Source organism: Dermacentor andersoni, chromosome 2 (genome assembly GCF_023375885.2).
Source record: "Dermacentor andersoni chromosome 2, qqDerAnde1_hic_scaffold, whole genome shotgun sequence".
NCBI lineage: Eukaryota > Metazoa > Arthropoda > Arachnida > Ixodida > Ixodidae > Dermacentor > Dermacentor andersoni.
The window spans coordinates 52416479-52560657 of record NC_092815.1 but is presented as its reverse complement, the minus strand read 5'-3'; the positions used below and the strand labels follow the sequence as shown (position 1 = coordinate 52560657).

The 144179-nt window shown below is 44.6% G+C and overlaps 3 protein-coding genes and 1 long non-coding RNA gene across 12 annotated transcripts in view; 2 read left to right on the top strand and 2 right to left on the bottom strand.

Moving 5' to 3' along the window:
* LOC126542316 (cytochrome P450 1A1-like) overlaps window positions 1-11058 on the top strand; it is a 128295-nt gene extending 117237 nt beyond the window's left edge. For 3 of the 4 annotated variants that reach the window (XM_055077158.2, XM_055077159.2, XM_050189336.3), the window contains exons 6-10: window positions 608-816; window positions 2758-2883; window positions 3602-3706; window positions 6953-7084; window positions 10082-11058. In XM_055077158.2, coding sequence (XP_054933133.2) covers window positions 608-816; window positions 2758-2883; window positions 3602-3706; window positions 6953-7084; window positions 10082-10440 — 931 coding nt within the window. In that variant the 3' untranslated portion in view covers window positions 10441-11058. The remainder of the gene's footprint in view (window positions 1-607; window positions 817-2757; window positions 2884-3601; window positions 3707-6952; window positions 7085-10081) is intronic. The other variant, XM_055077160.2, reaches the window with a different exon arrangement.
* A 23275-nt stretch (window positions 11059-34333) lies between these two features.
* Ptpmeg2 (Protein tyrosine phosphatase Meg2) lies at window positions 34334-99024 on the top strand. Of its 2 annotated transcripts, none has more exons than XM_050189333.3 (14): window positions 34334-34636; window positions 37578-37721; window positions 37809-37898; window positions 38035-38159; window positions 44079-44184; window positions 54680-54790; window positions 55717-55847; window positions 69819-70059; window positions 78908-79093; window positions 84290-84369; window positions 86209-86369; window positions 89923-90158; window positions 90678-90885; window positions 97819-99024. In XM_050189333.3, exons 1-14 carry the CDS (start codon window positions 34592-34594, stop codon window positions 98055-98057), a joined length of 2103 nt encoding a protein of 700 aa, XP_050045290.1. In that variant the 5' UTR covers window positions 34334-34591; the 3' UTR covers window positions 98058-99024. The 2 variants fall into 2 exon arrangements, with proteins under 2 accessions (XP_050045290.1, XP_072142504.1); XM_072286403.1 differs by lacking the exon at window positions 34334-34636 and adding an exon at window positions 34940-34960.
* On the bottom strand, window positions 92503-97641 carry LOC129387713 (uncharacterized). The gene is made up of 2 exons (XR_008614893.2): window positions 94951-97641; window positions 92503-93102 (listed from the first exon to the last, which is right to left on the bottom strand). It is a non-coding gene; the product is annotated as an uncharacterized lncRNA (long non-coding RNA).
* Window positions 99025-106210: 7186 nt separating the features above from the next.
* LOC126542323 (uncharacterized) lies at window positions 106211-138728 on the bottom strand. 5 transcript variants are annotated; one of them, XM_072286404.1, is made up of 8 exons: window positions 138162-138728; window positions 135031-135085; window positions 134503-134593; window positions 133004-133124; window positions 124837-124897; window positions 121516-121631; window positions 116142-116385; window positions 112015-113413 (listed from the first exon to the last, which is right to left on the bottom strand). In XM_072286404.1, exons 1-5 carry the CDS (start codon window positions 138546-138548, stop codon window positions 124853-124855), a joined length of 699 nt encoding a protein of 232 aa, XP_072142505.1. In that variant the 5' UTR covers window positions 138549-138728; the 3' UTR covers window positions 112015-113413; window positions 116142-116385; window positions 121516-121631; window positions 124837-124852. The 5 variants fall into 5 exon arrangements, with proteins under 5 accessions (XP_054933137.1, XP_072142505.1, XP_050045304.1 ...); XM_055077162.2 differs by lacking the exons at window positions 112015-113413; window positions 116142-116385 and adding an exon at window positions 106211-106313; XM_050189347.3 differs by having other exon boundaries at window positions 112015-116385.
* Window positions 138729-144179: the final 5451 nt, after the last annotated feature.

The following is a 144179-nucleotide window of genomic DNA, read 5'->3' as shown; positions in this document are numbered from 1 at the left end:
GAGGCAAAGCTTCCTTTTAAGGGCTGGGTGACAAACAAGCCTGTAAAAATTGCCAGCATCGCAACGTCGCTGTTATGCCTAACAATATTGACCCCCTTTCCTGTATGTAGGGTAGCAGACCGAACGCGCGTCTGATTGAAAGCGCTGCATTGCCTTCCGTTTTTCTCCCTCACTGCTCTGTGATAGCGCGTGCTTGTGCTCATAACTAAGGCACCGTCAAGCAAGGTGTCATGCCGAGCTTCCTTTAGTAGTGACAACATCATTTTTGTTCTGCGGTGTGCTACAGAACAGGCTCTGACGCCGCACCCATAAAGACATAATGTACAACTTCGCTTACCTCTACCTCCCCCTTCCACTCTCTCTTTTTATCCTCCTTAACCCTTCACCCCGTGCAGGGTAGCCAAGCGGAACTACCTCTGGTTAACTTTCCCTGCCTTTCTATGCATCCTTTTCTCTCTTCGCGTATGCGTTATTACTATCCAGTTAATAATAACGCAATAGGCAGCTAGAATTTGATAATATTGGGCAGTATACTAGGCTTTGTTATTATGCACAGGAACGTTGCGATAACTGTGTGCACCTATTTCTCATGATTTACCCTTTGTAGGTTCGACGCCAAGAGCGCCGACCTTGCTCGCATACTCAGCATCAACCGTGCTTTCACGGAACTGGCACCAAACGGACTGCCTAGTGACATAGCTCCCTGGCTGGGCATCTTATACCGTGCGAGAGAAAAAAAATGCGAAGATATGTTCAAGGAGATGCGATCCATCGTCGACAGGCTGTATGCTGGAGCAAAGAAGACCTATGAGCCAGGTATACGACGAAGTCTCACCGCGCCGGCTATATTGCAAATTGAGCACGAGGTCGCGGGATCGAATCCCGGCCACGGCGGCCGCATTTCGATGGAGGCTACTAAATGCGAAGACACCCATGTACTTAGATTTAAGTGCACGTTAAAGAACCCCAGGGGGTCGAAATTTCCGGAGTCCTCCACCACGGCGTGCCTCATAATCAGAAAGTGGTTTTGGCACGTAAAACCGCATAATTTAATTTTTTTTTATATTGCAAATTCCTGACAAGCGCCTCAAACGGTAGCAGCAACAAAGCGAGCTTTGTTAGCCTTGGCCGTAGTAAAACACTAAATTTTATGTCGCCTTCATTATCAATCCGTGCATTTACGGACCAGCCGCAGCCCTAGCCTTTCTTTAACAGGATCTTAAGCTCGCTAGTTCGAGTATACAGGAGGGTGCGCCAGCTAACTTTAGCCAGAGTTTAAAAATATGTAAATGCCACGTAGCTGGACAGAAGAAAGGAAAGATTGTTTGCCGTCGCTTGGAGATGCTCAACCTATTTTTTGTTTCGTTGCGCCTAATTCGATAATTAGTCTTAATTAATTAATCAACTTCTCAAATACTATAGTTAGATTGTCAACGAGAAAAAGTGTAGAGCGACATGAAAATCTCTCGATGCAGCTTTCTGTTCCTCAACACGTACTACATAAAAGTGTTTTTCCGAGCGTGAAAGAAGCCCGCGAATGCACGCAATGTTCCTCGAGCGGCCAGTCACGCGGCAATATTTTTGTTGATACTTTTCATCTAATAATATTTGAGAAGTTGAATAATTATTTACGATTAGTTATCTAACTAGGTGGAATGAAAACAAAATAGATTGAGTATCTCCAAGCGACGGCAAACAACACTGCCTTTGTTCTGTCCAGCTACGTGGCATCTGCATATTTTTTAACTCTGGCTAAAGTTAGCTGGGGCACCCTGTATAGTTACTGAACGAAACCAACCATGTTTTATGTTCCAACGGAAATAAAAACAAGGAAACGAGAAGATTTGTAGGATTAACCCTAAGTATGTAGGTTTAGCTAGAATTACTAGATGTAAAGTTTGAAAGCAACGTGTTTGTGGCAACTCCATATATCAGCTTTCGCGAAAAAAGATGGTATAGTGCACCAGAGCTAATACATTGAAAAGATACAGAAAGTCAATAAGTAAATATCAGTAAACACTCGAGTATTTGTGCTACATTTGTGCAAATGTAATGCATTAGCAGGGACCCCTCCATGTCGTTCGATTATTGTTCTTCGATCTCTGCATGAAACTCGTCCTTCTATCTATGATCTCTGGCGAAATTTCTTGGGGGCCCGTTCCTTCTATCAACTTCTCCTTCTTCTTCCATCAATTCTTATCTTTTCTTCTTTATTTCCCGTCTTTTCGTATTTTCACTTCTCATCTTTTATTTACATTCTGTGTTTAGCCAGTTCACTAAGCAAAGTGTTCATAAATTGAAACGAGAACATCTCTAGAAACCTGTTACGCGTAATTACATAGAAGTGTGACGTCTAATCTCTCAGTGACCGGTTTACAAGCATGCAGCAGTTCCAAATGTAGGTTTTGAAGTCTGAATTAAGCCACAGCTGTAGGTTAAACTGGAAACGAAATGATGCATTGGAGTAGCTTCCAAATTGAACGCCGCTGTACTTTTCTTTTTTCTTGTGCCCGACCATGAACACAGTACCGTGCTTTACAACTGCGCTACCGCCAGTGTTTTCGTGATCAGCTGATGCAACCCGCGCCGCTATTGCGCAATTCTGTAACCACCGACTTTGGCCCCAACTCCGACTACCTAACTTTAATATTTTATATACGCACTGCACACATAATCTTTTTTTTTTTAAAAAAAAGCTATAATTACAACTTTGTTCTATTAACACAACTTCGAATTACAAGTAATCTCACGTTTCAGGAAACATATCTAACTTCACCCATGCCATGCTGGCTGCAAGGGACGAAGCCCTGGAGCAAGAAAAAAGCGACGCCGAATTTCTAACTGAAGGAAACATGGTTCAAATACTGATAGACATATTCGGAGGTGAGATATATCGCTGGTTGAAAGATGTGAAGGCCCTAGAAGAGCCCTTTTCTCGAAGTGTGAGCTTAGCGATGCATGAATCATAGACATAAACGTTTCTTAGGGAAGGAGCATTAGGGAACACACCAGAGGGAAACTACGCAGAGACCAAGTCGAACAAGAGCGCAAAATATAGTATCGTGCTTTGTTGGTTACATCCATAGGTCACTGGATTTTGGAGTAATAACATACGCTTAAAAGTGCTTCGCAACTCGAACAAAATGTCTTTCTTTTTGTAGTGGTGGCTGTAATGACGTCACGCAATCGCCTCTATTTAACGTACCAAAGTTCGTCATCGTGCATAAAATACCATGGCTGCTGTTTATCTACACCCGAGAGCTTTTATTTCGTTTCTTTCGTGCGATATAATAATATTCATTGTTTTTTGTGTGTGTTTTTGTTTTTTTGGCATGAAAACATGTTAATGAAATCAACTTCAATGACGGGCAGGGAGCGATGACCCTACCCGCGTGATATACGTGCTACAAATTTGCATACAATGTGTAAGTTCACCCCAACTCGATATATAGATTAGTGCGCTAACGCCGATAAGCAAATTTAGAATGACATTTTATCGCAAAATTTTTGTCAGCACCACACAAGCAACAGAAGCGTCGCTGTCTGTGTACTAATTTTAGCAAATGCATTGTGTCTTAATATTCTTATTCATTCTCTTCAGCTGGAACTGACACATCAATTGGGGAGCTACAGTGGCTTCTTCTCAAGATGTCGCGAGATCCAAGCATTCAAGAAAAAATAAAGAAAGAAATCGAAGACAATATAGGTAATGTGTGTGTTTCCACTCAGTTGCTACAGTATGATGTCATGTCAATCATTTACAGTGTGTCGGCGCCAAGGTGCACCCTTGTTGTATACACACTTCGACGAGACGCGAGCGCGTTCCCACTCCTTGTGGTTGCGGTTTGTCTTGCCAAGAAGTTTGCCACTCTTTAGTGTGTGTGCGTGTGTGTGTGTATGTGTGAAAGATAGATAGATAGATAGATAGATAGATAGATAGATAGATAGATAGATAGATAGATAGATAGATAGATAGATAGATAGATAGATAGATAGATAGATAGATAGATAGATAGATAGATAGATAGATAGATAGATAGATAGATAGATAGATAGATAGATAGATAGATAGATAGATAGATAGATAGATAGATAGATAGATAGATAGATAGATAGATAGAACAAACTTAGAACTTTCGGTCTATCAGAATATTAGGTTTGTTTTTCACCGCTTTTCCGCACCTGAATGTCGCGTCTGGTGTTAAACCTATGTAAGGTCGTTGTGAACGTTCGCCGTGGTTAAACTCATCTTTGCGTTCTTTTTGTTTCGTTGAAGTGCGTGCTTGCTCGTCTTCTCCGGGGCCCACTCTGTGTTTGTTCATATGTTGCATTGCAATGTTGTGCTGTTGGCTCGCACCCGGGACGCCCCGTACCTTAGCCTCAATGCAACCGACAAGCTCAAACTCAATACCATGATCAAGAGGGCCTATAAACAAGCCCTACATCTTCCCATCACCACCTCTAACGAGAAACTGGACGCCCTAGGCATTCATAACACCATAGACGAGCTTATTGAAGCGCACCGTATTTGCCAATACGAACGACTTGCCAATTCCACGACGGGCAGGCACATTCTAGGCACCCTAGGCATAACCTACACCACCCAATTCGGACCAAAAGTACCCATCCCTCCAAACATTCGTGATCAGCTAGTTATCCCGCCCATACCTCGATATATGCACCCTGAACACAATCCGGAGCGACGTGCAGAAAGAGCTAAACAACTACAAAAGTGCTACGACCAAGCCGCTGACGTAACCTACGTGGACGCAGCAGAGTACCCCAACCAAAACGCCATGGCGGTCGTCGCAGTCGCGGGTTCACAGTACCACCTCTCCGCGGCCGCATCAATATTCGCCACGCAACCCGAAGTAGGAGAAGAAACGGCCATCGCTTTGGCCTACGCGGCTACCAATGCACACTGCATCATCAGCGATTCAAAAACGGCCATTCGTAAATACGCAAGAGGACTCATAGCACCCCAAGCGCAGAAGATTCTCTCTGGCACTCCTCCCCCAAGGCAACGCCGCGTGCAGATCCCCTGGGCCCCTGGTCACTCGGGTCTGGCTGGAAACGAAGCCGCCCACGATGCCGCCCGAGCTCTCGCACACCGGGCGCATCATCCTTCTCCTGCGTCTTCCGATCCCGACCAGCCCTCTGTTCTGCATCGCGGTCACGCGCGGGACCGAATGGTCACGTTGAGAGAAATTCTCCTGCACTACCGCAGAGAGCGGTTACGCTACCCCCCAGCACACAAAACACTGAATAAGTCTCAATCCACCACTTGGCGACTCCTTCAGACACGAACTTTTCCGAACCCCGTGCTTTACAACCGCATGTACCCCGACGCATACTCACCACTCTGCAAAGCGTGCAAGGCCCGCGCCGACCTCAACCATATTATCTGGAAATGCCCCAAAGCCTCACCCACCAACACCTCCCGCACTAACACACGCATCATTAGTACGGCCGAGCAGTGGGAGACATTGCTGCTCAGCTTGGACCCAGAGGAGCAGCGCTGGGCCGTCCGGATGGCCGAAGGCGCCGCCAGAAAGCAAGGACTGGCCGCCGTCTGAGGAAGGGGTGGATTGGGGGTTAGTCTCCCGCCCCCCGCCACCCCTTAACCCCATCAAGGACAAAATAAAGTTTTATCTCTCTCTCTTCCAGATAGGGCCTGCTTTGGGAAGGCGGTGGCCGGACGCTGTACGGCGAAAAAGGGAGCGGCAGGGGTTCTCGCACAGTGGTTCTGGCGAGCGCCATAAATCACGCAGTGAGCCGCTGTATATATATTGTCATTTGGAGAAGGGAGCTTTTGGGGAGTGTTTGGGTTGGGCCGAAGCGGCGCGGGCGGCTCGGGTGGTTCGAGCGGCGGCCACCTCCAGTGCAAGTTACGCAGCCCGGAGAGATGGTCCCCGGCTGGGGGTGAGAATGTGCGCGGCTTAGAGCAGTGTGGTCTGAGACTTAAGAGATGACCGACCGATCTCTTCAGGTGCCCGATCGGAGTGACGGACTGCTCCGAGGCCTTCGCTCAGCCGCATTCGTTAACGTGAACCCGTTTTCCTTGTTTAGTATATACTGATATCTTCCATGTGTGGTCTGAGATTTGCGAGACAACGAACCGATCTCGTCAAGTGCCCGATCGGAGCGAAGGACTGCTCCGAGGCCTTTGTTTAGCCGCGTTCGTTAATATGAACTCTCTTTCCTTGTTTAATGTATACTCAGTGTAACCGCTAATGTTTGCCTGTAAATAAACTCAGTTCAAATTATTGACATCCAGCATCTTCATTCCCGGAATACCGAAGCAGAGAACAGTGCAGCGGCTTAGGACGAGCCGAGAATGAACGAAATCACCAAGAAAGAAGAACCCGGCGGAGGAACAAATAAGAGAAATACTTTACTCCCTACTTCAAGTTGCTGCACCGCGCTGCGTGCATGAGATCGCTGTTACGTCCTGTGCAATTCTCCGCAAGTCTCAAACAGTCGAATATTGAATGTGCGTGTTTTTCGAGGAGGAGAAGGCAGCAGCCGAGTTCACCGTACGCAAAGCTGGTTCGCAAGAATTGTTTTGTCGCTTGCCGGCATCTGTACTTATGATGATCTTAGTGGCCAAGTCTATTAGCCTGCGCTCGTTGCTATACGTACGCTTAACGCACACGAAATACATTGTGAACCCGAACACCTAACCATTAAGAGTATGAGGCATGCCTCTATAGCAGCATGCAGTATATGCAAGAGTTGGTGCTGGTCCACAGTACCCCACACCATGTCGAAGGCTGTAGTGAAGTGCCGCAGAAAATGCTATAGCACCAGCTCTCTACCTTCAGGGCATGCGCATTCGTTACACGCTGTGTCTCTGCCGGGGCCAAGTACCTGCGTGTTTGCAACTAAATACACCAAATGTGTAGAGAAAGTACACTTGCGCGGCACCAATCTTTCTTTGCTTTATTCGCAGGTCAGTCGCCGCCGACAATGAAGGACCGAGAAAGGCTACCGTACACTGTGGCCTGCATCATGGAGACGCTTCGTTTTTATCCAATCGCACCGTTCGGCCTCCCGCATAAAACGTCACATAACACGGAGATCGGTACGGCAAGAAGAATGTTTCCATGCAGTATCTTTTTGTTTGCAAGGAGTATTGAAACGGCGCCAAATGAACTTCAAAGCAAGTGAAAGCTTGCATGTTGTCCGCTAAGAATCGCCATCATCATCCGCCGCTTTAAAGTCTAATGCAGGACAAAGGTGTCTCCGTTGCCTCTTTCCTAAGGTGACCAGACGTCCCGATTCAGGCAGGACATATCCTGCTTTTGCCTATCCGGACCCCTAGTTAATTGTCCCTAAATACCTGCCATGTGGTGCCGAATCGGCTGTTCGCTTTTCGGGTGTGGTGGCGCTACCTTAAAGAAAGAAGATTTTAGAGGCAAGCGACAGAGCGAAACATTGCTAGAATTGAGGCAGCAGCGCCTGTTATCTTATAACAATTCGGAAAGCGAACCATTCGCTTGCCTTCGGATGATTGGTCAAAATGGCCCTTTTGCTGACGAAAGCGCGATCCTTGTTAATCACGCTAAGGCAAGGGAAGGCTCGCTTTCCGAACCGTTGTCAGATGGCAACACTCCTAGAACGCACAACCACTTTTACGGCTAGTAAGTTTTCTCGATCCAGCTACAATGGACTTCTCAATGCATTGACCTACGAGCCAAACCAAAGTGCATTGACGACGGCGTCTCATGACGTCTTGCTTGTGACGCACGTGGTGTTGGAAGCACGTGGAATAATGCCAAAAAGCAAGTGCAAATTTACTCAAGAGCTTGGAAAAAAGTTTCCCTTCCCATAAACCAAACATGGAATAAATGTTGAATGTAATTAATATTATATATCCGACATCCACCCCTCCTCCCTTCTGTCCCGCTTTGGCATTCGAGAAATCTGGTCACGTTATTCTCTCCCCTTCCTAACCCGCCGTGGTGGCGTAGCGGCTTTGGTGTTGCGCTGTTAAGCCCGAAGGCGCGGATTGAAATCCCGGCCGCGGCTACCGCATTTCCATGTGGGCGGAAGGCAAAAACACCCCTGTACCGTGCACTATAGGTGCACCTTGAAGAACCCCAGGGGGTCAAAATTAATCCAGACACCTCCACTACAGTGTGCTTGATAAAGGTGTTGTGGTTTTGGCACGTAAATTTATATTTTTACCCGTCCTAAGCGCTAACTTATACCTAGCTTTTCTTCCAAAACAAAATTTAGTTGCTAGTCAGCGTCTTGTTGCGTCTTCTTTCTTTGACCCATGTGGTTTTGCACTGTTAAATGTCTTTGAAGACGTTTCCAAGCAATTTCCTAGGTGTATACATGAATTCATAAAACCGGATATCATATCCATCATCCGTCTATCTTCACGTTCACAGCTGAACGAAGGCCCCTTCCAGAGATCAACCACGCCTGTCCGGGCTACTGCGGTAATCTAACTCATTCTATGTCCGCAAATTTACTAATCTAATCATTCAATCCAATCATCTCTCACCCTCTATTGCGCTTTACGTTATTTCACACCCTCAATATTTTGTTCTAACAAACAACTGGTATGCGCATTTCGTGATCTATACAAGTACACTGCTTTCTCAATCTCATCTCTAATACATAGCGTTGTACTTCTACCTCATGACTTTACTGCTATCATTTTCTGTTCCTTTGCTCGCTCCCTGGTCCTAATCAGGCTTAGCTTGAAGGCAACCGTCACTTGGTAACCGTTACTAGATAGTTCTCATAAAACAAGGAACGTATTTATAGAACCAACCTGTCGACAAGCTGACTTGTCAAGAGGTTTGCTTAAGTGACATGCTTTGTTCGTTCGCTGTTGATAAATTAATTCCTCCATCTTCATGTGTAATTCTGTCTTGTTTGAATTGCTAAATAGTAATCATTGTTGGCCTTCTATCTCTACTGCACTCTTAAACGTCTAGCGCCTAAAGCACCTGTTCTATAACTGAAGTTTTGCAAGAATGCTAGCACGGCGTCTTGAATGCATTCACAGCGCACACACAGTAAAAGGGGCAAGCAGAGTGAAAGAGCGCTGTAAGCACATTCAAGATGCAATGTTAACAACTCGCCCAATCTTCAACCCTTGCACGCTATAACAACGTGGCATTTGTACAGAACACCGAGCGACAGAGCTCACCAAGACAAGCATGTTTAGACGGCGCACAAGCGTTGCAAAGGTACTTTTCTATGAAGTCTATAAACGGTCCTTGAACACCCTGTGAAATCATGGCCTCGCATTTTTTGACAACTTAGGTTTGTATACCTTCTGCAAACAGCTTGATCTAAAGTGTACAGGCCGCAATACAAGATTAAGGAAAAAGTACATTGCCAGTGCCTATATACCTTATACAGATTATGTAAAGCCAAAATAACAAGTCCCTAAGAGTGCAAAATGATTTACAGTGTCTAAGCAAAATATACACAGGTCAATTTCTTTTCTCATGGGGGTAGTGCCTAAAATATTCATTTGGTAGGATAAAATACTAGTAAATAAAAAATCCATTGCTTTCGCCGAATAAGAACGAAATGTATTCGGTGATAATGCAGTTCGAGCCACGTCACTTTCGACCATTAAGTAAAACCTTGTGAGAGTGATAAGCGCGTCGTCACAACAATTTCTTTTTCCAAGTCAGAGTGGCGATGTTGTCGACGAGCCATGCAGGTCCTGCGACTTACGTCGATCGGAAATGACAGCTGTTTGGGGGAGTTGTATATGAAAAATATTGTTTTTCTTTAATCTTAAATTAGTATTATTTTAAATTCCTACAATTCATTTTTCCATTTATGTTGTCTTATCTTTAGTGGATGTTTCACAACTCTCACAAGTGGCGTGACTGGGAATAGATGAAATTTTCAGATTTTACCGTATCTCACTCCACTGCTCTGTGAATGTGAAGTCGCGTGATGCAGTGTCGCGGACAACAGCACAAAAAACACATTGCGCGACCTGTCGTGAGGCACCCTTGCTGGTATAATGGTAGCGTGCGAAAACGAAACGCGCACTGTGTCGCGTGTACTACAAGAGCAGGCACTGTTTCTTTATTTCCAGCCGGCGTCCCGATTCCCAAGGACACCAGGCTGATGTACAACATATACAACGTCAACCACGATCCCAAGCTCTGGCCGGACCACGAAGTGTTCAGGCCGGAGCGGTTCTTGGATCCAGTCACAGGAAAGCTCGCATCCAAGGACCGCCTGCCGCCTCTTCTCAGCTTCGGCCTCGGACCTCGAACGTGTCCAGGAGAGAAGTTGGCGCAAGCGGACATGTTCTACGTGCTCGTGAGACTCATGCAGCGGCTCAGCGTAGCAGCGCCCGACGGCGCGCTCGGACAAGAAGTGGCGGCGATGGGACACAGCTTCTTCCTCATTGCGGGTCGCCAAAACGTCGTTCTCACCAAGAGTCCCTGAATGTTATCGTGCCGAAGGGTGGTGTGTACCTGCCTATCTCTGAGGTGCTCGGCGATAATTTGTAGTCGTATTGTTGAATCGGTATGACGTGTAGCGCAACGCCGTGACATGGACACGCCAAGAAGGAACGACAGACACAACACATCGCTTTATTGGACAAACAACGACATTTTTTTTTTATTTCTGCACCTGCTGTATAGTTGTACCCGAGCCATGTGCAACACAAACTACGTGTCAACACAAATTTTAGGCGACCATATTGGATACGAAAAATAAAGAAAACGGTCCTGAAAACAAAAACACGCAAGCGACCATGAGCCGTATGATACATTTCAATGACAAACGCTAATCCAGGCATCCGCACGTACTCTAGTTTGCTTCTAAGGTTAATTTTAACGTGGTTTCTGACACACATGACTAGAGTATGAGTACAGCTTGTCGCGGAATGTGATTTCGTTGTTGAAAGTGTAGTGCTGGATAACTGTCGTTTCTTGTCGTGTCCATGATGTGGAAAGAACAGGATGCATATATCTGTGATCACCCTATGCTGTGCAAGTATAATCAATGTTTGTTAAATCAACCTCACTGTAATATGCACAATAAACGGTGCGCACATGACTTGTAGACATCATTCGTGTCGCTTATATATGAGCGCTTCAGGATACGTACTGAATAAATCGGACAGCACATATCTTATTGCAGAAGTGAATGTAACGCGTGCCACCGTGCTCCAGAGTCGCTACGCTGTGTTCAAAAACTCATCATGGCTCGACGTTCCTCGTGATTACTTGTTTCCGCCGAAGGGAGCAGGAGAAGAGTGTAAGGCGGATGGTAGCAGTGCTTCATTGGCGGCGCTTCCCTAATTTCCAGCGTCTTCAAATGGGCGCTGACGGTGCCCGAATGCTAAACTATATATCAGTGACAGGAATGCACTGATCACTTCAACAAAGGTGCGGCACTTCTATTCGCTTTGGGAGCGAACGGAGTGCAAAAGGGGAACAAGAAATAGCATAGAGCGTTACGTGACGAACTGGAAGCCTGATAAGAAAATAGGGATGGATAAGCACTCCTAACATTCTCTGAATGCAGCGAGTCGTACGTGATTTCGAGCAGCTGAAGAAGAACAGGTATGCGTTGATTACGTCACCTTGAAGTGACTGTGAAGAACTGAGTATCAAAAACTGTGTATTGCGAAACTAGTAACTCTTTATTGGGTGAACCTGTGCCCTGAAAAACAAGCTGCACTCATAGCACAACGATAGTGGCAAGCACCGTCGGCGACCACCGGAATCTGATCTTCGGATCAATCGCGTCGGCTTTTATAAGTGACTCGTCGAACGTTCCAGCGTAATCGCTGGCGCCCGAGTGCCTTCCAGAAAGTATTGCCATATAATATTTCTTTCTCTATGGTATTACACAATTCGCATCGCGCATACAATCTGATTACAAAAAGTTAGGCGAGAACATACACAACATATAGAATCAACGATAACCTTCGAGTAAGTTGCAAACCATGTAGGTGCGTCTAGCCACTGAGCGATAACTTTAATTTAGTGCAATGCCGGGCCGACCCGCGGCGGAGCTGAAGCAGGCGTTAAGCACTCCGCATACGTGAGCCGATTCCGAAGGCAGTGCAATGCCGGGCCGACCCGCGGTGGAGGTGCAGTTCGCCATTAAGGGGCCCACATACACAGCTTCGCTGGTCATCCTTCTTCACAGAGTAGAAGGGCACTGAGTTTTTTTTAGTCTAAACACGGGAGCGTGTGACATTCGGCATTATCACGCAGTCTAACGGTGACGGTGGCGCCGATGTACAGATAATGCGCATGTTCAGTGCGCGTGGCGTAATAGAATTCTTATTCATGTGAACGACGTAGACCTTATCTCTCGCCTCATCTGCTAAACTATGTTTCTCATGGTCGGCTAGCGAAGCAGACGTGGTCATGTATACATATTTATAGGCACCGTGTGCTCAAACATTCCATACTAGCATCAGCTCCAGACCAGATTCCTAGTGAGCAGAGGATGCATGCCTTGTAGTAAGTGTTACGCCTTCACGATGCCCTCTAGCAATCTACCATATCGAGGCAAGAGTTCACACGTTCTTTAAAGATAGTACAACCGTGCATGCCGTACCTCACTCTAGGAAATGGCGGCGATGGCCCAGGAACATGCATTCGAACGCTGCTGTGAATTGAGCAAGGCTTCATTTAACAAGTTCAAACAACCCATGTAACGAGCGCATGTTCTCTTCCTCTTCAGCGTGTCACCTCGTTTCCGCCGTAGCCCAAGCCACTGAAGTTTGCAGCACCTGCAGGAAGTTGAAACGGCCGCAACACCATCTGGCGCGGTGCCTATAGAAATGTACGGGTGCGCACCAAAGCAGCCACTTCGCATAATTCAAGAGAAACAACCTCAAAAATGGAGTGTTTTCAGTGACTCCAAGACAGCTCTACATTGCCTTACACCGTGGACCCTACAAAGAACTAGTTCTAGAAATCCGAGTTCTTTCATCGCCTCGTCGAACAAGGACAGGACGTCATATTTCAGTGGCTCCCTAGCCACTGTGGCGTAATGGGCAAAGAATGAATGAATGAATGAATGAATGAATGAACTTTACTCACCTTTTAAGAGAGGGGAGCGGCCGGGGGGAGAGAGGGAGGTCTAAGTACTCCAGTCCAAGCAGGCGTCCGTCACCACATTATGTGGCTAGAAGTCCGTCTACCAGTCGTGGTAGGCCTCCGCTACCTCCACCGCCCACCTCAGGACTCGGTCCTGTAGGGTGGGATCAGAGCTACGCAGGGCAGTCTCCCACAGCTCCTCGCTACTAATTAATGGGCAACGAACATACCGATGAAACTGCTCGATCTGCTCATGAAGACTACGTGCAGGAACCAATCCCACCGTCGATAACAGATACAGCAGCGAAACTTCGAGTGCTTGTAAATGACGCCAAAGAATCGTTGTGGAGCACACCTAGTTCATAGCAAACACGTCTGCATCGACTGGACACCTGTCTCAACTTCGTCCTCCACCTAGACTATACAGACTCGGGACAACGTCTTTTTACCGACAGTGGCTTGGTGTCACTTTCACAAAATCCTTTGCTTTCCGCACCAACAGAGAAGATAGTGCTGCGTGTGACCACTGCGGCAACGAGGAAACTATCGAACACGTGGTTTTCCATTGTCCCCGATACAGCGCACACATGCAGTCACTCGCAACCGCGCTGGCGCGTCTTGACGACCAGCCGCTTTCGGAGCAGACCGTCCTGGAACGCAGAACTATATAGTGGTCACACCACAGGACAGTCAAGGTGCACTCTTGAAGTTTTTGCGTTCGAGTGGCCCATTAAAGAGAGACTCTAGTTCTCGCGGATGTTCCCATCCTCCTCTGTTTAGTTTTCGTGCGTTTGCTTTTTCTCTCCGCTATTCTTTCCGTCTTTGATTTCCCCTTATCCTTCACCCTGTGAAGTGTAGCAAACCAGAACCTTCTCCATCCCGGCCACGGCGGCCTCATTTCGATGGGGGCGAAATGCGGAAACACCCGTTCGCTTAGATTTAGGTGCACGTTAAAGAACCCCAAATGGTCCAAATTTCCGGAGTCCCCCATGCAATACGGCCTGCCTCATAATTAGATAGTGGTTTTAGTATACGTAAAACCCCATAATTTAATTTTAATTTAATTGGAATCTTCTCCGGTTAACTTCCCTACCTTTCCCACCCTGTTTATCTCTTTCTCTCTCTCACACAAAAGCTGCCACGATGCGATATCCTGTTTATGCGCTGTTTCAGCGATCTATGAGCGGCTTTCTTGCGAAAAGTGGGCAAGAAGTTAAAAGGCGTTAGCTATAACTATAGCTGATAACTTGCCGCTGCGCAGTGTTGCTGATGAGCTTACTGCGATCTCAGACGATGAGAAAAGACGCGCCAGCCAGATTGCATGGAAGTGCTTGATGACGTGATGCGAGCAGAGGGGAGGTGCTCTCACCGAGCATGCGCTCAGTGATATTGAGAGTCTACTAGACTGCGCTGAACCACACGGTCATGGCTCCTGTCATGACGCTCAAAAAGATCAAGATAGTACAGTACCTGCGATGTAGTAATACAGGAAGCTTGACAATGCTACGCTGCTGTGGCTTGCTTGGGCGGAGGGGACCTATTCTTTCCCCTTACATATAGATGTTATCATTCGCAAAGGTCTATGTAAACTCTGTGTGGGTGTGTGTGTGTTTTCCATTAATGTAACTTTATAGGAGACTTCTAGAAATGAAATCGACTTCATACTCTGCGCGAACCCTGGCATCATTCAAGATGTAGACGTGCTCGGCAAGGTACGCTGCAGTGACCACAGGATGGTAAGAACTCGAATTAGCCTAGACTTGAGGAGGGAACGAAAGAAACTGGTACACAAGAAGCCAATCAATGAGTTAGCGGTAAGAGGGAAACTAGAGGAATTCCGGATCAAACTACAGAACAGGTATTCGGCTTTAACTCAGGAAGAGGACCTTAGTGTTGAAGCAATGAACGACAACCTCATGGGCATCATTAAGGAGTGCGCAATAGAAGTCGGTGGTAACGCCGTTAGACAGGAAACCAGTAAGCTATCGCAGGAGACGAAAGATCTGATCAAGAAACGCCAATGTATGAAAGCCTCTAATCCTACAGCTAGAATAGAACTGGCAGAACTTTCTAAGTTAATCAACAAGCGTAAGACAGCGGACATCAGGAACTATAATATGGATAGAATTGAACAGGCTCTCAGGAACGGAGGAAGCCTAAAAACAGTGAAGAAGAAACTAGGAGTAGGCAAGAATCAGATGTGTGCGTTAAGAGACAAAGCCGGCAATATCGTTACTAATATGGATGAGATAGTTCAAGTGGCTGAGGAGTTCTATAGAGATTTATACAGTACCAGTGGCACCCACGACGATAGTGGAAGAGAGAATAGCCTAGAGGAATTCGAAATCCCACAGGTAACGCCAGAAGAAGTAAAGAAAGCCTTAGGAGCTATGCAAAGGGGGAAGGCAGCTGGGGAGGATCAGGTAACAGCAGATTTGTTGAAGGATGGTGGTCAGATTGTTCTAGAGAAACTGGCCACCCTGTATACGCAATGCCTCATAACCTCGAGCGTACCAGAATCTTGGAAGAACGCTAACATAATCCTAATCCATAAGAAAGGGGACGCCAAAGACTTGAAAAATTATAGACCGATCAGCTTACTGTCCGTTGCCTACAAAGTATTTACTAAGGTAATCGCAAATAGAATCAGGAACACCTTAGACTTCTGTCAACCAAAGGACCAGGCAGGATTCCGTAAAGGCTACTCAACAATAGACCATATTCACACTATCAATCAAGTGATAGAGAAATGTGCGGAATATAACCAACCCTTATATATAGCTTTCATTGATTACGAGAAAGCGTTTGATTCAGTCGAAACCTCAGCAGTCATGGAGGCATTACGGAATCAGGGTGTAGATGAGCCATATGTAAAAATACTAGAAGATATCTATAGCGGCTCCACAGCCACCGTAGTCCTCCACAAAGAAAGCAACAAAATCCCTATAAAGAAAGGCGTCAGACAGGGAGATACGATATCTCCAATGCTATTCACAGCATGTTTACAGGAGGTATTCAGAGGCCTGGAGTGGGAAGAATTGGGGATAAAAGTTGATGGAGAATACCTTAGCAACTTGCGATTCGCTGATGATATTGCCTTGCTTAGTAACTCAGGCGACCAATTGCAATGCATGCTCACTGACCTGGAGAGGCAAAGCAGAAGGGTGGGTCTGAAAATTAATCTGCGGAAAACTAAAGTACTGTTTAACAGTCTCGGAAGAGAACAGCAGTTTACGATAGGTAGCGAAACACTGGGAGTGGTAAGGGAATACATCTACTTAGGGCAGGTAGTGACCACGGATCCGGATCATGAGACTGAAATAACCAGAAGAATAAGAATGGGTTGGGGTGCGTTTGGCAGGCATTCTCAAATCATGAACAGTAGGTTGCCACTATCCCTCAAAAGGAAAGTGTACAACAGCTGTGTGTTACCAGTACTCACATATGGGACAGAAACCTGGAGGCTTACGAAAAGGGTTCTGCTGAAATTGAGGACGACGCAACGAGCTATGGAAAGAAGAATGATGGGTGTAACGCTAAGGGATAAGAAAAGAGCAGATTGGGTGAGGGAACAAACGCGGGTAAATGACATCTTAGTTGAAATCAAGAAAAAGAAATGGGCATGGGCCGGACATGTAATGAGGAGGGAAGATAACCGATGGTCACTAAGAGCTACGGACTGGATTCCAAGGGAAGGGAAGCGTAGCAGGGGGCGGCAGAAAGTTAGGTGGGCAGATGACATTAAGACGTTTTCAGGGACAACATGGCCACAATTAGTACATGACCGGGGTAGTTGGAGAAGTATGGGAGAGGCCTTTGCCCTGCAGTGGGCGTAACTAGGCTGATGATGATGATGATGATGATGATAGGAGACTTGCCCGGCTTTAGTGGCGCCAGCTACTCCTCGTCACAAGACAAATAAGTGCATGTATACCGTCGACGTCACTCTTGTGTAGAGCTTGGGAACAGCGGCTGCCTAGGCACTCAGGAGCCAGCCAGCGACGTCTAACGGTAGTTACTGGGCCGCAACGTGCCCAGCAGCTTCCGTTAGTCATCAGGCCCAGCAGCTATAGTGCCAGACGTCGCTGGTTGCATCAGGAGCACCTCGGAGGTCGCCGTTCCCGCGCTCTACATAAGAGTGACGCCGACTGTACGTATACACAAAAATGAGTTGGCGTTGACGATACGAAGTCTCACATGTTCGTTCATGCGGAGCGTTGCATAACATTGCATTCAATACAAAATGCGCAAACTACACGCAATGCGAGAAAGATGACAAACGTCAACTTCTGAGGAAATGTCTAAGCCCAAGGAAGCTTTGCTTCCTTTTCAGCGAGGTTGCCGCATTTTCGAAGCTGTTTACAACGGCGTGTGTGTAAAGAACAACAAAGTTCTTCCTTGAAATGCTTTGCAGCGATATACGTATCATGGAACGACTCAAGGACTACTGGTATTCGGTTGTTGAAAAACTGAGTGTTAGGGTGAAAATTAAAGAAAAATATGTAAGTACGCCCTTGACATCTTCAACTCACCCACGACACCCCGTGTGCATGCCGGAGCGGCATTTTTGTGGCCCTTCATCAGTTCGTGCAAAAACGGAGTTCTTGCCATCCGTCATCGGAATAATCTACCACATGAAGTCGTCTCCATAATAAGCCATGACACATTTGTACAAAAGCTGAATAGCCTTTTTAACATCAATCAATAACTGAGTCCCAGTTCTTATGTTTACCGCATTTTCTTATTACTCGCTTTGTATAGGCGTATGTTCTTTTGCACCTTTGTTTGCTTTAATAGTGTTGCAGTTAACCACTGTACACTTTCTTTACTATAACCCCTCTATGCCTGGAAGGGCATTCAAGGATGTATGAACTAAAAAATGACATTTTATTCAGTGTTGCTCAAGCGCTGTTTTTTTCGCGATGGGCTTCAATGTGGCATCGCACAGCGCGCTATATATATATACTTCCACGCAAAGTGCCGGTCGTCTAGGACCCTCGAATGAATTGTGTACCGATCACACACTAAACTTCAGAGGCAAGGAGGGTGAGAGAGACAGAGAGAGACAGATGGTGGCTTTGATGAGGGCTGGTGATGTTTACCTGGTCTGACACGTGACCTGAGAAATATAGCGGGCGCATATATAAGAGTACAGGTCGGTGTTTTGGGGGACAACAAACCTCAGGTCCTTCCTATGGAGACTCGATGTTCTATCTTACTTCGTGCGGGCCCGAGCCTTATACAAAGGACCCAGTTTGCTAATCAACTCACAGTATGCCTCATCCACCCTTCTCCCCAATGAGCGAGACGAGTTGGAACATCCTTCTGCCTTTCTTCCTGCCCCCGCGGTGCCACAACATGGGCCGAGCAAGCGCCGCTGTGTATAACATCCTCCGGGCGTCGAGTGTACTTGGCAGCATTTATAAAGGGTCTATATATAGGTTAACCCGGTTATCTTGTCTGCTCAGTGCCAGAGACCATCGGGAGCACGCTTTGTGCTCTTATACCGGAAGTTTTGCGCGGTTGAAACTCCAGGATAATCATTTGCTGCGAAAATTGAACTGAAAGCCTGGAAACTAAAGCGTGCGTGCGTGCGTGCGTGCGTGTGTGCGTGCGTGCGTGCGTGCGTGCGTGCGTGTGTGCGTGCGTGCGTGCGTGCGTGCGTGCGTGCGTGCGTGCGTGCGTGCGTGCGTGCGTGCGTGCGTGCGTGCGTGCGCGTTCTTGCACCACCGTGCCCGAACGTTTCCTTTATCCTAATACTTCTTGTGGCCCGCCAGCGAACAAGAACTATTTCATTTGAATTTGACACGGACGCACTGTGTGTATGGCAGCTTCGGAAGCAATCGGAGAAGACAGTGAGCAGGACACGCAGCATGATATATCTCTATCAAATTCTTCCGTTCCTCTCCGCTCTCGTGCAGCATCAACACAGAAAGAAGGAGACGCGCAAGAATGGGTGCAGCAGGAACGTACCCAGAGGAAGGCCCGGGGGGGGGGGGGGGGGGGGGGGCTTTTCCTCCGAAATCAAGCGGCATAGCCCCCCTCCCCATCCCCGCCTACGCCAAAACTCCTCACACATTCCTAAAGCGCTGCCAAATCAATGTTGAGATTTCACAGCTATTCAGCGGTCAACATTTTGCTGCCTCTTTCATTCCTTTTGGATGGCGGTATAATTATCGGCATCTCCTGGGGTGTGAAGGTCAGTTTTCTCATAGATTCGGTGCCCGCGCGATCAACTCGACATGCGTTCAGTTGTCCCCGTCTGTTCAATGGTCACGCGCATCTCTTATGCTTCGTTAGTTCAACCGTCTTTGTTTAGACCGATCCATGGACTAGGAAAGGGATTCGGTTCATAGTCAGCTTGTCTGTATGCTCGTGGAACGACTTGCGGCCGGAGAAAACGCTAATTGCGTTTAACTTTTCCTTTTGCTTCATTATTTCCTCGAGTGACGGCTCGCCGCAATGCTGACTGACCCCCGGAACCGTATACCCGCGATATGGGTTAGATAAGGAGGAAAAGAAAATAATGCGAAACAGCGTCCGTCATCAACCCCTGCAATAACCCTTAAACCCATAAGCAATGTGACTGTCACCCATAACCTCGTCTGGTTTTTCCCTAATTGTACAGCACTTTTTGTGCAAAATTGCCAACTGGATACAATATTCGCAAGGAGTTAAGAAATTAAGCGAACTACTAAGGGAGAGAGCCAAGGCAACAGCCAAACAGGAAGGAAAGCGAGAATTAACACATTTAACCGTTGTTTATGAAAATATTTATGGATCAACATCTTTGTATTTAAGAAAGAAGCAGAGAGAACGCCGCCGGAAGTGGCGAACAATTACGTGTGTTTTGAATGACGCTTCTACAGTTATCAGTCGAACCGCCAGACGTAGCCACTTCTCTGCTGTGCTTAGGTGGGTGTTTTACTCACCTTTCGCGGTGGGCGCAGTACGTCTAGAACTGCAGCGTCCTGTGCTCTGCGCGGTTGTAAGGGACTGTGGCCGCGCATCGTTACGCAACTTCCCAAATAACAATACGAGTCGGTTTTGGCACTTGGTAGAGCAGTAAACGAGTGATCCAGAAGAACTGTGATTGTTCCGCAAAAATATGTTTCGCTATAATTCTTCCGGAGCTAATTCAAAAAACGCTATTATAGTCGGATACAACTTAGGTCTGCAGTGAAGCCCGGATCACGCCCTCATAACCGCCAGCCACTGTTACTCCGCGAGGCTGCAAATAATTCGTACTTCAAACTTTTCCTGTTGCCCAAATAAGGCGGTAACCACGAAATTAAAATTATTAGCGCGTAATTTTATCCGTCTTCCCTCGCCTATTATAGTGAAATGGCGAAAACCTAATTCTTTATTGAACTGAAATAAAATGCTTGCTTTGCTGCAACTATTTATTGTCAAGCTTTACTTCAGTTGGCAGTGAAGTTTCATGAGCAAACCTGACTCAGCAGTGAAATGAACTGTACCGCAGACATTTGAAGAGTGAAATAAATGCTCAGATGCCATACACTTTTTCCATGTCTGTTGCACACCTCATTGCTTCCGCCGATGAAAAGACTCTTCAAGAACAGCGGACGCTCCGGATCTATCAACTACGACGCCATGTTGAAGAGGCCGCACGACAATGATTTTGTTTGCTTCTGTGATTGGCTGGGGGAGTAACACAACCCCGAGCGATCCGTGTGCCTTGGTGGCTAATTGCTGTTCTTTTGTTTTAGTTGTATTCTGCTATAGAAGTCTTTATTTTACACTTTCTCTTGTTTATTTGTTCTTGGCAGTGTTCTTTCTGCGCTTCTTTCCTGCGCGAGTCCATTTCACGTGGTTGCTTGTTTGCCAAGTAAAGGAAAGGTGTATCTCACAGGCCTGCCTGTGAGATACACCGTATCTCATTTCTCTTTTGCGGGTTTACGAGTCTTTATGGCGAGTGGTGTACACATATTTGTACTAGTAAAGGTACCGCCCCCCTCCCCTGAAACAAAATCCTGGGTACGTGCCTGGGGTGCAGGCAGTATAGAAGGAACGGCCGCCACTTTCATTTTTTCTCTTCAAGCACGTACTACATCTCGCTGTCGCGCTGCGCGACATGTGGACGACGAGGCTGTTTGCCACGTGCTCGCGTGTTCCCTCGTATGGAGATGATGACAGTAGTACACTTACCAGGGGGGAAAGCTCGCACATGCAGTATACTGCAATGTAGACTTCATAGTAATTTAGATAACTATAGGCGTCCTTTAACGTGCACCCAAATCTAAGTACGAGAAAGTTTTATTTATTTATTTATTTATTTATTTATTTATTTATTTATTTATTTAGTTATTTATTTATTATACCATTCGTGCAACCAGTGTTACCTTACAAAAATACAAGGTAAACAACAACGCAGAGAGAAAGATTGACTTATGATTTGGGAGTCCCTAGATATATAGAGTATTAGAAAATGACTCAAGGTACAAGAGGTTATAACATTCATAGCTACGGAATCCGAGGCAAAGTAGTTCCAATCAATGCACCGTACGAATCAAGTAAGACTGTTAAACCCCAAACAGTTTGTGTGAAATGAACACAAGAAGTTGCGGTCTCGCAATCAGCTGACTGAGCAATGTACGCGGATGATAAATGTGCACAAACAATGTTTTAAACACGCTATCGTGCGGAAAAATGATAACAAAGGTAAATTCAAGATCAGCTTTCATAGATGTAGTCATTGCGGTTGTGCTTTAATTCGAGAGGACAAAACGGACAGAGTTATTTTGGGCAAGTTCAATCATCCGGCGAACAAATTAAATTTGGTCGTACCGCGGGGACGAAATGTTATTAAAATCAGAAATAAGAAAGGCCCTGGACTAAGCCACAGGGTACACGCGAACGTTTGTGAAAACGGAACTATATTTAGTAACACCAGAGTGCCGTGAGGAACAACAAATGTTAAAAGAATAGAAGAAGGCTATGGAAGTCTGCTCGAATGCCTTTGAGAACTCTAAAAAATATACAGTGCGGTAAAGAATAATCCAAGATGCGATATAACTCGTCAGGCAAAGGGATGAGCTGCGTTTAGCACGAGATGGTTCTTCGAAAGCCGTGCTGCGCTGAGGTAGAGAACGAATGATACTTGAAAAACTAAGCACGAACTCGGTGAAAATAGTAGTTCCCAACAGGTACTAGTAATGAAAGTCGGGTGGTGGTTATCAGAAGACTCGAAGAGTTAATAGGCAAAATTCGATGAGTTAACAGGTTAATCGGTGATTTTCACGCAACCGCTCACGTTCGCCGCGGCTGCACTACCAAAATGGGAAGACGTTATCACACCCATCGCACTTGTCTTTTTTTCATTGAGGCCTTCATTATTATAATTTTTTGTTGAGAGGTGAACTTAACGCAGAAGCGTTCGACGGTAATGCAAAATAAACAGGAAAACCGCATGGAGCCTTCCTAACTGCTCTTTCACTATCTCTCGCTTGTACGAAGCATCAAAATAAAAACTTCGCGCCAATGACGCTGAGTCAGTTACCGCGTATTAAATTTTCGAGTGAAGAAGATAAATATCTAAAGGATCGAAAGAACAGAGAAAGTGGCTATGGGCGAAAGCAGGCCGGAGGACTGCTGGAAAAGGGCGACAAACGAGAGCTGTCGCGACATGAAGGAAATGTAGGTTGCATAAGTTACTTTTTGTCGAGGTGGCACTTGTCACACCTTGATACAAAGGGGTAGCGTCCGTCCGTCCGTCCGTCCGTCCGTCCGTCCGTCCGTCCGTCCGTCCGTCCGTCCGTCCGTCCGTCCGTCCGTCCGTCCGTCTGTCTGTCTGTCTGTCTGTCTGTCTGTCTGTCTGTCTGTCTGTCTGTCTGTCTGTCTGTCTGTCTGTCTGTCTGTCTGTCTGTCTGTCTGTCTGAGTGGCCATGAACTCCAGCCTCCGTTCGGACATGTTCGAATCGATGTCTGTCTGTCTGTCTGTCTGTCTGTCTGTCTGTCTGTCTGTCTGTCTGTCTGTCTGTCTGTCTGTCTGTCTGTCTGCCTGCCTGCCTGCCTGTCTGTCTGTCTGTCTGTCTGTCTGTCTGTCTGTCTGTCTGTCTGTCTGTCTGTCTGTCTGTCTGTCTGTCTGTCTGTCTGTCTGTCTGTCTGTCTGAGTGGCCATGAACTCCAGCCTCCGTTCGGACATGTTCGAATCGATGTCTGTCTGTCTGTCTGTCTGTCTGTCTGTCTGTCTGCCTGCCTGCCTGCCTGCCTGCCTGCCTGTCTGTCTGTCTGTCTGTCTGTCTGTCTGTCTGTCTGTCTGTCTGTCTGTCTGTCTGTCTGTCTGTCTGTCTGTCTGTCTGTCTGTCTGTCTGTCTGTCTGAGTGGCCATGAACTCCAGCCTCCGTTCGGACATGTTCGAATCGATGTTCTAGCAGAGGCTGGAGAAAGTAAGTTTTGTATCTTTTTATAGAAAGCAACAGCCATCGCGGACTACATATACAGAGCGTTTCGAAAAATGCGTTCGAAATTCTTTAAATGTAGGAAAGATATCATACTTAGTTCATCGGGATTGCTTTTACAAAAGTAAGATACATTTTAGAATGAGTCGAGATAGTGAGTAGAACAACTATAAAGGCTAGATTAATTAATTTTCTAAACGAAAAATGCAGATCATAGCGCGCGACTTGAAGCCCTTCAACCGAATCATTCATAACCGCTTCCAGACTTGTGAAGAGCTGATGTTGCTAATTGCTGCTCTGTGGAGTGATGAAATCCGACTAACTTCGCCCATGAAGACAAAACTATAGAGTCAGAAGAGCGCGACAGGTACGCCCCTAGCAGGCGTCAATAAATAACTCATTGTCATTGTCGGGCGAGCACGAAGTGAGCGAAATCGCGCTTTGATAAAAATGCGCGCTGATATGCTCGCCCGACGGGGCGTGCAAAGACGTGCGAGGGCATATTTTCACCAGTTACAAAGGATACCGACGTCGTATAACAATTATCTAAGATTTTGATTCACACTGAGATTCTTCGAGCGCAATTCGGTTGGGCAAGTTTTTAGCCTTCATGATTTTATGCCTATTGCACCCAGAAAAGGAAACGAGATCTTTACTTTTTGTTCTTTTTCTTTCCTGGGCCTTTGCATGTCTAACATGTATTCAAATAATCCAGCGCTTGAGTAGTGCGAAGCCGTGTCTGTTGCATGTTCTGTATATATATATATATATATATATATATATATATATATATATATATATATATATATATATATATATATATATATATATATATATATGTATATATATATATATATATATATATATATATATACTTTTTTTCAATCCAAAGCCCAATATTTATTAAGTTCGGTTAAGTGAGCCCCCCATATAGCCGCAAAACAGTAATAAAACGCGGAAATACGAGCCGCCTTTTTCCTTCCGAGATCCCTAAACGACGCGCACATTGTATCGCCGTCATTTTCGCGACTAGAACAACATTGCGCCGAAAGCAACTTCAGTGTGCGGGTCTTTCCACTGCTTCGGTTTTCAGGCGATTCTTTTCGCTCCCATTCTTATCAAGCAGTAAGGGAAAGGGAATTAGCGTCGATGGGGAATTTCGCTCCGCCACTTGGTTTGTGTGTATATTTACTTCGCATTTTTATACTTTGCAACTCTTGTTGACCTGAGCGGTTATCGATGTACCCTGCGGTCGATCTTAACGACCTCGGCAACAAAGACACAATGGCCTTTCTGACTTTCCACACTGTGCTTCGTTCCTGGCGGCTTGCGAGAAGGGACCGCTGCAGCGATTGCAATAACAGAGAGAAGTCGAGATAACGACTGTGTGTGTGCATACGTACTCGGCGTCTGTTTAGCGCGAGGCACTGATTGAGCTAGCGTGCGTATGCGAAAGCAATAATGGCTTTCGCGCATAACCGTGCCCGCATAGTGAGCAATCAACGCCGTTGCCTTAGGTACACCGGTCGCGTGGACGGGGAAGTGCGTTTCATTCTCGGGAAAAACATTGATTCCGCAGCAGCGGTCCGAAAGGGCTTTCTTTTTTTTTTTTTGCGTGACCATGGTGTTGTCGGAAAGATCAAAGGTTTCTCTCTCTCTCTCTCTCATTCTTTAAGCTATGTTAAGCACATGGCAATGTACGAGAGACTATACAAATGAGACAAAGGGGTCACACGAAGGCGGATGTCTGAATTGATCAACAGCGCGCGAACAAAGCCTCCTTCTTCTATTTCTCTCTTCGCGTCATTTCAAACACCTCATCTAAATTAGCAAGCCCTGCATGTAAGCCACTTACGCCACCGCCAGGGGGGCTAGCGTCGCGGCATGGGGGCTGCCATCTTTGAACACGTGACCGAGAAGCTATTAAGCCCCTTTCGCTTCTTAAGTGAATTACTATCTCCTGTTAAGGGAAAGATTTCAGCCAAAAGTGCAGGCAGAACGTCAGTGCGGGCGATTATTTACACGCGGCCTTATTTTAGCCTGACAGCGGAGGGCGAATACTCCAAGTCGGTGCGTGCGCGTTTTCCAATGAAGCCATTACCTGATTTCGCGTGCGTACTTCTTGTCCTTCTTTTCTTTTTCTGTAACAGCATATAGCGCTTATTACCTCAGTACAGTGCAATTCATCCGGACGGTGCTCATGTGCGATCGGTCCGTCGATTGTTTTTTAGTGCCATTAAAAATGTACCTCTCTTGTTTTCACGGCCCCTCGCAATCACCGGTTCCTCTGAACATGCTATACGGACTGTTAGTCTCCGGAGATGCGTAAGCAGCGAGAGCAGCAGATCATATATGCATTAAAGTATGCTCATTTAGCATGCACTATTATTATATAATTAGTCATTCGAATAAATAAAGCTACAAGTAATTAATTTTTTTCGTAAAGTGCCTAGTCGTGTCGCGCCCAAACGCAACTGCAGTCGGCTAAGAACATTTCGTTATTTTTTACATGTTCAGAACAAAGTTTGCCATGAAGCACCACCTTGTTTAATACCTGTGCTTGTCAGAATATGGATAAATATGTGTGCTCGCCATGCGTTCTCAGTTTATTATGATGACTGTGTGCGCAGTCCACAGCAATTACGCGCACGCACGGGCCCTGAATAGTCCTCTCTTACTTTTCATCAAACGACTCGCAGCGAACGCGAAATCATTGTCGAGAAGCATGACAGCGCGGTGACATCAATACGGTATTTCATTTCATTTCATTTATTTTTAATTCATACATGAACTGTAGAGAGAGAGAGAGATGCAAATGAGAGAAAGGCAGGGAGGTTAACCAGACTTAAAACTTCCGGTTTGCTACCCTGCACTAGGGGAAGGGAAAGGGGAAGTAAAGACGGAAAGAAGAGCGTGACAAAAAAAAAAGCGTGAGAAAAAAAATATGAATAGGGATGAAATGGGGTCATTATAGTCTTTCTAATAGGCCACTGTCACGTAGAAAAGACAACAAAGCCTTGACCGACTTGTGCTGCGACGACAGTTCACGTCGGCATTCCAAAACTGACTGTTCTGAAAGTGGCCTGTCGTCAAGGCGTGCCAACGTGGTCGCTAGTGACAGCCGGTGCGCGCTGTACTGAGGACAGTGGCAGAATGAACTGTAGAACTGTAGAAAAAACTGTTGGGCCCGTAGCCAAAGGCTAGTGTCGGCCTATTGTCAATGCACATATATTAGCAGCTTCAAAATTTTAGCACGTAGTGTATCTACTTTTTAGTGATAAAACTTAAAGCAATCAAGTGATCTCACACACACGAAACTAACAAGAAAACAGTATGTTGTACAAGCAAGTAAAACAGGGGCAAGGCCGGAGATGGAAATTCAAGACGATGAGCAAAACGAGAACAAGGTGAAAGCGGGAGCCAACCTTTCGACAAGTGGACTTGCCTCTTTAGAGGCAACATATGCTTTCCTCGCCACAGTATACAGGGCGCTTTTTTTTTTTTAGCTGCACCAAGTTTTTAAATTTAGAAAAATGTAAATCGCGGTAACGTTATGTTTACCATTCGTGTGTATTGATTGGCAGTCTCTAGACACAGAGCAATTTCCGTAATTACGTGCGTAATTAGCGAAGTCAGGGTAATTAACATTTTAATTATCACCTGTTGGCGGCTACAGCAGATGAGTACTTTGGGGCCTGTCCTCGACATTACCTACCACAACGATTAAATTTTGAATAGCGGATTTCATGTGAGAGCTACGCGAACAATTAGTTCCCCTTGGCAGGCTCCTTGAAACTGAAACTGGTTGGAAAAAGAGCGTCTGTGTCGTCGATGTCGCTTTCCGGTCTGTTTACTTCAGTTTTCTTTGATGCCATGAACCTGTTTTTTACAACACGTATGCACCACTCTCATGAAAACTAAAACACTCACTTTAATTTGGCTTTGGTCCGAAGCAAGTTTCCAGCGTGAACTGTAGCTGCGCGCGCACTCTGTCGATGCGGTGCGAGCCAAGCCGAAATTTTGAAACATGCTACGCCTATTATATCGCTTTTAATTCCCGTTTTGGGCGTGGTCAGAGTGGCGCTTCGGCCGCATTATCAAGGGGCTTTTGTTATCAGTGTGATCAGTCGGCCTTGAGAGACGGATAATAAGGGTGACGTATAGAGGAAGGAATAGCTGCAAAGCCGCGAAACCTGCTGTTTGTGCTCCTTCCGCACCATTATCAAGGTGATGCGCTGTCTCTTTGGGTTTGTGACAGGCAATGCAGTTGCTATCAATCAGCATATTTGAGGGCGCTGCTTTATGATGCGGGTGAGAGCGCCGTGACGTGGTATTTTTCATATTTCGTGAGGTCTGTTTGCCAGACAGAAAAAATTGCACGCAATTAGTACATCGCTGAAAACATAGCAGTTAGATATCATTTGGGGGTGCCTGGGACTGCCTACAAATGCCATATTGACACTTTGATAATTAGGGCAGCACTTCTCGACTTAGATAATTAATTGCAATTGCCGAATTAAATTTCAGGAACGAAATAATTAATGGCGGCTACTACACTGTACTGGAAACAATATGCAATATAGGTTTATCTTCCAGTAATGCAACGGCTCTTTTTTAAGTCTTGTTGCACGATACTTGGGGCACCCTGTATAATTCACTCAGTAGCCGAAATGAGGCTAAACCGGATTCACTCAAAATGAGAATCAGCAGCAGTCATGCGCAGTAGCGCTTATACTCGGACTCGCAGGAAAAGATAAGAAAAAAGACAGAGAGGGGCTGCAGTTTCGCCGGCAAGGCGACGCAGTATTAGTGATAGCGAAGTATACGACAATTACACGGAGGAAGATTACACCACCAAGAGGCGCCACATTCTTGGTGGTGGGAGAGGACTCGGCCTGTGAAATTGAACTGTCTCCTACTATGAGGTCTTGTAAATTCTCATATAAGGCCGTCACTTCAGTGAACAATTCTTCGAGGTCACACGAAGTTTCTTCCAGTGGAAGAAATATATTGCCACGTGGTAGTGACGTTAAAGAACACAGTAGCAATACTGCGAAAGACAAAACATTTATTGGGCGAACCTGTGCCCACAAAAACAGGCTACACTTAAAGCACAACGATAGCGGCGAACGCAGTCGGCGATCGTCGAAAATCTGATCAGCGGGTCAAGCGCGTCGGCTTTTATATATCAGTCGTCGAATGTTCCAGAGTAATCACTGGGACCCGCGTGTCTTCCACAGAGTTCTACACTATTCGCGTCGCGCATACATGTAATAAGATTACGCAAGGTTCGGTGAAAGACATCGGATGGAACCATCGATAACATTCCAGAAACTTCCGATACACGCAGGCGCGTCCTGTGCGATAACGTTTGTTAGGCGGTGAAACGCGGTCGCCCGATAAAGATAAACTAGTACACGTGTCAATATATATATATATATATATATATATATATATATATATATATATATATATATATATATATATATATATATATATATATATATCCTCCGTCTATCATTCGTTGTCCTCTGCATATTAATCTTCAACCCCACTCATACGCTTTCTCTGTTAAGGTCCTCAATCATTTGTTGCAATTCGTCCCCAATAACACCGCGAGTGTAAATTCTATTCGGATCAATTTTGCAGAGGAACAAGCTCAGAATATGTGCGTCGGATAAGGAAGGAATGTTTGTAGTGATGCCGGAAGGTGCGTTTGCGGAAAATTCTGAAAAGGTGGTTTGGAAGAATTTTTATCGGATTGGTGTTAAAGCATCTAAGGTTAAGCAGCAGGCCCATGCGATGCTACAGGATAGAAATCTGGAAGGCGTGACGTCTCGAGTCAAGAAGACTAAAGGTTTAAAACTGCAGGATTATTTTTTTTCAGTTGAAACTTATAGACCGGACTTCCCATTCAGGGCCATAATTTCAGAAACGCGGAGTTGGCAATTTGTACTTTCGGGGTATTTGCAAAAACATTTTGAGGTTCTTAACATTGTTGACCCTTTTTATGCTAGTAGCTCAAATAGCATGGTTAAGTTTCTCAAGACAAAATCCTGGATCATGTTCGGGTTTCAGTATTGGCGTTGAAGATATGTTTTGTTCGCTACCTCATAATGAACTTATGAAGAGTGTCAGGTCTTGTGTGGTTAATAATAATGACGAAGCCAAGTTTGGTGGCAATTCCGGAACATCTGTGGAAATATTTTTTTATAGAATTTCTGTTGTTTTATTTGTGCTCTATGTATGTTGAACGGAAACGGAGCACGTTTTTACAGAATTCGGGTATTTGTATAGGGTTGAGGGTGGCCCCAACCTTAAAGGGCCCCTGAAACGGCTCGGACAAATCTTTTAGACGTGTAGGGTACAGCTAAAGTTAATCATTCGCACCACAATTTGTGTGAAGCGTCTCATATTAAGAGAGCCACGGACGATTACAAGTTACTTTCCTCCATAGTCGTGTATTTTCTCCTCAGCTCGTTCGCCGAGTGATAGGGGCTAATTAAGCTCCGCCTTCACTGGCTCTGCGTCATGATGGCACGTCGTGTCGTCGACTTCTGGTTCTCTAGGAGCGCGCGCGCGAAGCCTCTCCAAACTCTCCGCCAGCTACTTGGCAGTCGATCCCGAGCGAGAGCTGTCGAACGTCTCTGGTATTCGGTAACCACAGGCGAGCTGGGCGTTTCAACGGATGGCTGGAGGCATAAACTCAAGCTGATGAAAGAACTTTAGCGTAGACGTACGTGAGCGGCCTGATCGGTCTGCACGGTCCAGCCACCTGTTGGCGCATAGCTTAACCAGCCAAACAAAGCGCTAATGTTGCTCTAACCAAGTGTAAAACATTTTAAACATTTACAAAAACAATGTGTTGATGATTACACTCCTGCGAAAAATTTACGCCAGCAGCAAAGAATACATTTCGTTACTGCTACTGTGTGTGGTTGAGCTCTGTGCCATCAGGTGGCTGCACCGTGCAGACTATTCACATTTGCGCTTCTGTTCATCCCGTGAAACGGCATGGTCAAACGGCCAGGCCCTGTCCCCTTGCGCTTGCGTTTACCCGAATACCGGACTCGCGAAACGCTATTGCGGTAGGAATCCTCCGGTGTAAAGTGACGGCCGCAATCGCGCAAACCCTGGCGCCGATCGGATAGCGGCAGTCCGAAGCGCCGCAGCCAGCCTTCTGCTGCCTTGCAGAGGGACACGATGTCGCAGCTCGAGATATTGCCAGTCGCTACGTTTGCAGCCCACAACGCAACAAAGTCGGATCATGGTGCTTGCGAAAAGACTGAGACCGACTCTGATTGCGGAGCTCTCGTCACAACGGAGCACGTTGTAGCACATGCAGACGAAGCTTGCTGTGTGCCGGAAGTGCTTTAGCGTAGTGAGAAATTGTTCTTGTGTTCTTTCTGCTACTTTCTTTTTATAGCAACAAATTAACTAACATTCCAACTATTACAAACAACATTTGTTCACCATAAAGTTGGAAAAATTATCGATGACGCGCCCTGGACAGCCAATCGGATAGCTCACCCTGCTAACGTCATTGGGGTAAATGACGTCAAATGGGTAGAGGCGGCTTGAAATTCAGCCGAGCGATGTGCTGCGATTGGCAGCGAGGTACATTTTTTAAAACCTTGTAATAAATTACACGCTTTGCGCGGAACACCTAGATGCGTCAATTAATGATCAGAAGGATCTGCTCTAACGGATCGGTACGTTTGTAGAAAATCGTCAGAATCGTTTCAGGGTCCCTTTAAGCCGTATTTTCCTTAGTCGAGTTGGTAATTGTGTTGCCAGTAATTTAGGAAATTAAAATTTGGCCCTTAATGTCTTTAGGCACGGTGGTGATTTCTTGATCATCACATAAAGAGAAAACCTAAATAGTAAAGTAGCTGGTATTTTAAAGATTTTGCAGGAATGAGGTAAAGATTTAAAATTTACTTTTGAATTGCCTGCCGAAGATGAACGTCAATTCCTGAATATTAGAATGAGTTTTCGGGAGGACCATTTGTGTTCGGTACCGTTCGGCAAAGGCGCTTTTAAATTTTTCCTTAGGACACTGTAAAATAGTAAGAATTGTTTACGCTGCGCTGCGCGCGGTGTTACAGAAGGCATGTTGAGGAAGTGTTTGCTTGCCCAGATTCAGAGATTACAGAACGCTGGTTACCCGAAAAGTGAAATCTTGAGGGCCTGTCTTAATCTTGTTAAATGGGTAAAGAGTACCAATAAAGTAAAGAGAAAATCAAGGGATTCCGCGCACAATGACGAAAAGACCGGTTCTGGTGCCATATTTGCACAAGTTTTCGCATTGCTTGAAGAACGTGGCTAGTATAGGTATGGGGACGTGCGTGTGGTCGTGTCCACTCCCAACAAACTCGCTACGATTTGTTCCCGTTTGCACAAAAAATTATGGGGCCGTGGCAAGGAATGCGGTTTCTGTTCCGAGAGGTGAAAAAATAGATACGTTAAATGTAATCTTCCGTTGCTACCTCTGTTCTTCAAAATAAACTTCAGTCGAGTCATTGTAGTGTTCTTTTCCGTCGTCCTTGTCTGTTTAGTGTTGTTAATTTCCAAACATGAATTACCACCAACTCGCCCAAGTTTATCTGCTAGTTCGTTGTAAAAAGAATTAAGCAATATGTTTCACTATATGCGTGTGTGTTGGCTCTTCGTTTGTCCCGTCTTTTGCAGTGTTCTCTTCAAAGATGCCGCTATACCAACTCGCTCTTGCTAGTACCTCATGGCATGCTACTGACAGGGTTGGTGTAATCGTACATCGTACTCTGCAGAAAAAAAAAAACGATTATGAAGTACAATTAAAATGAGCGGCAAAACTTTGAAATTTCTTATTGGCCACGTAGCGCCACCTTTTGCTTCAATTCGCAACTTTCACGTACGGTGGCGCCGCTGTGCGGCGGTGGCCGGAAACAATCGAAAGATTATACTCGCCGCTGGCTGCCGCCCGTTTGGGTAGCGTACATATTGGTGTTGTGTACGCTTTTCCTTCAATTTTGGTTGATGTTAATTTTAACGCGTTCAAAGCTCCAGTGGGATACTGAAGGACACTTAACATGCTCAGAATGAGCAAACATAGAAGTAACCGTATTTGCTGCGTGCCGTAATGGGTGCCGAGCGGTAGTTACGCGGTAGGCGATGTGAGCCTTCACTCATTCCCACCGGCTGCGTCCATGAGGAAGAAATTGATTATTAAGCTGCGGATAGGCAAAGCTGTCACAGAAGCGATGAAGGTTTGCGATGCGCACTTCACGCCGGAGGACTTTTTTTGGAATACGACAGATGAGTGACGATTCCGAGCACTAGAAATCGCGAATAGACGCACCTCCATAAAAAGGCAGGCATAGCACTATATTACATGCAGGGAAAGAAATAATGCGCAATCTTAACTCAAATGTGTTGTAGGATGATTGATGCTTGCGTTCTTGCCACTCATGTCATTGCGGCTACGTTGGAGCGCAAACATTCTCCGTGAAACCTTGTACCTGCTTCAAAATTTCTTGTTCTCGTTCATGCATTCGTGCTCTGCAACGCCGGCTTGACATTCCACCATTTTCGAACAGAGAGATGAGTTTCTCATTTGTGCATCGAAGCAAAGTGACGTAGGCGTAGAGGGACCTGGAATTCGCACCTCGTCTGCCACTTCGATGCGCGGCTGCAACGTGTGCACAGGCGTGCATGACTGCACTCTTAAGCTAACAAATTCTAGTCCAACAAACGTTAAACTACTGTGCGGTGTTCGCGTAGCGAACCCTCAGCTGATCTACGTGTATATTATTTTTTAAAGATAACTGGAAGAAGGAAGCGAGCATTGCCGCGAACCGGTAAATATCGACTATGTATCGCTTGATCTGTCTATAGGCAAGACGCAGTAGGACTCACGCAGGCTGTAAAACTACCGCAAGACTGTAGCTTGCACAGCACGCATAAAGCGCAATAACTAAATTACAAGGGTGAACGGTTATCGTATTAGCTCGCAAAAGCGGTCAGATGTGGTTTTTTGTTTACTTCTCGTGTTCAACATCCAGCTTTGTGAACACAGGCAGGGATAACTAGACAGCAAATTTTCGCACACGAAACACTGCTTTAGGGCTGTTTTTCACGCCGTCGATGTTAAGGACTTCGGTCGCGCGACACCAGGAAGGTTTTTTTTCTCGACACGGCGGCTTATTCAAGCGGTCCAAGTAACAACTTGCAGAGAGCACCACACCGTATAAAAGCTCATGGTACCCGTTCAAAGAGGTCAAAATAATAGAATAACAAATAAAAAGCACGCTCACTTCTCTTAATAACACCGTCGTGGTAAAACTGAAACCACAGCTCGCGTGGTTTGCTTCGAAGCCGCGAAGTTTGTATGCAAAGGCCTTCAACAGCACAGACGTCGACGCGTGCACGCTTTTATGCCGCAGTACACAAGATGACAAGCGTTTAGGACTTCCTCGCCTTCAAGCAGGCTTCGAATCCTGCGTTTTGCTCGCCCAATGTGAGCCATTACGCAGGCTAACGACAGCGGGCGTGTAAATTGAAGAGACATTTCAACATGACGACGCGAAACATGTCACTGAGCAGGACGACCGCAGCACTGCACCGACCTGCTCTAGTTCTTAATCTCTCGGACAGCCATGTTGGATTTAAGGTGGCGCCCCCTATAGGCCGTGAAAGTTGCGATATTTACATTTTGCGTTTTCGCCTTCGCCTGTCTTAATTACAATTAAGGTGGCTACAGCGTGATTATAGAGCAATAATGCGGGTGTTTGGCTTATTATGTTGCTGTATAGCTACAGCCATCAAAGAATGAAATAAGAAAAAGAAAAGCAATACAGAAACAAGCTGATCCATAACCGCTTGGGCCAAGCTCTCAAAGATGGCCGGCGCGGTTCGGTGAATCGGTTCGCGCAAGCGACCGCGTGTTTCCGCTGTTTACCGCGGGTAGTATTTATTATTTCGAGCTTTTTTTAGTGCCGGGCAGAGCGATGGATCGAGCTCGGAGGAACCACGCCACTCGGAGCTCGAGGCTAGCAGCCCATCGCTTGAACCAAACCGTAGATTGAGTGCTACTGTATGTCATCCAAATCATCTCTCGGGTAACGAAGAATGAAACACAACATGGCTGCGTCTCTCAGTTCACAGGAAGAGCAGGTAAAGCTGTCATTTTTCTGTGAACGCTGTTAAACAGGGCGAATATAATGGTTCCGTTTTGTGCACCGAACTGGTCACGTTGGGTACGCCGATACTTGTCATTCGCTGTCTCACAAATTGCGTTATCACACGAAACCACTCGAGTTACCTGCGACTATTGGGTTCCACCACCTGCGCTCTTTCTCCTTTTCTTTTATTTAATTTACGACGACTCAGTGTTGGCCACGTAGTAGTTCTGGCATCACACTCGACAATTATGAATTGACGGAAGAAGTAGAAGTACGGCTACCTTGCAAGCCTGACTTCGTCCATGTTTTCTGATATGTTCGTGCGCAGTGATCATCATCTATGTTTTTGTACTTCCTGCCCTATTAGGCCGCAATTGACGCTCGGGAATAGTGAGGTTATTGTTATATTAGTTTGAAACATACAACTAGTAACGATCCGTTCGTCGCGATGACAAGTTGGAACTCCGTCCTTATTGTGAAGTTAACGTGTTGTAATCTTATCAGTATCATATTTTGTGCACCCCCTATTAATGTGTGTCTATCCATGCATTATATTGCGAACCACTGCATTCGGGTTTGGCCAAGCTGTCTAGTTTCGATATCTGGTTAGCTTCTCATACTGGGAGTAACAATTGTGTCTATTACAAATGGAATGGGTTGAATCCGCCCGAATATATAAACAGTGCATGTTCGCCTCTTGAGTCCTGACTCGCAGATGTAAGCAGAGCGTGTCACTTCTGCATTGTCGTCAGCTGCAAATAATAGCGTGCGTGTGTATCAGTGACGCATCTAAATAAGACTCTCTCTGATTGACACGAAAGTTTTTCCGCACTGTACTAGAAATAAGTCAGTATCCGTGAGCATCATTTGTTCTCAGAGGCCACGCAGCCTTTGCAGGTACCTAGCTTTATATCCCGCGGTGCCAAGAAGTGTTTTCGTTGACATTGTAGTGCTTGTCTGCTGCAAATCGCATGCCTAGTGTTACCGAGGCTGTGTGTCCAATATCCTTACATTCACCATTAGTGTAGCCTCAATGCAGAAATGAAATGAGATGGGCCATATGCAAAGACTCGGAATGAAGTGTGAGGACTGGCTAGTGGTCTTTATGAGACTCAAGGCATGTGCAGGCTAGCAGTGAGTGCACTCGAGCATTAGCTCTGCTTAAAGAGTCTCACAGAATGAGAGTGCCATGTATGGTGGTAGACAACATTTGCTAGGAAGCTGCTTTGAGAGAGAAGCACTGAGAACTCGGATGGTCCAGGTATGGGTGTTTGAAAAGTAAGAGTGCAGTGGAAATGGTCGTCTTAAAATTTGTACTTTTACTTACGGACGTGCAGTGATCACTACAGGAGATGCTAAATCCCTCCACTGCCAGCTTGAAGACATATGTGCAAAAGGCGCTACATATTGCTGAACACTCGGTGGTGGGTTGCTGTAGTTATCTGCACCGTGTGGTAGGTAATGGCTATCTGTAGCTTCTGCAGCATGTGGGGATCGTTCTCATACACCCGCCTTTTGAGTGCATCCCACAGACGTTATAAAACTAAAGGGGGGGAACGGGGGGCTATTCAGTAAGCGTCCACCTAGTGAGCATGTCCATTTCGTCTGCTGCTGAAGTGCTGATTGGCTGGGTATACCTGTCCCCTTCTGACGCATACCTCAGCCTGGTCAATCAGAACTCCAGCAGCAGATGAAATGGACATGTCCTCTAGATGAACTGTTGCATGCTATCCCCCAGGTCTTGCACTATCATATCACATGTGAAACTGTGATGTCATTCACAATTTGTCAATTTTCTTACTGCACAGTTGTTTTTCAAACACCCAGTAGCACATGCTACTGTTAAAGGGACACTAAAACACTTTTCATAGAACTGGAGAAATGTGATAGTGAATATATTCCTGAAGTAATGTTTGAGAAAAGACTAATATAACCAGCGATAGAAAAAGTGAAGTGTTTAAATTCTTCAACTCATCGGTTCCTCTCAATTGGGACAGTGCCAATAGCAACACCGTGCCTACCACTCTTTTCCTTTTCATTTTTTTTCTTCTTCTTTGTGCGGTGTGCTTATGGTAAGGCTGTCTAATACCTGCTGTGATGGCGTTGTGGCTTAGGTGTTGTGCTGCTAAGCCAGAAGGTGTGGGATCAAATCCCGGCCACAGAGACTGCATTTCAGTAAAGGCAAAATTAAAAAAACGTCTGCGTACCGTGCATTGAACACAAATTAAAGAACCCGAGGTGGTCAAAGTTAATCCATAGTCACTCATAACCGTATTGCGGTTTGGCACGTAGAACCCCAGAATTTAAATTTTGATTGTCTTACAAAGTTTCCAGAGGAGTCGCAGAAGGGTGGTGACAGGACGGTCAGATGCATTTGCTGCCCTTTCTGCCTTTCTTAAAAGATTGGAAGGGTGCTTGTGAGTAGCTTCTGGTTGTGTACAATCGCCCAGTGGCTAATAATGCCTGTGGGCCATCACACTGGCTGTAATATAATTGCTGGCATGGAATAAAGCAAGAAATGAGCAGAAGTGAGCAAGCAAAGAATTATGCGAGATTGTGGGGTCCTTGCTGCATGCAGCAAAGTAACATTTGGTTTGCGTGTTCATGGCAGCATGGTCTGCAGAGCGGGAACATTTTTACCATGCTCAAAAAGTGTTTCAGTCCCCCTTCTATGGCAGCAGCTGTTTAGTTGTGTAGCACACCCTTATAAACTCATAGCGAATTAGTCAACGTCCTCCTTGAACTTCTGCGCATTGGAAGAGCTCAGCTAGCTCTGATTTCTGTTTCACACAGTGTTGTTGATTGTTCAGTGGTCCATCACAGAGTCATTCCTACCATCTCACTATCTGTGTATTGATGTCCTTTTAAATCGCCTTCAAATGGTAGAGCTTGAATGAGCCTCATAAATGCTATGCATTCTCTTCTCTCAACAGCTGGTGAAGGAATTTATGAAGGTGGTGAATGAACAGAGGTTGAGTCACAGTGCAGGGCCTTTGACATGGAATGCTGCTGTCAAATTCATGATGGCCCGAAAGTTTGACATTCGCCGAGCCCTGTCCCTGTATGAAGCTCACGAGGTAGTGTCTCATTAATGTTCAATATTGCATGAGCTGAGCAGGATCTCACTCAGTACATAAATTTCTTTCTTTATTTTTTCGCCACAGATCACTCGATATCGAGAAGGGCTGTGCACTTTTGACCCTACAACTGATCCCTTAAAAGGGGAACTGGAAACTGGGAAGTTCACAGTCTTGGTGAGCGTTCCACTTTCTTTAGTTTGCCTGTTCATGCCTTGTTGCAAAGCATCCAGCATTGTAATCACAACTGCCCAGAGGTGGATTTGACATGTAGAGCTTTTCTTCTGTCTTATTACTACTGCGCTGCCTGCAGCCGACACGAGACAGTTCCGGAGCTGCCATCACCATGTTCACAGCGAGCAAGCACTGGCCATTGCAGAGTTCGCACAAGGTCACCCTACAAGGTGTTGTCTACCAGCTAGATGTGGCCTTGGAGAGGTGCGTATTTTTTACTGATCAAAGCTAATCAATTATGCACCCACACCTTGAAACCTGCTTGAAGTCTGCTGGTGTAACAAAAGATGAGTAGTGCCTTGTCAGTGATAGGCATTCATTAGCCCCTTAACTGCTGATGATGAGGTAAGTCGTCATCGTAGTGAGTATACTGTGGTGCAGATGACTAGTTAACTCATCATGAACTTTACGCAATTTTCGCAAATGTGTGTGTGTGCAGTCTCTTGTAATTTTGGCAGATATATAATGCAAAATGAATTTTGCTATTCTTTTTTTCCCCAACGAGACCAGTAAAAATTCAATAGGCATTCCTGGCACATTATATTTTTGAAAAAGATTTGCGCAGGATGTGCATCTCCAAAAAATTTCACACTTCTAAAACATTTTTCAAAATTTGTCCTAGCAGTTAAGGGATTAAAAGTTAAACAAAGAAGGAAAAAGGCAGCTCAGCTATTTTCATGTCCGAGCCCTGCCACTTTAGAAAATAATGCTCCCAGAGATGACATCATCAGCAAATTGTGAGTGTTAAAATCATTGGTGTGCTATCAAGCAGCTGTTGTAGTACATGATAGAGACATAGACAAGCACCAGGGACAAGGAAGTTAATGGAAGTTGGAGGGATTATGTAAAATACAGGAAAAGAGAAAGCAAGAAAAATAAATAGTCGCACAAAAGATTGCAGACTGGGGCAGAAAGTAGTGGTTGTGTGATGCAACATCACTGCGTAGCAAGGGAGTCGATTGAGAATAGATGGTGATCTTTAGCCCCTCACAGCAGTGCAAGGGACACTAGTAGCATATTTATGTTGTCTACAAGTAATCCTGTTTCCATTTTTTAACCCTCTAACCACCAAGCCCAAGCTGTACTTGACCTGGCTGTTTGCACTGATGTCGGCAAAGGCAAGCCGTACTCATCCAGGTCACAGCTTCTGCTTTGTTTATAGGAGATGAACCACACTCACCAGCTCAGTTCAGATCTCACAATTCACCGTTTTCATGGTGTGACAGCACATGCACCTTGCCCTAGCGGATTAGGTGCGAAACGTTTTTGGAAGGGACGTGCGGCCAGATATTAGGGGAAAGTACCCGGAAAAAAGAACAAAGATACGCATGGATGCACACTGCAGCAAACACTTGTGCCATGTACTGTGTTGGTACTCCACTGGTCTATAGCTCTGCTTCGGTGCGGTGCCGAAAACCTGAAAACCTGCATAGCATAAGACTGCAACTCCACTTTAAAACAGAGAGCGGCTAGGGCTTCGTCCGGACTGCACCGTGAACCATGTAGTCGCCGCCCAGCATTGATGGCTATCAAAGTTATCGATAAACCCCTGTGTTACACTTGGGCGACGCTTCAAAAACATCACTTTGCTGACGCAGTCTTGCTGTTGCAGCGTCGGCCCTCTCTTGCTGGTGGTGACAGCGTGTGCCTGACTTCACCTACTTACTTAAGGGGTGGTAACACTGAGTTGATACGAGACCAAGATGCTGATGCCAATGATTGGCCGCCTATTCAGCACTGTGTCACTGAGACCATTTGATCATAATAGGCAAACAATGATGCAACCGACGGGCACGAGTTCTCGTAGCACAATGGGCTTTTTTATTGATGGCACCAACAAAATCAGTGTGCCGACCATGATCGCTGGACCGAACCACACGCGATCGGCTGTGAAACCGACGTGATAGCCACAGTGCATTCGCTTGTATACATAATTAGTTGCATTCAGAATGCGTTGACATGCCTTTGAAATTGAAATGCACAAGCTTCAGTCCTCTCAAGCCATGCACATGTTGATCCTGTTTAGCGAAGGTTGGGTTAGGCCTGGCCCCGTCGAGTTTGTGCGCCCAATACCGATGGACCTGAACTTAAAGAATAAGCAGTTAGGATGAAGGAAACCGTTCTTATAGTTCACTTGTGGCCCTATAGTGATTTTATATCAACTACTCTACTTCGCACAGCATGTACACAATAAGCAGCAAGCGGTGACACAGCATTTTGCTAACATCCTTTACTTTCGTCACCATCCCCGAAGGCTGTCGGTCGTATTTGCTACATAGATTGTGGGTCTGCACGTGTTGTTATGCTGACACATTTCTTAATTTGAGAGAAGCACTGTTTGCCTCTTTGTCAAACGGGAAGGGAGTGTATTCGGTGCACCAGCATAAACTCACTCGGTTACCAACGGTGTCAGCGATGGCATGCGCGTTTTCGAGAAAGAAATACACGGCCTATAAGTGAGAGTTTATGCCGAGCACAGATTTCTCTAATAATACTTCATGGCACATGCACACTGCAAGTGGGATGAAGTTAAACGAAAGCGAGAATCGGTGTTAACAGCCCATAATATATGTGTCTAGATCATAGTTGCCGTTATTTAAGTGGCTCAGCCATTCATATTGACTTGTCTTGGGGTAGAACAACGCCGCTCATATGCACAGATATGTATGTTTTGCTACGTTTTGACATTATTTCATGTCAGTGAGGTGGCGTTTCCACAATATCCGAAGCTAACAGCGATCTGAGGCAGTAGATGTTGATGTAAATCTGACGTGGAAGGCTGCGCTCGAAGGCTTTTTGAATATGCGAAATGTTTAATGAATGCTTTAAAAAAAATATGAAAAGCGAGGTGCAAGCGCAGACATCAGCGACAACAAACTCCAAGGCAGTCTTATCGGCAGATGGAATTCGGCGTGCCTTTATGAGCTGCATCGTTTGCACAACAGCGCACTCAGGCCTGTTCACCCAGTAGTCGATGGGTGAATGACATGCTGCCCTGGAGAAGCCATTATTAATTAATCGTTATCCACGAGATGCACAACAATGCACACTCAACATGGGTGCAGGTATAAAAATTTACCGGCGAAAGCCCCGGCACCTTTTCCAAAACATTTCCACCGGCATGCGTCAGAGGGCAGTACAGGAACATGAAAAAGGCATATTTAGTTTTGGCACTTGAACATAGTCTCTGATGATTTCAATTCCTTTTGTTATCATATGTTCAGATACTTATGCTCGAACCTTCCATGTGTGCTGACGGAAGGACTCTATTTTTCGAAGCAGATGTCTTCCATTAATATTTTGAGAGAATATAATAGATAAGCCACACATGTAGTTCATTTTTTAATCTGGATATATTGTACAATAATTTGTCAGAACAAGAATGAATTTTTAATTTGTGTGCATACAGTCGAACCCACTTATAATAATATTCAAGCACCACGAAAATTTCATTGTTGTAACCGATAATTGTTATTACTGGGTTGTGTAAAAAAATCAAAATAAGGGGATGGTAGAGCTGACGTGAGAAAACTATGATGGCGCGGAGGCCAGTGCCCCTCCCCACCACCTTCCTCCACCCGGCTGCTGATTGTGTTCACTCGTTTAACTGCTTCCTGGGCGCTCCAATTGCGTGTAACAAGCAGCGGCTCTCAGCGTTAAAGAATGGCACTGTTATAACAACTGCAAAGAGGGGTCACGGGTGGCAAGCGATATGCGAGCACTGCCGAGGCATTGCTTTGGTGGCCCCAAAAAGGGCTTTTGAAAAATGCAAAGAGGTTGAAAGCATATTTAGCGCCAGCAAACAAGTCTCCCTTCCGTCCTTGTTTGCTGGCGCTAAATATGCTTTCAATTTACCAACACGCCCAACAAATGGCAATGCAAAGAGGTTGCCACGGCAGCTTGTCAGCTTGAGAAATCCAGAAGAAACGCTGAGGCGAGATCGCCACAAGCATCTCGTCACATAATTCTCACTGGCTTGCATGAGAAAACCCTATGTCTGTCAGCCTTGCATGCTTTATGCGAAGCTTGCCGACATCATTCTCCAAGGTATCCAGGTGCTCGACATAGTGCAGTGGAAAGTTCCTCATGAAAACAAAGCCCCGGAGGGACTGAATCATTTGCAGGGCTTTCTGTGAAGACAACGTTGAGGCAGCCTGCCCTACCGCGTCATCGCTACTTCCGTCGCTGTCACTGTCCGATGCAAGCACATTCGCAATGATCGCCTCCTCGGTTAGAAGTACTTAGTTACCAAATGTATAGCCGTGCGCTTTCTTTTTTCACTGGCAATGTCGTGCATTGCCGATTATCAGTGGGCGGATCAGCCTTCTTCCGTTTTGTCGGCGAGTCAAACAAGGCTGAGAAACCATATGGTCAAGAATGATTTCGACACAACCAACAAAGATGAACACAAGCAGTTAAGCTGTTAGCAGGACTGCGCTGAATGAGGAACCATTGCGCAAATTGCAATTTGTGTTTCGGAGGGTCACGCGGCATAGAGCTATGGGCACAGCCCATTCGTATTCTGAGGGGTGGAAGGGCGACAGGAGGGAGGCATGTCGAAAAAGCTGGAAAATGAATGCGCGGCAGCTGTTGGGGTAGCAGGCTATCATGCAGTGGCTCAAATTTCTCTCCCCCCTTTTTTCTTTCTTTTCAAGATTTTCGTATTTCACTATCTTTCGGCTTCGACACCCAGCAGCCAGACTTCATCGTTATAACCGATAATGCGGCATCGGGGCATTGTAGTAAGCAGGTTATTTCACCATGGAAAACATACAAAAGTTGACGGTGCAGCAGCTTCTTATTGTTCAAACCGATATTGTTATAAGTGGGTTCAACTGTATATATAAAAGAACTGGGGAGTTGAATGGTTTTAAGCCTTGCGGCCATAAGGGCTTCTGTACAGGCCCGCTTCACAATTGATGTTAAGCACAGGCGTGTAATTGTTCTGAACTTGTCTCCATAACTTCTCATTTCTTGTTTTGGCCTAAGGTTGATTATACGGTAATGTCCTGCTGGCTGTCCTTGATATTGCGTTCACTTGCATGCATGCACTTGCAATTGCCAGATCCTAAAGTGTTGCCTGTTTGGATGTTGGGCAATAAGAACACTAGGAAGTCATGAGTAATGGGGAGGAGGTTCAAATAATTGTAAGTAATATGCCACTATTTATTACACTGGCATGCGACTGAACTGGGACAGTCTATAAATAGCCCAACACTGTTCCCTGCCTTTTTTACTTGCCTGGGCGTTCTTTCAACTACCTCTTGTGGCTTTCTGTAACTTATGTTATTTCACAGTTGTGCTGCATGTTGCACTGAAAAAGAAAGAAGAGAAACAAAGAAAACATAAATGAAAGTACGAAAATGCCTATCATGAAAATGCATCAACTAGCCCCATTTACTACATTGCTGAACCTTATGCTATATATAATAATCTTATACTATCAGAAAGCTGTTTAAGTTCTTGAGGTGGCACGTTGCTACGTCGTAATTCGTAATTACTTGCTTAATGTACTTGAATGGTGAAATTATAATCATGATCAGCCTGTGACTGATGTGCTTCCTTCTGCATCACAAGCATCGAGATCCTTTTAGTGCATACAGTTTCCCAGTTGCCTGATGGAAGTATTGATTACCGTTGGCTTCAGAATAAAAAAATCCCATGTTTGATCGTGACCTGAGGGGACATATCTTTTTTTTTAATGATAATGCTTACCATCACCATGGCAACATAATTTAGACAAGGGTGCTCTTGACTGCTCTTGGTAGCTTCCCAAATGTAGGCTGTCACCCATAACGATGTTCGTGTATGTCACACTCGGATGGTCTGAGCAGATTGCGCTCTGAAAAATACAATAGCTACCACATTCAGAAGAGCTACTAAGCTACGGTGTTTGTTTCCAAATGCATCCTTAAAATGGATAAGCACATTCTTGCAGTGCAATTCAGATTAACACTGGAGTTCAGCGTATCACTGCTTGCAAGGTTAGATACAGTTTGACAGATTGCGCTTTCACTTCTTGTGCTCTTGGCCATCGTTGTAAATCTGTTTTGTTTTGGCCAGCAGACGGCTCTGTTGCATTTTAATCTTTTCTTTCTTTCTTTCTTTTGTAATAATGTGCAGCCTCGAAAGCCAAAGATGCGGGATAGTGTTCATATACAACATGACCGGCTCAAAGTACCAGAACTTTGACTACGAGCTCAGTCAAAAAATACTGAATCTTCTCAAGGTGAGGGCTTTTGTATGACGCTACTGCTGCTTTCTTTCTCTTTTTTGTGCATTTCTCTTTGTGCATTTCTCTTAGAGCTTTATTTCATTTGATGAGTTACTCATTGTGGAAACTTATTGGTTCTTGTGTGAACAAAGTGGCACTGTGACTTGATGAGATGTATGTATAGAAATTAAAGTGACGGAATGGCTCTCTTTCTATCTTTACAGATTTGCATTGTGTAGCAATGTTGACACCTGTGTTGCTATGCAATATTTAATGTTTCCTTTTGGTCATAGAAGGCATTTTTCACTTGTGTAATGTGAAAATTGTGTGCAGACATTTTAGTGCACGTTAAGAAAATACAAAGATAGTTGAACCACAGATAGTCAAATTACATGTATGTGTACCTGGATTAAACATTTTGCCTATAAGAATAGTTTTCAGTGCGACATCGATGTCTTGAGGCACTACAGCTATACAGTGCTCCATTTCATACGTAACAGGCAACACTGCACAGGCTAGGGCAACTTTTCACACCAACTGCATTCACGAGGCGTACTGTTGCCTTTATATGTTGCAGCCGAAATGAGGAAGAAATTATCGCATAAAATGTGTTGCATATCTGGACCTATTCACTACGAGCAAAATGACATGTTTGTGCACCCTCACCTTTTGCGCAGGCTCCAAAGCAGAGTGCTCGTGAACAGAACATAGTTCATCACATACTGGAAGTGAGAAATGTATGGAGACAATGCGGGACTTGACACAGCATTAGTTCCATCTGCTGCACTTCTAATATACAGTCAAATCTCGATATAATGAATCACGCGGGACTGCCGAAAATCGTTCATTATTCTGAAAATTCGTTATAGTGAAAGCCCCAAAATTAATCATTCTGCCCATCAACTCATCAGTTCATAAGTTGCCATGTTTGAGCTATCCACAGAAACGTTGCTGTTGGCTCTCGGCCCACATTGTTGTTATTTTCCATAGATTCTGCCGCCATGCACCACCGTATAATAAGAGGGACGTCTGCAAAGCAGATGCTGAGAAAACTGCTGACAAATAGGAAGCTCCATGTTGCTTCCAAAGCGCAGTGTTTCTTGTTTGTTTGGTTTCACATCTTTTGCCATAGACACCTCAGCTGTTTCACTTGAGGCGGACACCTGAACTATACCTAAGCGCAAGCATCCGTAAATGACACCATTCGGAAAGTGCACAGTGCGACCGTGCGGCATCCCCATGAGTACAGAGGTTACATCTCATGGTTATATTTCTGTGCGTAGCTAGTATGGCCACAGAAAGAAGCGCGAAAGAAGGAAGAGACGCGCCTCCATTGCTAGGCAACACTTGCCTGGATGCAACATGCGCTTGCAAAACAGGATGCATCGTCGCCTCCGGAATAGATTAAAAAAAAAAATTATCTCCTGCGTCTTTTTTTTTATTGAGCACCATCTCACATTTTCTGAACCCTTGTGCCACGCCGTCCGCTTTCTGCGCCTTGTCATCTGCTAGCCTACTGTTTCGGCTGCTGTGAAAGATACACAGAAATCTAAAAATCCCCCAGATTTCAGAATATTAGTTTGTAATACTGAGACATTGAAAGGACAAGGAAACTGAATAATGATTATTATTCTGAAAAGTTCGATATTCTGAAGTTTGTAGTACTGAAATATATTTACATTGACACCTTAAGAAGTCAGCTGGAGATTTTTGAAAAGCTTTTCAATCTGAAATGTTCGTTAATGTGGTGCTCGTAGTAACAATATTTCGCTGTACATGCCTGCCAACTCTCCAAATTTGTCACGGGGCCTCCCAAATTCTGACCAAGTCTCCCGATTGTATGGACACAGCCATAAATCTCCCAATTAACTGCCTCAACCCCACAGCAAAAAACAAAAAAAACGACCCGTCATGCAGCACAGCTGCATCATAATAGCCATTATGTGCTAAGTAGTTAGCGGAACTCAGATTCAAATTTAGCCCATTTGTATACAAGCATTTGACTCATTCGATCAACTAATGGCCCTCAGTCCCCAGCAGCTGCGGAGCACCTGACCAAGGCGGCGGTCCGACCTGTAACACAGCAGAGGGTGCTAAGAATCTCTGGACCAGGACAAACCACCTATGGAAACTGACCCTGGCAACCTTTAACGCCCGAACTCTGTTGAGTGAGGCTAGCTTAGCAGGACTCTATGAGACACTATCAGGCATTGTTTGGGATATAATTGGCCTTAGTGAGATTAGAAGAACTGGTTAGGCTTATGCAGTGCTGACTGACGGCCATGTCCTCTGCTATAGAGGTCTTGCAGATAAGAAGCAATGTGGGGTAGGATTCTTAATCCATAAGCACATAGCTGGCAACATTGACGAATTCTACAGCATTAATGAGAGGGTAGCAGTAGTTGTAATCAAACTTAATAAGAGGTATAGATTAAAGGTAGTACAAGCCTACGCTCCAACATCTAGTCACGATAATGAGGAAATAGATCAGTTTTATGAAGATGTTGAATTAGCGAAGAGAAAAGTGCAAACTCAGTATGGTGTAGTAATGGGCGACTTCAATACAAAAGAGAGGGAAAAGTATGCTGGTGATCAAGCAATTGGCAACTACGACGTTGATTTTACGAACGCTAGAGGAGAGATGCTGGTAGAATTCGCAGAAAGGAATAGACTTCGAATAATGAACACCTTTTTCAGGAAGCGTAGCAACAGAAAGTGGACCTGGAAAAGCCCTAATGATGAAGCAAGAAATGAAATAGATTTCATACTTTCCGCCAATCCCAGCATAGTGCAGGATGTAGAAGTGACAGGGAGGGTAAAGTGCAGTGATCATAGGTTAGTGAGGGCTAGGATTCACCTCAATTTGAAGAGAAAAGGAGTAAAATTGGTCAAGAAGAAACAGGCCACCTAAGATAAAAGCAGACTAATTCAGGTTGGCACTTGCAGACAAATATGCAGCCCTAGAAGAGACACATGAAGGTGACATTGAGGCAGTGAATGAAACCGTAACTTGGCTGGCTTCAGAAGCAGCAATTCAAGTGGGAGGTAAGGCACCAAGGCAACCAGTAGGTAAGCTCTCCAAAGTAACAAAGGACCTTAAAGAAACGACAGAAAATGAGAGTGTCCAAACCAAGAGATCAGATAGAATTCGCAGAACTGTCCAAACTGATCAACCAGGAGAAAATAAGGGATATTCGAATTATAACGTGAGAAAAACTGACGAAGCAGTAAAAAATGGGCACAACATGAAATCAGCGAGAAGGAAACTTAGCATAGGAGAATCCAAGATGTATGCACTTTAAGACAAGCTGGGTAATGTCATCAGCAATCTCGAAGGTATAGTAAAAGTAGCGGGAAAATTCTATACTGACCTGTACAGCACCCAGAGGCTCCACGATATCTCCATTCGAAGCAGTAATGAACAGGTTGCAGGGACTCCTATAACTAGCGATGAGGTTAGAAGGGCCTTGCAAGACATGAAACGGGGAAAGCGGCAGGAGAAGATAGAATAACATCTTCAAGGCGTGTACAGTAGCGCGATTAAAAGACGGGACAAAAGAAGACACACAGGGTCACACACAGCGTTGTGTGTGGCCTTGTGTGTCTTCTTTTGTCCTGTCCTTTAATAGCGCTGCCGTACACCCCTTGAAGATGCGTTACCAACAAGCCCACATTGCAACCCTCATGGAATAACAGTCAATTTAATCAAAGATGGAGGAGACATAATGCTTGAAAAACTGGCGGCTCTCTATGCGAAGTGTCCATCGACATTAAGGGTCCCAGAGAACTGGAAGAATGCAAACATTATACTAATCCACAAAAAGGGAGACGTTAAATAGTTGAAAAATTATAGGCCCGTTAGCCTACTTCCAGTATTATATAAAATAGTCACGAAGATAATCTCGAATAGAATAAGGGCAACACTGGACTTTAGTCAACCAAGGGAGCAGGCTGGCTTTAGGAAGGGATACTCTACAATGGATCACATTTATTTCATTAATCAGGTAATCGAGAAATCAGCATAGTACAATCACTCTCTCTATATGGCTTTCATAGATTACGGAAAGGCATTTGATACAGTAGAGATACCAGCAGTCATAGATGCATACCGAAGGTGGGGCGGGCAAAGCGGGCAGGTGGAAAGCGGAAAGCGGCGAAAACCTCCTCGCCGAGCGGGCAAAGCAGGCGGAAAACGAGGCGGGCAGCCCGATCGCTCTCGGACCAATTTTTGCCACCCCGCCGGAGCTTTCCGCTTTCCTGCAGCCAACCAGGGCTCGAGGAGACAAGATGACTCAAAATGGCATCCACCGAGATAGCTGGATTTTGCGCTGCACTTTTGATCGACACAATCAAATGTTGCTCGATGCTATATGACAAGAGACACGACGTATACAAGGACACTGAATACAAGAATCAAAGCACTGGCATGGCCCATTCTCTCTCATTCTTGCAAGGCGGGGCGAACCCACCAGCGGTGTGGCAGGCTGTCTTCCTTCGAGCTTTTTGCTGCTCGTCTTGAAAAGCTGCTAAAGAAGCGGCGAGTAGAATGCCAACTATTTCGTCTTCTTCGTCTGAGCTGATCATTCTTCACAAGTGGTTAGCAAGCGAGAGCGGCTGGCCATACGACGGTGGCGCGGTGACGACGCTTGCGCGCGCGCGGTGAGGACGGACGATCGGTGCGAAGAGATGGCAACACGCATGCCACGAAAACGCTGGATGCTTCGCCTTCCCTGCGATGTGGGCTGCCAGGCCTGTTCCGGTCTGAACAGGCGCGCGCACTCACCGCCTCGCCGCGTTGAAAATCCGCTTGGCCGCTTAGACGCTCTGCTTTCCATGTGAATGTGCCACAATATCCACAATATTAGTAATTCACAAATTAGTAATCCACAATATTAGTATCCACAAATTAGTGCCACAATATTAAGTAATCAAGGAGTACAGACCAGTTACGTAAGTATCTTGGAAAATATCTACAGAGATTCCACAGCTACCTTAATTGTCCACAAGAAAAGTAGGAAGATACATGTAAAGAAAGGGGTCAGACAAGGACACAGAATCTCTTCAGTGCTCTTCACTGTGTGCTTGGAAGAAGTATTCAAGTTATTAAACTGGAAAGGCTTAAACGACCAACGGTGAATATCTTAGCAACCTTCATTTTGCAGATGACATTGTCCTGTTCAGCTACACTGGAGACGAGTTATAACAAATGATTGAGGACCTTAACAGAGAAAGTGTAAGAGTGGAGTCGAAGATTAATATGCATAAAACAAAGATAATGATCAATAGCCTTGCAAGGGAGCAATAGTTCAAGATCGCCAGCCAGCCTCTAGAGTCTGCGAAGGAATATGTTAGCTAGGTCAATTGCTCACAGGAGACCCTGATCATGAGAAGGAAATTTACAGAAGAATAAAATTGGGTTAGAGCACATAGGGCAGACATACTCAGATCCTGACTGGAAGCTTACCATTATCATTGAAAAGGAAGATGTACAATCGTTGCATTTTACTGGTGCTAGCATATGAGACAGAAACTTGGAGTCTGACAAAGAAGCTTGCAGAAGCTGACAGAATGGGTGCCAAGAGAAGGGAAGTGCAGTCGAGGATAGCAGAAGACTAGATGGGGCAACGAAATTAGGAAATTCGTGGGTGCTAGGTGGAATCGGTTGGCACAGGACAGGGGTAATTGGAGATCGCAGAGAGAAGGGAGAGGCCTTCATCCTGCAGTGCACATACAATAGGCGGTGCCGCTACCGCCGCTGTTGTCGTCGCCACCATCGTTGTTGTTGTTGTTGGTTGCATATGCTGCTTCAGGCATCTCAGCCAAATTTTGCAGTCGTGCTCAGTGTGTGGAGCTCACAAACAGACTGCGAAGTCACCTTTTTTTTTTTCTAATGCTCTCTTTTCAACAGAAGCTTGCTTCTCATTCTTTTTTGGACGCTTTATTTTGTAATACATCAGATTCCCATATGCGGCTGTTATTGGCCAGTAGCTGACATCACTCAAGCAGGGTGTTTGGATCAATGTGCTTCTTCCTACTCTTACTGTGTATATTTATTGACCCCAGTTTAATAACCAGGCTAAAGTAAACGGAAATCTGCTTTCAAATTTCAATAATAATTACATTCTTCCAGATAAAGTTGACTATTGTCTGCTCACACTCGGCCGTGGCCGCCTGCGTAATAATTAAACTTTGACCAACCTGCTTATCAGTGCCGCAGCCTTCGGGTCTCGCTAATTTCGACTAGTTTTGAACACTCAGCTAGCCTCAAACCATGCGAAACTTAAGGTCAGACCTCGTGCACGCTTGCCAGTGCACGCTCGTTCTTGGCCACTCCTGGTTATATGTTTTGGCAGACTTCACTTTGTACTGAGCTATTGATAGTGGTGCTTCAAACTGTGCAAGTTGGATGTGGCTACTTTCCCTTGGACAACCTGGTGCAGGACAAAGCTGGCCCGCACCACTTAGCATGGCCAGGCTGGAGTATATGAGTGCGAGCATGTACTCAAGCCCTGGTATGCACAAAGCAAATCAGAATCAGAATTTATTATTAGAAGTAGGGTCACATTACAAGTATTTAGTATGCAGAACGAGGTCCCACAGTCAAATGCTGCCACACGCACTACAGTGCGTGTAGCTGCCGTCTGCTACGTAGCGTACCTACTGCAGCCACCACGGGCTGTCACCACGAGTCCGCTGGCTGAGCGCAATGCGGCTCACTAAAGACGACCGTGTTTGGCACATTGTGGGTGTCAAAATCTGAAGTAGTTGCGTCTACGTGGCCATCCAAAATTAAATTTGAACTACGCACCATGGTGACGTTCAGTAGGCTGTTAACGTATTCAAGTACTTTTTGTAGCGAAGAATTTCTGAAACTGTGTATTTTAACTTCAAGCACATTTCTCGACCGCGATAAAAGATGGTTCAGGGCCACTTTGAGAGTGGAAAGGGGCCAAAAGAGCAACTGTCGTGGGATGTAGCACATTTTCCTTATTAAATGCAAAGCTTTCTCTCCGGTTTTCTTGACCGTGCCTATGGCCTGGCTGTTCCCTTGCCGAATAGGCCAACCACTTGCAGCGGAGCACACGCGCTGTTAGATTCCTTACAGCTCCTCCAGATGGTGCTCGCCTCGGCGCATGCATGTGCAGACGATGGCGCCGGCCGTGCGGGGGAAAAGAAAAAACACAACCACAAAGCTTGCCTTCACACATTGTGGCTGCACGGTAATGAGGAAGTGAACGCTTCTTGCGGATAGAATGGAAATTTTAATTGCGTTATGTGCATATGTGTGTGCTGCCTCTGAAACCATAATGCATTCAAGGCATCCGTCGTACTCTCTAGTAGTCAGCAACTCCGCTTGACAAAAGGCTTGTTACAATTTGTGTGCGCCCGCGCTTGTGCGTGCGTGCGTGTGAGTGCTTGCGTGTGTGTACTCTTGTTTCGACTCCTTATGCACTCGCACAAAGCTTCACCGTATATAGATTCCAACTCATTGAATCTGCTACACGCTTGCGTGCACCGTCTCCAGTTACAGCTATGAGTGCCAAGACGTCTAATACCTGTACTGGCAGCCATTAAGAACTCTTTGTGACGTTATTGTCGTGATGTAATTAGCAGTGCGGAAATAGTTGAACGTCACCGACTCTGATCAAATAGTGAGTGTTCAAATAATTCGATTCAAAAATGGGATATCTAGTATTAGATTTTTCTAAAATTCAATATGTTCGATGTGGAGACCCAAGCAGGTGCCGAATTGGCCACACCGCCCTGGCTGACGCTGTAGCAGTTTTGTCACTGCTAGCTCCCGTCGACATCAGCCCAATGTGAGGATCGCACGCACTGCGCCCAAACGCCGCAACTTGCAGAACAGCGCCGCATCGACCAGAGCCGCTACTGTCGGTGCAAGGTTCGTCCAGGTCAACAGGACCGATCAAAATGATAACATGACTCGGTCAGAGGGAAAAGCAACAAAATCAGCGCATATTTCGGGAAGTTCGAAGATCGGGCCAATTAGCTGCTGATAGGCATGCAGATTGTGTTGGGTAAGTGGTGATGTAGAGTATGCGCAAACTTGCCGTGACCCTCCAGATTTGAGAGAGCAGCTCTTAGGTGCCTGTTCCTGCAGCATGCGTTGGCCTCAGTATCGGCGCAACCGAGTGAACGAGCACAGCGAAAGATGAACGCATAGTGCAGTGGGGGGATGAAAGATGCGAGGAGGAACATGGAGGGGGGTGCAGCACAACGAGAAGGCAGATAGCGGAGGCGAGTATGGCAAAAGGGTGAGGAGGAAAGTGGAGTGCCGGCACGACCAGGCATGTGGCCAGCACGGAAACAGTGTTGGCATGGGTTTCGGACACACTGCGCATGTGCTATTTCGCCTGCAGTGTCACCGCCACTACAATATGTGCTCCGCGCCAGCCACAGGTTCCCGTGTTCACGCTTTCTCGCAACGGATGGAAATGCTTCGTCTGCCACTGTTGCTAAACAAGCTGCCCGAGCAGAGGCTCAGCGCCGCCGCTGAGAGCACATTGTCCTTCAGAATCCAATTCTTTGTCCTATAATGTCACCAAGTCAAAACATCTAAACAGCTGCGCTCGAAATTTGCATTAGGGAGTATTGTAATCATCAGTGAAATTTTAAAATCTTTTGACAGGTGGAAAATTATGCCGAAACTGACAGTGATACGGAGCGGATGGCATCTGTTTACCGCATGTGCCGTCTACTTGCGAAGCAGTGACCGAGTCACGTGATACGCATTTTTTTTCATCTGTTGCTCAGATTGACTTCACTGTAACCCACCTGCCGTAAAGTTGGGTTAGCCCTGCGGTTCTTTGGAAAAAGAACTAGAAAGCAGAACTATATATGGAATTTAGGTTGCTCCCAAATGCTTGTCCACTATTAAACTGATAATATCATTGGTATTCAATATGACAGAATGTCACTAATTCATTAGTTTCAGAGGAAAAAAAGCACTTGATTTTATTCAACATAAATTTATTGATAAAAATTTTCCAGCTGTATTCAAGAGTAGACCGTGCAGTATATCTGGATTTCTATGTACCTAAGTTACTGATAGCTTGCTGCATTCTTGTTATGCAATGCTAGGAGGCTCCCGAGGTTGTGCAACACCGTAATTTCTTGCCCAAAATTTGTAAGCATTAAATTTTCTGGAAGACTTTCTAATATTTCATGTTCAATTCGATATTTGATTCAAAGTCTACTATAGTCAACTCTCGTTACAACCGACCCTTATAATCCGTCAAAAAACATCCGTTTTATGCAAAGTCCGTAATATCCAACATGCTTCATTTCCGAAACTTTCGTCACAATGTCTAATAACTTTATTGCAAAGAGTGAGTGACGAATGAGGAACTTCCAAAGTAAGAAAACAAGCAAAAATAGTAGTAGTTTCACCCAAAAGGCGAAGCATCGATTGCTATAACAAATTAAGCAAGTTAAGCGCAGCAGCAGCAGTGAGCGTATTGACCTTTGTGCTATATCTTGCTTCAATGCGAACTAAATGTTGATATCACAGCACATGCGAAGCTACCGGCACTGGGCACACTTTGTCCACGTCACAGATTGCTTTGAAGATGAGGCCTGTGCGGGTGCACGCTTTGTTCACACCACCGATAACTTTCAAGATACCGTAGCTGTGCCATAAGCAGCAGCCAGTGGAATAGAGGGCCTCCCCCCCCCCCCCCCCCCCCCCTGTGCCTCGTGCGCGAAACTAGATGGCACATTTCAACCCCACCTTCCTCCCTCGCACGCGCGATATTGAGCCGCGATCATCAGCTGACCCTCACAAGTCAGTTAGCCCGTGTCGACACGCTAAAAGTATGTTTTATACGGCCGATTTTAGAAAACAAATTTTGCCAATTTCGTCCGCTGTAGCCGATAGTCCGTTAACGCAGTCTGTTAGAAGTGAACTTAGCTGCATTAATAAATTAGGTGGAACAAACTAAGACTGAAATATGGTCCATTATATCCGAAAGTCTGTTGTATGTGAGTCTGTTGTAACGAGTGTAGACTATATTCGGTATTCACACACGCCTATATTTAGGCCCTTTCGTCCACCTTGCACACCTCGCTTGAAACCATAACGGGGCCTAGTACACATTTGGTCACAGTATGAGCACCGAGGTGTCTAATAACTGTACTGGCTGCCATTCAGAGCTGTTCTTGACGTAGCTGTGGCCCACCAAAAGGAGGGGCAAATTTTTGCTCTTATTGACCCCCTCCACTTCCTACCCTTGTTTGGCAAATCTGAATATTGAGGTCGTTATGTTGGCAGGTACGAATGTATGAGTAAGTTAGTATCCAGAATTGGGCATTGCATAATTAAAAGGCAGTTGGCTGCAAAACATGTGGAGTGATACACTTTTGCAGCTACACTACTTGAGTAGCTTCAGCAGCATTGCCTACTATGTATGAAACAGAGCAAGAGATAATTTCAAGTTCTATGCTGGTCTTGACTATGCTTTTACTGAGTCTGTCGTCTGATGCATTGCAGGGCGCCTACCCAGCAAGGTTGAAGAAAGTCTTGATTGTTAACGCGCCATTGTGGTTCAAGGCACCATTCCGAATACTTCGCCTTTTTGTCAGGGAAAAGCTCAGGGACAGGGTAAGTTCAAGCTCTTCGAGCATCAGAGACAGTTTTACCTGAGTATTATGAGATACATGCATTGCGTGCACTGATATGATTTCTATAAACCCTATATATTTTTTCCTTGTTGCACACCAGCTGTTTCTGTGCAAGCAAAAGTTCAAATCTCTGAGAAGTTCTATTGCATCACACTACAGAATTTTGCCATAGTTTGAACATTGTGCATGAGTGGATGCTATGGAATGTGCTAAGCTGAGAATGTTGTGCAAATGTTGTAAAGATAGTGCAGCACAATTTTACATTGTGGCTTCAGCATTTTACAAGAATGAGGTGTTATTCTGAAAAGAAAGGACAAATAAGGTTTTTGTACCTATCATTTAAATGGACACTAAAGGAACTAAGCGATGTTAGATCGATAAATAATTAGTCTAGAAGTCTATCATCATTTTGTGTGTGCCTATATACGACTGTTGCATGGGAAACTGCCACTGAAGGTCCCACTGCTGCTACTCAACTTGAATCACCCGCACCAGAATGGATGAGTCTGTGTAATCCCCACGTGACAACCTCCTCTGCTGCTGTCTGTGAATCAGCTAGTGCTGACGTCACATGACAAGTACCTTAATTTGAAATACTATTAGGTGCCGCCACTTCGATTTTTGCATTTGCGTCATTTTCTCGCTTACAGAAGCTTTGTTCTCTCTACGAATTACAAATTTGTTATTACAGAAGCCTAATCTTTCAATCTAGCTCAGTTTAATATTTTTCTTTAGCGTCCCTTTATAAAGGTAAATCACGTACTTGATTTTGGCATGCATATGGTCCCATTATTCTTATGCAGATATTTTCAAGGTTGATGCACATTTTGTATTTTAAAAGCTGTCTTTCTTTTTTTATTTTATCCTTCATAATGTGATTCATGATTCATAATTAATCTTGTGCAGGTGACTACAGTTAGCCTGGAACAGCTAGGTGCACACATTCCATACACTTCATTGCCTCGAGAGCTTGGAGGCAGTCTGGCTATCAACCACAAGGCCTGGCTGCTTCATTGTCTCAAGTCCATGGCTAACAGGTAGACTAAAAGCTTTGCTCATGACATGGGAACATAATGGTCAATGTTTTCTTCACACCTTTCTGTCGCAAAATGTGGGGTGATGCCCTGGCTAATGTGGCTATATTGTGGTCCATATCATAGAAGCTCTGATAGAATGAACTTTAATGAAATTGCATCATTGAAATGTTCCTTGATTTGTACTTGTGATCACAGAAAATAATGGCTATCCATGCAAAATCACACTAATGGAATCTTTGGCTGGTCATTTCAGAGCGCTCTAGACCACCCTCTCTCTAGCAGCAGTGTCTTTGGCTGGTTATTTTCCATTGCTCTCCTCCCGTTTCGAGCACTCTTAGGCGCTTCGAGCACGGTCATTGGAGCAGTTGACGAAATTGAGAGCATTTCCCTCCACATCATTACGCACTGCATCACTGCTGTTCTCAATGATCCACTGTAATCTATAGGCCACTGTATGCTGACGTCTCAATCAGTTCTCGTTTCACCACGCTGGTGAGACATTTCTCCCGGGAGATTTGGGTAGGCGAGATCGAATGCCTGCTGCAGTCACGGGGTTTCGTCTCTGCCATTTCCTCCTCCTAAAGCGAGTAACACATTCGACTTGCGTGCGTATCCTCCACCTCTACCTGGACTCTCATTCGGAGAATGGAGGTGACCACTCAAAGGGTACTACAAAGGGAAAATGTGAGCCGAGGAGGCCAGCTTAAGTTGGTTGAACAAGCTCGTGGAGTGTTCTGATATACCCTAAAAACCCGCATATAATACGAGTTTTTTTTTTCCTATTGTTAACGTCCCAAATTTTCGCCTCGTACTATATGCTGATCCGAACAAAAATTTCAGTCAGAAATGTGGGCTAGATGTTTTGGTTTCGTTATTGATGCGTGGCTATGGCTTAACTTTGTTATTGCTGCTTGGCTGCAGCTTGGTTTTGTTATTGCTGCGTGACTACAGCATCGTTTCTTTATTGTTGAGTGCGCACCTTGGCAGCACACGTGCAAACCATGCTTCGCGAAGTGCATCTCTTTTATTCTGCATTGAAAGACCAAGATGTCCGGACCACGAAAACAGTACTCAGCTGCTTTCAAGAGAAAGGTTATTGTAGCCGCACAGGACATCGGCAACAGTGCGACCGGGAGGCAGTTTGGCATCAACGAGGGAAGCATTCGCAGATGGCATCGACAGAAGGAAGCCCTTTTCGCATGCAGCAGAACACGAAGAAGCTTTCGCGGCCCGAAGAGGGCAACATTCCCGGAAATCGAACTCGCCCTGACGGAGTTCGTACGCCAACTGCGAGCCGCGCATCTAGCTGTGAGCGTGGAGCTTATGCAGACAAAAGCTCAGGAGCTTGCAAGAGAAAAAGGGCTACCGAGCTCCGCCTTCAAAGTGAGCAAGCGCTGGATTTACCGCTACATGTGCCCTGCTGGATTTTCCTTACGCCGCCGAACTTTGATTTCGCAAAAGCTGCCAGAATCGTTCGAAGAGCTGCCTGTGGCTTTCCAGCGCCACATTATTTCGCTGCGCAAATCCAAGAACTTCCAGCTAGGGCGAATTGGCAATGCTTACCAAATGCCGGTTTATCTGGACATGCCATCGCCCCCCCTTGCCATGCATGAAAAGGCTCTAAACAAGTTACTGTCATGTTGTCGTGCACAGCAGACGGACGCAAGCTCCCGCCCTATGTCGTCTTCAAGCGCAAGACAGTGCCTAAAGGTGAGGAGCTGTCAAAAAATGTGGTCGTGAGATGTCATGAGAAAGGCTGGATGAACGAGAATATTGTGCTCGACAGGATAAAGTCCATCTGGTGTAGGTTGCGCGGCCTGTATTTTTGAGCATAAAAAAGACATTCTAGACAAAATTAAGAAAGATTTCCGGCACCAAGGTTGTTTTGGTTGGCGGTGCATGACAGCACAAAAAATTTCGGGGGGGGGCTTCGTGCAGCTAAATTACATGTGTTCGCGCTTTTACGTCGCTCATGGTGACACGTGACTTTGAGAATTATTCAAGCCAACATCTATTATTTGTGTAATATGTTGCTAGAATTCACAAATTAAAGCTTAGAGCAATCGTTTTTGTTTTACTTTGCATCACAGCAAGAGAGATGTACTTTCGTTTCGTCTGCTTGTTCCCATGTCGTGCATTCGCGCGCGCAGACACCGAAACTACAGTAAAACCTTGTTAATTCGAATTCGGTTAATTTGAAATCCCAGATAATTTGAAGGTTTTCTGCGATCCCGTATTTTCCAATGTAAATTTGGCCAGATAATTAAAACTGGCAGCCTAGCCAACCCGGTTAATTTGACGAGTTGGGGTGCTACGCAGCAATTCCCGATCCCCATTTCACCACAAACCCGACAAAACAACAACCATTCGGAGCCGCGAGGCGACACCACATAGCAATCGCGATTATTTATAGATGAAGCGCCCGACCAGTAGTAGTGCTAGCACAAAAATCACTCCAAGGTACGCCCCGCGCACCGCCGAAATGCGCACCTGCAGAGAAGAAGGCATGCTTCACTGCAATGCAGTGGACATAATGGTTTTTGTCACCTGCTTTCGTCCCCCACTCCGCACACTCCTCGCAGTTGCAGCGTCAGCTTCAGTTCCATGCCGCTGCCACTGGCTTCCGTTCGCCCATTCTCTCACTGCACCTGCGGCAACGTGTCTGCGCGCAACGCCAGTCTGCACCGTTTCTTTGTGTGCAGTGGTTAGGGATGTTGCAGCTTGCGTGGTGCTTTTTTTTTCTGAACTGTGCAGAAGTGCCAGTGAGTGAAGATGCCAAAGTATAAGACTTTAACGCTGCAGCAGAAGTTCTGCTTGATCCATGAAGCAGGTAAGAACACGTGTTCCAAGACCGAGTTGTCTGAAAGGCATAGCGTGCCCCTTTCGACATTGTTCACAATATTGAAGAACAAGTCGAAGGTACTGGAGGTCTACAGCAAGACATATTCTTCGAAGCGGTCCCAAGTACGGGCTCCCTCGTACTAAGATGTGGAATCAGCTTTACTTCGCTGGTTGCAGAAAGCAAATGCAGCCCACCTTCCTGTCAGTGGAACGATATTGCGGGAGAAGGCCAACGACTTGGCTCTACAACTTGGGCACAAAGAGTTCAAGTGTAGCAATGGATGGTTCAGTCATTTTAAAGAGCTCAATAATTTGACCTTCGTAGCCGTCTGTGGTGAGAGCGGCAGCGCAATTGAGAGCCTCGTCGACGACTGGAAGAAACACACGTTGGTTCCGTTACCGAACATATTAGCGAGTACGTTGCCGACAATGTGTACAACCTTGACGAGGTAGCCCTTTTTTACAAAATGCTGCCCGCAAAAACGTTCGCACTGAAGGACACCACGCTCAAGGGTCGAAAGCAGGGAAGGAAAGAATTACTGTTCTGTGCGGCGCGAACAAGTGCAGTAAGCACAAGCTGCCGCTACTCGTAGTTGGAAAGAGTGGGAAGCCTCGCTGCTTTAAAAATGCATGGCTGCTGCCAAGGGATGAGCTTATCTACCAGCACAACAAGAAAGCCTGAGTCACAGGCGCAATATTTGAAGATTACGTTCGGCAGCTTGACCGCAAGTTCGCAGCCACAGGCAGGAATGCACTCTTCGTTGTTGATACTAATTGCCCGGCACATGGTGACATCCTACACCTGAAAGCTATCATGATGGTATTTCTTCCTCCGAACACCATGTCTATCTCGCAGCCAATGGACCAAGGTGTCATTCAACACACAAGGAAGATTTACCGCCACCACCTTCTCAACCACATGCTCCTTTGCTATGATAACAGCAAGGAGTACTCCATCGACCTCCTCGAAGCCATATGTCCTGTTGTGTATGCATGGAAGCAAGTGGAACCCACTTTGATCATGTGATGTTTTGAACACGCTGGCTTCTCGAAGGAAAGAATCGTTGATGCTGATGCTGACTATTCATGCGCACTTGGTGAAGAATAAATGAATGTTTGATGTTCAATGGCGCAAGGGCCAAGTATGGCCAAAAAGCGCCATGCCCTTCTCGGCTCCTTCTTGATGAAGAAGGAGCCAAGTATTGCGACCACACCAATGCACTCTGCACAGAGGATAGCGAATCTGGTGCAGTCAGCTTCGCCGAGTATCTGAACTTTGAAAATGATCAACAAACGTGCTATTCAGACTTTGAGAGTGAAGCTACCGCTGATGCGACCAAGTGCGACGACAGCGACGACGACGACGCTAACGAGCCCTCCCGAGCACCTGCTCTCGAGGAAGTTATCAGATCGCTGAACGTTATCCGCAGTTTTGTTGAGTGCCACGGTGGAAATTCTCAAATGCTGCACATAGTTGGCCAACTAGAAAACATGACCCTTGGAGCCTCGAACTACAGGACGCAGCAAACCAGCATCTCTGATTACTTTAAGTAATCCAAAGATCGCCGAATAAAAGTAGCGCATTGCTGCAGCGAAATGTTTGCCTGGGTTGCACTTTTTTATGTTCGGTTAATTCGAAAACGTACTTAATTCGAAGATTTTTTTCAGTCCCGATGACTTCGAATTAACAACGTTTTACTATATGTCATTTTTCTACCATGTTCCAGCGCGAAATCATGCTCTATGATCCGCTTGTGTCTGCCTCAGTATTCGTGTAGCACGGACTTATACTGCTAGTCAGGTGCACTCGTGCAAAGCACGCTAAATCGTGTGCTGTGCGAAACGAGACAATCGCAACAGCTCGCATGCGACGTCGTTAGTGAAAGTGCGCCGCGCAGCAAAGAAGCGCGGGGCAAAAAAATGAAGGCAGGGCCCACGACGTATGCATCACGTGATCCTCGAGGTGTGGTATAGGAGAACACAGGAAAGGAATTTAGCTTGCAGAGGCTAGACGGGGCAAGTGGAGAGAGCGTCTATGTTTACGGTGAAGCTCGCCTCCTGAAATCATGTGTTTGTGACACTGAAATATTTTTATCTCAACTATTAATGAGCTGATTTGAAAAATTTTTTTGGCAGAATGCTCCCTAGAGAACACGTAACAACTTCCAGCATACAACCAAAATTTGTTATGGGACCCGGTGAAGGGCTCTTAACTGTATTTAACTGTGTTCTCTCCAGGCTATTATCTATTATCAGCAAAAAAAATGTTGTACTGCCAAATCCACTTAAACAATATTCAAGTGCCATGAAAATTTTATTGTTATAACCTGTAATTGTTGTAACCGGGTTGTACGAATAAAAAGAGAGGACAAACATCAAGGCATTGTAATTAGACAGAAATAAGTACAGTCGTACCCACTTATAGCATTGGCCTGTTTTGAAAACATTAGTATGTAACAATGAGCAGCCATGGCACTGTGAAACTTTTGTTTGTGTTTTACGGTAATATAAACCACTTACTACAACGTTCCCAACCCCTACTTGGACGGACCTTTACACAACAGTTTGGATTTAACAAAGCCACCACATGCCACATCTGCACTTCGAGAAAGACTATCGTGGCAGCAGTGCACAACACTCATCGCTCTTCGATTCGCAGGCCACACTGAACATCTTTCATTTGTGGTCTCAGGGTTACATGTGAGTGGAATTGACTTGAATGTTCTGCAGTTTGAAAGCCACTTTTGAATCTAACAGCAGATGGCTAGTTGACTCGTTGCCGACATATGACGATCGGCTGTTTAAATGACGTGTTGTAACAGATACATGGCCAAGTACGTTCACATGCAATTTGCAGTACAAGTGCACTGACAGTGGCACAGTGCATATCCCCACAGGCTGGTTTGCTTACATGTTTAATTGATTTCCACCTTATCCTCAATAGAAATGTGCAATGACCACTTCATTGCATGCAAGGTACACTGTGGTCTTGCAGCTAGGTGACACAGACTTTTATAGTTAGCATTACGACTGGTATATCACAGATCATTTGACAGCTTGATTGACTTGCATATCCATAACAAAAAATAAGTGTTTGTTCGACATGCCTGAGAGAAACAAATTGGTTATTCCTGCTTTTCACGATGTCAGTAAACTGTCCGAGAAGTGCGGCAGTTTTCAAATAACTTTTAGATAACCATATGTTACGTTTTGAATTATCAGTATATTTAACTATATTGTGATCCCTTTTTGAGTTAGGTATAGACAAGATTGACTGGATAAAGGTTTGGCTGTACTTGAATGCACAGTGACAGAAACCGCAATGTAACATTTTCTCCGTTACAAAGCCTCCTGAGGGGAAAGGGGCAGCACATCCACTGGTCTCATTTGTTTCTCAGCCAAGCCGACTGCTCAGCGCTTCTGTCTCGTAAATAAATACTGGATTATAGGAAAATGCCTAGTTCTTTACACGTACCAGGGTCCTCATGATTTTTGAGCATGAATTATGGGTTAGGAAATGTTGTTTCAATGAAACGGATGCCATGGGCATCCATTTAAATCATGGATGCCCATGGTTTGAACTGCATTCACCACATAGCAAAGTGTTCTTCAGGAACTAACTTGACACACATCCTGCCTCTTTGAAGAGGGAAGTGCAGTTGACAGTGGTCCTGAGGAGACCACCTACAGTTGCACTATACAGTAAAACCTCGTTAAACCGTACCCGCTTCAACAGCAGTTTCGTTTTAAAAATAGTAAAGTCAAATCCCCGACTCAGCGGCCATTGAACATAATTTGTTTTGTATTCACGTAAGCCGTACCAGATTATTGCGTATGTATCGGTTAACACGTAATGTTTCCACTTTTCGTCGTGCAAACACGGCAGTGCATCGTCTCCATCGGGTGGCCCGACAGAATCGCCCACTTACCTGTCAAAAACGGAACTCGGAGAGAGTGCGATGAAAGGGAAAAAAAAAAAAACTTGCAGTATTTATTCACTTCGCGCTACAAAAGTGTTATTTTCGTTTGATGCCGTGACGGTCTAGCAGCGACGGCCTAGCAGCGATGACAGCGGCCTCAAACTTACTGAAGCTGCGAGGGAGCTTTTCAGCCAGCTCCCTCTTCTCGGCAAATCCTCGCATGGCAGATTCCTCGTTGGTGTTGCATGTTCTCCGTCCACGCGGGCGGTAGCGCTGCAGAAGTCGCTGGGTGCCTTTTTCATTGCGGGGTGCTGTTCTCGTCGCAACTACTGCATTCATGAGGCTGACGTAATGCGCAGCTTCTGCCACTGTCGGGCCTGAATCGCCCGTGCTGTCGCTTTCCGTGTCGTCTTCATTACTGTTGCTAGCCGACATTTTGGTAACAACAGAGGCAACGATGGCAAAAAATCAAATCTCGTAGCCGACATCTCTTCGCGGTCACAGCAGCGCTGCCGAGCAACTTCGCATTCCAAATGCCACACACCGTACTCAATAGCAGATCCCCGTCGCGTGCCAGCACCGACTTCTTCATGTCACGTTTGATAGCATGAACGATGTCTAATTTTTCTTCTATGGTGAGCATCTGCGTCTTCTTTATCCGAGCTTCAGCATGACGCGAGTCCTTGTTTGCACGACACCACAACGCTCTCTGGCACGGCGCCGAAATGATGTTGATGTGGCTTCACGCGTGATCGCACAAGGCGTTTAGAGGCCGTTGTTCCGGTCTCTGAGGCTTGTTGTTCTGCCAGGCCGCCTGACAAAGACGACGCACTGCCGTGTTTGCACGACGAAAAGGGGAAACATTACATGTTAACCGATACATATGCAATAAGCTAGTACGGTTTATGCAGATACAAAACACATTATGTTCTATGGCCTCTGAGTCGGGGACTTGATTTTACTACTTTTAAAACGAAACTATTGTCTAAGCGGGTACGGTTTAACGCGGTTTTACTGTATTATTTTCAAAATATCTTCAAGCAGGGATGGAAGCGCTGTGCCAACTGTGCATCGGGCGCCAAGTCACCGAGCTGAGCCAGCCTGTGCCAAAACACTAATTTTGAATGCAGTTTCCAAATTTAGCAGGATGTGCATGTTCAGTGGCAACCACACAGCCATTGACATGCATGCATTGGCTAGTGCTTAGCCATGCAGTCAAAGCCTAAGCACCCCGTTTCAGCGCCAGCGTACTTGGAGTGTGGGTGTGTTTGATGGCATAATTATAACTAGGCTACTGGAAAATGAATACCGTTTTGTGCTATACAATGCATTACAAATGTTTTATAAAAGTGTTATGTGTTTGCATATATGCAGACCAGCTAAAGAAGATTTGAACTGGCACTCATTTCATGGGCAGTAGGGTAGGAAAGCCGCGGTTAATAAATAAGGTCATACAGTCTGCTCAGCGTGCAGCTCATCAGTTCCGTTATACACTTTAGCACTGCGTTTGGCATCCTATTGGTAATCTGCGTCGATTAATGGGCAAACGCGGTGCGTGTGACATTCTAAACCTATTTTGCACGTGCACCATGTCCGGTTACCGGGATGATAGTGCGGCACACTAATGGCCTGCTTGCCTTCATGAAACTTCTTGGTCACAAATATCCGATGGTAACCGCAATCATTATTCATATGTGCACTCAGGCTACACAGCTTTCTGCTCGTCCACACCACACAAAATTGAGCTCTTGCCGCAGCAGAACGCAAGCCAAGGATCTAAAGTTTCATATTTAGTCTACGTTAGCGGCCAAATTGTGGTCATAATTAAACGTTCAATGAAACCGCAAACCACCGAAATTGCATTTATGGCAATGATGTTCATGATGCGACTTGCACAGATTGAGTGCAATAATTATAATAAACTATTGTTCGGTATACGAAATATCGGTTGCCATCTTACTTTAGTTTTATGGCACCTGTGGTGGAACCATGAATAGGTCCAAATAATCAAGCTCATCCAAATATTGATCGACAGTGCAGATGGGAAAGCCTGGGAAAATTTTTATCCCTTTGTCATTTTCAAAAATATCTCGGAGCTTTTTCTCGGCAAGCGATGTGAAATACTGGCAAACATGCAATGACCAGTACGTCGAATTCACATTTATTCTGTGGTACTCTTCTATCTTAACTGAAGGTCGCGAAGAATTAAGAATTATCTGAGGGCACTACGTGAACGGCGTTCCCTATACCTTGATGGGTGTTGTTCTTGGTGGCCACTGTGAACATTTATCGTTCATTGTGCACAAATATGTTTGATATGCTAAATTTATATGTTTGTTTAATCAATGAGATGTCAGTAAAAAAGTTGTGGATGATGTTGAGAAAGGACCGATAACAGCATTTAAAACAACCTAGGATTCATGAAGACTTTCTTTTTAAGAAAAAAGAAAGCCCATGAAATAAATAAAAAATAAGAACAAGAAAGAACCCGCTGTGGCTGTGACAACACTTCTGCACACCAAAGATTGCATCCATCTTTATGCAGACCTCGTCAAATAGGGGCACTGGGAACGAGCGGCTGTGATTCTTTCTCGCCGCGGCAGCAGTTTTTGGCACACATCTTCGATCCCTATCAAACGCGAAGTAGCGTGATTATGTAACAGTTCGCTTTTCGAACCGTTATAAGACCATGGCCCAGGTATGCACGCTATACACACTATACGCTATACACAATGCACTGATGACAACGTTTACCTCTGAGGCCACTTATATTACTGGTGCAGGGACTCGTCACGTAGATTTAAAAAAAAAAAATTCACATGCTTTTTCTTGTTTTCCTTTTCTCCCTCTCTCTGAAAAAAAGGACCACATAATACCTTGGTCGCTATATGCGCTATTATCAGTAATTTCTCTATGTAGTATTCCACAACCTTTGCATTGACATCTTATTGAATAAGTAAGGTGATAAATGTTGGTTCATCAAAATTAAATATTACTTGCTTGTTTACAAAGAAAAACAAGAATGTCGACTAGCATTAACACAAGCCTACGAACATAAAGTGGGCGTTGTTCACGGAAAGCCTTCGATTGATGTTTTTCTTGGCACCATTTAGTTGGCACATACAGTATGTAACTTTAAAGGGCCCCCACCAGGCCCCATAGCAAATTTTGGTTATATGCTGGAAGTTGTTACGTGTCCTCTAGGGAGCATTCTGCCGCAAAAGTTTTTCAGATCTGTTCATTAATAGCCGAGATATAAATATTTTAGTGCCGAGAAACCAAGATTTCAGAAGGCGAGCTCCACTGCCAAGCGAGACACTCTCTCCACTTGCCCCGTCTAGCCTCCGCAAGCGAAATTCCTTCCCTGCGTTCTCGCATACCGGACCTTGAGGATCACGTGATACATATATCACGGGCCCCACCTTCATTTCTTTTTCTTCTTGCTTTCTTGCGACGCGGCGCACTTCCACTGACGGTGTTGCGCGCAAGCTGTTGTGATTATCTCGTTTCGCGCAGTGCACGATTTTGCGCGCTGTGCACGAGGACACCTGACTAGCGTATAAGTCAGTGCTACACATATACTGAGGCAGACACAAACGGATCACAGAGCATGATCCTGAGCTGGAACACCGTAGAAAATGGCATAGTTTCATTGTGTCTGCGCGCGCGACTGCACGACATGGGAACAAGCAGACGAAAAGCAAGTGTATCTCTCTCGCTGCGGTGTGAAGCGACACAAAAACATGCAGACATTTGGTTTGTGTGTTTTGTTATTTCTCTAAGCTTTAATTCGTCTATTCAAGCAACATATTACACAAATAACAGATGTTGCCTTGAATAATTCTCGAAGTTACGTGTCACCACGAGCGATGTCACAGTGCAAACACTTGTTAGTAGACGCACGAGCACGTGTACGCCATCCTCTGGCTTGGAGCGCGGCGACCGTGAGAAGGGAAAACGGCATTCGGCTTGAAATTTCAGATCTTTCCGCGGCGCGTATTGATGTAATACTTTGCAGATACGATCGTTATCACACAGTGTATGCTCTGTGCTTGTCAGCTCAAGATGGCCAGACCTGGTGAGGGGCCTGTAACGGTGGTTTCTGGGACACGTTTGTAGGTTTCCTTTGTAGCTTCGTGCTACATTCAGGTGGATGACAATTTTTCTTTTCCATGAATTTTGATCGGCTTACGGGCTCCCGCAGAACTGATCTGCTGTAACCTAATACCGTTTTACAAAGTTGAATAAGGAACACCTTTTCTTCATGTGCCTGTATTTCACTCATATTTACCTTTACCAGGCTGCTCCAGAGTGTGTGTCTGCTGCTCCAAACGGGACAATTCATGCTCTAAACCTGCTCCAGAGTGCCAAATTTGCTGCTCCCAGAGCTGCTCCAAAACTTCCTTGGCTGCTTCCATCTCTGTAGGCGACACTTGCCTGGGCAGAGCATGCTTTCGTAAAACTCAATGCGTCGTCGCCTCCGCAACAGATAAAAAAAATATCTCCCATGCTTTTTCATTGAGCACCGTCTGAGGTTTTCCGAACCTGTGCGCCGCGGTGTCCACTTTCTGCACCTTGTCCTCTGCTAGCCTACTGTTTGGGCTACCCTGAAGGATACACAGAAATCTTAGAATCCTCAGATTTCGGAATATTAGTTCGTACTACTGAGGCGTTGTTAACATGACACGAAAACTGAATAATGATCATTATTCTGAGAAGTTCGGTCTTGTGAAGTTCGTAGTATTGAAATATTTTTACATTGAAACCATAAGGAATCAGCAGGGGATTTTTGAAAAGTTTGCTAATATGAACATTCTTTTAATGTGGTGGCTGCATTAACGAGGAAAGGAGCGTGCGTGCGTGTGTGTGTGCGTGTGTGTGTGTGTTTGTGTGTGCACTTGAATCTCCATTTAACCAGATTCGGTATAATGAAATAATGGATATAACAAAGTAAATGAAGTTCCCCTTGAAATCCCCCATAGAGACCCATGTATTGAGAACCTCGTTTTAATAATGTAAAATTGTTCTGCCAATGGATATAATGAACTAGATTTGTTAAAATATTGACTATTGCGCACTGAGCATGTCGCTTTCTGCTGGGTTCCGCACTCGTTTCGTGTGGTAGTTAAAAATTCCTGAGTTGAGCACACCATTGAGCAACACTGGTTTTTCGAACTGCTGCACAGTGGCCACACAAAAGCAGCACTTTTCTATCTTATTGCACCTCTCCCACTGCGGCATGTAGCTATGAGGCCGATGGCATGGCTCAGCACAGTGGTCACTGTAGTTGGTTAACCAGCATGATGGCTTTGTGCTTCGGCATTTCCTCTTTCTCTTGTAAAGCATTGATATCCAAAGGGGACCGCATAAAGAGAATCCTAAGGCTGTTTGTGAGGACACAATTTCCGTGAAATGGCTGAGTGCATCGTAGGGTACGGGACAAACAGGACAGAAGAAAAAAAAAAATGGGGAAGGCAAAATGCTTAACACCGCACTAAGACCTAACATGTCCATGCCGCATGTTCAGACTATGCCCTATATAAAACTAACATATTGTTACGGGAATCTATAATCCAGCACGTACCACTGCTTCGGACACTTGCGCTGTTCCCAGCTGGTCACTTGACAGGTGTGACTGCACTTTATGCTGCTATTACTAAACAAAACTATTTTGTTCGTGGGCGGAAACTTCATCCAGTAAATGAGGTAGTCAATGTATCTGCAAATAACAACTTAAACACTTGTGAAAATAAAGAGCACCACTTATTTCCCAGCAGAATGATACTTACGCTGTTAGGATTGTCATATGTTTCGTAGCTACTCATTGCGGCTAAACCACAGCTTAGCATCACAGTGAGATTGATGCATTAAGGTCACATTAGTGAGACAATTTGACAGAAATGCACAACTGATAACCGAGGCTGATTGTAGGTTCAAACATGTGCGCACACATCGGGCTGGGTGCTCCGCCCGCCTAAATGCAAAGACACCCCAGCCTGGCCGACTCATATGATTTCAGTACGTCTCCAAGCACCGTTTCCCACGTAGAAGACATCACATTATACTAAATAGGCCGCGTGACCGTGAAATAACCACTAGAAATTACTGCCGAGTGTATACCTGGCATACAACACAGAGTGCTCACCCAAACCAGCTTGCTAGCTGCCCTTGATGCACGACCGCCTGCGCAATATGGTGGTGCCTATAAAAGAAAGGTCATACAACCTCACTGTGAGGGCAAAGAGGCAGAATCTTGAACTTCAAGACCTAGAGATCATGTTTTGTAATGATAGGTTTTAATAAGATTTCTAAGCACACAATATTCAATGCTTCTTCCTGGAATGTTTATCAGCTTCTATTCATTATACACAAATTTTAGCTTTTCTCATTAACCGCTTAGCAGCTTTCCTGGCGTCTTTTGCGTTTTTCATGCTTGCTTCACCTGATAAGATTGTAAACATGAAAGCGTGGCTAATAAATGTTACCTTCCTGCTTATTGTGTCAGAAGAGATGTATTAAACATGTTGGTTACAGTATGCGGGTTGACAAAAAGCAACCTCTTGGGCACCAGTAAAGCTCTGAAATCAATGGCTTGTACAGAAAGGTTGCTAGCTCACAAGTGAACGCTACTTCAGGTTTCTATTCATGAATATTGGCAATGAGCATTTATTACAGAAAACACGTCACAGTTTGTAAAAAATTAGTACGCCTGTTTTGGCCTCTACAGTGCCTAAAATAAGGCTTTAGGTGCCTGACACCTAAATCCCACACTTTTAGTGCCCAAATATCTGCCCTCTACTCATAATCTATGACTAGTATTTATTTATTTATTTATTTGTTTATTTATTTATTTATTTATTTATTTATTTATTTGTACATACTGCAGCCCGAGCGGGCTATTGCAGGAGTGGGTGTGAAAGGCAGAGAAATGAAAATAGTGAGTAATACAAGCAATACGAACAATACGAACCAACACAAACCAAAACTATTCGATGGCCGCCAAGAATAAGTTTAAAGGAAGAGAACGAGTAGGACCAGGCAAAGGATTCCATTACTCGATTACACAGGGAAATGAACTGTATTTAAAAGTGTCCGTTCGGGCAAAATAAGGTGTGATGTTTAGGTGATGGTAACTATAGTGATGGTGATTATTGGAGGATTGCAGAGCTAAAGCAGTCAGTTTAAATAGCAATCGTCCATTCTCATGCAGGTACAACTTGTCAAGCGAGGTGCCAGTACCACCGGCCGTGCTTCCGACCAATCCTGCAGAGTCCGTCGAAAATGATGTTGTAGCAGGGGAGGTGACAGAAGAGGAGGAAGAAGAGGCCTCTTCTGCGGCGCAGCCTGCAGCCATCAAAACTCAAAACTCCGTCCAAGAGAAACATAACTGCGAGGAACGTGAGAAGGAAGTTGAAGTCATCAAGGAGCCTGTCAAAACTACCGCAGCAAAAGTGAGTGAAGTGTGCACTACAAGAACAAGCTTTCTCCCCCCCCCCCCCCCCCCCCTTCAAGCTTCATTCAAGAAGTGTGGAATGCCATCCGTAATTTAATTGGGCATCATGACACAGTGAAGGCGAAAAGAAAGAAAAATGGATGGTACTTTACACTCGCAATAGCTTTTTCTATCTCCCTTTTTTTTTAATTGAGACATGCTTTATTTTTAATGACAAAGGCACCTGGAATTTATACAACTAGTGACACTCTAGTGACGGCTAGTACAAAGGCCTGACTGACGCATCTAACGCACCTACTTCAAGCATCCTGTGGACTTCAATGGCACAAGCCGTAGTAAACATTGAATAATGCCTTGTCATGGCACAGTTCCTTCAGTGCCCACAGAACTTTCTATAGGGCTCTAAATGGCTCATATTGTTGTGTGCTGTTGCTGATTGCATTTTGGTGAGCATCCTTTCAATTTCATGTTCTTTTTGTGTGTTTTGTGCATCACACCATTGTACTTGCCTCCTGCAAATACACCTTTGTGCGCAAGTTTGACGTAGGACAGTTGAACCTCAATAGAGTTAAACCTCGATATAACAAACTTCAGTATAACGAAATTCTCGATATAACAAAGCATTTAACTTTTCATAACGTCTTGTGCATAGAACATCATATATATAGAACATCAATTTAAACCTTTCAGGGTTGATTTTTTTTGTCATATGCTACTGCCCAGGGCCGATTTTTTTTTTTTTGCAGATTCCAATTCTTCTGAGGGACCCGTTTCAAAAAAAATTACCGTAGCTTTTCCAGGGTGACCGTAAAGTGAGAAAAAAATATTTTGCATTGGTATATATGTACTGCTTCTTCATGAATAACAATAAAAAAAAGGAAATAAACTTATAAGAATTAAAAATTTGATGCATTCTTATACACATAGTTCAAGGCTTAGAAAATGTGCACACGAGAATATTTTGCAGTCTCAAATGTTCCTGCTCTTACACTAATATTTACACCCATAGCGTAATCGAACTGCATAGGTGAACGCACTCAAGAAAACTGTGCGGTTGTGTGCAAGTCAAAAAAGCAAAATGTGTGAGAAACTTCCGCTAATCTTCATCTTATCGCCAACCAGGTGCAATTAGTTATCGCGCATCTCCAAAAAAGAAAAGAAAAGGAAACGCATGGACGGTGGCATCCTTCCGTTGTGCATCCTTGTGAGCACTAAACGAGCGAGAAACAGGCGGTCACCCTTTGAGCAATTAGCAACGAGATAGCCATCAGTTTCGCGAGCACAAGAAGCCGAAACTGCCCATGGAACAAAAACAAAACCTCCGCCCACACACGCACCAGCGCGCGAGAGGTAGTATATATATGCGCTGGAGCAAATTAGCTCTAAAACAAACCATGCAACGAAAACAGAGAGAGGGAGGCGCAAGAAAGAGATTTCCTGTATTCCCACATATTGGCAGCACATGACAGAAAAGAAAGAATTAGGAAATTGGCACACTTTTTAAACGTACAGACGGTACCATAAATATACGGCATCGACCATTTTGGGCTTTGTTCGCGGCGCTGTGTATTCACGTCATTGACCATGAAAGGGTTAAAGAAGTGTGTTTGTATGCAATTTAAATGTAACAAAATTTCGCTTCCGTCACAAAGGAATTCTGAGACAATAAATGGAAAATTCTGCGGACACAGATGGTCAAATAGTTGAATGACAAGTGAATGAGTGTCAACTTTATTATTAGAAGGGATAAGGGATAAGGGAGGCTAAGCTACGTAGGCTGCCAGGCTGTGCTTCATGATGGCGTCTTCAGCTCGTGCCAGGACCCGTGTCTGGATGTCTCGGTCGGTGCTGGAGAGAAGGGCCTCCCATTGTTCGGCGGGCGGGGGTCTTCCGGGCAGCCCCAGAGGATGTGGTTCAACGAGGCAACATTGCCGCACAGGCAGCAGCGTGGATCAATGACACCAGGGTGGATGTGCGAATACACTAGGGGGCACAGAATGGTGTGGGTCTGGAGGCGATGCCAGGCGATCTCGGACCGCTTGGGAAGACTGCCATGTGGGGGTGGGTAGGCGTACCGTTCGAGGCGATAGTGCTGGGCAATGTCGTGGTAGGTGACAAGGGGCTCCGGCACCGAGGCGTCGACGTGGAGGGGCCCACCGCTCGGTCGACGAATCCTCGAGCGTGTTGGTGAGCCGACTCGTTGCCGAGGTGACCCGAGTGGGCAGGGACCCAGACCAGTTCAATGTGACACGGTTCGTCCTCCTGTAGGAGTGGGTGAAGGAGCCGTAAGGTGGTAGGCAAGACAAGACCTTGGGCGAAATTGCAGATGGCGTGCTTGGAGAGTATGACGCTGGCGTCGGTCGAGGTGGTGGCTAAAGCGATGGTCGCCTCCTCAGCCTCGACGACGTAGGGCGTTCGAACAGTGGCAGCCATGATTGTCGGCCCTGAGGGCGCCGAGGAGGGCGAGACGAAGATGACTGCCAAGGCGTCCCCGGGCGAGGCGTATCGGGCCGCATCCACGTAGGCGATGGCCGGGTGGTCAGCGTACTTGGCATGAAGCATGGGCGCACGGGCTTGGTGACGGGCGTCGTGGTGTCCCGCGAGCATATTCTTGGGTACCGGCTTGATGGAGAAGGTTGCCCGAAGAGCATGCGGTAGTGAGACCAGGTCTGGCGGGTGGGAAGAGGTCTCATGACCGATGGAAGAGAGGATGTAGCGACCGGTTGGCGAACGATGAAGGCGTTGCACCTGAGCGGTGCGGTGAGCTTCGATTAGTTCTTCGAGCGTGTTGTGGACTCCCAGGTGGAGGAGACGTGCCGTGGACGCGTTGGGGGCAAGGCCGAGGGCAGTCTTGTATGCCTGGCGGATGAGGACGTCGACCTTGTCGCATTCTGATTTGAGAAGACAAGTATAAGGAAGGCCGTATGTGAGATTGGAAATGACGAAAGCGTCAACTAGGCGGAGGAGATCATGTTCGCGCAAGCCCATGCGCTGCGCTCGGACACGAGCGAGCATGCGTGCGGTTTGCTGAACTGAAAGCAAGAGCTGGTCAATGGTGAGTATTATGGCGGTTGGACTGTACTATCAGCCCAAGCATGCGGAGATGCGAGACGACAGGAATGGGAGTGGAATTGGCGTGAATTGTGATGGTGGGGTGAGGCGTCTTGTGGGGACGCCGGTCGGGGGCCGCATGAGGAGGAGGGCCGATTTGGCCGCCGAGCAAGCGAAACTGGCCATGTGCACGTGACTTGTGACGACGTCAGTTGTGCGTTTCAACGTCTGCTCAATGTGCCAGACGTGACCCAAAGAGTTACGTCATCCGCGTACAGGGTGTGTTTGAGATCGGGGATACGGTCGAGCTTGTCGGGAAGTGAGCGAAGGGCGAGATTGAAAAGGAAAGGCGACAAGACGACGCCCTAAGGGGTACCACGAGATCCAAGCGCATACGTGGGAGACCAGAGATCTCCCACGATGATTTCGGCCATGCGGGCTGTGAGGAAGGAGCAAATGTAGTGGTAGGTGCGAGAGCCGGGGTTGATGGTGGCGAGTTTGGTAAGAATAGCCAATTGGGAGACGTGGTGGAACGCCTTGTGAAGGTCAAGGCTAAGGAGAGCCTTAGTGTCCGAGAAGGTGGGTGGATTGAGAAGGTCGTGGTGGAGTTGCAAGAGGACGTCTTGTGTGGAGAGGGGGGGGGGGGGCAGAAACCAATCATAGTGTGGGGAAAGAGGTGGTGAGCATCCATGTACGTTTGCAAGCGAGTTAGGACGACGTGCTCCATGAGCTTGCCGACGCACAGAGTGAGTGAGATGGGCCGGAGGTTCTCGATTGTGAGTTTCTTGCCCGGCTTCGGGATGAAAGCCACGCGAGCGTGTTTCCACGACTGAGGGAGGTTGCCGGAGTGCCAGCACTCATTCAGGAACGAAGTGAGGGCAACGACCGAAGGGGCGTCAAGATTACTGAGAAGTTTGTTGGAAATGCGATCTGGACCGGGGGCAGAGGTGGTGCGGAGCTTGTGTAGCGCTGCGTACACTTCAGCTTCCATGATATCGGCGTCTAGTTCGGGTTTGGGGGCACCGGAGTAGGACATGAGAGGGGGAGAAGAGGTGCCAGTGAGTGGCAGTTGGAGGTATTTGGCGGCCAGGTCTGCTATCAGCGACGGAGTGTCGCCGGGGTAGGCCCGGACAACACGCAGTAATTATTGCCGAGCGACTGACTTGGCAGAAGCAGGGTCGAGGAGGTGGCGGAGGAGATGCCAGGATTGTTTGCAGCAATCCTGGTAGTACCTCCTTTGGAAGTGTGAACATCCATGTCAGAGGAGGAGGCGATTGAGGAGGGCAGACAGGATGGGAGCGTGATGGCTGCCTCGAGCTTCTCTTCAAGAGCTCGCAGTTGGGCTTGGAAGGAGTCAATTTGGGTCTTCTGTGCCGCAAGTTGAGCGGTTTGTGCAGTGAGTTGCTGTCGTAGGGAGGCGTTCTCTTGCTGCAGAGCGAAGACCTGCGGCGAGGAGGATGACGAGGGAGCACCGGGGGGGGGGGGGGGGGGGCGCAGGACCATGTCGACTAGGTGGGCTTAGAGGCTCGTTTGGGCGCCGCCGGGGCGAGGGGCGGGAAGTCAGTGGTCGACTTGGAGGGTGGAGGCGGCGGAGGACCGTGTGCTGCTTGCTTCGGGGGTTACGGGCATTGCACGTAGCGGTGCTTACAGTTGGAGCTATGCGTGGAGTGATTCCCGTTGCAGACGATGCAGCGGGGGGTGCAAGTGGGGGGCGTGCCCTCAAGCGGTGGGGGTGAGTGTCGCCACAACGACGGCACCTGTCCTGCTGTGGCTTGGGGCACACATCGGTTTGGTGGCCAGTCGAACGGCAGTTGAAACAGGCCTCCACCTTGTTGTGGAAAGGGAGGAGGCGAAGGTGGACTCCATGGTGGAAGATCCACCAGGGTAGTTTGGGGTCCGTGAGGGTGACCAAGATGTGGGGAGTCTTGCCCGTACGGCGGGCACCCACAATAGAAAGGGCAGGATTGCTTGCCTGGAGATCGTCAAGGATGGCTTCATCCGTGAAATCATCGAACGTAGGGCGTCGTCCGACGGTGGGGTGTAGAGGTGGATGGTGAAAGTGGTGCCAGACACCATGAGGGAGGTGATGTGGAGGTAGGCTTGAGTGCGAGCCGATTCCGCGACGCTGAGCATAAAGGTGTTGTTGACCGGGTGGATCCGCACCGTGTCGCAAGATGCGGGCGGGAGGTCTTGCAGGCTCACTGCTTGCAACAAGGCAGTGTATAAATGCCAAGGCTGGAGCTTGGTGAGGTCGACGGGGGTTTTGGAGCGGCTGACGACGTGAAGCTGTTGGCCGGGAGGCAAGGGAGCGGAGCGTGACGGCAGGGCTGAGGAGGCGAAACACTTGCCTGCTTCGATTGCGGCGATTTAGCTGCGTAGGCGGCGATGAGGCGCAACGCTGCGCGGCGTTGCTCTTGGGTGCGGAGACCTGCCGTCTTCCAGGAAGCATACAAAAGTTCTTCGGGGTTCACCTCCTCTCCTTAGACCGCGTTCTCCATGGCGGTGGGCAGCCGGGAGATGGGTGGCGAGGTCGCGACGGGTGGCCGGGTAATTGCCCCGTTGTCTGCGCGCTGGCGTGCAGGCGGCCGCACTCGAGCTAGGCCGGAGAGGCCTAGGTCGACGCACCTAGGTCAGGGGCTTTCTAAAGCTCTGCTGGGCCACCCCAGGCAAGTATTAGTATAAGATTGCTACAGAAATGGTCCTGACGACTTGCTTCACCCACTCGTGAAGAAACTGTCCGGATATGGACAAAAGAACGAGCACGAGGGGTGAAAATTGGCGGATCCGACGCGAGGTGCGAGTGCTCTCGACGACGATGCCAGCGTCTCTTGAATGACAAGCGACTGCTTGCAAATGCACCTCTCAAATCACATACGGTATGACATGAGTGACCTCTGAAGTGGAGCCACATCATGTTCCATATAAAGTCCAAGTGCTATAAGATGCTATTGCGTCCCGCGCACTTCGTGATTTAGGTGGGAGTGAAGGTGTGCAAGGGTGAGACAGGAAAGATGGTGGCTTCCCGAGTGTCGCCTTCCCTCGTGAGCTAACGTGATCAAGCGCGCGAGAGGGGACCGGTTGGGGCGTACTTCGGTTTTTGGCGCGCGTCTCAGCCATGGCTGCACATGGCTGTAAGCGCGGGTGAGAGTATGCAAAGAGCGGGCGCGGCAAGACGGGCCGGCATCATGTAAGCTATCTAGGTTGTGTAATCATGTAAGCTAGAGGTTGTGTAATCACAAGTTTCGGCGACCAGACCCATTGGAGCGAGAGGGAGACAAAGCATTCACTCCCTGCTGCCAGCGCTTTTCATGATAGCGTCGTCTCTCTGCGGGCAACGCTATCAGCTGCGGGGGCGTAGTGCACAAGAAAGTGTGGCTGGCTTCGCTTAATTCGTACCGCAGATCTGAATATATTGCCGCGTATCATTCGTCGCCGACTCCCAAATTCACCAAAATGAATTGTTTTCTCATTCAAATTTGCTTTTTTTCGGTTGCTCCATAATTCAGAAAATTCTGCAGCCACTTTTGGTGCTAGCAAAATCGATCGACTACTAATTTGCATAAAACGTTGAATTTCAATGCGACGAAATTTCAATATAACGAAGCAAATTGCCAATTTTACCTACTTCGTTATATCGAGGTTTAACTGTATAACAAACATGGATGTAACAAATTAGCAAATATAAAAAAGTTAATCTCAAGATTTGTTGGCCATGCTTTGTTTAAGTAAGTATTCTTCATTACATTGAAAGTGAAAGTGCTTGATCCGAGAGAGTACCAATTACAGCAAATCAATAATTTGTTGACTTGCAGTTCATAATTTGTATTTTGGTAGCAAAAATGTCAGGTACTCAGCAAGAGCAACTTGAAACGGCGCATTCTGAACACACAGATGCATTTTGTCCAATATCTTGGCTAGGCTGGCCTACATTTGGCAAGCCAGTGTGCTGAGCCTGCGGGATCACACAGATCACAGCTACATTTTGATGACAGTGCAAAGTACAGTGAAACCTCGTTAAACCGTAGTTGGCTGGAGCTCGGAAAAAGTATGTACTAAACGGTCGTACTGTTTAACCGAGTTAGCATGAGATCGCCCACTTACCTGCCGAAAACATAACTCGGAGAGAGTGCCATGAAAGGGAGAAAAAAACATGCAGTATTTATTCACTTCGCGCGAAAAAAGTGTTATTTTCGTTTGATGCCGCGGCAGCCTAGCACAACAGCGGCCTCAAACTTACTGAAGCTGCATGCCAGCTTTTCAGCCAGCCCCCTCTTCTCGGCAAACACTGGCATGGCAGATTCCTCGTTGGCGTTACATATTCTCCGTGCACGCGCGCAGTAGTGCTGCAGAAGTCCCAGTGCGCCTTTTTCATTGCCGGGTGCTGTTCTCGTCGCGACGATTGCATTCATGAGGCTGACGTAACACGCAGCTTCTGCCACTGCCGGGCCTGAATCGCCCGTGCTGTCGCTTTCCTTGCCGTCCTCATCACTGTCGCAAGTCGACACTTCAGCAACAACAGAGGGAATGATGGCGAAAAGTCGAACCTCGTAGCCGACATCTCTTTGCGGTCGCAGCAGCACAACTTCTTCGCATTCCAAATGCCACACACCGTAGTCAACAGCAGATCCCTGTCGCGTGCCAGAGCCGACTTCTCCGTGTCACGTTCGATAGCACAGACTAATTTCTCTATGCTTTCTTCTATGCTGAGCACTCGGCGTCTTTATTTTTATCCGAGCTCCGGCATGACACGAGTCCTCGCTTGCACGACGCCACCATAACAACGCTCTCTGGCATGGCGCCGAAAGGATGTTGATGTGGCTTCACGCAAAAATGCGCAGGGTGCTTGGAGGCCATTGTTCTGATCTCTGAGGCTTGTTGTTCTGCCGGGCCTCTCGATGGAGACAACGCACTGCCATGTTTGCGCGACGAAAAGTGGAAATGCTACGTTTTAACCGATGCATACGCAATAAGCTGGTATGGTTTATGCGGATACAAAACACATTATGTTCAATGGCCGCTGAGTTGGGGATTTGACTTTACTACTTTTAAAATGAAACTACTGTTTAAGCGGGTACGGTTTAACGAGGTTTTACTGTACATACATAATTTGCTGTTGTCTATTTGGCACTTTGGAAGTTAACAAAGCAGCTCGATAACAATTTAACGACCGTGCAAAGAGTAGTGGAACCAGAAATGTTAGGTGTAATATAAAGAGACAGGAAGAGAGCGGTTTGGGTCAGAGAGCAAATAAATGGGAATAGCTGATATTTTAGTTGTATCTAGAGAAGAATTCGAGTTGGGCAGACCATGTAACGCGTAGAGCAGATAACTGGTCGACCATTAGTGGTGTGGAATGGGTGCCAAGGGAAGAGAAGTGCAGTCGAGAATGGCAGAAAATTAGGTGGGGTGATGAAATTTCAAAATTTGAAGGCACAAGTTGGGATCAGCTAGCATAAGGCAGGGGAAGTTGGAGATCGCAGGGAGAGGCCCTCAAACTGCAGTGGATATAAAAGTAGGCTGATGATCATGATGAAGATCATGATGACGTGTCACAGATCACCACAGACGGGCTGTCAAAATCGACAGGAGACTCTTTGCAGGTGTGTGTTTTTCTCTCACATAGACCTGCTTGCAATTTTTTTTTATTAGCCAATATCAGCATGCACGCTTATAACAAACAGAGGATATAAAGAAGCTATTTTCATGTCGGATGCACCTACGTTATAAGTAGCAGTGAGGTTCGGTTGTGTTGTCATAGAATCTAGTGACCTTTCCATATGTGTGTTCACCCACAGGAAGAGCCTGGTGAGCAGACAAGGGTCGCAGCAGCTTCACCTGAACTCGTGACAGAAGAAGAGGAAGATGAGAAATGTCCTTCGTCATCGTCGGTGTCTTCATCATCTCAGTGGGATGAAGGCACTGCCAACGGCGACCACAAAGATGGTGCCATCACATTGGAGGAGTTTATCAGCCAACTTCAAGTGAGCAAGAATGCCTACAGCCAGTGAGCAAAGTGTCGGGTGCATGAGAGAAAGAGACATTTTCCTCTTGTATATCGCCAGCACACCCCTCTCCATCCAGCAATGTTTCTTGGTGCAGAACCGTTCTTTCACGCCAAAGCAGTTCTGGGTTTCTTGAACGATGTCGACTAGCAAGTTTTTAGCCTCATAAATTCATAGCACATTTTCTTTCTAAACGATACCACTGTGATGGTAGTCTTGTGTAGCACGTGCCTCCAGGTCCTTGCATCCCAAGGGCTCTGTTAACCCTTTGAAGGTTTTTGCCGTACATGTACGGCGGCGGTTTTCTGTCCCGCAAGGTCTTCGCCGTACGGGTACGGTTCCGACCCTCCGTTTGAAATTTCGCGCCATAATGACGATACGTGCTCACCGGGAGGTGCTGCCACCTCTTAACACTTACAAGATGTGTTTGAAATTGGTGCTACCTTCTTGGAAAGATAAACAGAGCTGATTGCTGGCATTAGCGCGTCGCTCAGACTGCGGCAACGCCCCTTTTAAGGTTTCAGTTTCGCCGCATGATCGCAACGGAGGCGCGCAAGACGTGGCTTTTCTCTTTGTCGCCACGCTCTCACAGGGGCGGCGGAAGTTGATTTCTATCTTGATTGGCGCTGCTCTTAGCTTGTTTATCACCACCGCTCACGAGGTATTCTCGCTCTCCGCGGCAACGCGCTTACGCGAGAGGGTGCCTCAGACCCTTGGCCAAGGCAGCCGCACGCAGAGATTTCATGTGTGCGCCAACACAACTCCTCGCTCCAAGAGAACAGACACGCATTTTAGGTGTGCAGACTGCGATAAGGCGCTGTGCGTAGACCCGTGTTTCAAGGAGTACAACGCTCGGAAATACTATTGAACATTTTGCAGTTCTGAGTGATGCCGACACCAAAAACTGTTCCTAATTATTTTTTACTATTTATTCCCGACTTTATACATTTTGTACATTCAAGATCCGCAATAAAGTAATTTGACCACCTGGGAAGGTTTTGTTCAAAATAATTTGACCCTCAAAGGGTTAAGGCAATAGTGCTTATTGCAAAAAGCTTATCTGTGAGATATTTCACTATATCATCATTATCTCACAATGTGTAGTTCGTGTCCATTGTACAGCCCATTAACCATTGACATAATTGTATAGGTTTTATGCACTTTAGAGCGACTGTTTTTAGGCCCCTTTACAGCCACCGTAACATCTGACCTTCGTTATTCATAGCTTCGTTGCGAACACATTAGCATCGGCCTGGCGCTCTTTGGCCACACTTGGCCCTTGCGCCATAAAACACCACATTCATTCATTCAAGCGTCGGGTGCATGTGCTTTGTTATTGTGTGCTTATGTTTATGCTCTGCTGTACTGATATTTGTCAGTCACGTCACCTGCTGCAAGTCAAAATACAGTTAAACCTCGATATAGCGAACTTTAATATAATGAAATTCTCTATATAACGAAGTATTTAACTTTTCATAACCTCTTGTCTGTAGGACACCATATAATTAGAAGCTAAATATAATGAAGGGTATTTGTGTGCAATTTCAGTATAACGAAATTTCGCTTCCACATCAAAGGAATGCTGAGACAATAAATGGAAACTTCCGCAGACGCAGATGGTCAAATGATTGAATTACAAGCAGCTGCTTGCAAGTGGAACTCTGAAATGACCCCCAAAGTGAAGTTGCATCACGTTCCTATAAAGTCTAAGTGCGATAAGATCCTAGCGCGCCCCGTGCACTTTGTGCTCTTTAAGTGCAAGTGAAAGTGTGCGAGGGTGAGAAAGAACGATGGTGGCCTCACGCATGAGTGCCACGTCCCTGCGCGAGCAAAGGGAAACAAGGGGAGGGGAGCTAGCTCGCGGTAACGCAATCAAGCGCATACGAGGGGCAGACCGGAGTGTGTGTGTGGGGGGGGGGGGGGGGAGCTTATCTCCTTCCATACCATGGGGAAAATAGGTGTCTTTTGTAGGTTGCACCAGATTTATTTCTTCTGAAGGAACTACTGCACTGAGTATTTTATGTAATACATAAACAAAAAGCTGTATGAATGCACTTTTCAACGCATAAATGTTTTATTAACGAAGTGTATGTCATAAAAAAAATACAGTGAAACCTGGTTAAACCGTAGTTGGCCGGTGATCGGAAATAGTATGTACTAAACGGTAGTACTGTTTAAACGAAATAGCATGAGATCGCCCACTTACCTGTCGAAAACGGAACTCAGGGAGAGTGCAATGAAAGGGAAAAAAACATGCAGTATTTATTCACTTCACGCGACAAAAATGTTATTTTCGTTTGATGCCGCGGTGGCCTAGCACGACGACAGCGGCCTCAAACTTACTGAAACTGCGTGCCAGCTTTTCAGCCAACCCTGTCTTCTCAGCAAACACTCACACGGCAGATTCCTCGTTGGCGTTACGTATTCTCTGTGCACGCGCGCAGTAGTGCTGCAGAAGTTCCGGGGCGCCTTTTTCGTTGCTAGGTGCCGGAGTTTGGAATAGAGGTACATTATCGCGCCCCTATTCTCGTTGCGACGATTGCATTCATGAGGCTGACGTAGGTAACGCGCAGCTTCTGCCACTGTCAGGCCTGAATCGCCTGTGCTGTCCCTTTCCGTGTCGTCCTCATTGCTGTCGCTAGTCGATACTTTGGCAACAACAGCAGCAACAATGGCGAAAAGTCGAGCCTTGTAGCCGACATGTCTTCACGGTCGCAGCAGTGCTGCTGAGCAACTTCTTCGCATTCCAAATGCCACACACCGCAGGCAACAGCAGATCCTTATCGCGTGCCAGTGCCGACTTCTTCGTGTCACGTTCGATAGCACGGACGATGTCAAATTTTTCTTCTGTGTCGAGCACCCGGCGTCTTTTTTATCCGAGCGTCGGCATGACGCAAGTTCTCGCTTGCACGACGCCATAACGCTCTTTGGCACGGCGTCGAAATGATGTTGATGTGGCTTCACGCGCAAACGCACAGGGCGCTTGGAGGCCGTTCCGATCTCTGAGGCTTGTTGTTCTGCAGGGCTGCCCGATGGAGACTACGCACTGCTGTGTTTACGCGACGAAAAGTGGAAACGCTACATTTTAACCGATGCATACGCAATAAGGTGGTACGGTTTATGCGGATACAAAACACATTATGTTCAATGGCCGCTGAGTTGGGGATTTGACTTTACTGCTCTTAAAATGAAACTACTGTTTAAGCGGGTACGGTTTAACGAGGTTTTACTGTATATAAATTGCCAGAATCAAGATTGTGGGATAAAATTGAACATACTTTGTAATTACACGCTTCTATCTACTGAGAAAAAAATGTCACAAAAATTATGAGATATACAAAATTTATTTCCCTTGAATAGGCACTATATCCAAAAATATCAAAATTTTTTATTGAACATGTATTTCCCTGCAACAATTTAAGTACACGTACCACAGTTTAGCGCGCCGGGCTACGGCCGCCGATGTTCCAGGCTGGCTTGTGTCGTCGTCATTCCCAGAGTCAAAGTCCTACGAAAAGACCGCATCCTCAGGCTCGCTGCAGCTCAATCCATTTATAAGACCAGCTGCAAACACAGCGGAATTGCTAGATCTGCAATTTTTCGAAGCGCGCCTATGGTATACTATAATAGGGCAGTGTGTCATCCAGAGGCAAAAACGTGCCTCTTTCTGCGATGAAAGCCGGGAGTACTGGAGCACGCCAGTCTACTGCAGTGCCATATGTCGCTGCAGCCTGGCGTTGTTGCTGGCAAGAGGAAAAATAACGGTGCAACACAGGGCCTCCGGCATTAGCAGCTATGGTTGTTACGGAGAACATGCATGTATGTGTGGAGTTCGCCTGTTGCTTGCTGTGTTTGTTCCTGCGGCGTTTGCCCATCCCTTATCCATGCGCGTGTGCGCGCGCCTGTGTGTGTGTGTGTGTGTGTGTGTGCGCGTGCGTGCGTGCGTGTGTGTGTGTGTGTGTGTGTGTGTGTGTGTGTGTGTAAATGCCGTGGCTGTGTTCGTTGTGCTCCAAGAACAATTAACTGCTCATTGTAGGTACGCAGTGCGATTGTGAAAACTGAAATCTTGCCTTTGGGGCTTTTCATGATCACTGGGCAATTTTTTCCCAAAGTGTGCAACCGTGAAGTTTGCAAAATGAGAGTTTTTCTGTGCACCGTTGTCGATGACACTGTGCTAATTCTACGGTTCGAGTGTCGTTGTTCGCGCACCATCGCGCTCCCCCCAAGATAATCACATCTCCACCTCCCAGGGAGAAGACGTAAACAACGCTTGGTGTTTTTGCTGGGCACCAAATTTTTCAATGTAGCGGGCCTCTTCAATCTTGCTTCAAAAGTATGCCTACAAACATAGTAGCAACACCAATTGAAGCGTAGGCTCTCACTTTACACCAAATTTGAGCAGACTCCTTACAACTCTGTTGTTTATAAGCAATGATTGATGTACGTATTTGCTTTCTCTCATCTCATATAAATTACAAAGATGGAATGATAGATCATAACTGTTCTTCAGATTGGTTGTAGGTTCTTGGAGCTTGTAGGGTATAGAATGGTGAAGGTTTTGCTTGAAGTACTCACAATTATTCATTGTTACATTAAGTGGACATAAATTAGTCGGCATATAAAGCCAAACATTGCGAATCATCTGATATTGTGATTGAATTATGTAATAATGCTCAAAATTAATGTTAATGATGATGTTAAGCACAGTTGTAAACTTATTTAAGCACAATGTAAAGTTGTAAGTTTGCTTGTAGGTTGGCTTTCTAACTGCAGTAGTACTTCAAGCATGACACACAAAGCGCACTCACATATCATTACTATAAATGTCAGCGTTTCTGTGTACTCCAATTTCACAGTGAACACTGGGCCCAAATAGGCACCTTTGACACTTCTTATTGGCCATCTTTTTTAATGCGAAGGCTAACTACTAGTTGTGGCTTCTGTGCATAGGATAGGTTAGTTTTATATTTATGGGGCCTCTTTTTTTTTTTTTTTTTTCATTAAGGTGTTGGTTTTGGTGCACACTGACAAGCATGTTTCATTGCCGTGTCACCTATTCTTCCAGTATACATGCTGGTAGATTTAGCTGCAAGGAACAGATAAAAAATGGAATTTCTGTCATTGTCTTTCAGCAATCGCTGTAACTGGCCTTGTAATTTCATGCTTAACTTGTAGGTCAAAGGTCGTCGCGGCTTGTACCAGGAGTATTCTGAACTAAAAGCAAAAAGTCCGGAGGGCACGTTTGTCACTGCAAGGTAAGCAGCATTTCTTTTTCTATTTTTTTTGGCAGGTGGGGCAGCCTGCTGGCAGCCAATGCAGGCTGCCCGCAGCCAATCCAGTAGACAAAGAAGCGAGCCTCACTTCAATTTAAAAATGCTCCTACTCCTCGTTGCTGCCCCCTGATGCTGGTTCAATGTGAAGTGCTTCAAAACAGGAGGATCACTTTCCGTGAACTTGTTGCTCAGATTCCTGGGAGTTCTTACGGTACAGTGGAAAGAGCTTTGACTGAAAAATTGGGCAACACAAGTGTTGTGCTCGATGGGTATCGCAGTTATTGACATCAGGACTCAAGGAGGAACGCCTTGACTGTGCTCGCCAGTTTCTTCAAAAGTGTCAAGAAGATAAGGAAGGATTGTTGGACTCCAATGCTTTGGGAGACTAAACATGGGTATTTCATTTCACTCCGGAAACGAAACAAAAATCCAAACAGTGGCATCACCCAGAGTCACCAGTTGCAAAGAAGTTCAAACAGACTCCTTCTGCTGGCAAAGTCATGGCCAGTGTTTTTGTGGTATCGTGAGGGGATACTGCTGATCGATTTCATGGAACATGGGACAACAATCGGCTCAAACCGTTATTGTGCAACAGTAAGAAAACTCAGGCGAGCTATCCAGAACTGCCGGCGAGGACGACTGCCAGCCGGCATAACGCTGCTTCACGAGAACGCCCTACTTCACGTCTCCCGTCAAACCAAGGAACTTTTGTCAAACTTTGGGTGGACTGTCATGCCCCACCCACCGTACAGTCCAGACATCACGCCTAGTGATTATCACTTGCTCCCCAAGTTAAAGGAACATTTGAGTGGCCAATGCTTCCGGAGCGACAATGAAGTCAAACAAGAGGTGAAACGCTTTCTCATTGGGTTGGCAGCGGAGTTCTACGACATTGGGATGCAGGAATTGGAGCACCGTCTACAAAAATGCTTAAAAAAAGATGAACAAGAAGAAAGGGGACTAACCGAGGGGCCTGATTTTTATTAAGAAGAAGCCAACAAACACTGACACCAAGGACAACATAGGGGAAATTACTTGTGCTTAATAAATGAACTAAAGAAACGATAAATTAATAGAAATGGAAGTGGATAAAAAAACAACTTGCCGCAGGTTGGGGAACAATCCCACAACCTTCACAACCTTCATTCAGAAAAAGATGGCAATTATGTAAAAGAATAGAGCAAAGTTTCGTCTTTCCAATGATGTAAATTTCTATGAGAATAAACAATGTTGTCTATTTCTAAAATTGATGGGAACCTTATTTCTGGATCAACCTTCGTATATATATATATATATATATATATATATATATATATATATATATATATATATATATATATATAGAGAGAGAGAGAGAGAGAGAGAGAGAGAGAGGGGGAAAGATTCATCAGGCAGATTTTCTTCAATGCTGTACACATTACACGCCTCTAATGAAAGGTCTGAGTTGCTTTAACTGAAAGCGTGATCTGCTCCTCAGTGGTGTGAGCATGAACTGCTGTTTAGAGTCATACTGAAGTGGAACCCCGTTGAAGTTGAGCACCAAGACTTCTAATAACTTCACTGGCAGCCATTCGGACTGTTTCTGACGTGCTGTGGCGGTTTGCGCCGTTTCTCATGGTTACGTTTTCCCAGCTGGTACGCTGCTTTTTTTTTTTTCTTCCTCGGTCCCTTTAAAAACTTATCAGAGGGGTTGTACTGTACTTGTGAAACTATGGCATGTTCTTTTGTTTGTGCATATATGTATTTTGTTTGTGTTTCCCTCAGCATGTAAAGTGTCAAGTAAATAAAATGCCTTTCTTTCCCCATTCTTTCTGTCTGCAGAGTGAAACCAAACCAGTGCAAAAACAGGTACACGGATGTGCTCTGTTTCGACCACAGCAGAGTGGTTCTGTCCATGAGGAATGAAGATGACTGCAGCACATACATCAACGCCAACTTTGTAGATGGTTACCATCAAAAAAATGCTTTCATATCAACACAAGGTAGGGAGCTTAGTGCTGTGTTGTTGCTTGTTAAGATGTTAGCCAATCAAGGTTGACATTCCTACTTCCTACTTCAACAAGCTATAAATGCTTGTTAAATGCTTGTATAATGTGTAAAAACTAAGAGAAGATGACAGCTCAGTAATTATTTTCAAAGAATGTAATTACTCTAGACACTTGAAACTTTCACAGTGCCCGTTACTCATACAGTGGCCACAATTTTCTCAAAATATGAAATCTCTGCTATTTATGGTCCTTTACAGAAAACAGAAAAACTTTTTCATTGTTTCGTATAACGCTTCTAAATGGGAAAAAAAAAACGAGGGCTTAACAATTTTCATTTAAACTCTAATTGACACCAACATTGCAAAAGTTGCCTGCCTATTGCCCCTAACAATCCCAATGTTTCCTCAAGAGATAGTCTCTGCGAGTTATTTAGTTTTTTCATAAAACTGTGAAAACTGGCGTATAAAGTTTTTGAGTGCTTCTAGTCACATTAACAGCTTCGCTGTAATAAAAAATCACATAGTGACCGCACTGGGGAACATCACTGAGTCAGAAACAACATAAGCCGCTGCTTCAAAGTGATTGGAAAATAAAAGACGAAGAGCATAAGACATTGATCATGATTTAATTCAGAAGCAAGAAATTTGGACAACTTAATGTACAGCTCTAGCCCCGCTTCCTGTAAAAGGACCGCATACACTGCGTGCACAATTTGGACAAGATGTAATGAGCTCTGAAAGGGTTTATTATATGTCCTCTGAAGCTGTGCCAAAACTTCCTGTTGTCCACCCAATCGCCATCTACAATGTCTGCCGAAGCAGGAGTTTTCCAAGCCGCACCAGTGTCTTGCACATCCATTGTAAACACAGAGCAACGGAGACAGCTGAGGCACGCAATGGACGTGTCACCGTGTGATCAAGCATGGTGGCACCCGTGGAGTTGCTATGAAAAGGGGTCTATATAGAGACATTAGTGCATATGCGGCCCAAGCCCCCTATGTTGGATGTAATTTGTAGTGGGTGCAAAGGCTGGGCTAGCCGAGAAGGCTGGTGGCTTCATGTGCCCTCTCTTCTCACTTGTCTAGTGTGGGAAGCCGCATAATGTCATGTTTTGGAGATGTCTTGAAGCCAGAGGCAATATGAAGTGATCGCTCCCTGTGGTCATCGAGTGAGATCTGTTCAAGTTTTCCTGTGTACCATGCTTGTTAATTTAATTACTAAGTGAATGTTAACTTCAATTTAAATGACTGCTAAAACTACGAACCTCACTTCGAGTGGTTATGTTGGACATAAAAAAAACTATCGTATTTACTCGCATAATGATCGCACTCGCGTAATGATCGCACCCCTGAATTTGTTTTCAAAATTCAATTTTTTTTTTATTTCCCGTGTAATGATCGCACCCCGAACTTGCCGAAGCGATATGTCATGTGCCAAGTCTAGCTAATAATGATCGCGCTTACCATCTGTCGAATGCTACTCGAACGACTCTTCAAGACAAACCAAGCGGTCTGCACGCACCAGACATTCTTAAGCAGATGCCCCATTTCATTCCTTTCATCACTTTCCACAATTCCAAAAAAAAAAAGAAAGCTACAACCAAGCTTGCCTTTATTATGTGTAGGCTTTATAATGGTTGTGGTCAACAACAACAAATAAGGCGCTTTTCGATTCTTCTCATCTGCACTCGTGGGCATGCAACAAATCGCGAGCGGCAACGATAGCAGCCACATCTACACTGATACGTTAGAAGTGTACCCCATTCATACGCCGACACTTGTAACACAGCTAAGATATTCGCCAACCCTTAGCGGAAACCTGCCGTATTAGGATAGTAGTGAAGAAAAATGCCGCAGTTTCCGCAGCATGCCCGCCATCTGTTCCTATGTCACTAGCAGCTAAGCGCGCCCATCTGTTTGTGTCCCCTCAAAGTGGAGATGGCTATGTTATTGCCGCAAGCTTGCCGATATTAACGATGTTATTCATTACTGAAACGGAAGAAACTGTTTCAATGCACGTAATATACTCACGAGAAGAAAAGAAATCGCGTTCGGCTTGCTTCGCCGGCTGCCATTTTTGCTTTGGTGTCCCGCGCTACATACAGCGGCAGCCGCCTATTTGTTGACCTGTTGCCATCTTGCAGCAAACGCAGGATGAAAAAAAAAAATTTTATTTTTGAGGGAAATTTAACCTGCATAAGATCGCACCCCTGAATTTGTGTCAATTTTTTTTTTTTACAAGAAAGTGCTATCATTATGCGAGTATATACGCTAATAGTACAGGTGGCAAAGGATTAGGGTGGGACACCTTGCCCTGCACATCATCTTCTACATCAGCATGATTTGTTGTCGCTTATGCATTTTATGTTATATTACCTTACAATTTTTCACATGCTACACTAAGAGAATCTTGTAATGTACACAGATTCAGTGAGCAGTTATATGGCATTTCAGGGCATCGTGCGTAGACTCTCATCTTGACAGCAATCTGCTCTGCAGTGCATGCAGATCTTGTTATCTGAAATAACAGGCTGTAGGCTGTGGCTATGGCATGAGTAATCAGCAGTAGGATGACAGCCAGCAGATAAAGAAAGGATGTGAATGTGGTTTGATTTCTATGGTAGCTGCATTCCACAGTGTGATGCAGCAGCATGTTTTGATTTCAAAGCTGAGTACATTAGGACCTTGTTAGACCTGTGAAAAATTCGAAGCGATAACGGCACCAACTTCTATGAGCAGGTGCTTGTCGTGGCTGCGGTGAGGCTAGCAAAGCCTCAGGCCACAGCTGGCACAGGGCTGTATGCATTCTGTTTGTGAAGTCCCAGTGGCAGGTATCTTTTTGGAATTCTTCGTCTTCTGATTTCACATGAAAATTTAGTTTTTCCTTGTGAAAACTGGGATGGTATTCTTGGGCAATCACTTTCGGAGATAGTTTCAGTGAGGTTTCGTGAGAATGGACATTAGACGCATCTGCATGAGGGTTGGGCAAACACTCTCATTGGCTCTCATGGGCTGAGCCTTGTGAAATTTCGTGAAACTATCGCCGAAAGTTATTACCTGAGAACACCACCCCTGAACTGGCGTGGAAAGGCCAACGAAAATTACCTTGCTATCATGGGGGTTGCATATACACTGAAAGCCATTAGGCGTAAGTCGTGAATACCTTGTAGCATTAATTGTAGCAGGATTCAACTGCAGAACTTCACTTATTTGTCATTATTATTGATTGTTGCATATTTTCATTTCTTCCCCATTCCCATGAGTTACAATAGCGAGGCCTGGCGGTTGCTCAGTGGCTAAAGCATTCTGCTGCTGAGTGCGAAGTTGCAGATTCGATTCTCAGCCACTGTGGCTGAATTTCGATGGAGTTGAAATGCAGAGACGCTCTTATGCTTAGATTTAGGTGTGCACTGAAAAGAGCGCACATGGCCAAAATAATTCGGAGCTCTCCACTATAGCCCTTGTGTTGCTTTAGTATCTTAAAACTCATAAATAAACAAATAAATAATTCAATCAATAGCAAGGCCTGCTTGCTTTCTGTTCATCCAGGACCTTTGCCAAAGACATACACAGACTTCTGGCGAATGATCTGGGAGCAGCGCTGTGCAGTAATTGTCATGACGACACGAACCTTTGAAAGAGGGCGGGGCAAGTGCGGCCAGTACTGGCCACCTGGGGAGGCTGGTGCCTCCACAGAGCTTGAAGACCTGTTCAAGATCACCGTCTTGGCCAAGGACTCCAAGCCAGATTATGTTGAAACACAGCTGGAACTGTTCAACTGCGAGGCAAGTGCCTTAAATATTTGTACGGCCGTAACTGTCGAGGTATGTAATGTAATTTCTGGCATTTCAGAGGTTGGGGGGGGGGGGGGGGGGGTAGAGTCTGTAGAAATGAAAACGCTGCTTGTTTCTAGACAGGCAGGATTTGATCCATAGTGTGTGGTGTATGAGCTGTCATACCTTTTTCCAAATTGTTGCTTTCTTCAAAGATGCATAACTATAGTTGTAACAGTACAAATGTTGCAGTCTCTGCGCATTACAATATAAACTAAGCTTTGGTGTTTAGTTTTCTTTTATTTCTACTGATAGATTTGTTGGTGCTTGGTTTTTGTGTTATTTTAAGAAATAAGACATGGGTGTTGCTTTTTGACTGTTACCCTCACTGATGTTCTTTTTTTCTTGAGGCATGTCATTCTCCAAGTCCTATATGGGTCTATGAGTGGTAGGCTTCTGCCATTTTTATGTGGTTGCGTAAAATTCGAGTTGAGCTTCTGTTTCCTTTGTTGCATTCTCACACTGACACAGATCCAAGAGTCCCGCTCTGTGAGTCACCTGCAGTTTACGAGTTGGCCAGATTACGGTGTGCCTGATTCAGCCTTGGCCATGCTTGCCTTTCGAGGAGTGGTCCGTGAGAAGCAGGCACAGGCAGTGGCTTCTATGGAGCCCAAGTGGGATGGGCATCCCCTAGGGCCACCTATCGTAGTCCATTGCAGCGCTGGAATTGGCCGTACTGGTACGTCACTTTTCACAGTCACATTTATATGCTTTAAAGGGCAACTGCAGTGATTTTTCAATGTCAGGTGATGTCAATAAAACTTGCTGAATATGTTCCTCAGCACACTTCTGCCATTTCTTCAAAACAGCAGGTTTGATAGTTGTGGTGATTTCTTGCAAATGAATTTTATTAATTTTCTCGAACCACCTGCCTGGCCTTCTCCTCAGCTACTGGCCACATTGTGTTATGATGTAAATGGTGGTATACACAAAGCATGCTGGGAATTAATGGCAGATGACAGTGTCAAGGAGTTGGCAATCGTGAGCTATAGTGTTTGTCATGAGAAGTTGCTGTCTGGAGAAGTTGCATTCTGTGTGAACGGGCAAGTGATAGGTGGCAAGTGGTATGGCATTGTTGGCTGCAAAACTTCAGCCCTCGCCAGCCGCGTACTCAATTTGAGCCAATGACAAACTCATTCAGCCAAGGTTAGGCATTGCAAAGTCGCTGAGTTCATGCATCTGCTACCAGCGGACCTGACCTGATAAGCCATTAGGATGAAGATAACTGCTTTTATAGCTCAGATTCGACTACAGATTTCAAATTAGTCATTCTTCATTTCATACAATGCACACACAAAAAGTGAGAAGCGGTAACACGGCGCACTAGCAAGAGTGGTACGCTGCCGTTCTCGAACGCTGCCAGTCGCACTTACCAGCGCTTCTCTAAATTAAATGTGACTTCGTACAAGGGTATACAATCGACTACCATTAATTCGACCCTGATGGGACTGACGAAATTCCTTGAATTATCTAGCAAGTCAAGTTTAACAGGATGCAGAAAGAATGGCAAAACACATTGCTGATTCATTTGACAGTATTTGCCCGAATCAAACGCACGGCGACTTTCAATGTGCCCAAAGTAGAAAACTGATAGAGAAATTACATTAAAGCTCCCAAACAAAGTGGAAATCTAATGTGTTCCCGATTTTTTATAATGGCAGCCGGTTTTTTAAAAAAGAACAATCCGAGGACACCTAAACACTTCTTATGAGTTGTGAATTCAAAAGCATTAATGTCCACTTGAACACTGCTGAGCAGTCACTCGAATTATGAACTCCTCGTGGGCAAGCGAGCACGTTGAGAAGCTTGGCCAATGACTACAGATAGCAAAAAGACGGTGCACTTCAATTTGTGACATCATGCTACCTTGCCCGACTGCCATATATCTAACAGAGATGCTCCAGAGTAAACCGCAGTAATTGTGACGCTACCGCTTTCATCACGCTAGGCTTGGCAAGGAAAATTTCGGTCAAAGTAACATGATGTCATACAGCAGAGTGCAAAGGCCTGCTATCTGGGAGGCACTGGTTTAGCCCAGTGGGTGAGACATTTGGCTTCTGAGCGTGGGGTTGTAGGTTCGAAACTCATTACTGCGAACGTTTTTAGAATGCAGCTCCTAGGCACACATTCCTGCGGCGAGCATTGGCGTAACCGAGTGAACGAGCACAGCGAAGGATGAAAGAGCAAACTGTAATGGTTGGGGTCGGGCATGAAATATATGGTAGCTGGCCCATGCCGTCGTCCAACTTATCCACGCCGAGGACGCTGTTGAAGGGAGAGACTTGTTCTCATCGAGAACGAGGAATATGGGTTTTATTTACAGTATCTACATGAGAATGTTACAGTTCATCAGTCTAACATAACTGAAAGAGGAATGCACACTGAGGAGCCACCAACGGCTCCTTAAATACACTCTGTCCTCCCTAGATTCCTATGTGAGGGATAAACGGCCGTTTGACCAAACGGAGCGTCCAAAGTCATCGTAGCCGACCCGCCTTTGAGGGGGAGGGTTTACACACTCACTTCCGCACAGGTTTCACTGACCACACCAAGGTGAGAGGGTTCTCGCAGACATGGGTCCTGCCCCGAGCAGGTGCCTCTTCATCCCAGTGTTGACCCTGCAGACAATGGCCGCCGTGTCTGTCCGTGACTTCTAAGCCCCGTGAGATGGCCGCAAGACATCTTCTCCCAGGATTTCCATCGCTTCTAACAAGCCGTGGCGGCAACAGCGAATCCACTAACAATACTTGGTCTGCCGACCGCATTTAGTCACAGCGGCGCCGTGGGGGTGTTGATGCGACACATCGTCGCCCCTACAATACGAGTCGCCGCAGCAGGTGGGGAAGAGTTCCACGATCGCTGCTCGGAAGCTCGCCACCTCCGCAGCCGCAGCTGGCTGGGAAAATTTTGTAGATCGGTACCCTTGCAGGCCGTTCGTAACAAAAACGCAGAGTGCAGTGGTAGATGAAAGCCGGCAATAGCGAAGAAAGTGCGAGGAGGAAAGCAGAGGAGGATGCAGCGGAATGATGAGGCAGAAAGTGGAGGAGGGGGTACGGCGAAAGCGTGAGAAGAAAAGTGTAGTGCCATGCAAAATGGGCTCTGCGGTGACAATGGCTACAAGATGGCACCAGAGTAGCGTGCGTCGTCTAGGAGAGAGAGGGAGAAGAGGAGGTCTGTCTGGGGCGGCTGCTGTAAATTGCACCCACACATCACCCACGCACTGCCTCTTGCAATCTCCTGATTAGCGAGGCAGGTATGCCACACTTTACTCTGTTTGCAATGTGCCACATGAGACAGATTGTCCATGACAGCCAATATATTACAAAATTAAAACATGTCTAAAGCTGCGCTCAAATTTCGCATTAGGAAGTATTGTAATCGTCGGTGAATTTTTTCTTTCGAATTTATTGTTTTTTTTTTTTATAACTAATTTCTTTATAGCGATTACTGAGGCGAAGTTAAAACGCAGGCAAGAGCTTGTGTGAACAAGGAACACACGGATAGTACAGTCTTGCGAGAGCGAGGGTGATGTGGCATCGCAGCGATGCCTTCTCCCCTCACGCAACACGTGATGCGCTAGCGCAGCAGCAGGTGTGCCCTTTCGACCGCTCTGCGCCGTCGAGTCGCGCACGTGACGTGGCGTTGAAGCCAATGGGAATATAGGTGTTGTTTTGCTGCTAAATGCACCAGACCGGCTTTATTGCTCAATGGGCCATTTGATGCTTTTGCATAAAAAAAAGCTTCAACGCACGATGTTTAAAGTCGGCTTCGCCGCTGTACAACCGCGCTATGCGGTAAAGCATACGAAAGCCGCGAAAGTGGTTTTAGTTTTGTATGTTTTCATCGCACAGGCAATTTTATACCGACTTTCCTTCCTTGGAAAACAAAAGGCGAGCATTAGTACTGGGTAAATACTGTAATCAGACACTGTGAGCTATCATTATTGCTTGGAAATCTTCCTAGGGTGGGCTGAAAATACATAGGCATTATTGACAGGAGATGACGTGTGTTCAATGCATTCACTGTTCCCTAAGCTCCGCTGAGACAGCCGCTGCCACTAAAGAGGTTATTATTGGGCTCACCATAGGGGTCAGGTGCATGCATGCTGACTGGTCAAGTTTGAATTATCCAGCAAATGCCAATTTTAGGACCGAAATAATGGGCCGTTTAGGCCCATAGAAATGCATTGACCCTGTCCCGAGACCTTTGGTCAGAATGAAATTAACCGAAAAAATCTTAATTAACTGAAGTTGAATTAATGGAAGCCTTCTGTATTTGTACATGTTGTTCTGACTCATTATTTAACTTCCGAGATGCACTGTTTGCCTATTATAAATGAGGAACAAGCATTGGCCCCTTCGACGCAGTAGCGTAAACAACTGCCTCATTCAGCTGCCAATGGTGTCAGTACTGGCATTGGCGTTTCCGCGAGAAAACTATGTGTTCTCTAAATGAGCAATCATACATGCAAAGTCTTAATCTATATCTACCTTACAAGAATTGTGTGCATGAAAACAGTACGAAGAATTATAAGTAGGCAGTATGACAGTCTCCTGGTCGCTGTTTTCAAAGGTGTCCGGTTGCTCATACCAGCATGACTCGGGGTGGTGCAACGGTGCTTACATGCATAAAATATGTGTTTTGCTTTGTTCTGACATTATTTGATGTCAGAATCATATGCCACTTGCGCCGATGTGCCACTTGCAATATATTTCAAGCGAACAACAACAAGTGGTTACTGTACCTCCTGATGTAAATAAATGCACGGGTTGGTGCTTTGTACTGTTGGTGTGGCTTTTCCGGGGAACTTGAGCTCTCTGTAAATCAGCATACAGTTGCAGAAAGCAGCACTTCAAGACATTTTATAGTGATTATGCAAAGCGCTTCCTTGAGAAGGGGCAAGACATAGGCTTGTGCGAAAATTCATAATTCCAATATTAGAACAAATGTTATGTTATTCGATATTTTATTTGGCTCGAATTTCACTATATGAATTTTTCTAAGTATTCAAAACAAATATGCATACTTTCTTGCATATAAGCCGCACCCCCAGTTATGACAGCACGAAAAGATAGAAAATGCGCTTGTATAACTCACGGAAATAATGGCATACCATGCAGAAATCTTTGTTAAATATAGTCTCCCTTCGCAGATGTTATATCTTCTGCCAGTGGCTCCTTCTGCACCTCTTTGGCAACGCTGATTGCAGAGAACTTTGCCCTAAAGGTGGTTTCACAGCAGCACTGGCTGCACTGCCATGAAGCCACACTTCAAGCTGAAATTTGAATATAAGCTGAACCTCGAGTTCACTACTAAACTACAAAAAAAAAACAATATTAATGTATGTTTATGCACAAAAATATGGTAATTATAAAAAAAATTCAAAATTGTTTGTTTTAATTCTCTAGGTCCTCAAGAAGGAGTACAGTTTTCCGAGAGCCGTATAGCCGCTGTGAATAGATTTTTGCAGACATGGCACTAAACCATAATTTTCATGGCCTACACAAGTGAAACAGTACTGATTAGACCTAACAGCCAAGGCAGGTACGGTGATGGACGACAAACAGTCACAGGAAGTTCATCAGTGATCGAGCTCCAGATAATGCTTGTGGGGTAGACTGAGAACTACAAAAGCGGCGAGTGTGCCCACTAACTTCGTCTGTGCTCTTACAGGACAGGTTAAGCTTACAAGTAGATGAAAAGCATGAAGCTGGATTTCAGACGGCAGAAGCAGCCAGCGTCGCGCAGTCAAGGCTGCATTTCACAGCATCGTACAATGGGCGAATGCAAAACGCTCTCCTGGCCCAAACCTGCCACAACAATATTTTAAGTAGGCTGAAGCATAACAGTGAGCAAGAACCTGTGAACAAACTTTTGTGGCGGCTGGAGTTGCACGAAATGCTTAACTCGCATTTTTTCACAATAAATATCTGAATATGTTCACTTTGAAGGTAAATTGATTATAGAGATTTTCACAGTGTAATGAACCAAATTTTTTTAGATTTGTCAACATCTGGCTCTTGCATTAAAATTTTCTGCAACACCCAAAACTACTTTAACTATTTGCTTTGCAATTATTCCGCACTAATTACTATTTACTTCGACATAGAACAAAAAAAAAATTGATGTTTGCACAAGCATAGTAGGACGCCTAAAATAGCAAGCAGCATGTTTCAAACCAGTGGTTAGTGTTACCCTTGGTCTTCATGTTGCGGCGTGATGTGCTGCACTGGGCGCTTGCTCTCATGGCGGTGGGCTGAATGCAAACGATGGTTCATGGTTATTGAATTCATCGGAATCACAGCTGTCACTGTTCGACAACTCAGAAGAGCTGGCGGAGCTGACATTGTCGCTCAAAGACATTGTGACATTCGTCAGGCGCGGTCACAAATCGGCTAAGCGTCTGCTCTTTGCCACTTCAGTTCTCTGCGCTGGTGGGACCAGCATGCCTTGTGTGTGCTGCACTGGTGTGCCACAATTTACGTCACGTGAATGAGTTTGCTCGACTGCTCGCCCAAATTTCATTATACTTCTTGCACTTCTTTTGCTTAAAGTTTTCAAATATGCAGAGAAATTCTACTGTTGAGCACGTGACAGGAGTGTCTCAGGAACATAAAATTGCCATTACTAGAAATAGTCACAAAATTGCTGGAGTTCTTTAACATGCAGCTTTTGTTGCAGAGTAAAACAGGTTTTGACGTGGTGGTGGAGAGCAGGAGGGTTATGTGTAACATAGGCTGCAGTGCCGATTGATTGGTTGCGTCAGTGGCGACGTCATCCTCATTGTGGCAGATGTGCAGCTGCATGCATTCATGGCAGGACCCGTAGTACCAGCAATTTGGGCTGGCACATTGCACTTAGATAACTCTACAAAGATGGCCCCAAATACTAGAGTGGCCCATCAATCGAGAGAAGAAGGATGCAGCATGTGAAGCTGCTTGCAAGAGGCTGCTGTGCTAAGCTAAGACAGTTCGACTAGAGAAGCTTGTCTGTCTTGGCTGCCTCCACAGAGCTGGTTTATTGCTGCACTTTTCTCCTCTATTTGCGAAGACCACACGGCATTCACTGCTGTGCTGTACTTGCACAGCGTGAATGCATGCAGCACTGTGCATGGCACTCTCGTGAACTGGTTCAGAAAGTGCAGCCAACTTGAGACCTTCTTTTTCATTGAAATCGTTTTTCATTTAAGTCGCAAACAGCGACTTAAATTCAGATGAACAACATAGTTCAAGGAAGGCCTGTACAAGAAACTATGAGGAGGGCCTGCATATAGTACTGTATTTGCGTAACTAGCCCTGGCCGTCTCTCACACCTTGCAATCCAGTATTTTCTTTTTATACCAGTGATACAGTATTTATTCAGTCATTTACGCAAATACAGTACTATATGCAGGCCCTCCTCATCGTGTCTTGTACAGGCCTTCCTTGAACTATATTGTTCATCTGAATTTAAGTCGCTGTTTGCGACTCATGCAGCTCTTCAACCTGTGCAGATCGACACTGTTAACCATTGTTTGGGTGCGTTTCTGATGACCACAGTTGTTCACATTGCGGGTTTGCCGTTATTGCCCCGTTCATGCTGCAAGGCTTTACCCAGACTCTTCTGTGTGCAGGAACATTCATTACTTTGGACATTTGCATCAAGCAGCTGGAGGAAGAGGGGAGAGTGGATGTTCGTTCCACAGTGGAACGAATTCGTGCCCAGCGTGCGTTTAGCATTCAGATGCCTGACCAATACGTCTTCTGCCACCTTGCACTGCTTGAGTTTGCCCTACTCCGTGGGCTGCTTCAAGATGTGGCGTTGGACGGCTTCGACGATGACGACGACCGTGACGGCTCGGACTCAGAGTGATTATTTCCATGTGGTGTTCTCCTGTAAAACTGATATCTTTTAATTCTCCTGTTGCAAACTTGTGGCTGTAGTCATGAGGTCACGACTGGCACTGATTCTTCGAAACATTTCCCTTTTAACTAAGTTCAGTTGAGGCGTGTGAATGTCCAAAATAACTAATGGCATACCTATAATTAACTCTTAAGAAGTGATCTTGTGATCTGTTGAGATAGGCATGTAGGCTTTCTGTTTTGTGCAGACCAATTGAACGAGTTTTATTTTCATTCAGTAGCTGGAATGCTTGCTGAATACTTCAAGAACGCTAACCTGAGATGGTAAGTTGTGGCACAACTTTTAAGTAGTATACTAGAGACAGCATATAAAGCATGCTTAGCGGGGGGGGGATTTCATAGTACTCTTCTTGCCTCTTATCTTAGCCCTTCCCCCAACTTACTTTCTGCGTTGGGTGAGCTGTGCAGGCATTGTTAGATAACAATGTATTCGACTAAGGTGCCTTAAAGTATGTGCACCGCTTTCATTATGAAGAACTATTTAGCAATTGTGCGAGATTTGAGCAGTAATGTATTCATGCTAATGCTGTGAAAGCTGCACTGAGGCTTTATTGGAATACGCTGGTCATAATCCACACCTCATGCATGCATCAGGGGTCGCTTTTGAATTTTCCCACATTTGTGCAACACCCTTTATACTTCCTGAACCAGCACCACAAATCTAGAACACTGTTGTGTGTTTTAAAAGCAAGTGTAGTCCACTCGATTACATTGGATTGCACTGATTAGCAGTGCTGAAGATAATTGCATATAACAGTGGCTACTTTCTCCAAAGATGTGTGGGCAGCGATTGATAAGTTCAAGAAGTTATTTTTTCACTCTTAGTGTAGTGCTAAGCTCTTTGATACCTAACTGCAACAGCAGGCGTGTGATGCCCAGAATGTCATATAAAAGCTTTCATGTTGTCTTTATGTTCACCACATTGTACTGTCCTTTGTGTATTATTCTTAGCTTTCAACACCATTTCAGTTTTGGATTTAGCTGCATTATTGTTTGCTCTTTACTGAGAACAAAATGGTGGATAATAGAAAAAACTGGCAAAATATACTCATGTATACCAGAGTGCCATGTTCTTACTTTCTTTTTTAAGTATGTGCTCTCTAACTTGTAAGTATTGTGACCTGAAATAGACCTTTTTTTTCTTTATCATTTCTTCTTGAGAGCTGAGCCATGGTCATTTTTATATGTGCAGTCATTGTGAATACACGCCGAATGTGCGGTTATGATATGAGAAAGGCACAGCAGCTTAATTCACCAAAAACAAGCGTGGTGGTCAATGGCACGTAAGAATGTTTTGTGAAACTGAGCAGGAAATTATCTCAGCATTGGTTAGTCATCATAGTCAATGTTTTGTGTGTCCCTTCGAAGGGGCAGTGCAACAGTTTCTCGAACACAGTAAGAAATGTTCCCGACCTTCGCCAATGCTGCTGTGAACATGCAAGCCAAATATAATTTTTCCACTTGAAACAGGAGACTTACAATCTCGCATTATAGCCCACTTGCCCTGTCCTGTGGCTTTGAAAACCTGCACTTTTTTTTTTTCCTACGCTGTATAATGTTAGCGATTAGGTTCTATGGGGTTCAGCGGCCGCCCATAGATGCCACCCATTGGGCACACACACGCACACCCTTTCAGATTTTCTTGAAAACAGGGAAACAGTAGTTGGTAACATATCATGTCCATCTTGTCGTCACTTTTAGTTGTGTGAGGAGTTACCACAAACAAGCACACCCTGGAAAGAGAAAGAAAGGAAGGAGCAACAGGACAGGGTATTGCTTTCGGTGCTTCCCCAGCTGAGAGGAACCAATGAGCTCAGGGAAAATGAGAAAAGTGAACATTGTGCTCTTTATATCTCTGTTGATATTAAGTCCTTTTCAAAAATATCTTCAGGAATGTAATTCTTGAAAGGTGTCGCACTCATTTCAAAAAAGATGTTCAGGTCGCTTTGGAATGTCTGACTTTGTAATTGAGGATATGCTCTCTTTTTTTCTCTTTTTTTTTTCACATAAGCATGAAAAAGAAAAATTTTTGTTTATGAATTATGAATCCCAAACTAAGCTGCGAGCAAGCTCTGGGGTAGTACCGTATAGATTCATGTAAAGGCCACACTCCGAACTTGGCAGCCCAAAATTTGGAGAAAAGAATTTCCAATGGAGGAGCAATCGCATTCGGTGCCCCGATGCCACATGTGCGCATCGGTGAAGTTTTGCCCGCTGTGTACTTCCACGTGCCGCTACTAGATGGCGAGAGCTGCAGGTTGACCTCCGACGAAACGGTACATCCGGGGATCTGGGGTGTGCACAAGTCACCGGCTGTGCTGGCACCATTTTAAGCAAAAGGTTCGGCCCTGTGTTAAGGGCTTTACCTCGTCATAATTGTGAAGAAAAAAAAAAAAAAAGAGTACGGCCCTTACAAGAGTCTATACAGTATCCTCGTGTGATCGCTTTCAAAGATACCTCCACCTTTTGCAAGGTTTTACGAAACTAGCGCCAGGCAAGTTCAGCGTCGACGGGCCACAGCATCCTCACAATTGCCAACTGTGCTAAGACAGCATGCCAGGAATGCAAGCACTGTCGCTTGTAGACACCGACGCTTCCGGTGCTAGTCTTGTGAAATCTTGCAAGACCAAAAGTGTCTCCGAATGTGATTGCCTGAGAATATTGCCCCTGGCTTCTGGGGTTACACTAATGAAACGCCTGTTGAAAGCTAAAGGCAAATAGCAAGTTCGTACCAGCATGAGTCAAGTTTAACTGAAACCACATGGAACATATTTCTTGTGACATCCACTTTTGCCATTTTTCTTGTGATTATTCTAGAATGTTAAAATGGCATTCAGAGCACAGCAGAATGTGACTGAAGAACTTCAAACAAAAAACCCTAGTAAGCACACGTTTTTAAACGGACAGACAACTGCTCAGGACATGAATCGAGAGAACCCCCGGCGATGAAATGATTCCCTACTGTAGCGGATAAAACAGACCATGTTTTTCTCATTAAATGTGGATTTATATTTTTAATTCATCACTAAAGGTTGCGAAAAATGACCTTTGGCACCCCAGCAAAAACATGAAGCTGTATAAGAGGTCCACCACGTGACCGTCTACTAGTGTACATGGTTCCTGGTCTTTTTATTGGTATTGAAATGCTGCATACTTTTTATTATTGTAAGTTTTTCCTGACTTACAACATGCAGATAAGCCTTCGTTTGTAGTGAGCAGAAAAGTGGCGCTGTCTTCGCCTTCGTTTTCTATGAGTTAGGTTTGGCTCGTCTATCAACAGAATGACGCCGACTGGGTCCAGCCAGCCATTACGTGGACGTTTACTTGGGGAAAAACAAGCTACAGATATAAGAAACGCAAACTAATTGCACCAGCTTTCTCTTTTGAAAAGTGGTGGAAAAAGTCGAAATGTAGGTGTTAACCACATTTGCTACATTCAATCTTGTGGAAGCAGAAGGATGGGCAGCTTTCACAATTTGTGAGGCGGGCTATCAACATCGCTCTCACTTCTCAGCATTGCTGGAGGAGGAACTCTTACTTTTTTAGAGGCTACTCTGATTGAAAAATTATACTTACTGTGTATCCACGTGCTTTTAGAAGTAACTGCTGAATATGTAAACACTACCAAGGGTAAGCTTCGTGTTACGCCATAAAAAATTAGGTCCTTAAAAATCAGTTGTCAGCCCCTTTAAGGTATAGGTAGTGATAGCACAAATATACAAGGAAGTGCTTATTGAACACCTTTAGATCTCCATATCTTACAATATAATGTGCTGTATGGGTTGTACGAGTGCAACCAGTTTCACTGTTATGTCCATGTTATAAGAAATTCACAATCTGCTCAAATAACCTAAGTATTCTTGTGAACCTGCTGGGAATGTGCAAAAATGTCTCGAGTGAATTCCGCTGAAAGATCCGCTGTCTGTTACGAGCATGTTTTTCCAGTGAATGGGCCAAATAGCTACTAAGCAACAAAGCTGCATAAATGCCAGCACTAGTGTTGAATGTTGGTGTCAACATGTCGATTTTACACTTTGTACTTAAGGCACTTCATTTTATTTATTATACTTCAAGGGTCCCATGAGGGACATTACATAAGGGGTGGGTACGTGGGGATAACTTAATTACAGTAAAGATTGGTGAATAAAGGTCAAATGAATACAAGTGAGTTAGTGAATACAAGGTATGATAAATAAAATAATATTGGCACTCAGCAGTATACGTGATAATCCTATGGATTAACCTCAATGTGTGTGAGGGCAGATTTGAATTCTGCAGGGTCGGTGATCGTAACGATATGGCTGGGAAGGCAATTCCAGTCGTGCACAGTATGAATAAAAAATGACTGAAATGTTGAGGTGTAGGCACATGGACGGACGGTGACGTTTGGATGGGTGTTGCGTGGCATGCGATGGACGGGAACAACGGGTTCATTTTTAGGCGGCAAACAGTGAAAGAACTTGGGATAAAGATTTAGTTGAGAATTTCTACGACGCTGAGCGAGGGTGGCTAAATTAAGTTGTGAGTTTAGTGCTGTGATGCTAGATTTGTAAGAATAGTCACTCAAGATGATTCTAATAGCTTGGTTCTGGACTGCTTCAAGTGTTCTAATTAGGTTTAATTGGTTCATAATTGGTTCAAAGGGTCATATATTGCACTTGCATAATCTAGTTTTGGACAGACTAGTCTGTTGTATGCCAAGACTTTAAGAGAGGAAGGTGCAAGGGAGAAATTGCGACAGATGTAGCCCAAGACAGGATTTGCAGAATCAGTAACTTGATTAACATGATTGGACTAAATTAAGTTATGGGAGATGTGAATACCAAGGTATTCGAATGAGTCACTGGGAATTATAGGACAGTTGTTAATGGTGTATTCAAGTTGAAAAGTTGCAATGGCAGTGAAATTAAATTAGTACAGCTTTATTTAGTTGAGAATCTTGGCTGAAGTGCATTTCACATAATTACATCTTCAGGTAGATATCCAAGGGTATGCATTCCAGCCATGTATGGTTTTTTTACAGCATCAGGTGAATACATTGACATTGAGCTAGGCCATGCTGAAGATACACTGGAAATATGTTTCATGTGGTTGTCACATTACTGTGGACTTCCAAATTTCTACTTTGTTTCCTTACTATGTACAGTCATTATGTGTGACATTTAAGAAAAACGAACAAAACACCTATAGACAAGACTCGGCATCAAGTTGATTATACTCACGACACTTTTGACAGCACTATTTGGTTATGCTTGCCCACTGCTGTCAAACATCCATCTTCCCACCCCCATGTTCTATATGTCAAAGTTTTTCACTGGAAGCTACCTCCATTTGACTGCGGTCACTATACTGTTCTACACAGACCAGAAAGGAAACGAGTAGAATTGCTTTTTCTTTTTTTAAATCAGAATTTGCTGCAAGGTGTAATGAGACAAGTGAAATTGCCAAAAAATGTGCAACTCTGCTGCATTGTGCAGGAGCTGTACCAGTGTCTTTGAAGAATTGTCCATTGACCAACATGGTGCCCCTTTCAAGTGATAGATAGAATTTCGATTACTGACAGCCTGCCCCGAAGAAAAGCACATCACAACAAAATTTGAATTTTTTTGCATTGCTAACATTGCTTCTTAATAAATGCCGATTTGTTTTATTGTAGTTATAGCCACTGCAAGACAAGCTCTACAAAACTGCGATCTTATATTCGCAATCGTAGTATGTTCGCAAATATCAGTTTTCATTTCATTTTGATTCCAAACAAGGCTGGCTCGTGCAGCTGCTGCTAATGATGTGGCACTCACTCTGTCTCTCTTGCTTAAAAGGGCTCTGAACCATCCCTCGGGCTTGGTGAAATAACATAGTCAGAAATAACACGTAGCATACGCTGCTGCGAACATCTCAGCCAAGTTTTGTTGTCGTATGCAGTGCATGGAGCTCGCAAGTGGATTGCGAAGTCACCTTTCTTTCCACTGCTCTCCTTTCAATAGAAGGCCTTGTCCTCACTCTTTTATGGACACTTTATTTCGTCATTCCCTTAGACGACTGATGTTGGCCGAAAGCTGACATCAAGCTACGGTCAGCTACATGGTGTAAATGCCGCGGCTGCCACAGGTTGCCGCCACAAGTCCACTGTCTAAGCACACTGCGCTGAGGACAGCCATGTTTGGATTATGTGTAGCGCTTCATAGGCACCAAAGGCGGAAGTCGTGGCATCTACATTAACATCCAAAATGAAATTTAAACTGCGTGCCACAGTGACAATTAGAAGGCGGAGCGTTGTAGGCACGCCCCACTGCGCCGTAGCCTTCGCTCTGCAAGGCATTGAAGAAGGAACGGGAGCACAGCGGAGGCCGTGTTTGACTGCTAATAACTCCGCTTCTGCTGAATGCATTGAAATACTTTTTTTGAGGCAAAGTATTTCTGAAATAGCCTGTTTTCACTTCAGATGCTTTTCTCCACTTTGATAAGAAGTGGTTCAGGGCCCCTTTAAGTCATTGCACTTGCCTGACTTCAGAAGACATTTGCAGTGTGGCTTGGGTCAAGAAAAACAAAGTGATTCTTTGATGCAGTGGAGTGATCATGTTAGCTAATTGTGGTTTTGCATTAGCTAACAACATGATCACAGCACTGCATCGAAGAATCACTTTCTTTTTCTTTGATGCAATGCTGTGATCATGTTGTTAGCTAATTGTGATTTTGCATGGTGCGGCTAAATGCAGCAGAGAACCAGTCTGGCAATAACGCTATTACTGTACCAAGTGCAAGCAGGCCAGGATTAAACACAAAACAGGATAAAAACAAACGAGACATTTGCCCAGCAAGATTCATCCACTGATGCCAAAGCCCTTGGGGCTAGGGCATATTAGCGGCCTGTTATGCCAGGAATTCACGTAACAGTTTCAGGTGTAATCATATACAAGAGCTGGTCTCTGGCCTGCCCTGTAAACTTGACTCTGGCAAAAAAAAAAAAAAAGAAGGAAGCTTCAGAAAGGCGTCGTTATTGTATGCCATACCTGTTGCCAGATGGCATTGTGAGGCATGTTGTCGTAATATGTTGCATGAAGCCCATGTCATAAAATGGATCAACAGTAGTCGAACAAGAAATGTCTCTGGAGGTTTGGCCCTGATGAAAACAAAACATTGGCTTGACAGACATCCCTTGTTCAACCATTGCTGACAATTTCAACTCTACGTTTTCATGTGAACCTCAGTCGTATTGAATGTCATAAAACGAGAGTCTCATGGTTACGAGTGCTTCCTCCTCGCTGTCTCCTTATAGCAACGCTTATTATTGTAGTTGTGCATGGTTGCTTAGTGAAATCAAGAACTCGCATTTTTTTCCTAGCAAGGCGAAGATAAAAAGGCTGCTTGTGCCTATATTCAGTGAATGAAAAGGCCCTTATTTGCTTAGACACTTACGAACTCGCCTTTTCAGCAAAAGGGCCTGCAGTAGCAAGGTTTAGACCGAGCCAGTAGTTCTTGCTACCCTGCAGCTATGCTTATATGCAAATGCACTGGGACTACCATATCGCTGATTTCCAGCACTTATTACTGGTGTTCCTGGCACATACGCTTTGGAATGCTTTGAGGTTTTTGTTTCTTTAAAAATATTTTTTTAAAAACAAGGATACATGGGTATCCCTCACTCAAGAAAGAAACAATTGCCGGATATGCTTGCCAGTTGGTCCCAAAAATAAGGATTGCAACTACATCAGCAGCCTTAGCGGTTTTAGTAGCCGCCAAGCCTGCAAGACCAGTGAGAGTTGCATGCAAAAGTGATACATACTATATAGGGAGAGCCCGTTGAGTGGCATATTTGGGACTTGGTTATGAGCATAGAAAATTATTTGCCATTGCTCTACCGCTGTGTTTTGAACATAATTACACTTTTCCAAAGCTTCCCTTTCTTGTTTTTGTTGAATAAACCTCCCCATAGGTTTCCGCTTATCACCTTTTCATGTACAGTCCTCATCATGCTTAACCCAGACATGCATTAAACATCTTGAGCACTTTCATGACATCTTCAGCTGGTAATTTCAGAGCATGCCACTTAGTCATGCAAGGTAGCATTCAAGCTTTGGTTCAAGAATAATTTGGCTCTAACAATGATACTAACTAAATTTTATTACACATATTGATGCTGGCTTTTAGTCCTGTAATAAAGCTTGGTTGCTGCTTTTCATGACCATTGTAGTATTTCCAGCAGATTCTGAAATGACCAAAGATGTCATTACACAAAAAAACAATATATACATATCAACTTCAAAGGTTCTAAGAACAAGCTCCAACGCTTGTGCGCACCAGACTTGCACACATTTAAAAAAAAAGATAACAGATTACAATTCTTTCAGAACTGTGATTGATTACAGTTACCAATCACTGCCCCGTGAAAGTGATTGAGCAATTACTAAAAAGTAACCCATTACTTTAATGATACTTTCCACCTTGTTAAGATTGCTCAAATTCAGTTCATAGTACGAGCTGGCCTGGCTCTTTCAGTGCATGCTCTCCAGCCCGTCACATGTTCATCTTCAGTAAGAATCAGTCTTCAAAATTTCCTTCTTTGGTAATCTTTCCTCATTTTCTTGTGGAGACATCTCCAGTGATATTAAACACTCACTTGATGTGCACACTAGAGAGAAGGGTTGTGTCATAATGTACGACCACCTTGCTCACAAGATTGTGGTTACTCAATGCTGCGATGCTCAGGCCTGGGTCCGCTATGAAGCGCATCACTTCATTGTTGCTGGGGCTAGAGGAAGGCACTCCCAGTAGGGAAAGCGAAAAATTGAAAAATCGTCTATAGGCGATTATCTGGCACCGTCTGAAGTGTCCATTGCTATCTAGCCATAGAAGCACATTTCAGTTTGTCGACCAACATCTGGTGATCCTTCTCCCAGCACCCTTCATTCGTTATCAATTTAGACTTAAAAACTAACTGTAATGAACGCCACCAAAAGTTTACATTCGTTCAAAAGGTAGCCAAATCTAATAATATAATATAAAGCCGCATGTTACTCAGCCCTAAAATGCTCATGTGTTACAATTGCAAAAATAGGTGTATATGAGTCTTGCATATCTCAAACAGGTAAAACCATTTGCACTAAGCAAAAAATTGAACAGCAGCTCTTACTGCCTATGAAGGCCACATAAGGGTGCTTCCAGGAGAGAGAAGCTTATTATGAGATAAAAGCCGAGAGGTCGGACTTGCAAGAAAGATGTAGAAATGTGAAAGCCTACCATGTTCAGGTAATCGAGGTGTAGCTACAGGACGCTGATTGTGGGAAGAAGGTAACCCATGTACGCGTTTTCAACCCTTTGGGCACTGTAGTTCCCTCCAAATTTAAGTGCTTAAAGCTGCGTCCCCCATTATAGCTTGTTTCATCAGATATGTAATTGGTTACATGTAATTAGCGGCTGAAAAAGAGTAATGAGTTGCAGTGAGCACTACTGAGTAAAAGTCATTGTTAAACTGCAAAATTACCAAAAAGCCTAATTGATTGCAAGTAATTAATTAGATGCAATTCGTTACGCTCAGCAATGCCACACAGAGGTTGGAGCCAGAACTGGAAATTTCAATAATAAAAAATAAAGGAACATTCTGGAAGAGGCGTTGTGTTAAGTATGATGAGGTCTGAACATAGGTCAAGACTTGGATGGCCAGTGTGAGAGTGTATGTATTGGAATTCTTTCTACTTGATCAAATAAGGGCTGTATGTTTTCTGATAGATTAACGTGTGGTATAGGCATGTCACACGTATTGCATATTACCTCCTCATGCTGCTGATTACTTGCCATGTGCCCTCACTTATCAACTGCAGCCTTGAGCTGCTTAGGTTTGCATATGAATGTCTCTTTGGCTTTGTGCACATGAGAGGCAGCAACAAGAAGTATTGTATTGCATTCCCAATCTAGTACGGCCTCGCTTCCTGAGCACTGACATTTGTCATTGCCTTGGGACACTTTGCACGGTCTTGTTTTTAAGGATACTTTGTAAATATTGTAGCATTTTAATTGTGCAAGCAAGAAGCAAGCTGTTTTCTCCAAATGTCCTTTGTTTATATGTGTATGTGTTAGCATCCAACTTTGCTGTTGGTCCTTTCCATAGGGAATGTTATTCTTCGTATTTGAGAATTGTGTATACGGATTTCTGCAAATACATGTCTATTTTTTTTTTTTTTCTACTTAACACAAGGAAGCCATGGCTGGAAAGGAATCTTTGTTACCTGTGTATAGCGCATGCAGTACCCAACAGTTGCAGTCTGGCACAGCGACAGATGCTGTAATATCATTCCTTTAACACAAAGCTTTAAAAATAAATAAATAAATAAAACGGCACGCTCGCATCAAAGCAGCATAAGAACAAGCATGCACCATAATTGCTTTATACAGGGTGGGAAGCAGCCCGGTGCTCATCTACATTATACAGCTTTCCAATCTTTTAAAGGGGCCTTGAACCACCCCTCAGGCTTGATGAAATAACATAGTCCGCAGGTAGCATATGCTGCAGTGAACATCTCGGCCAAGTTTTGCTGTATTACGCAGTGCATGGGGCTCGCAAGCAGATTGCAAAGTCGCCTTTCTCTAAAACGCTCTCTCTTCAACAGGAGCCTGCCTCCTTACTCTCTTAAGGAGGCAGGCTTATGCTTTATTTCGTAATAAGGCAGATTCCCATATGCGACTGCTATTGGTAGCTGCAGTCGGCTAGATAGCGTAGATACTGCGGCCACCGCAGGTTGCCATAGCGAGTCCACTGGCCAAGCGCACTGCGGCTCGCTGAGGACAGCATATTTGGCTTATGTTTAGCACGTCGTACGCACCAATATCAGGAGTCGTAGCACTACGTTAATATCCAAAATGAAATTTGAACTACGTGCCATGGTGACAATTAGAAGGCAGAGCATTGTGGGCATACTCCACTGTGCCGTAGCCTTTGCAGTGCAAGGCATTGAAGAAGGAACGGGAGCACAGCAGAGGCCATGTTTGATTGCCACTAACTCCGCTTCTGCCGAATGCATTGAAGTACTTTTTGCAGCTAAGTATTCTTGAAATAGCCTATTTTCGCTTCAAATGCCTTTCGCCACTTAGATAAAAAGTGGTTCAGGGCTCCTTTAATAATGTCAAGCAAGTTTGCACTGACAGATCTGCGAGCACAACATGACCATGTATAGAGGTGAAATGTATGAAGGTATGCATGTGCACACAAGGCAGTGTAGATATCCATCTGCTAGGCTGGTATGGTATCTTAGAGCTAACACCACAACTCCTATTGCTTATTGACTTGCTGCTCTATCTGCATGTAACGGAAGTGCAGAAAGAATGCGGGTTCTTACAGATGACATGAGCAATGTCATAACCAGGATATGCTAAAAGCAATTCAGTTTCGTTTTGCATGGGTGCTCATTGCAGCGAACAGACCAAACAGCAAAGACACACACTTGGGACAAGTGCTGGTTACACACTGGACAAACAGCATTCATCTTTAGTACAGCTATTTTCAATCCTGTCAAGCTTTGCTATGTTAAGTTGTGTTGCATAATGAGAATGCAGTTGTAACATTGTGTTCACACCAAGTTGAGCTAGTTGTCTGCTTATCGTGCTTATGCATCACACTATAGCATTTTGACAAGTGATGGACGAAGGAGCTTAAGGCACAGAACAAACACTGAAGGTATACTGCCCACACAGCAGTTGTCCCCATGTGAATCTTTGTGTAGTCCTGTCAGTTATTGTGCTGGAAATTGTAGTGCACAATGAGAACAAGGCACAGCAGTCATGTCACCTTGCTCACAGTCAGGTGCCTTGTGTACACACGTGTACTCTCATCCATTTTACCACTATTGCCTGTTGTTCGTCTGATGCTGCCCAATATTTTGGATTACATTAGCATGTTGATAGATTGAAGAGCTGCAGGTCCGACATTCTCACCAGTTATATTTCTTGGCACATAACAATGGCTAAACACCATCCCTGTGCTGTGTCCAGCTGCTCTTGACTTGCACTGTTTGAGACTGTTCACTTTCATCTTTTCGATGGCTGCTGCTACAATAACAGCTGTCATTGACACTATTTTTAGAGTTTGTCGGGGACCTTGTACGTGTGTGTGTTGTGGTCACATGTGTGTCCTTCCCCGCCGCGTATTATCCTAGTCACGTTTTAGGCGTGTGAATCGTGTGCATTTAACAAGCTGTTTTCTTATTCTTGTCACCTGATGTCACCTTGCTAGTATATTCTGATATGTGCTGCTCCTTGCATGCATAACACCAGTGAGACAAGAAATTAATTTTTATTTTTGTTCTCTGTTGATGTTATGTGCTATTTAAAACAATAGTACTTTTCCAATGTATGACGGAGCTCACCTCTTGCCAGACTGATCTGTTGTATTTCACTTGTGTATGGGATATTTTGTTGTTGCCATTCACAATCTGGGTGCTGTCTCGCAGTATCATTTCTTTACCCCCAGTGTCTCTATTATTTATCCAAAGCTTGAAAAAGCTTACCCACTATTATTTATTTCCTTCTTCCTTTGGCTTTTAAAAGCTGTTCACAGACGCCAAAAAACGAATATGAGCCATTCATTTGCATGTTTCACGGTGACAAAAAAAATTTCCCCTAAATTCAGTACACAGGCATCCTCAGCTTGGCAAAAAATCAAGAATATACGTATTCAAGCAGCAGGCTAACTGAAAGGTCCCTCAGTCCATTTAAACAAAAAGAAAAGCTTTTACATCAGACATTCAGTTCCAGTGAAGCCATTAGTAGAAATAATAATACTAATGCCTTTGTATGCCAGAGGTAATTCCGGAAAAATCTTCCGCCCCCCTTCTTTTTTTTCTTTCAACTGAAACTTATAGCCAACTTCCTTAGCAGAACAAAGCTGCAAGCAGAAGCATATTACTTAAATGAAACTGAAGAGGCTATCCTGGCCACAGGCTAAACATGCTGCTCCAATTGTTTGTTACCCTTTAAGTAACAGTTGCATGTTCTGTTTTCTGCATGCTTCTGTCTCCTTCACCCAGCCACTCGCATAGCCGGGAAAGAGAAGTTTAATGTCAGCCTCTAAACCAATTCTTTTGCTTTAAGCAGTTGCTGCAATATGATAAGACTTCACATCATTTCTCATCCTTCCTAACATATACATGGTTGGTTCATAAAACCTGTTTCCAAATGCATAAAATCTCATAGCTGGTACAAAATATGCTTTTATGTAGTAATCCAATTTCTGCAAGCACCAGTCAGTGTGTGCTGTCACTAGCATTTGCTTGCTTCCAGGATCACCTCAGCCCAATGTGAAAGGTGTAGTAAATGTTTGCTTTGTCAACTGGTGGTTACACTATAAAAAGAAAAAAAAAAGCAGCAATTGTCAAAGTTGGGCAGGATGGTACAGTTTTTAGAAAGTGTAAGGTTTCAGTAATGTAATTCCATCCTTTCAAACTGAAGCTGGTGACTGCATGCTTTCTCTACTTCTTACAACCTTGGTTGAAACTGCAAGCAACATGACGACTGAGAAGCACGACTGTAGTGAATCGAAATTTCTAGGAAAGCAGTAGATTTGCTGACATTGCATGTTTTAATGCTTGTGCAAAGTAAGCCCTTCTTTATTTATTTCTTAACTGCAAGTGCTAAATGTACCTTGCACAGCTTCGGCAGTCATGTTAGTCGTCTATTGTTCTATCAGACATATTCGCCGATTAATGTTTTAATTACATAAGGTTGGTTTTGCAACTTGTGTCATGTGCATGAAGCAGTCAAAGCTTTTGGTACAGACCAGATGTTCTCGGCAGGAACTTGCTTGCACTGGAGCAGCCTAGCTGCATCCTTGATAACACCGTGGCAGAAGCCCATTACTTGTTTTTACGTTACTCACTGAAGAAATGCCAACCAAAATGAAAAAAAAAAAGGAGCTGTGATGCTACATGAGTCATTATTTTATTACAACTCTCCACTTACAAACATTTCTTTTTCTCCATTTCATACAACACTGCATCACCGGTACAACTCTTGTCTTTCCAAAGATTTACAGTGTAGTCCTGATTGTGGAGCTTGGTGACTTTCCCTTTTTTCGTTTGAGTAACAGAGTTTGCCTCTTGACGGCAACACCTTGACTCACAATCACTGTTCCGTAGTCCCTGGGCCTCGGAAGGGGGTCCGTGTAACATTAACACACTTTTTATCACATGTAGCATGGAAATAAAACATATCGTGAAAATGAAAACTGGGTCTCTCTGTGAACCTTTCATCTACTGTACTGCACCAACTGTGTGATGCGAAGCACTTCTCATTCTCTCCTGGTTGCCTGCTATCTTCTCTCAGACAAAAGGGGCATACATGCCTGATGTTGGTGAGCCATCCCTTACACCCTCAAAGAAACACGCCTCAACTTGAAGCAGTTACTCAACTTCTTAGAGCATGGGATATAGCACTGCCCTTCATCTGTAAAGTAATGTTGCTCTTCAGTAAACCTCCCTCATCTAATTCCTGCAATAAAGGGATGCTTCAAAGACACTGCTCTGCTCTTTTTGAACATTGCAAAAGCCTGACAACTTTATTACGGCTTAGGGAACACAGAGAAACAGTGTTTAAGCACAGCGACTACTTCTGTAGTGGGACTTGAGTAAGCGCTGCACCTTCCACTCTCTGAAGGTAAAGAAGCTGCTTCAAGTTGAGGAAAATTCAACGTTACCAATCAAGCGTGCACTTGAAAAAAAGAGAAGTTGCTACTGACTTCCAAATGTCACACTTCAAAGAAACACGCAACGTACTGTTATTCAATAAAAATTCCATATCTAGGCTGTTCTTTAGTTACAAAAGCGGCAGCTATGACAGCCTAGGAAGACATTTAACAGAAACCTGGCCTAATATGTTGGATATTAAGTGTTCCCACTGAGCGTGACAAATAATTGAATCGTCGGAATATAGATGCTGATGAGAGGTGCCCTAGTGAATTTGCAAGAAAACTGCCTATGCAGGAATGTTGGTACTACAAGCTCAATCTCTTGCTTGGTCATTTGCAAAGGCAATGGCATTGAGGTTGACACTGTTAACCTTGCAGCACACAGAGACTTCACTTCTTGAAACAGTTTTCATCGAAGCATGCTTGTAACTAATGTCAGAAATGAAACTTAAGAAACTGTGCTTGGCAAACATAAAAAGGTTGCATGAGCAGGCAGTTTGCTCTGTGCATTGCTCTTCTGCAACTAATTTGCAGTAAGGCAAGGTCTTGCCAAGAAAAGATAATTGGAGGCAAGTTTCTTATTATTTACCTTTCAAGCAGGCCAGCCACCTTATGCCAGGCTGAAGGAGCATTCACTAAAGTAGGAAATGAGTAGTAAGCGATAGAGGCATTGCTTAATTAAGCCATACATTTAAAACACTGGTAAGGAGAAAAAGTGTCAGCAGTGGAAAGCAGTCAAAAGAAATATTGCTTTGGTGTTATTACAGAGCTGTGGCTAAATTCTAGAATGGACAGTTCTCTTGCCACTTGCAGCAAGTGCGAGCTAAACAATCCGGGAAGAGACAAAGCTGGTGAATTCGCAGACAGGCCACATTTCTTTCCATCAGCATTACTGTATTACTGAAATGTAAAGCTACCAATTTCCACGACAATGACAACTAAAATGCAAAAAGGTACCTAGATGGGAAGTAAATGATGCTATGGAATATAAGAAAAACATCTGCAATGATGGCACTTCTAAAAAAAAAACGAACCACCATTGTTTCACTTGTGACTGCACCAAGAAAATGGTCAGAATAAGTAAACAGCATGAAAGTAGAACTAGAACAAAAGAGAAGGGAAGGAACAAAACATCGTCACTAAAATTTTTTTCTTCTGCCCTAGTTTTACCGTCATACTTTTTAGTTTATGTTCAACCAACTAGCCCAAATCTGCACCCGGCAGTATAAATGTTCTGATTTTGAAAAATGCCTTTTGGCTTCATGCTCAATGATGTCTGTTGCAACAGAAAAGAGAAAAAAAGGGCATACAGCTTAAAAGTATCATACCACAATACATCCTTGTCTTTGAAATAACTACCTTGTCCTATTATTTTGCTAAGCTATATTTTCACCATATTTGGTTAACATTAAACAGCAACTTAACACACTGCACAGAAACATGGGTAGCCTTAAAGGGGCCCCGAAACACTTTTCTAACTAATCATAGAATAATATCATTACTAAGTTACGTCGTCTCATAAATCTCCTGCCACAACATTTTTTCGAATCCTTCAAGCACAGGCAAAGTTAAACGTAGTTACTGAACCGATGAGCAGCTTTCTTTCTCATTCCCACTAGCACGCTGGAGGCTACACAGGGGAGACAGCAAGGGGTGCACAGGAGCAATGCCCCGCTGGCCCTGCCCAAAGGTTGAACGTCTCAGTGGCGAGACGTTAAATAGCAACATGCAACTGTTGTGTGTAGACTGGCGATGCAAAGATGAAATGGCTTTTATGTTGTTTTAAAGCCATAGATGTATAAATATATTTTCCATTTATTTACCTCAAATGAGCAATAATTGTATTACTGAGAATGTTCTCACGGTCACGAAACCAGCCAACAGCGTTGGTGGGTCCAGCTGCTAGCGATGCCACTGACGACATTGCGAAGGAGAGAGCAAGCAATTTTTTACTGCTTTTGACAGAACATTGTAAATTGCCTGCTACACGCAGTGCTATAATATTCAGCTCACATGTTCACAGGAGCTTCCTTAACACATCGGCAAAGTTTTCTATGTTCAAAGAGTGTTTCAGAGCACCTTTCAGGGCTAGCTTCCTGAAACGTGTTAAACATGCAGGGTCACGTGTTAAACATGCAGGGTCACATGCCAAACCTCCATGACACAACCTGTACGTACGAATATCAAACAGAATTTTTTAAAACCAGAAACGAGTTTTAAAGTATTGTAAATTTAAAAAAATATTTGGCAAGTTGTAGCAAGCAGGAAAGCATGAGCAGTTACCAAATTGCTGAAACATACAACACTCGACAAGTTTCAAAATTTAAAACAGCGGCACGAAAGTGGACAAGAAAGTGACACAGTGGCACTGTTCTAAATTTTAAAATCGTGTACCAACTAGCCCAACAGTAAACTCTCCTAAAGTCCACAAGTGTCGCATGTATACACGAAAGACTCAGTCATGCACTTTGATGCAGCAAGTGCACCTACATTAAGTGAAAGAAGTAAAGGAAGACTGCCACAAAATAAACCGCCCCACAGGCAGGAATGTGCATTTTTTTTTTTCATTGCATTGCAACGGCAATTGAAAATAGTTACTGAGAATATAGAGAATAAGTGGCGACAGTTAGAGGGACACTAAAGAAAAGCACTGAATCAGTTTGAAATTATGAATTTCATTGAAATTTTATTTAATGTTGCGGGAGGACGTTTATTACTGAAAGATAAGATGGAGATGAAACTTCTACATTTTAAATTTCGCACCAGAGCCCCGGCACTGCTACGCAAGTGTGACACCATGGATTTCAAAGTATTCTTTCCTTCGTATTTGGGCAGCAGTGGTGCAGTAAATGTTCTTGAACTAAGTTCAGTCTTTGAATCCTTTTAAAAAACATCCACAATGACAGCATTTAAATTAAGAATGACTTCCCTACCCTGTCATCCATATTACACCAACAAATGGCCGGCATAAGTAAACTAACAGCACAAAAGTAGAATTAGGACACAAGAGTAGTCTATCTTCACTGATGAAAAAATACTGTGGAGAACCATCAATGACGATTGTCCACTTGACAACTTATATTTGTTGCAGTGAGGGTATTTAGGTAGAGTCTGTTGTCGCATTGTGCTATTCCATAGAGAACATAACCGTTAACGAGCACATTTCTAGTGGTAGGATAAATGGAAAGCATGTGCATCTGAATACGCTACAACAGCTGGCATTCGACAACGAACGTGCCTCGCAATGCAAGCTCGCGCGCCCTTTACATTGGCGCTTTTGTTTCAACCTCCGACCACCAACATTTGGCCACTGCCAACCACGAAACACGGAAATGGGCAAAAGAGCCAAAGAATGCTACTCGCCTTAAAATTAACTATGCTGAGCAGATGTAATAAAAATCCATGATGTTGAGGCACACTGGTGCGTGAAATTCAAGGTGGTGTTGCCACAAGTCTTTTGTTGTTGCATCTTTCGTGGCTTATCAAGCTTCCTTTGCGGTAAGAGTGGCTTTTTTGGTACTGTAGGAGGGTAACTCACTAATAGAGCTCTGAACTTATATTTCACTCTTTGGTGTCCCTTTAGAGTGCCACTAAAAATGGGTAAATACTGCAAAATGTAAAGGGAAAGACAACAAATTCAACATGTAACAGTGAATGAAACGAGCAATAATTTCAACATGGGAAGCACAGTTATAGTGCGAATGACTGGCTGTAAATGCCATGACACTTCTGACAAAAGGAACATCAGACTTGAAAAGACAACACAATGCTGTCATACAAAAGATAATGCTTACACAGAAAAGAAAAAGCAATATAGCACATCAACACTGCAATGTTTCCAGTGAAATATGAGATTAGGCCAGGTTATTCACCAGGTAACATTTTATATGCACAGGGATACAATTGAACCTCATTACATTGAGTAGTGACACAACTGATAGTGAAGGTAATGTGTAACTCGAATAATTGCACATAGTGAGATACATTTCAAAGTAATTATTTATATAACTTTAACTATCTAAACCTTGTTACATATTGTGAAGCCCCCTTACTCAATGCCTTTTTCAGTACTGTAAGGCATTTTGAATAAATAAATAAAAGGTAATTTCACTGCATTTTACAAAAGACACAGCACAAGAGCTCGTCGCTAAAATTTCGCTCAGCTTTGCATGAAATTTGGCGGTAATGCTTATGAATTCAGTCTGAAGATTTTTATGATATACTACTACAGTCAAACTGTGCTAATTTGAATTCTTAAAGTTGGCATATGTTTGTTTACATTACAGACCGTCCAGCCTTAGAATTTGAAAGTTAGTTTAGTTGGACTTGAAAGCTACTAAAATTTTGTGAAAAATACTGAAGGTTGTCTCACTACTGAAGATGTTGACTATTAGAATTTTTGCCAACTGTACTGGTGCTCTGAACAGTCGTTCTGCTCTATAGTCGCAGCAATAATGACCTGCTCCAAAAAAAAAAAAGAAACAATTCCTGTCAAGTTTATTAAATATTCATGTAATTTGTAATATGCTGAAATTTTAATGCTCTTATATAGTACCTGTTTTATAAGTTGGAGGTGCTGCTGTGGGTAGGTCTGAATGATTGGGCGGGCCCAATAAATCGGGCTAAGAAAAATGGGTCAATTGTTTGTTTTGCATTCATTTAAAATTGATGCTGTTTTAAAGCGGACACAAAAATTTTGTACTAGAATTTGTTGTATCAATAGGACGATTGTAAAGAACCTCTGAGCATTGGGCATTTTACAATAGAATCATAAAAGTTGGCAGGTATGAAATTATCAGGTGCTTGAAATAAATAAAACATACAGTACAAAACAAGGGCCTGACCTGTTATATAATCACACATAGTCTGTACTAGACAATTCTGTGCAAAACACAGGCTGTGGCCATGTTCAATAGCAGAGAGAGAGGATCCTATGGGATCCTGTGCAAGTGCATGCCAAATATCTGAGTAGCGAATGTGTGGCCATGTTATTTGCATCCTGTTATCCTGTTGCAGTGACACTCGTCAATACCAATGGCAGCCTGAATATCAAACGCGGGTACATCATGACTATTCATTCCTTATTCTCCTCAGGCCCAAGAAAAGCCTAGTGACACTACGCCTTTTATATTCAACTCTTGTTGCCAAGCAATCTCTTATGAAAAAAGTATGCAGAGATCATTGATGATGACTGTCGAAGTAAGTGAGCAGCTTCCTGAATCCACTGAATTATCTGTGAAAGTCGCTGGCACAATGTTTCTTCTTGTTCCTCTGCAGTCATGGTGGCCCCGCGGTGATGCCAAGCCTCATGTCATTTTTCCAAGTTTGTTCCTTTTCTGCCACAACCTTGCTGACCCACAAGGCTCTGTTGTAATGTCAGCATCTCTCCCAACCAAACAGCGAAATACGGAGACAATGGCAACTTTCCCTCTCTCCCAGTAATCTACTTTCTGTCCAGTGGGTCTGTCTTCATAGTAGCTCTCCCCTCCTTCGTGCAGCACTACCCTCTCCTGATTCTATCAGCAAAAAAAAAAATTTCCGCCACTGACCACGAAAAACGGGGGAAAAAGACAAGAGAAGCTAATCACTTCAACACCCTTTGTTTGGTCAAATGGCATGAATATTTGATTTAGCAGCACCTTTATGTGTGTAGACAATGTGACATCTCTAACGCTTATTCTGGTATAAACCTATTTTGCTCGCCTTTAAAACATAGATAAAGCGTAATGTCGTGCAGCGGTTCATTGGGTAGACTTTTTCATTTCAGATTGCAGCAACATTTCATGGCATGTCAGATGTGGGTACCTCCCGGGCATTTTTCATTGTCGGAGATGGCACAGTATATTTCCATTAATTCAGCTTTGCTTAAGTTGATTTTAGGGTTAGTTCAATTCTGATTGAAGGTCCTGGCGAGCACCCATGCATTTCTATGGACCAAAATTTGTGTTACTTTGATCCCAAACAATTGGCCTTGGCCAGATAATTTGAACTTGACCTGCCAGCTCGCAGCCGCCTGACCCCTATGGTGGCCCCAATAGCGACCCCATTAGTCACAGCGTCTGTCTCGACGGAGCTTAAGGGCAGTGAATGCATTAAACACATGTTGTCTCCTGTTGTTCACAATTGTCTGATTACTGTATTTACCTGATTCAAAGGCACACTTCCTTTATTCCCAGGCAAATTGGACCGAAAATTGCCTGCATGGTGCAAACAGACCGCCTTTGCGGCATTTGTATGGCATAACAAGAATGTACTGCGGCGAAAACGACTTTAAATTTAAAGTCAGGCGTCGCCAAATAGCTCGGACTTCGCTGTGGGACGGCTGCGCCACCTAGAAGCGATGGCTCACACTACTTCGCCTGCAACAGTTGAAAGTAGAAGGGGGAGGGGAAGCTGGCCTGCGCATGTGGGTGGTTGGCCACTGGTGGAGAGAGCGAAGAGGCTACGACGCGAAGACCCACGATGAGATGGGAGAGAGGGCACCAGAGATCATGGCCTCACGTTGCACATGCAATGCGCCGCTTGGCAACCGCGATGACAGTTAGTTGCATCTGCGCCTCCCAGGGGAGGTCAGGTACCTCAAACAAATGGCACAGAAAGCCAGCTTGCCTCTTTCAATCCCTATAGTGCTGGCTGTTTAAAGGTACACTGCATTCTTTGCAAAGATGAACAAAAGTGTTCGGTTTCACTTTGCACTCACATTGAATAAACACAAACGCGTATTTAAGTACTTATACATTTACAGAAAGCTTCACTGTATATAGATTCCAACAGGGCACATCGGACCTGCTGTATTTTTTCTTGCTAAAAAATCGGGTGGGCATTAGATTTATGCTTTGTTTAGGAGTGTTAATGTCATTTCTACGTCAGTTTTTTTACTTTTGACACATTGAACTTGGTTGCACCACTGTTTTCGGGGCGTGTTTGTGGCACAGGCAAATACTCCCAAATGAATCAGCAGTGTGTTTTGGCATTTTTCTGCAGTGTGTATAATTCGACCCAGTGAATAATTCTATCAATTTCATTGGTCCTGTCAGGGTCGAATTAATGGAAGTTGACTGTACAATAAATAGTCTCACACAAAGCAGTATTAATTGTCTTTAAATGCGATGGCAACAAGGTGATTAAACTATTGATATTGGCTATATGCCTCTGCCTTCAATTTAGACATTTTTTCCCCATCACTTCAATTGTTATTTTTAATAGCAAAGCTGACGTGCAGCAGGTTAGATACGAGGTCTGAGGAGGCTACGCATGTTCCGCTCAACGCCACCAATCTGTGCCCTGAGAAGCCGAAAAGTTTCAATGAAATGGAAGTTTTACTTGAATTAAGTGGTTTCACTCTGCCTTCAAAATGCAAAGGGCAAAATAAGACCTGGACATTTGCTTGAATTAAACAGAATTTATTATTTTGCTTCCTGCTTCTACTTTGGATTATCACAAACGGACTGGATACATGAGCCTCTTGTCATTCCATCCCATAAGCTGGTGGCAGCTTGTTACGACTAGTGTGCATAATCTCTCGCTGAGTTGCAGCTAACTAGTACTGTATTGCCAACAGCATGACACAGTGATGCTTCACGTGCTTACCTTCAGAAACCTTCTTACTTGTCAAGCCTGAACATGGCATCTGGATACTGCAGTGTTTAATGCGAGCCATGCGATCACAATCAAGCTTGAATTCTTGTACATCTTTTTGCTGTACAACTGGCCACTTTTGACTTTTTACACAATCATGCCATTTCAACTGCACTCTTTTATCGGAGTGCCCTGAAGAAAGAGTCAAGGGTCAAAAGCTAGGGCTTGGGGCAAGATCAACCAGGATAACTGATGTTAGACTTAGCGGTCAAATGGTGAACTGAAGCGCCAGGAAGTCGAAACTTATGAGCGACAAGATGAATGGCAGCAATTTTGTTGACGGCTATAAAATATGCAGTACAGACCATGCACATCATGGAAACAAAATAAATAAAAGCACCGTATGGCATCCAAATTTAATTTCTCATCACAAATCTTTTCCAAGAATTCCTTGAAGGCATCTTATATGAATTGAATTATGAGCAATAAAATGTTGCTGATGCCATGCACCAGTGGCCTTCCCCTCTCCTTCCATTGCAGCACTCACTATAGGTAGGACCTAACACTAAAGTCATGTTACAAGTTAGGTTAGGCCAGCTCTTGCCACCATCATTGCTCTTTCTGTAAAACGACTTAGGCACATTCCTCTCAATATCCCTAATGCTAGTCAAAGTGCAAGTTAAAGGCATTGCACAATTAAATGAAGCTCAAGTTTCACGGCAGCACTCTTCTGTGGAGTCTAATTGCTGATTCGTCCATGTACACTTTTGTAATGAATGTCAAATGCAATACAGCAATAGCTTTTTTTTTTTTGCTAAGTATCCTGCTTCATTGTAATGAGGTTCAAATCCCAAAAAATGTTATTCAATGCAGTTTTTTTTGGAATAAGTGTCCATTTCACACTGGCAGTGTAGCTCAAACATGGCAAACAAGAAGTAATCTCACTCTTACATACCTGATATTGTTGATATTGGAAGCACTGCTAATGACGGGTAGTATACGTAGAAAATAAATCAGTGAATTGATTTGCGAGCCTTGAGGTAGATTCAGTAATTTTGACCACAGAATGGTCTGCTCCGACAGGACACTATAACCAATGTGCAAGGCTCCGAGCTGGACGAAAAAAAAAAATGAAGATCATCTGTGAGGTCCTCCTCACCATGATGGGATTCTGATGTGCAGTGACAAATGACAGCAGATAGTTGGAGGAATGGGCCACCTTGGGTGCACTGCACCTTCGACTCTCCTTTCATCAGGCAGCTATATGGGCATTTCCTGTTAAGGCAAAAAGACAATTTCAGTATGTTATAGAAAGTCACCACTATCACAACTATGCAAAGTCATGCCTCCTGTCCCACATCGCCTCCAGCAGAGATACTATAAGTACTGAGTGAAAAAGGGGGGGGAAGAGAAAGAAACAAGTTCATGTTTACATTTAGTTACCATGTTCTGTGTCAAGCCGCATGCATTCAGCTAGCTCTATCATGCAATCGCATGGTGACTCGTCAACAAAAACTTTCACTTTAGCTCATTACTCATTACTCATTTTAGAGTCAAGAAAACACACTGAGAGATTAAATTCACTCCGACGAAGGCTTGTTCTCCGACCGAAACAAAAGTTGCATAAACAGGGTTAAGGTACCTCAGACAGGCTGGCTGACATTTTGATAGGTGGACCTATCTTTGTGAAAGTTGCCCTCATAGGTGGAAAGTTTTTCGTTTTTCTGGTCAAAGGGGGGGAGGCTGGGGCTCGACCATGTTTCCTAACCACACACACACACACACACACAATATAATTTTTAATGACACCTGCACTTGAAGAAACTTCGTGTGACCTCAAAGAATTGTTCAGTGAAGTAATGACCTTATATGAGTAGTTACAGAGCTCATACTAGGAGACAGTTCAATTTCACAGCGTGAGTGCCCTCGCACCACCGAGAGATTGGCGTCTCTCTGATGAGCCATACGACAAGTGGATTCAGTTGAACACATTAGGAAGATATATGTGTTTTGTGCATATTAGGTCGCACGAATAGACAGCAATGAAGAAAGCCATGTAATGCCTTCTGAAAGTTTTAATACGCATAGATAAAATCAATAAATATTTTGCTGACGAAAGGTCATTTCAGAAGACCTAACATGTATAAAAATGACAATATATAACACTTTCTGAACACAACTTATGACTAGAATGCATAAAGCAACGCGAGTCCATAAGGCAATCATTTAATTACTTGTCAAAGCACGCCTTATGCCATTGGTTTTATTTATTTCTCGTCGGCGGAATAAAGGATTATAGGGTAATAAATTATCAGATGCACAAATAAACAACCATATTAACAAATGAATCAATAAATAAGACATAGTGATATCTCAAAAGCACAAAAATAGACAAGAACAAGTAGGAACACTGTGCATTGCGTCATTGAGCTGCTGATAAAGCATGTGAGGAATAAAAATTAGTAAGGAAAATGCACAGCATACACTATGGTGTTTTACAAATAGCACTACCTAGCTTTGCTTGCCCAAAAGGCTGCAACCTGCTTGCGCTGTTATGTACCCGATTTTCGTTCCTTTGTATAACGTTTTCTGTTGTTTTCTAAGCCAGGTGGTCTGCTTGAAGCTTGCCTCAGTTCCCTGAAGCTTTCCTCACTGCCTTCTCACTTTGTATTACCACCTGATAACTTTTGCCAACTGAATACCTAATGTATGCCTTACTGTAGAAGGAGCACTCTGTAAAACTGGCCCCTGGTACAAAACAGGTCAGAACTATGCAATAGCTCTCAACTTCTTTCTTTTATCAAGACTTATTGCCACAAAACATCCATGAAGACGCACCCCTCCATTAAAACGAGAGCTAACAATTTTTCAAATCAGTCAGTTACGCCGAATCAGTCCGTTAAGCGTGCATTTTCTCCTAGTTTGCAGTGGCTGTGCTTGGCTGGCCATGCATCTGAGTAGTACTACATATGCGGGGGGGGGCACGCTTTATTTTGGAGGTGATCTACACCAGGTTCAAGCTTGCAATTCGAGATGGCTGGTCCCTCTGCGTGCACTGTCTCCCCACGCGCATAGCGTTATGTTTCCACTGGTGGTTATATGGTGGAAAACACACTTCCTTCTCAGTGTCAGATGGGTTCTGGCAAAGTACTGGCTAGCGACTTGCCCACTGTTGGCTTTGTCATTGGTGCTCATACTGTGTTTGTAGCCGGTGCACATTGCGACGCCTGCAGCCATGGTAGAAACGAGCTCGACGCATGTTTTCTATTTCTCATTTTATTTCTCGTCATCACCATGATGTTCGTTATGAATGCCACATAACAGTGAGCCGAAAAGAATGGCGGCTCGATGGGCATTAGCTTCCTAAGCACTAAATATTTGGGTTAGTTGGAGGTCCCACTATCAAATGCACGCTTGAAAAGGAGAGCACCTCTTTTCCTCTATCCCTGCCGTAGCTGCAAATGACTATGCGTGGCTGATGTTTCTAATTATTGGTAATTATTGGTGGGTGCAATGATAAAGGACGAGCAGGGATTGCTGCTGACTTTATGTGCGCTGTCTTCCTTCCCAGGCTGTCTTTCCGTGCCCTTTGTGTTGCAGATTGTGTAGTCTTAAGTTAAGAGACAGGGACAATCGGAGATATCACTGACAGAAACTGTCTTGTAGTGCACATAAATATAGACAGATGATGATGATGAACCAAATTTACGGAGTCGCAGTGAATTGCACAGCTGTACGAACCGTGTGCCCCCATGGCCGGCGTTCTTCATAATGCCAGCGTTGTGACAGCAAGTGCTCGTAGTCATCCAGTGAGATATTCACAGGTTTACATGGTCCGTGCATTACACTATGCTTGTTATTTTAATTAATAAGTGTACGTTTACAACAATTTATATGGTCAATGTAACTAATGTATAGAATCATCTAAGGTACGCACTTTTTTTGTCACAATTTTGACGAGCCTCAAATGGTGTGGGCGACAGAACTCTGGTAATTACATTTTAGAGGAGAGGGGAGGGGGGGAGATCTGCACGCCTCCCCCCCCCCTGGAAAACTTCAGAGGGGGCTCGCACCCCCGTAGTCAGCGCCTATAGTCGTCCTTGCCATTCTTGGTCATTTAGTTTTAACGGGTTAGCAGCGCAACATAGAGCATAGTAGAGTTTCCTTCACAGGCAGGCACCACCGTCAACGACACCACTTGACATCATTCTACTATCCCCTTAAAACTAACACTCCAAGCATGACAAGGCTGCCTTTGGTAAGGATAGGTCCAACTATCAAAATGTCGGCAAGCCTGTCTGAGACACTTTACCCTTTTTTATGTAACTTTTATGACTTGTGTATGTATTAGAGGCATCCTACAGTGGTGAAGCAGCTAACTAATCTCCACTAAAGGAGGACAGCTTCATTCCAAGAACTATTGGATTACTTTCTGCGGCCTATGCTATGGCTTACATGAAAAACGTGTAGTTATACTCACATAGTCTTGCTGCTCTCTACTGGCCAGCGTCCAGTGGTGGATTCACATCAGGATCTTGCGGCTAAATTTGACCAATGTAGACACAATTAATATACTAAAAGGATTTGTAAATGTCTGCTTGTCACAAAAAGATCACATGCATAATTAGCAACCAAATGAGCTTAATATATTGGGCAAGAAGTTGTAAAAGATGCTATAACATGGTGTCTCAATGACTTAGCAAAACTGTTGACTAATGTCCTAACAAGATATTTTGCTTGCAAAAGAATGCAACAACTTATGTCACCAATCAAGCATGAATTTGGGTTGCGACAATTTTTAGCGTGATACCCACGGTAAAATTTTCAACAGTAAAAACGCTATGGCAAATCAGTTCTGCGGAAATCGGGGGCGCAGTCACTTCACCATCTGAGCTAACCGGGAGGCAAGCAGATAGCACAGCAAGGCTGAATTAATCGATAACTCGAAGCAAAGGGACACTGTAGCATAAAGCTACAAAGAAAACACAGATTTTTCAGAAAGAATGTTTCAAATAAAATTTTGTCCTGGCCCGGGAAACGAACCTGGGACCAACGCCTTTCTGGGGCGGTCACTCTAACATCTGAGCTAACCAGAAGGCTAGCTGATCGTAGAGTGAGGCCAAATTAATGGGCAACTTGAAGCACAGGGACAGTGAATGTGGAAAATCAGTTCTATGGAAATCTGCATGCAGGAAGAAATTTTATTGAAGGGGAATATTGTCATCCACTTCAGAATTGAGCAGAGCTACAAAGGAATGTTCACTAAAAATGTTCACTGTAACTAATGAGCAAAGGAGATAAGGACACAAGCAGAGAAATAACAAGGACACATTAGTTACAACAAATTCATTCCAGCTTGCCCAGCTTCCAGTAATTCTACTGAAAACACACAGGTGAAACCCATATGGGTTTCACTGAACAGGCTCTCACGACAGTATTGACACAGGCAAAACAGAATTTCAATGCACCACATTTAAGTGTATTCAATGCACCACATTTAAGTGCACCACATTCATCAAAAGAAGTAAAACCACTCGGACTTTGAGGGTTGCCAAATCCTAGCCGCCTCATGTTGCAATCACGAAACTCCTGGCACTGGAAAGCCTTGAAGGATAAGAGCTGGCCCCCCTCTCCAAAAATTTTTAAGCAGTGCAGTTGCCAACAAGAACTCCCACAGTCAGGTGCGGTCAAGTGCGTGGTTTCTTTAGACAAAGGCTGCACCTGCCTCTGCCATAAAAAGGTTTTCATAAAGTATGCATATGTGTGTGTGTGTGCGAGGGGGAGAAGCTCTGAAATGAAGTAGCCACTCTGCCTAGTTCTCAACTTCGTGATTCATATCTATATGACTTCTAAGGCTGGGCAACTTATTCAGCTTCTGATTAATTTGTTAATACATCAATTGAATTTAGAACAGTGCAACAAGGGTCATAGACAGTAGAGAACACACAGCGCTCACTTCCAACTCTGCATCATTATGAAAGAGCAGAGATATGCGAACAGACAAAAATAAAAACAGCATGAAGAAAATTGAACTGATGTGTAATCATGTCACGTCACAGTCGGCATTGGCACCCAGAAACTGCAATATGCTCCCAAGCAACTAATCGCACTTTCTCTGAGGATTTCTCTTGTGAACTGGTTACAATGCCTATGAAGAATTTTAGAGCACTTAAAATGCCGGCCGCAATTCAGTTTTTTCTCTTCTTTTTTTCATGCTGTTTTTACTTTGGTCTGCTTGTATATGTTTGCTCTTATGGGATAAAGCAGAGCTGGAAGTCAGCACTGTGCGCTTCCTCTACTTTCCCTGTTCCTTGCTGCACTGTTCGAAATCCAAGATGTTCAACCAATAAGCCCAAATTTTGATGTTATCTCAATTGCAATTCCTTTGTGAAGTCGAAATGGTAACACATCTCAGGCCAAATTCAATTCTTCGTTCTTTTTGCAATGAGTGCCAAAGAAGGAATCCTTGCCTTGCAGGGAGGCTTGCTTATTGGTTTAACGAAGAGTCCACTGACGGTAGAAAGCACAGCTATGTGCAATGCCACTTTGTGCACCTTGCAGATGGCAAAAACATGTAGTGTCAATATCAACATCTGTGCACTTTAAAATGATTATCCTCAATTGTCAGGACAGCTACGTATGAAGCTACCTCATTTTTGACCACAGACCAACAAAGACCTTGAGACGGCTTTGCAGCACAAGGAAATTTGCTCCCAGTGACAGCATAGGATGGCTGTGAGGCAAAAATAATGCATCATGATCGCCTTTAATGCAAGGCCCCTCCCAGTGGAAATGTGTACTTTCAAATTAAGCGTGTGTCCTCTCAACAAGTTTGTGTAGCCATGGCAACGAGGACATATACCACCTACTACGTGACTCTCCCAACCACACTAAACACAGACATCGCCTTTATTAAGAACTGTGTTTAAATGACTCGCATGGGCCTTTCTTGCTTCCCAAAGTGTTAGGCCCATTGCCACCAAAAGACCACCACAAAGCAATTAGATGCTCTTTTGAAGACACTGGCATTTGTGATGAATATTGACTCTACTGCATCGTGTGCAATTGTGTCTCACTTGTGCATCTGAAAGCTGTGTACTCTAGACATCTGTAGACTTCGCTTCCAGGAGAACTTTTGGAGAGAGATTTTTACTCCTAGTGTGTTAGATGTTGTTCTGTTTTATTTAACTACTTCTTAATGCAAGAATTCATGTTTTTTAACATCCTATATTACTAACTTACTAAGTGAAAAGGCATAGCCGTCACCACCAAACAGTGACAACTCCTCCTCTGTTTATTTTTATTCTAATAATAAAGAAACAAGCTAGTGCACAATATCGCCAGCTCCCTCCAAGTAAGAATAGGAATTAAAGTAACACTGACATGTCATTTACGACTGGTCATGTTTTCTCATTTAATGAAGGTCTAAACCCTCTAAACCTTAGATAAATCATACTGGCAGGCACCCAGAGAGCCTACATAATTCAATATACCAATAAAACTTGTTTCTACGCACTGGTTTTGATTTAAATACCTAGGAGCTGGGTGTGTCATAATGTCACAATATAATGGCTCGCTCCATTCCTCTGAAAACTGTGGCTGTAACATGAGAACAGTAAGAAGAAACATGTGCCGCTGTCGTTGCTTATCTTTTTATGGGCAACACCATCTTAGCCTTATGACACTCCACAACATCATCAAATTTTGCTGTGTGTCAGGGTGTCATATAGTGTCAATGAAGCCAGGTTTATCATTTTCAGATAACTTTAGTACCAAATTAAAACCCAGTCTAAACCAGTTACAACGAACAGAGTTAGGCACTAAAAATGGTTCAACATATAAAATAATTCAACATGCCCAAACTCGCCTGTCTTACTGAGCTCACTCATCCTATCGAAAATTTGTGGTGCGCTCATTATATATGGATTTGTTATAACCAGTGAAGAAATGAAGCATAGAAGGGTTCCATTTTGGCAGACAAAACTACTTACACATAGTAGGCAGTAACTTTTGCCTATGCATCAAACTGTTTCTCAGCGTCACAATGAATAGCAGCTTGATAAAGCTTCACTTCCAGTATGCTTATGACATACTCCCAGGCATTTGTTTTGAGTTATTTGTTTACAACACAGAGATGCAGGATGGCCCAAGCAAAAAGTGAAAAATTTGATTGAGAGAAACCTGAGGCACGCATGCAACCTTATACGCACGCATGCTCGAACATAAGAAAACAGTAAAATAACTCTCCTCAGCGCAGCGTTTATGACACGCAAGTGGTTTTATTGCACTGGCAGCGGACGTCCCGAGTTCAATATATCCAAGATTCTGGTCAGCAAGTTTTGTATGTTGTGTAGAGAATAATTCACTTTATCTGGGTTTGTTATATTTAGGTTCGACTGTATCTTGTATTAGAATATCTCAGATTTGAACATATTTCCCAACCTTCACACTTGCTAAGTCCAATTTCTTTACGTGAAAGAAGAGTACGGTAGAGTTCCTACAACTCAAGTGTCAGTACTCCACTATAGAGCAACGGAAGGTTTATTAACTCTAGTAGCAGTGTTCGATTTACTTGTCTTGCCCACTCTCACGTGGTGCTGTTGGCTATTCCTGGTGCTCTATAGTTGCTGTTGGATATTCCATTCACACTACACTTAAGCTTCGATATAACGAAGTCGGTAAAATCTGCAATTTCCTTCATTATATCGAAATTTCGTTCTATTGAAATTTGACTTTTTATGCAAATAGGTACAGTCGCCAATTGATTTTTCTTACACTGAAGGGGGCCACAGAATTTTCCTAATTATCGAGCAATAGAAGAAAGCAAATTTGAACTAGAAAAACAATTCACTTTGATAAATTTGGGAGTCGGCGATGAATGATATGGTTTCATGCCAAGAATGTCGACGATTTCTTCTCGGCGGCACGAATTATGCGAAGCCAGCTACACTTTCGCTTGCACTCTGCACCCGCGGCTGATAGCGTCGCCCCCACTGCAACGATGTTATTGGACAAAGCACTGGCAGCGAGGAGCAAATGCTGCAGCTGCCTCTCGCTCCAACAGGTCACTGAAACTTGAGATTGCGCAATCTCCAATACTAAAGGCGCGGTAAGACATGGAGCCACGCCGTCTCGGCACGTCCACTCTACACATGCGGCAGCTTACCTCTAAAGTAGGGTGCACGGCTGCGTATGCGCTCACCCGCACTTACGGCCATGCACAGCCACGACCGAGACGCACACCAGAAATCGAGACGCGTGCCAACTTATCCCCTTCACCCCCCCCCAACACCTCGCTAGCTTGATCCATTTACTGCGAGCTCGCTCCCCTCCCCCTCTTTCCCTTTGCTCACGCAGGAAGGCGGCACTCGTGAAGCCACCATCTTTCTCGTCTCAAGCTCATACACTTTGACTCGTACCTAAGGCACAAAGTGCGCGGGTAGCGATATCACGCTTGAAACATGCCACCGCTCAACTTCGGCGGTTGCTCTTGTCATGCGGCGGCGCGTGATTTCAGAGGTGCGTTTGCAAGCAGCCACCTGTAATTCAATCATTTGACTATCTGCAACCGTTTATTGTCTCAGCATTCCTCTACGATGGAAGTGAAATTTTGTTATATTTAAATCACATACAAACACACTTCACTATATTGAGGCTCTAAATACACGGTGTTTTGTGGACAAGAGGTTATGAAAGCTAAATACTTCGTTATAGCGAGAATTTCATTATATTGAAGTTCATTATATTGAGGTTTACATAAATGGTGTGGTAGGTAATGCATACAGCAGTAATGCAGGTGAAATGAACTGCACATTGTTATTTTTGTTCTTCTGACAAGCCAGCACATAATACACTAGAAATTTGTTCATACGTTCTGGAATAAAGCTAAAGAAAAAACACACTAAAAGGGGAAATTTATGATACGAAGTCACTAAAAAAATTTGGCAGACTCTACTGTATTTGACATCTATGTAATGCGAACCATTGCGCGAATTGTTGCAGCATGAGATGCCAATGCATGCCAAGCTGGTAACGTATGAGTGGCCCGAGATGAGCATTGCTACTTTTGCGGCTTCGGCAAGCTTACGTATGCACTCCTCAAATTTAGCCTGGGTCAGCAGCTTCTTTGGCAGCATATTGCGGGACATTTTGATGGGCCCACATGGCGCAAATCATTGTGGCTCCAGACGTTGAGACGTGTCGAGCTGGTGGGGTCCTTCTTCCTATTGCGTTGTGTTTTACGACAGGAGACAAACGAAAACTAGCTGGTGGGTGACGGCGGAATACGATGCCTACGATGCCACCAGAGTGAAACATTACGCCTATTCCTTGCCACCTGCAACAGGGAACGGCGGCATGCTTGGGTTATCACCTATTAAAAGCATGCAATATGTTTCTAAAGTAAAACCTCGTTTACATGTACCCGTTTAATAAGTAATTCTGATTTAAATATAGTTGCAATGCAGCCCCTGCTCTGTTGCCAATGAGCCTAATGTATTGGCTGACCGCTTAAGCCATAGTCACTTAACGCATGCCGAATGGTTTGTGTGAAGTATGTTTACTTAATTTTCAGTGCGTACAAGTGTGGAGTCAGCAAATTGTTGTGCGTGCAGATAATAAATAGCAAAACTGTGGTGCACGGACCATTCTCAGACTGCAGTCGCAACCGAGAGTGATGTCAAAACATGGTAGCTCTGATGTGTTTTCCTGCTCCCATAGCTTTTCACACTTCTATGTCGTCATCATGGATGACTGTGTGAATGATGGCCCTTCCGTATCTGACATGGCTGGTGCACTGACTGACGGTCATGCAGCTGTTTGCAGAGAAGTGGGGCCTGATGGAGAAACTTTCTCATGGCCTTGCTGAATTTTAAGGTTTGAGTGTCGCTGCAAGGCCAACATCTTCAAACTCAGCAAGGTTGCTATGGCGGCAAGTGAAAAACACAGGTCTCTTGCTGTTTGCTTGAAAATAAAACTTGTTTGCATGCGTCTTTGAGTGAGAACACTTCTTTTTTGGGCCGATAAGTCCATAGCAGCTCATCTGCCATTGTCGGTTAATTAGTTCATTGCTTAGTGCGTACCTGATCCACATTCCCTACGAACTATGTATTAACGAGGCTTTATTGTAACGGCATTACACCCCACGTGCTGTGAAACAGACAGGTGAAGATGCTTATTGAAATAGGGTAGGCGGCAATAGCTGTGAATGCAATGTGCAACAACCTGGGGGGAGATTTGTTGCTACCGGAACAGGAAAATGAGTGCGTGCCGGCATTTTCACACGAGACATGCGGGCAAGTATTGTAGGGAAGCTGTTGTAACGGACGACTACTGCTCTCGATCAATCACACGCACTTCGAGCCTCTTCTTGTTTACATGGGATTTAGTAGCCGGTAAACGTATCATACAATCGAAGTTTGGTGATGTACTGAACATTGGTACAGAAAGATTGTAATATGAAGGAACACATGAACTGGTAAAAAAGAAGCCTAACTGTATTAGGTCATTTTTTGTGTTCTCAATCGCGAGTGTTGGAGCCGGGAAATCGTACAAAACGGGATTGTAGTATATCTCCTGTATATTCTTTGTTGCCTAACATCAACAACTCTTCCAACCAATACGAAAATAACTTCGTTATATCCTATATTCGTCATTTGCATATATGTATTTGTTACACGCTGACTTGAGCAACAAAATTTCTATACTGACTCTTGTTACATATTATAATTCACTATACCTATGCTTGTTATACAGGTAAAACTCGATCTAACGAAACCTGATTTTATTCCCGATATAACGAAGAAATCATCAACCCGAATTAACAAAACAAACTTGGCCGAGCTCAATTAATGAACTATTTTCCTCAAATAAATAAGTAAGAAAGGCGGTGATTTCTTTCGAATTTCGACACAGACGAGTTCTTCTTCGAGTGTGCGCTCTAAAGCTACCGTATTAAAACATCTAGGTGCCATGGTCACATCCCTAGCTTTATTTTGACGAGGCTGCACGCCGCGCCATGCACGGAACAGCTGACTCGGCACCGCCTCGGTAGGGGCAGCAGTGGTGGCTTTCGTTATTTTATGGTTTATGCAATAGATGGCTAGATTAGTGGAAAATACAACGCCACAGTAGCCTTTGCATGTCGCTACATTACAATTTTAGATTTCGAAGGACCAAAAAATGTATTTCTCTATTTTACGAACTTTCTGATTTAATAAAATAATTCAAGCATGGTCATCACTTTGTTAAATCAAGTTTCAACTGTATCAAGATTCGACTATAAAGGTTCTTCCCTCTGGCAAATGTGTTACAGTCCATGCACACTACATGGAAAAGTATAATTCCAATGGCTACATACCACTTCTATGCTTTACCAAAATACAAAACATTGTCTCCTGTGCATTCAGGGTAAATAAAAGGTAAGAACTTGTGTGTTTGCTGATGTCTTCAATGTAATTGTTATCAGTATCATTCATTTAAGTCAATTACAGTAGAACACAGAGCAACTACAGTCATGTAAGATGTGAGCCGTCTGGTGAATGAATGAAGCTTTATTGTCATGGTGATAGTAGAGTTGGATGATTAGCATGTGTCTTTGTCTCTTGTGTGGTGATATTAGTGCTCCCTGGTGTGCCATTACCCCTCACCATGCCATCTTGTAGCCCATTTCCAACTTCTTTTGCCGCCTCTTCTTTCTTGGCAGGTGGCAGTGGCTCCTTGATCAGGTTTTGATTTCTCTCAGGTGCCGCTGTCTTTTGGCTGGCAGAGCTGTGCAAGAAAAATTGAGACAGAAAAAAACCAATCACGGTCTATTTTGCCGCTGACAATAGGCCGAGGCATGCACGAAGTTTCCTTTGCCAAAGGGTGCTGTCAAACAAGGTCAGACTGTCACAACTGGACTCTCTGAGCTAATTTATGTGGTACAACGTAGCACTTTCCAATGGGCAACAGCAGTGTTGGCAATCTGCAGGGAGCAGAGTAAGCACAAAGCATGTTTATTTTCCCAGCCACTACAACGAGATTTCCCAAGCTGAGCTTGCAAAAAACCCAAGGGTCACATAGACTGTTTCTGTAGGTGCCACAGGTGGCCAGTGCAATGCATGTGATAACCTGTCCTGGTACTGTCTTCATGTATATACTGATGCAAGTCCCTCTCTCTCTCTCTGCAATTTCCAGACTAAATGTACACTTCGTGAATGCTTTGGAAAGTGCATAACCTTCTCAGGCACCAAATTATTTTGTTCACTGAAAACATAGTTTTAGCACATTTCTTCCATCTTAAGAATTACGCAAAGCATGAAGCTGAAGATAAGATTAAGATTTTTTAATTCAGTAAGTTTTCTCCAGATTACAAAATGTGAACGCCATGCAAGAACTCTCTACGTCTGATATGAGAACTGTCTGATATGAGAACAATAACGACTTTGCACACTTGGAAAGCATTCAGCCACTTGAAAATAAGCCTGATGTAAAACATTGTGAAAAACAATAAAACTGAAGCAGCTAAATGATGACAAATTGACAAAGAGCAAACACCCAGCCATCTACTTTCCAACTCATTTTACTAATACACTCAAGTTATTATTCAGACCTACAGCGCAGGTTAAGCGTTTAGCATGTTTTGAATATTTTCATTGGGGCTATTAGCTTCTGATGCATTATCTTGGTGCACACAATTGTGCATACAATGCCTGAAAGGGTTAATGCAACTGGGTGCCTAAGAGTTACACTCCACAATCTCCAATAGTAGTGAATAAGTCACAGAAGTTTCTGAGCTGCTAGCAACATGCTTTGCAAGAAGTTTCCATCGCATGTTGCCCTGTACAAATGCTTTAATAGAAAAGCACAAAGATCTCTAGTTGACACTTATCATGACTGCAAATCCGCTGACATTCAAACTTTAGTGCTCTCCACGCAACCCCCCAAAAAAGAAAGAGAGAAAAAGAATGCACTAGAATAGAATATTTTTTTAGCTGCAAGAAGCAGGAGTAAGTCCCAAAGTTCATTGAAGCATGACAGCAATACACAGTATTTGAACATTCACTTCTTGCAATATCGTACATCATGATTGGAGACGATGATTCTTTGTCAATGCTCCATCACATCTTCACCTAAATTACACAGTAGCAGTAAAGGAAGAACTTACTGTGCACCAGCTACAGCAGCTGCTTTTGTTTCAGCAGCCCTGACAGCTGCCTTCAGTGCATCAACTTCACTGGTGATCTTTGCAAGCGACACTGTTGTTAGAAGTATATAAAGAAAAATGAAATACTTTAAGACTACAATCACAAATTACTATTTACACAAAATTCATCAATGTTACAGCTTGTTGCCCGCTATGTGCCTTTCTTTTGTTTCATCTGCTTGTGTTTCAACACTTCCCTTTTGATATGCAACATACCAGTTGTCACAGAACTACTTTTGATTTATTATGAACAACCGACTTGCGGAATGCAACAAAACATAAATAACAAACAGAGCCGATGAATACACCTCCCTAGCAACCAGAACTTAGCTTACATGCTACAATAAAGAGGGCAACAACTGGGGCAGGTTAATAATGCAGGCTTTGTATCAGGATCATTGATCAATGAATACAGAACTCAGCCGAATGCAACATTTGAATGTTTTGAAGATAAGCTTCAGGAATAATAAACACCAAGCAATTCCTTACTTTCTTTCTCAGATAACTTTGAAGAAGTCTCATTCAACCTTTGCAGGCATCCAGTCTGAAACAAGTAAATAAAAGAGGTGCATACAATGTCCGTCTCTTGCAAAGCATCTATAAAAGGTGTTGTTCTCCCCAGGTCTCATACAGAGTATCTGAAGGATTGATTAAACTTTAAAAGTGTCCCTGGCTCACCCCCTGATTTGATAATACATTATACGAAATTCCACAGGCTAATTCCGCTTAACATCTGTATTATTCTGTACAATTTCGGGCACAAACAAAATATCTGGCCTCATACTGCTTCAATCTACAGAGTCATACCAGTACCATAGCCAGGACTGCTTTTATTTATTTTTATTTGTTAAATTATTTTTGTAGAGGTGTGCGCATCTATACTCCTGGTTCACATACATGAGCTAGTGGGATTGATGGCACTATACTCTGTTTCATACTTAGCAACGACACAAAAGCTACACAAGTAGTGTGGTCGTAGAAACCTCACTCCTTTCACAGTGCAGTTGTTTTTGATCTGCAACGCTTTCTACACAATAAATATGTCGCATATTACAACTACAACTTGTGGACATAAAGTTATGTCAAATAACATACTATTTGTGCATCCTTACGCCCTTTGTGTGCAACACACTACGCATTGGTTGTGCTCTGGCTGCTGGTCACTGAACGTGTCCCTCTGCTTGTTTGGTGGTAGATAGGTTTAGACCTGTGATGTCTTCCATGCAATAATTACATGGATTAACACAGTAAGCTGGGTGAGTTGGTGAATGAACATATTCCTAGGGGTGGGCAGCGCAACCCGGACGAAGGACAAAAGGAAGTGGATGATACAAACGCATATCACATCGTATTTTACATCATATTACAATTAATTACATCATATTTTGCAACATAAAAGTACGAAACAATGCTACACTGAATTACATGGCGCGCACGTACACTGTTATTTTAAATGCAAAACATTTCTTGGCAAACATTTGCCACTTTGACAGTATCTATCTACGTAGCCACCCATGTCTTGGTGCTCTCATGGTTGTTTTGTTAACTTGGTATGTACCAAAATTGGCAGAGTATGACAAGAGTATATGACGAACATAAATAATATGTCACGACATGAACATCATACCATGTGTGTCATTTAGGTCATCAAACAGCCGCCTATGTTTTGGTGCTCTCATGGTCATTTCGTTAACTTGGTAGGTACCAAAATTGGCATAGTATGACGAGAGTGTATGACGAACATAAATGATAAGTCACGGCATGAATATCATAACATGTGTGTCATGTAAGTCATTAAACAGGCACCTACGTCTTAGTGCTCTCATGGTCATTTCCTTAACTTGGTATGTAGCCAAATTCGCATGCGACAAAAGTGTATGACGAACATAAATGATAGCTCATGACATGCATGCCATGTCAATCAAAAAACAGCCCCCTACGTCTTGGTATGTAGCAAAAGTGGCATAGTATGACAAAAGTGTATGATGAATATAAATGATAGGTCATGTCATGACATGCATGTCATGTAGGTCAAGAAACAGCTGCCTACGTCTTGGTGCTCTCACGGTCATTTCATTAACTTGGTTGGCTCTATCTGAGCATATGCAGCCACACTGATGGCACTGCGTTAACTTTTTTCACCATGCTAGTTACTGAGGCTTAAACAGCTGCAATCATCTGCGATTGCCAGTGAAAGCACTGCGAGATCTGGGAGTAAAAGCAAAGATAACACATAGTAAAACTTTCAGGGAAGCTCACTTTGAGACATTCCACCTGTGCTTTTGCTCAGCAGCCCTATGGCACCTTCACCGGCAATCGCAGAAGTTTTGGTAACTGGCAAAACGAAAAATAGAGCAATTTCATCAGTGTGGCGGTGCATATGCAAGCCATATAGAACCAAGTGTTATCGGTATACAGTGCTAGTGCAGCCCAAAGCATGGCATTCAAGTGCTCTAGACAACCGTGCTGATGACTGTACATGATAATTACAACTGAATAAGCATTACTGAACGAATCACATGTTTCATTAGACAAATTGAGAATCATTAAAATTGCACTCTTGTACACACCAAAAATGTGCAGTACTTTGCCTACCACATTAAACAAATTGTTCATCCTGATAACTGAACTGTTTGATGCACTGCAAATGTGCAAAGCACATTTCTAGTGACCTACTCCCTCAAGTGTTACAGCCCATTAGGAGTGGATGCCGACAAGGTTTGTAGTATACCAGTCATGTCTAGGCATGTGTAGAGAACTGTTGCCAGAAAACACAGGATCCAACACAAGTGCAAAGAAGACAGGTGCTTGAGCGTTACGTGTACGGCCACCCACATTTGAAGAGATGCAGCTCAAGCTCGCTGCTATAGCAGTTTCCTTGTGGAGAGAATTAACCAGGCAGTGCTTCAATCATGAGCATCAACTGGTGAAAGTACTTGCTCAAGAAGATTCATGCTGAACACAAAGCGGAGGAAAGTTATGTTACTGGTTCCGCTACTTTGCACCATGTAATGCTGCTGAACATGTTCTTTAGTTACGCATAATTACAGATTCAGAGTTACTCGTTTTACAATGCCACTGGTCACTTGACCGCATGGCTAGGTTCTTTTTTTTTTTCTGTCCTAGTTTGCCTTACGGCATCAAAAGGAAGTGTTACACATAACTGTGAAGCTCTGTCTCTTGCACAAAGTACAAAAAGTTAATGTGTGTCACTAGAACTTCGAAACGGACGGAGTAGCTACAATGCATCAATCGCGTAGTTCCTCCCCCAGCTTCGGCAGCGTCACGCATGCTGGAAAGAAGCAGGTGGTCACCTCTGACTCGCACGAAATGGCAGATGTAAAATATGCACACGCACTCGCACAGACAGCTGCTGCTGCTGCACACGACACGCGCGGTGTGCAGCTTGGCATCTACGCAGACCGGGGGTTCGCAAACTCCAAGTCGTGTCTTAGCAAAGGAGGCCATGGGCTTTACTTAGCGCTGTCGATACGACTCAAAGCGGCATTAATAAATAACGAACGACACAGGGCTAGCCACACTAAAACACAAACAAAATATGAGCTGGTAACAACGCGCCAATTCGCGGCGATCACAACGCAACTCGAAGGACTGCGTACCAGTGCTTTCGCAGCTGTGTCGGCTTCACGAGATTTCGTCATCAGCTCATCTTCTTTCTTTCGAAGCGCAGTTTCAAGGGCAGCTCTGTCTTGCTCTTTCTGTAATAGCTGCTTATCTTTCTCATCTAGTGACTTGGAGTTGTCCTCGAGCGTCTTCTTGAGCCTGTCGTAGCGAAGCTCCGCCGATTCGTGCTTTTCTGCCACGGCCCTCAGTCGCTCTTGCAAGTCCCGGTATTGCATATCCAAGGCACTGTACTGTGACGACAGGTTGTAGTAACAGAAGCCGATGAGCACGAGACCGATCAACAGTGCGGCAAGCAAGAAAGGTGGAGCTCGTCCGCCGTAGTGCGGCCGCAGGGCACCGCGGTTGCTCCCGTTTGACTTCATCACAGTGCCAGTACTGTTTAAATTACAGCGCTGCTTTTGTTGAACTACGATGAAGGCTGACTCTAAATGAATTTCAACAATTTCGACCCATAATTGCACAATGACGCTGCCACGCAAGTTCCACAATCGCACTAGGGTACTAGTCGCACAGAGAAATGTAGAAAATGCGGACGTAAATAGTACATTGTTGCCCGACTTAAGCCTAGTCTGTGCTAAACATAGCCGGCGCGAACGGACGTCACTGGAATCATTTTCAATTTTGTGCACCGATTGCGAACATTTTCTTTTTGCGCATAGAGATAACCCTGTGCCGACGCTACCATTGACCGGACCTGTCATTACTATACAAATTCTTACTAGCTACGTGTCAAGACCTCCAATACAGCCTTACCTTTGATTTCAGTAAATGTTCGTTCGCAAATGCACGCACAACAAATAGCACCAGTATAAACTGAAAATAACAAAAGAAGAAAAAGCGCATTTCCAGCCACCTTTGACAGCCAGCTAATAATTTTTATTGAACACTGCAAAACCTGGATAAAATGAGTTCGATGCAAAATGGTCATTGACGGACCTGCCACATTTATTTCACACGTGCAAAATGAAAAAATAAATAAATGTGGTGTACAGTTAAAAGTGTCCATTATACAGCATGATGAAAAGATAAAAGAAATGAATAACGTTCAGCTTATGAAATAACTACAATGCCACCGAAAAGTGGTGCATAGATAAGAACCGTCTCTTCTTTAAACATATTTTGACCTCAAAGCAAAAAAGTGAATTTCATAAGTGTCATTTTTTAAAGCCCCCACACAGAGAACTGCCATACAAAAATTTCCAACGAGAGCTCCTTGGGCATTGCCGTAATGCCTTCTGGATGGTTGTATATCTGCGTGACCTCCTCTTTTCCTTAAAAGAACTGCAGAAATGGCAGAATGTGCGCTTTGCGCTCACACCCAACAGCCCAAAGAGATCACAGCCCCCTGATGGAAGGGAGGAAAGTGCCATATATAGTTTTAAAGTCTGTGCTTAATGTACACTTCATAAATATGAGTTGCATGAATTTACTCATAAAACACTTGTGCCAGATCAAACTAACAAACTCAACATGTCATATTCTTGGAGTTTAACAAGTCCCTGCTTGACTACAACCTTTGTAAACACAGTCACTCCCCAGACAAATTAATGTGCACACATTATGACATTCAAGAGGAGTTGCATACATAACCAATAAATTTGATTACGTTATAGGCACAGCCTGCTACATGGTGATTTCTTGCTTTCTAAGCACATGTCTCCTTCTCGGCACATTGTCAGCTTTTGAAGAACAGACTACGTTTGGCGACACTTTAGAACTCAACTGAACAGTGTGTGCTTTAACAGGGCTTCCAGCGTTGCCTGCAAGACTAAGTCCAAGCTTTTCATTGTAGCCGGCAAATGCATGCTCTACCGCAGTCCGCTGCACCGACAGCCAAGATAATGCTATCCAATCTACAATGTGCAACCTTGTCGCTGTCTGTCGTGGTCTCCAAAGTCCATCACCCACGATCCAGTCTGTGTAAATGGCAGTCAATGTGGACAAGAAACTGGAGCAAACGGTATCAAAAAGCCCTGGTGCCTCGAGAATCTGTGTGCCCTTGTCAACAAGGATGCGATGTACCCTGGGATCAGCCATGGGGTTGCTGCTGTCCAAAACGAGCACTGATCTTCTCATAGACTGTGGGCCACACTGTGAGAGCCAGATGGTTTGAACCCAGTCATGAAGAACATTGTTGTCATCAGTAACGTGACGCACCTGAAATCCAGAAAAAAAAAAATACATAGCAAGTTTAATGACATTGGTTTCTAACAGTGTAGAAGCAAAAGGCGAGCAATCTTTACCTAGTACTGATATACTGTAAGGTGCTACATAAATACCAGCTAAATGTTGAATACAGCCTCTTATATTAAGTACTGCAAGTTTTGTAAGCACCCGTGAGGAATGAAAATGCTTCCGCCAGCGCGACAGAGCTTCAGTGAAAAGAAAAGCGGAGTAAGAGGCCAAATGTGTAAATAGGGTCGTTCAAGCTTGACAACTTGTTCTTTAGTACAAATGAATAAAAAAGAAATGGATTAGCAACTCTGAACACTCACATGAACATTACTGGGAAACAGTGAAATGTCTTGAAGGTATTCCTTGAAGCCTACATAGAGAGGCAGCTTTTGGCCGTCTGCCGTACACGAGAGCACGACGTTTACAACCCTCGAAGAATCATACTCGCAGCTCCTATCACCGACGTTAAGGAAATCCGCGGGCTTGTCGAAATAGAGGGCCACTAGACACCAAATTCCGATTTGGGAGAGGGATGATAATTTTTCAGTGTGGTGCTTGGAGAATACCGGATATCGTGGCGTCTGTATGCTTTTGGGGCCACCCATGGAAAGGCCCTGCCTTGTCAAGAAGCGGTTCATCCATCCTCTGGATGCGCAAAACTTGTCTTGTGAAACACCGTACGCGGTGGCCAGCACACGCGCCTTGGTTGCGATCATGCTCCATGTCACCTTGACACCTTTCTCTCGGCTCGCAACAAGAAAGGCAGCCAACTCCGTTTCGATAAATGAAAGCCTGCCTGCTTTGGGTCCTCTAAAAGAACGTTGGTCAGAGTTGCAATGCTGGAGCCGATGTTTGTTCAGTCGCCACCTCCGTACGTTACGCTCGGGGACTGCATAACGGCGGCCCGCACAGCGGTTTCCCACCTTTTCAGCTAATGCGATGACTCTTAACTTAAATTTAGCTGTATACTGCTCCCTTCTGGCAATGTTTTCAGAAGCCATAGCAAACTACACGTTTCGGACGCATTATTAACTAACAGCACAACGATGGTTGAAGCATGGTTGACGGTTGAACACGGATGACGACCCCACTTCCGCTACCCCGATGTGTGGACGGATGAATAAGGCTGAATCCTTTGAAGCGGGCTGCTGCATGCGCCACCTAGCCGTGACTAGTAATATATCTTGTACTTCGTTGAGGGGGAAATTTCACTCTTGCCTTGATTTTAGCCAGCTAACCTCCGTTTGGTTATTTTTGCCCGCTTAAAGTCTATTTTTCCTGCACTGTCCCTAAACCCCAATGCTTTCAAAAAGTCCGCCCGTTGCTTTGAGCTGCAGGGTGAAGCCCTTTACAAAAAAGTATCAGGCGTTCAGCCGTTTCCTCTTCCTTTCCTCAAGCACCGCATAACGTGTCTATCCCTTGGTATTATGAAGGTTATAAACAGGGATAAGGGGCCTCAAAAGCGCTGGCCAACGTTTCGATAGGAGGACCTATCTTTGTCAAAGGCGGCCTCGACATACTCGGCATATTAGTTTAAAAGGGTTAGTGCAGTGACGTCACGTGCAGTTGTCGGTGGCGGCTGGTTGTAAAGGGAGAGGCTTCAAAGAGAATGAGCGCTGTCGCCTGACGTCTGTGAGCGTGGTTTCCAAGACGAGAGGACAAGAGCGGGAGAGTGGGAAGACGGGCAGAAAAGGCAAAGAAAGAAATGGAGAGGAAAAAAAGGGGGGAGGACACCAAGAGGCAAAAAAGAAAAGAAAAATAGGGGCATAGGAGGGGGTAGGGGAAGCGAGAGGTTGGGGAGCATTCAGGAGTGTCGTTGGCGGCATGTTTTTGTGGATTTAGATGAGCCGGTCAGGCGGACCTAGCGTGAGTAACAAAAAAGACCCAAAAAGGCATCAGTTGAAAGAGTGACTTTAGTAGCGTATCAGCAATGCGTCGAGTAATTTTGAAGGAGTTAAGATGGCGACAAGGAGTCTGGGCTGAAATGCATGGGGTAACTGGAAGGCAGCGACATGGTCTTTCAATGGACTTTAGCCCCAGTAGCTCAACGTAGGTGTCGTTACGGCGATACCCTGTGTAGCTGAGGCGCTGAAAAAGGTATACTGGCGTCTGGGACTTTGGAATGTGTTGGTGAGGGCGTTTCAAAAGAATATATAATGAAAAACAGAAAAAAAAAGGGGGGGGGGGACTGAAACCGGAATAACAAATGGGAGGGTGACGTGCACAGAAGCGGGCGGGGACAGGTGTACTTGAGAAAAGGGGGTCGTACAGTTGAGATAAACGTAAAAACATGAAAGAGTATATTAAATTGAGTAGTAGGCAGGAAAAAAAATTTCGAAATGGAGGAATAGGTGAGGTTGAGAATTGAGGTTAGCTGGTGGCATAATGTGTTTTGTGCCTTGGTTGATGATATGAGAATTTAAGATTTAAGTTACCGCTTTTAAAGATTCTAAGTTGCCACGTGCCAAATTAATTGCCGTCGGGTGTAGACAATTAAACTTGTGTATGAGGTACGATTCCGTATATTTCCTTTCGAGAGGTGAACGGATGGATGGATGGATGGACGGAAAAACTTTATTTTCGTCAGAACGCATGTGCGGACGATTTGCTTGTAGTATATAGAGCCCTTCTTCGTCAAATATATGACCATGTTCATTAATGTGGCTGGCTACTGCTTTAGGTAAATTGTGTTTTGTAACCGCGCGGTGACCGTTGAGCCTTGTATGAATTTGTTGTCCACTCTCACCTATGTATTGTTTGCTACAAGCGGCACATTCTTGACAGTAGACTACGTTGCTTGATGTGCAGGTGAAACCCGAAGTTACGTTGTGTGAGTAATTCGACGCTGTACTTTTTACTGTAGTAGTAGATTGAATATGTTTACATGTAGATCACCTGGGGCGGCTACAGGGACCGGTTCCCAACTTCGTCTTTGTCCTTAGTTTGGCATGCACATTGGATTGGATTGGAGCCAACTTTATTTGTGCCTGCAGTTGGGCGCTCGCGCGCCCCGACGAGGACCGACGTCATCTACGAAGTCGCCGTACTCGGCGCGGGTCTCCGCTCGCCGTTGCCGGCTCGCTGGGTCCCTGCCTTTCGAGCGCCCCGAGAACCTGCTGGACGGCCCAGAGCTGTTCGTCTTGGTCGTAGCTCGTTGCGGCTGCCTCGAGCCGCGGTGGGATCGTTCTTGATCTTGCTTCTTCTGGATTTTTAACGCAGTCCCACAAGATGTGCGTGTAATCTGCCGTCTCCCTCCGGCAGACTCTGCACTTATCGGTCGGACATGTCTCGGGGTACATGCGATGCATCAGTCCCGGGCTCGGTAGCGATCCGGTCTGGAGCTGTCTCAGTAGTACCGCCTCCGCTCGACTCAGCCTCGGGTGCGGGGGTGGGAGAGTCCTGCGAGCCAGGCGGTAGGCCTTCGTGATTTCGTTGTAGTCCGTCATGCGGTCCTTGGTTCCGAACCAGGTCGGACGATCTGTCGCCGGGGAGCGGTTGGTTAGCGCTCGCGCCGCTGTGTGTGCCGTCTCATTGTGGTACTCATATCGTTCCGACGCGTCGCCTGCGTGCGCCGCGGGAACCACTTGAGTCTTACTTTTCTGCCTTGTAGTTTGGCCGCTCGCAGTACGCGCTCGGCCTTCCTGCAGATTTGGCCTTTGGCGAAGTTTCGCACTGCCTGTCTCGAGTCACTCAGCACCGTACGTGGGGCAGTCGGCGATGGCCAGGGCGATGGCTACCTCCTCCGCTTGTTCCACTCCGGCGCTTCTCACGCTCGCTGCCGTCCTCGTGGCGCCGGTTGACGCCTCTATGACGACCGC

Coding starts and splice junctions, on each gene's coding strand:
- Ptpmeg2 (XM_050189333.3), top strand. CDS start 34,592: ATGAAACACAACATGGCTGCGTCTCTCAGTTCACAGGAAGAGCAG. Junction 38,160..44,078: donor CTAGATGTGGCCTTGGAGAG/GTGCGTATTTTT, acceptor AATAATGTGCAG/CCTCGAAAGCCAAAGATGCG. Junction 84,370..86,208: donor GGCACGTTTGTCACTGCAAG/GTAAGCAGCATT, acceptor TTCTGTCTGCAG/AGTGAAACCAAACCAGTGCA.
- LOC126542323 (XM_050189346.3), bottom strand. CDS start 138,548: ATGAAGTCAAACGGGAGCAACCGCGGTGCCCTGCGGCCGCACTACGGC. Junction 135,086..138,161: donor ACACAGCTGCGAAAGCACTG/GTACGCAGTCCT, acceptor TACTTGTTTCAG/ACTGGATGCCTGCAAAGGTT. Junction 134,594..135,030: donor AAAGTTATCTGAGAAAGAAA/GTAAGGAATTGC, acceptor TTCTAACAACAG/TGTCGCTTGCAAAGATCACC.